This window comes from Pipistrellus kuhlii, unplaced genomic scaffold (genome assembly GCF_014108245.1).
Source record: "Pipistrellus kuhlii isolate mPipKuh1 unplaced genomic scaffold, mPipKuh1.p scaffold_m20_p_15, whole genome shotgun sequence".
Classification (NCBI taxonomy): Eukaryota; Metazoa; Chordata; class Mammalia; order Chiroptera; family Vespertilionidae; genus Pipistrellus; species Pipistrellus kuhlii.
The window spans coordinates 37844516-37988694 of NW_023425460.1; the positions used below are offsets into that span (position 1 = coordinate 37844516).

General features: G+C 43.1%; 2 protein-coding genes and 1 long non-coding RNA gene across 4 annotated transcripts; all 3 read left to right on the top strand.

Moving 5' to 3' along the window:
• The first annotated feature begins 768 nt into the window (after positions 1-768).
• Positions 769-14843, top strand: DUSP5 (dual specificity phosphatase 5). Its single transcript, XM_036438984.2, has 4 exons — positions 769-1322; positions 6308-6456; positions 10237-10456; positions 13411-14843. Exons 1-4 carry the CDS (start codon positions 944-946, stop codon positions 13815-13817), a joined length of 1155 nt encoding a protein of 384 aa, XP_036294877.1. The 5' UTR covers positions 769-943; the 3' UTR covers positions 13818-14843.
• A 7938-nt stretch (positions 14844-22781) lies between these two features.
• On the top strand, positions 22782-42611 carry LOC118719477. The gene is made up of 3 exons (XR_004988159.2): positions 22782-22795; positions 41631-41637; positions 42300-42611. It is a non-coding gene; the product is annotated as an uncharacterized LOC118719477 (long non-coding RNA).
• A 2955-nt stretch (positions 42612-45566) lies between these two features.
• SMC3 (structural maintenance of chromosomes 3) lies at positions 45567-76802 on the top strand. Of its 2 annotated transcripts, XM_036438964.2 has the most exons (29): positions 45567-45729; positions 47276-47351; positions 49542-49580; positions 52250-52317; positions 54019-54090; positions 54470-54549; positions 54804-54882; positions 57327-57444; positions 58348-58523; positions 59012-59092; positions 59694-59858; positions 60156-60277; positions 61329-61542; positions 61793-61896; positions 62079-62178; positions 62532-62692; positions 63088-63229; positions 64623-64773; positions 67201-67353; positions 68708-68859; positions 70262-70420; positions 71020-71127; positions 71569-71677; positions 72277-72524; positions 72609-72821; positions 73833-74024; positions 74171-74348; positions 75516-75622; positions 76381-76802. In XM_036438964.2, exons 1-29 carry the CDS (start codon positions 45715-45717, stop codon positions 76450-76452), a joined length of 3654 nt encoding a protein of 1217 aa, XP_036294857.1. In that variant the 5' UTR covers positions 45567-45714; the 3' UTR covers positions 76453-76802. The 2 variants fall into 2 exon arrangements, with proteins under 2 accessions (XP_036294857.1, XP_036294858.1); XM_036438965.2 differs by lacking the exon at positions 54019-54090.
• Positions 76803-144179: the final 67377 nt, after the last annotated feature.

A 144179-nucleotide genomic window follows, 5' to 3' on the forward strand; every position in this document is an offset into this window, starting at 1 on the left:
GTGTGACAGAGAAAAGAACTGTCAATCCTTTGCGGTCAGACAGAATCCATTTGGAAAGATTGATTGCTGGCTCCTCTTTCTCCATTTTTTACTTGTAAGTACTTTTATTATGGAAAATTACAGACAAAAAAGTGGAGAACTGTAACAAACCCCAGGTTCCCATTACCCAGCTTCACCTACCCATACAAGCCCGATCTCAACTCATCTATAAACCACCCTTCCTTAAAGCACATCCCACAATGATCTCGTTTCTCGCGTTAAAGGCTGGGAGGCTCAGAATTCATTTCTGCTTCATCTGGGGCCCTGCCCAGCGCAGCGCCCCCTCTCCCCCGCCCCCTCCCCGGCACGGCCCCCTGCAGGTGCCTAACCTACGTCTATGAAACTGAGAATTCGTGTCCGCGACGCCGGCCCGGCCTCCTCCGCTTCCTCCTCTTCCCGCACAGCGTGGGTCACCTCGGCCCCGTGCGTTCCTGACACCCCCACCCCACCCCCCTCCCGGCCGCCCGGGTGATGCGCGAGTGAGTCTCCGGGCGCACAGCCGCGGCGAGCGCCGGGGCGGAGCCTCCCACTTCCTCTTTCTCGGGCTGACTAACCGCGGGCGCCCTCCCCGCGCGCCCCGCCCCCCGGGGCGTGGCCACGGCGTGAGGGGGGCGTGGCAATCCCCCCCTCTCCGGCCTTATATGGGCAGCCACGTCACCGGCCTCGCGCTCCACTTAAGACGCGGCGCCGCCGGCGGAATCCCCGGCTTCTGGGGCGGCGAGTGGCCGGGCCGGGCGCCGAGCGTGCGGGGCGGGAAAGAAAAGAGTTGAGCGCGTCCGTTCCGGCTGCGGCTCCGGCTCTCCAGGCTCCAGGCTCGGTAGGCCGGCCGCAGCCCTCCTGTGTCTCGCCGGCGGGCAACCCTGGCCGTGGGCACCTGCGCGGCGCGGGGCCGCCGGGCGGCGCCATGAAGGTCACGGCGCTCGACGGGCGCCAGCTGCGCAAGATGCTGCGCAAGGAGGCGGCGGCGCGCTGCGTGGTGCTGGACTGCCGGCCCTACCTGGCCTTCGCCGCCTCCAGCGTGCGCGGCTCCCTCAACGTCAACCTCAACTCGGTGGTGCTGCGGCGGGCGCGCGGCGGCGCCGTGTCGGCGCGCTACGTGCTGCCCGACGAGGCGGCCCGCGCGCGGCTGCTGCAGGAGGGCGGCGGCGGCGTGGCGGCCGTGGTGGTGCTGGACCAGGGCAGCCGCCACTGGCAGAAGCTGCGCGAGGAGAGCGCCGCGCGCGTCGTGCTCACCTCGCTGCTCGCCTGCCTGCCCGCCGGCCCGCGGGTCTACTTCCTCAAAGGTGAGCGCGCCGGGGCGGCCGGGGCCCCGTCCTCTCTCTGCCCCCCCCCCCGCCCCCCTAATCCCTTTCCCCCTCCGGGGTCCCCTCCTGGCGCCCTCCGTGGCCCGGGGACGCGGGGAGTCTCCACTTGCCCGAGTCTGCACCCTGGACTGACTCCACGTGCGCCCGGGAGGGCAGTGCCCGTGGTGGTTGGCGCCCCCCACCCTCCCCACCCGCGTTCCTCGAAAGCGCCCGAACGCTTGGCCGCCCCGGTGGGCGAGATGGGCACGCAATCGGGGGGCGCTGCTGCTTGGCAGTTTTTTGGGGGGGGACTGGCGGCCCGGGTTCTGCCGGTCTCGCTGGGGCCCGGGCGCCGAGCCTTCCTGATAGACGTATCGGACGGAATCAGCAGGTCGCGACCCCCTCCTCTCCCTCCCCAGGAGCGTGGCGCCACGGGGTCCTCCTGTCTCCATGCCTCCTGCCTGGACGATTCACATCCTGGAGGCTGTGTCTGCAGCGACCCCTCTTTGCCTTTTTGACCCCGGCGGCGAGTCCCTCCCCTTCCTTTCCTTTTTCATTTTATGGCTTTTTATTGTTTTCCTCCGGCCTTCCCCATTTCCCCTCCCATACCTCCTTCCTCTAGTTGCATGTGGAGTTAACAGCCTTCCCACTCTTCTCACCTCCTCCCTCCTGGGTCCCGAGCCCCGCAGGGGTGGCTGGAGAGCCAGGACCGGGGAGAGGTGCCGAGGGGTGACGGCCGAGGGGATTCTGTTGCCTTTTGGTTTTGGGATCCCCAGAGGCGGTGGCACCAGGCTGCCCGTTACACCTGCTGGGGAGATGACTTGGACTTACACGGTGGTGGGTGGGTGATGAGCTAAACGCCAGAGCATCCATTTCTGGCTCATTTCCTCTGACGGCTCTCTCTCATGCCTTGTATTTGAGTCCTTTGTAACCTCAAGTGTGTGGAAGCCCTGCCAACCCTGACGCCCGAGACCTTGAGATGTAACAGTGATGTGTGGTTCGGAACGTCCGTGCAGTGAGCGGAGAGTGAGGGCCTGGCTTTTAAAGCCTTGCAATTTGGGGAATTTCACACACCTCCAGGCCAGAAGATTCCTGAGGCCGGACAGCTCCCACCTTTATTGGCACCTCTGGTAGACCGTCCCCCGTGTTGGTTCTCAGGGAGATGGCAAAGGCAGGTGATGATAATCTTCCTTTTCCAGCTTCAGTCCCACCCCCAATGATGGAGGGAAGCCCTCCAAGATTACAAAGGTTTCACACATGGCTCCTGATTTCTCTTCCTGATGCTTTTGTCTTTTGTTCTTAGCAAAGACTGCAGGAAAAGCTTCCACCTCTCCATTAGCATGAAAGATAGGTTCCAGGAAACCCTTCCTGGTCCCATCTCTGCCCTCTGTGTCCCTCTCCAGGAGGGCCATGCTGACAGTTTAGGGGTTATTGCCACAGGAAGTAGGCAGTTCTGTGACTTACATCCCAAGAAAATGAATGTTTAAAAAAAATTTTTTTAATGAATATAATATACATAAGTAAAACTTTGAACAGCATGAAGGCTGTGCAATGAACAGTGGGTCTTCTGAAACCCTTAGAACCAGCTCCACTCCCAGAGACAACCATCAACTATTACTTGTTCATCCTTAAAGTTAATTTTGTACCAGTTTCTATCCTTTTCTTTTCTTTAAATATATTTTTATTGATTTCAGAGAGGAAACGAGAGGAAGAGAGAGATAGAAACATCCATGATGAGAGGGAGTCATTTATTAGTTGCCTCCTGCACGTTGGACTGAGCCCACAACCCAGGCATATGCCCTTGACCAGAATCGAACCTGGGACCCTTGAGTCCCCAGCCGACTAAGCTCCATCCACTGAGCCAAACTGGTTAGGGCTGCACCAGTTCCTTTTAAAAATATGATGATTTTGTATATTTCCTGTCCCTCTTTCACCCGACTAGATCTCAGGAGATTTGATCGTATCAGAGCATTCATGTCTGGTTCACTTTTTTAACCAGTCGCTTGGTGACAGCCCATAGGTTGCTACTAGCCGCATTATTTGAAACAGTGTACAGTAGTAGAGTATACTTTTATCCAGATGCTTCTGCATGAGCACTATCAGTAAATTTGGAGGTTTGCGAGGTCAAAAGTTATGCGCATTTTGAATTTCAGTAAAAAATTGCTTGGTCCTTACAACACTACTAAAGCTTACGCTGTTGCCAAAGAAAAAGTGTATTTCCTTACCTAGTAACTCATGCCCATCTATGAGTTCAGGTTTAATCTAGTGGCATCTCAGATCTAGGGGGGATAGTGCTTTTGGCCGGACAGCTCCCACCTTTATTGGCACCCTTCATCTCCCCCAACCCCTAAAAAAAACTACATTCAGTCATGAGCTGAGGACCAAATGGCCTTGTCGGTGCATATTTATATCCAGTGTCCATGCACTTGGCTCTGCTCCCCTGGCAGTGTGAGGGTGATCGAACACAGGATCACTCTGAAGAGAGTCGAAGCGGCCAAAAGAACTGCCAAGGCTCTCAAGTGAGGCACCAGAGAAGAATGTTCTGTTTCTCCCCGCCTCTGATGGGAGTGGGTGAAAGACAGAGACCGGCTAATCTGGAGGACTCCTCCTGACCCCAGCTCCAGGGCGCAGGGCCCTGTGTTATCTGTCCCCCAGCACTGAGACTCATTGTCTGCCTGTCTTGTTTTGTCAACAGGCTGACAGGGCCCAGCCTACACCCGCCTCCTTTCGTTCCTCCTGGCAGCCAACTCCTAAGTGCTCTATTTAAAGCCGGGAGGTGGGTGGCCTGAAGGCTTGCTTCTCTTTCCCAAGCCTCCGGTCCTGAAGTTTGGGAGGGCCTGGGCCACTCTGAATCCAGATTCCCATCTCTGATCACTTAGTTTGTTTCCCGGAACCCAAAATGTTGAGGCACAGGCACAGGAAGTGATTTACTAACTTCCTCTTCCAAGGAAGCTTTGTGTTGGTGTAAGCCTGGCCTCTCCCTGCCTCCTGGGAAAGAAGGGGGCCCGGGACTAGAGTTGGGGGAAAGGTTACACCATGCCAGGAATACCTGCCTCTGCCCCCCTCCAGCACGGCCTCCTGTCTTCAGGACCAGAAGCTCATCTGGGGCGGCCCAATGGCGATCTGTTGAGGTGACTGCAGGGGAGATTGGGGACCAGTGCAGTTCCAGCTAGCTGAGAGGAAGCAGTAATGGCAAGATGACTCATTCGAGGAATTGGCTGCGGCTTCTGGGAGGGAGCTGGAGACGGCCTTGTAATCCATTAACCATTCGTCTGCCGCGGGGGTTTTAAAAAGCCACCATGTGCTCCACCGGGGGGGCTCTCATAATAGGGAAAGACAGGAGAAAAAGGGAGGCTTTTGGAAAACACGTGGCTTCAGGATGCATTTCTAAAAAAATATATTTTATTGATTTTGTACAGAGAGAAAGGGAGAGAGATAGAGAGTTAGAAACATTGATGAGAGAGAGTCATCGATCAGCTGCCTCTTGCACACCCCCTTCTGGGGATATGCCCGCAACCAAGGTACATGCCCTTGACCGGAATCGAACCCGGGACCCTTCAGTCCCCAAGCCGATGCTCTATCCATTGAGCCAAACCGGTCTCGGCAGGATGCATATTTTTAATGGATGATTTGACCCCCAAGTGAATTCTCTGGGTCAGAAAATGGCAGAGCTGTTTTTTTGGAGGATCTAGGAATCGCCTTAGGTCCCTCTGGATGGGAAGCAGAGTGCTTCCCCAAGCAAGGCTGGCCTGCTCACCCACCAACTCCTGGCATTCTGAGACTTCCAGCTGCTAGGTCGTACTGGGCTCTTCCCCACTCAGTATACTGGGCCTGAAAAGCCTTATCTGTATGTATACCCTCACAGTTCTGTGACTTGGTTAGAGGTACCTTTTTTTACTGGAAGCAACCCATTTGGAGAGTTTTAAAAGTAATATTAAGAATGTTTACAGAATCGTACCTGTCAGTACAGTAGTTTGAGGGCATTCGGGGAACAAAAAGTTGAGGAGGGAAGGGTAATAAGGAAATATAAAGGGGGGTAGGTGTTAATCCGGGGAACAGTTTTATTTATGGGGGCTGAGATTTAAGTTCAGAAGGCCTCATTCCTGCAGTTTGGTTTGGAAGGTAATAGCCTAGATTGATTACTCCAAATTGGTTCTATGGGGAGAATTCTCAGCAATGTTCTCAGCACCTTAGGAGTGAGAAAAGCCAGGGCTGTTTTATTGCCGTGCGTTTAAACCTCCTATTAGCCCCCATTTCCTCGTGCATGGAGGGTTTTCCTCTCTACTCCAGTTTAGAGCTCATGAGCTGGGGAAGAAACACCAGTTTTGGAGTCTCTTTCTTGAAAATTAATGAAATTCTGCATAATCACACCTGCATTTTAGATAAACAAGAGAGAAAATAGCTTTGGTTTTCTGGAGGGATTTGGTTAATATTTTCCAGATGTCGGATGTATTTCCTTTCACAGTTTAAGCTGCTTCTGATAGACACAAAAAGTTAATCATTGCCTCTCTGACCTATAGCTCTTTAGAAGTGTGTGTGTGTGTGTGTACATCCCATTTATATTCTATAAAGCTATTAGTTGGTTTGGCTCATTTTTTTTTTACTGTGACCAAAATCGATATTAGCCTATTTAAAAAAAATTTTTTTTATTAATCCTTATCCAAGGATATTTTTCCATTGATTTTTAGGGAGAGTGGAAGTAAGAGGGAAAGACAGAGAGAAACATCGATGTGAGAGAGATTGGTTGCCTCCTGCACGCGCCCTGCTCGGGCCAGAGAGGAACCTACAACCGAGGTACGTGCCCTCAGAAAAAACCCGAGACCCTTTGGTCCGAAGGCCAGCGCCTTCTTCACTGAGCCAAGCCAGCGAGGGCAGCCTACTATTTTTCACTCTTCCACACTCGGGGGTATTGATTCATTGTGGGCATTTTCTGACAGTGAGAAATCAATGCTTATGTCCATTTGTCTTGTTTTTTTTTCTCGTAGGGGGATATGAGACCTTCTACTCGGAATATCCTGATTGTTGCGTGGATGTCGAACCCATCTCCCAAGAGAAGATGGAGACTGAGAGAGCGCTCATCAGCCAGTGTGGGAAGCCAGTGCTCAGCATCAGCTACAGGCCAGCCTATGACCAGGTAGGTGGAGTGGGAAGTGCTGTCGCGGCTCCTGGCTGCCGTTCCTTCCTCGGCACCCTGACTCTTCCTCTCCCTGCTCGGCGGCCCTGGCTGCTTGTTGTGCGGATCAGGGTTTTGGCAGAGCCCTCTAGCTTTGAGAGCCTCTGGTGCTTGCCAACTTGAGTTTCCATCCAAGAGTAAACGGGCTTCCTTCCAGCAAACAAGCTGACGAGAGCAAACGAGCCACAGGATGCTTGACAGTTTCTGGAGAAAAGAGGAAGTGAACAGTGTATTGTTATTAGTTGGCCTGGGAGGTGCAGAGAGAGCTTCCAAAGACTGGCTTAGGTTTCCCCGAAGATGCTTCAGAGCTGACTTTCAGGCCGCCTGTGTTGTTCTTCTTTGTAATTGTCCGTGCCCTGCAGTTTCTGCACACCAGCCCAGCTAGTACCTGTCAAGGTGTGTCTTCCTGGTATTTTAACTGAATGAGGTGGGAGTGGAGGGAAGTAGAAGGAGGAGGGTTGTAGTGAAACTGCAGTTTGCATGGCTGAGCAAGCAGGCTCATCTAAGGGTTTCTATTGCTTATATTTCCATCAAATTCTGGAACCAGATGAGATCAAGGCATCCTAGAGGATTGCGTGATTCTATAAATGTGCGGGTTCTCTTTTTCCTTCAAAAATTGGACTTGGTGACAACTCAATAAAGGAAGCATAAAGTAGAAGGGAGAGGAGGGTGAGGAAAAGGGAGGCAAGGACCCAAATCTGGCAGACACCAGAGATCAAAACCCACCTTTCCAATTTTACAGAAGGAGAAACTCGCATGGCTGGTGAGGCGTAATGGATTTGCCAAAATCCTGCAGCTGGGTCCACGGCAGCCTAGACCCAGCACCCCCTTCTCTTAACTCCCTTTTCTAGTTGTTTTCAGGGCCCTGTTCTGTTTTCCACACATCTTCTGGAAAAGGGCCCTCTTGATTTGGTGGAGGGTCTTTTCAAAAACCTCCCCCCTCCCAATTAAGAACGTATCCAAAATCATAAAAAGGAAGACTTCAAATGCCGCCTGCCTAACCTGCCGGCTGCCTGCCACGAGCAGAGCTTTGCCCTGGGGATAAACTCCAAGTAAAGCCAGGTGCCCTTTCCTTGGATGGGATCCTTGTCAGGAAGCCTATTGGCTTGGTGTGGTGCCAGGGTTTTTATTTTGTTTGTTTTCCTTTATCAAAAATACACTCTGTAATGAACCCTCAGCTTACAAGCCAAGGGCATCCGGCTTAGCTAGATTTCTATTTTTGTTTGTTGTTTGGGTTGTGTTTCTTTATCCTTGTTTCTCAGAAAATGAAAGAGAAACGAGAATTGGCAGGATGTTGTAAGAGGGCCACAGGCCTTTGGCCCTGTGAGGACTGGGGAGGCCCTGCTGTGTCTCAGGGTTCCTCTGGGGAACCCCCTAGAATTGCTTCCTTAGAAGCCAGGCGGGGCCCTGTTAACCTTTGGGGTTTCTGTAGGCCCTGGGCTCCTTCCTCTTGATTCTAAACAAGATTCAGAAAAGAAAAGAAAGTTTCAGGGGTGTGTTAGGCTAAGCTCCAGAAGAAATTGGATAGGATCCTGGGCCTGGTTGTCAGCGTTTTGCAGGCACTAAAGTGAAGATGAGACTACAGGTACATCTAATTAAAGTGTTAAGCCCCCCCGGGGTGTGTGTGTGTGTGTGTGTGTGTGTGTACAATAAGTCCTAATAAAAAGAGTCATTGTTACTAATACCTTTTGCAAAATCCTCTGTAATAATGATTTTCAACCTTTTTCATCTCATGGCATTAAATAAAATTAATCAAATTCTGTGGCACACCAAAGAATATATTTTTTTTGCTGATCTGACAAAAACCATAGGAACAATTTTGATTGATATACAACATAATAATAATGTAATTGCCTACTTTTTTTTTTCTTTCTTTTTTTTTTTTTTTTTTTGCACTCCAAAATGACTTTTTAAAAAATCAGGTGCCTATAAGTGTTTCTGGTACCAAGAATTAACCAATCAGATGCGACCTTATTATTCAGTGTGACCAACATGATGCAATATGGCCTATATAGTTATGGTTCAAGACAGGGTGTGCACACCAGACGGCTATTGTGTTGGCTGTTGTCAATTTTTATTTGACAATCTAAGGGAAAACAGGTCAGTTCCCCTGACTAAATAGACAGGTATGGCATGTTTTAAAAATTCTTGTGCCACGCCAGTTGAAAATCACTGCTCTAGAACTTTCTTCCAAGTGGCCAAACTGGTCTTTTTGCCTAAACACTTGACTTCTCAGGAAAGGAAAGGCAAATACCAGATGCAGGGTAGTGTGAGCATGGCCTGCTGCTGGCCCTTGTCCCATGCTCCTTTTCCGGGTATGGGTCTGGCAGAGTTTCCATGCTTCTCTTGTTCCAGAACGGGAAATGGAAACACAGGAAGCGGATGGATGATGTGGAAAAGCCTCCCAAAGACACAGCCATGTTCCTCCAGCCCATTGTTTTTTCTCTAAATCTCCAGGGAATCCCATTGTTCCAGCTACCACTGACCTTTGTTTGTTTATACACTGAGAGTATTTATTTATGCACCCAGGAAGCTGGCCCTTAAACATAATATTCAGCTCAGAGCTTTGTCCCTCCCAGCTGTGGATGGGTGCATGAATGGGCCCTACAGCTCAGGTGGGATGCCCCCGAGCCAGCAGCTGCCAACAGCAACAAAAGGAAGAAAGGAGAAGGGAGACCTGGAAATGTTAAAGACTGCCAGAGTCTAGCCGGATAGGAGTTCTTTTTAGCTTTGCGTCGGGGGCAGGTAGGTGATCTCTGGTTCCAGTGGAGTCTTCCTTAACTAGAAATCTGATATGTGGGTGGTCTCCCAAAAGAAAGAGGACAGAAGCATCTCTCACCAAAGCCTTCTGCTCCACATGAAGATGAGAGAGGTGGGGGAAACCCCTATGCTCGTGGCTTCATACCTTTTCTTTGTCTGAGGATTCTGGGTAGACAGTGACTATTTTCACTTCTAAGAAGCAACTTTTTAGAGGGCCAGGTAACGAATTTTAGCAACTCTGAAATCTGATACATCTTATGATCAACAGTGTCCCAGCGGGTGCTGGTGGTGGTAGTGGTGGTGGAGAAGGGGGCCTAAGATATGGTGACAGAGATGAGCTGACTTTGGGTGGTGAGCACACAGTGCCAATATACAGATCTTGTAACAGAAAAATCTGCACCTGAAACCTGTATGATCCTGTGAACCAATGTCATCCCAATAAATTTAATTGAAAAAACAAAACAAAACATTGTCCTCGGTTTGATGAAATACACTATATAACATGTTAGGACTGTAAGGGGAAGGGGAGAGCTCACCGATTGAACACTTTTCCATTTTAATCTAGAAAGAAACCAGGCTGCTCCCCAAGTTGAAGGGCTTGTTCTCAGGTCTGCTAGACCTTCAACACATGTATCTCCATTCCCCCCTACTCACACCCACTGCTTCTCATCCTCCTCAGCACAGGAAGGCTGCCGGCACCTCCTCCCTCCTCACTGCATGTAAGAAAACGAAAATCTTCGCCACGTAGGCTTTGCTGTCACTGAGTCACCAGCAGTAATGTAGAGTAGAGAGTCTGCCAGGACGGAGGCTTCACCCACACTCTTGGTTGAACCAGCCTTGGCTCTGAACTCTCTTCCCTACCTGGAAACCAGGAAGGGAACCTCCCTCCTCCAAACAAATAGGTCAGGGTGGTTTTGTTTCCTCTCCCAGGTGAGCAGGCTAATCCAATATTTCCTGCTTGTCCTTTGCCCCTGCTTCCAGGGCGGCCCCGTTGAAATCCTCCCGTTCCTCTACCTTGGAAGTGCCTACCACGCATCCAAGTGCGAGTTCCTCGCCAACCTGCACATCACGGCCCTGCTGAACGTCTCCCGGCGGACCTCCGAGGCCTGCACGAGCCGCCTACACTACAAGTGGATCCCTGTGGAAGACAGCCACACGGCTGACATTAGCTCCCACTTTCAAGAAGCAATAGACTTCATTGGTAGGTCCAGCCACTCCCCCTCCGCTGTTCTGGGCGCCTTGTAGGGACATAACGTTCTTGGATTTTGATGTACTGATGAGGGTGGCTACCTTCACAGAGAAGAAACGTCTCTTCTATATGCAGCCATCAAGGGTCGGAGCCGAGAAGAGAGACAGCCACCCCGAAAGGCAGAGGGGAAGATTTGAGTTGCTATTAATAGGAGCTTTAATTTGCACGATAAATGAATATAATTTTATGGCAGTGTTCAACTGCCGCCCGCAGTATGGTTTCTAGCTGGGCGGGAAGCACAGTGTGTCCGTGCGAAATCTCCAGGCAAGGGAAGCAGCGGAGAGAAAGAGTCATCCTCGCTGTGCTTCTACGCAGGTTGGGATATTTTTAAATGCAGACAGAAGGATGGAGAGAGCACTACTTACGCACTAAGCCCCAAGGGCCCTGGCAGCTTTCCACAGTTTCTAACAAGCTTTGGGGGGCAATTTGTTTTGCATTCGCAGCTAATTTTGGATTAAAGATAGCACTTGACTCAAACTCTCCATGCTTTTTGCGCAGAAAAGTTGGCATCTTTTGCGTCCTTTTCTCTGTTCTGTGAGTCAGTTACCATTTTCTCTGCTGTGTAGGCCTGGTAGCCTCTGTTCCCTTGGGCCTTGGGTTTCCAGCTCCTCTATATAGCTTGATTGTTCTCTCATTTGACATCTCTTACGCCCATTCCTTCTCCCTGGAGGCTGGGTTGACTTTTTTTTCTGTCTCAAATTTGCAAGCCCCACTCTCCAACCTTGTGGTCTTGCCTTCTAGCTTCCAGGGTCCTTTTCCTTGAGCTCGCATAGCTATTGCAGCCGAGATGTGATTTTCCTGTATCTTGTTTGGAAGGATCTTGGGGGGGATGGGGGGAGGCAGGTGTCGGGCACAGCAGTAATGACTTAGTGTAGGTAGCAGTTAAAAGCCACCCCCCCGCAGCCACATGATGGTCCCCTCTACTTATCACACATGATTTCCGCTTCATGGGAAACCATCCAGAAATGGACCAGAGGCCAAAGGCTAAGCCTGTCCCCTGAGCAGCTCAGCTGAGCTGGTTCCTTTGCAGTCTCAGAGAGGCAGCCTGAATGGTGGGCTCAGGGTGGGAAAGCCTTGACTTGTTCCGCCTCCCCCTGGGAATGCCTTGCCCTCCTCGGCCTGATAGCCACTCAGTGAGGTCATGAAATCCGCCCCCATCCGTTTCTCAGAAGGCTCCCTCCCCATCCTGGGTGTGTGTGGTGTCTGTTTGTGTACACAAACATACACACCCACAACGTTACGAAAGCACAGGATGCTTGTCCCCAGTCTCCTAGCCCTGCTCGTGGAAGGAGGGACTGAGGCTGAGCCATGCCCTGACCCCTTCCAAGGGGAATGCCGCAGAAGTGCCACGTGGAAGACAAGCCCCGAGGGGTAGAGTGCGATCCTCTGCTGTTTTTGGATGTGGTATTGGGCCAAGTAAAAACTAGACTGCAAGGAGGCCAACAAAGGAGCAAAGGAAATTGAGAGTCACGGCCCTGTGATCCTAGGGACTTGGGGTCCCCTTTGAACTAATGTGCAGTGCTTTTTCCTTTTTGAGTCAGAGACTGAATTGGGGGCACCTCTAATGAGCTACAAGCGGGGTGTTCTTAGATGGGGAAACTCCAGGCTTCCTCTTTGACTCCTCAGAAATTTATCTTTCAGATCTTGCAGATTCATTTGCAACATCTTGAATTTGAGGAGGGAGGTGGATGATTTTTATTATTTGCCCTTCAAAATGTTAAATATTTTTGCACACAGCTTTACACAGTGCCATGTACATCTAACTTCCAGTGATGTAATTGTTTTTTTAGTAGCAAGAGAGGGACTTAGAAAGACTATATTTTTAATGGTTTTTATTTAATGTGTATTTATGTTTAACCTTTTACCCCTTCCCATTTTTAAAAAAATATATATTTTATTGATTTTTTACAGATAGGGAGAGGGATAGAGAATTTGAAACATCGATGAGAGAGAAACTCCGATTAGCTGCCTCCTGCACACTGCCTCCTGGGGATGTGCCTGCAACCAAGATACATGCCCTTGACCGGAATCGAACTTGAAACCCTCCAGTTCACAGGCCGATGCTCCATCCACTGAGCCAAACCGGTTAAGGTGTACCCCTTCCCGTTTTTAACAGTTGTAGATCTTTTGGGGGCAGGAGTGGAACAGAAAAGGAGGACCCCCTACCCTCCCTTTTGTCATATTGAGCTAAAGAAATCTGATGGTGGTAGCTTTATAGCAGTGCCTCCCCTTGTTGTGCAAGATGGAGTTTGCGAAAAGTCATTTATATCCATCTAGTAAGCATCGCTTAGCCAGGGCTATCATTAGTGGCTCTGCACTATCTATTGTATGTTTGGTAGTGGGAACCCTGGGAGCTGAGCCAAGCATCCTGCCCTGGCATAGCCAGACATGATGCCCGGAGGCCAGAAGGCATCTACCAAGATGGGGGACTAGGTCATCACCATTACACTCAGGCCTTGAGAGGCAGGAATTGCTTCTGTAAGTCTTTAAACCTGGGACCCTCTCAGGAAAAAAAAAATGTGCATACCTGATTAAAATTGGTTGCAATTTCAAGGGTTTTCCAATGCCCTCTTGAAACTCATCCATGTTAGAGTGCCACCCCCAGGAAGGGGTTACTCCAGGTCTAGAACGTTCAGTGGTAGAATCTGCAAGTTTGTTAGAGCACTGGGAAGCAGCTCTTAAGGATTGGAAAGGTCCTACATGGGGAAAAGACACTGGTGGGGCCCCAGAAGTTCTGTCCTCACCAGTGGGGATTACAGACGGGCAGGAGTCTGGTGTAGGGCCACGGCTGTTGCACAGTCACAATAGTTTGAGAACTAGGTCACTTCTGTGTTTAATTCTTGTGTTTGGCATTCGCCTTTGGGTTCTAATCCCAACTCAATCCCACTATCTTTTCTTCCTTCCAGACTGTGTCAGGGAAAAGGGAGGCAAGGTCCTGGTGCACTGTGAGGCTGGGATCTCCCGCTCACCCACCATCTGCATGGCTTACCTCATGAAGACCAGGCAGTTTCGCCTAAAGGACGCCTTCGATTACATCAAGCAGAGGAGGAGCGTGGTCTCACCCAACTTTGGCTTCATGGGCCAGCTCCTGCAGTATGAGTCTGAGATCCTTCCTTCCACGCCCACCCCCCAGGCTCCCTCCTGCCAAGGGGAGGCGGCCAGCTCGTCCTTCAGAGCCCATTTGCAGACACTGAGCCCTGATGTGCAGGGTTCCTACTACGCATTCCCTACCTCTGTGCTGGCTCCATTGCCCGCCCACTCGACGGTCTCAGAGCTCAGCAGGAGCTCCATGGCCACAGCCACATCCTGCTAACACTGGATGGGGGAACCCGCGCAGCCCCAAGAACAACTGTGATTTTGTTTTTTAAACTGGTGGACATTTCATACCTGTGCAATACTGAAGACCCCCCCTCTGTCCCTCCGCTCTGGTGGGATAGCGAAGGGTCCCCAGGCTTGCAAACGAACTTCAGACTGACCTCGGGGTTGGTTCTCGGGACCGAAGGAAGGCCAAGCCATTATGAGAAGCACAGCTTGTGCTGACTACTGTACTTCCAGACCCCCCTGCCCTCTCAGGACTGCCCAGTCCTGGCACCTCAACGTTCGCCTTTTCATTTCAAGCATAAGGCAATAAACAACCTGCAGCAACGTGGGAGAAAGCAGCTGCTAGACCTGGAGAAAAGGCAGTCAAGAAGCCAACTCATTCTGAAGGAAGCACAATTTCCACCTTAACTTTTTGAACTGTGGCAGTCTCCGCATCTGTCTCTGTCGCTTCAGGGAATAAGCTGATCATCTAGTCAGGAAAGGAACCCTATAGGGTTTGTAGGGACCCCATATATATGTATATGCTGATTTGAACCCTCATCTCTTCTGGAGATTCCCTCTTGGGTCCCACAGAGGCAGTTTGTTGAAGTAGCAAAATGTTGACACTTCTGAGTTGCCTTTCCACTATGGGTTCTTCCCTGACTTTGGACTTTGGCATGACTCTTAACTCATACTTGAACCTTTCTTGTTACACCTCTACTCAAAGCAACTCTTGTGTCATTTTGAAGAGAGTTCCTTAGACCATAGACCAAAAATCACCCATTTGAGGTGGTGGCATGGGTGCCAGGAGAAAAAGGGTACCTAGTGTCTAGGTCAGTGTCATTGACACGGTCTTTTCCCCAGCTTGCTGTCCTTCTATGTGCTTGTCTCGTCTCTTGTGACACTTGTTTCCCCCCCACACACACACCCCTGGAGATGGTCTTCAAGATGTTGACTTCTAGGATTTGTAGATTTCATAGTGTGGTACTACTTTATATTTTGTCTAGGTTACTTCTCCAGGGGAAAAGGCAATAATTTCTTAAAATCCATACAAATGTGAAGAAAAGCAGTATGTTATTGGTCATCATTGTCGTCGTTTTTTTATAGTGTTAAATAAAAACAGTAAAAAAAAACAAAAAAAACTTCTCTGTGTTGACGAATTGGGGTAAGGGAGGAATAAATACATTTAGGGGGCAACGAGCCTGCCTCTCTGGGTTGATTTCCGAAGAAACTTGAAGGTGATGGCGGTAGATTATAGCTGTAGACCTGAGACTGTGCATCTGCTCACGAGCTAGTGATCATAATAATACAGAATATGGTGCTTTCCATTTGAGAGGCTTCCCTAAACTCACTTGCAAGAGAAGTCGTTGGGTGCATGCCACACGGTGAGGTTATCAGCACGTCCACTCACTCTGGGCTCTTCACTTCCATAAGCCCAGGCAAGGAATTTGACTGTACCTCAGATTCTTCACCTATAAAATGAGCAAACTGAACCACATGATCCCAAAAGTCTCTTAAAGCTTAAGACCCTGGATTCCAGCCAACCAGAGCACCATGCTTGTAGTCAGCCTCCTTCCAGTGCCTGGCACATGGCAGACTCAGAAAAGGTTAGGAAAATGGCCAAGAATAGAGAAGCCAACTAGGTGAAGGTTCACCTTAAGTGCCTGCCTCCCCCTTTTTTATCCTTGGAACCAATTCTTCCAGGTAGTTGACTCAGGAGTGGGTTTAAACCCAAGGCTGTGTTGACTTGCCTTCTGAGTAATGTCCTCTGTATTGACATCTCCCCACTGCTGGCTATACCGACTCTTTGGGGCCTGTTTCCTAATCAGAGGGAACCAAGGACTGGCTGGAATTTATGCCATCCCAGTGAGTTGGTGCCTGATGTGGGGATTCCAACCATATCCCTAGATTCTAGAAGGCCCAATGAGGCCTCCTGCTCTCCCACAGGCACCATGTTGGTGAATACCAAGATGGTGGCCAAGCCCAGGTAGTCCAGCTCTAAGCATCTCATCTCAGAGGCTTGGCTTGAGGCCTTGCTCCCCACATGTCTTTCCAGAAGCCTGCCCCATGTTCGGGACTGTCCAGGTGCTGAGTGGTAGCAGGGGCCTCAGGCTGGGAGGGCCAGGGAGTGGGAAGCTGGGCAGGCTGGGGTGATTCGCCGCATCCCACTTGCTGACATTTGCTTTATTGCATTAGAGTCTTTCTCTGAAGGGTGAGTAAGTCCTCTAAATCAGGCTTGGGAGGATTACTCATAAGCCAGTGAGTCAGTGGAGGGTAAGCCAAGTGAAGGCCCACAGCTGGGGATGGCTCTGTAACGCTCATTCCCTTCACAGTCTCCCCATTAATTACAGCTCCATTTTGGCCAACATCAACTTTACACTGGCTTCCAGGGCTGGATGGTGAATTAAAGTTGGTGTTTTCCCAGTTTCTTCATCCCCAGTAGGGAAGAAACATCTCTATCGGCCTCTAGCATCATTTCAAGTAGAGATATGTCTAGGACAGTGGTTGGCAAACTCAGTCAACAGAGCCAAATATCAACAGTGCAATGATTGAAATTTCTTTTGAAGAGCCAAATGTTTTAAACTTAAGCTTCTTCTAACGTCACTTCTTCAAAATAGACTCACCCAGGCCGTAGTATTTTTGTGGAAGAGCCACACTCAAGGGGCCAAAGAGCCGTATGTGGCTCTCGAGCCACAGTTTGCCGACCACGGGTCTAGGAGTTCCCGCCTATTGCTTCCCTCTCAGGTCCATTCTTTTTTTTTTTTTTTTTTAATATATTTTATTGATTTTTTACAGAGAGGAAGAGAGAGGGATAGAGAGTTAGAAACATCGATGAGAGAGAATCATCGATCAGCTGCCTCTTGCACACCCCCTACTGGGGATGAGCCCACAACCAAGGTACATGCCCTTGACTGGAATCGAACCTGGGACCTTTCAGTCTGCAGGCCGACGCTCTATCCACTGAGCCAAACCGGTCCTGGCTCAGGTCCATTCTTGCCCCTGAACTGGGCCTAACTGGGGTAAGCAATGCATGAGCGGCCTCACATCCAGATGCTGGTCTGAGTCCTGTGTACCATAGTCTCTTTTGTGTGAAGATTGGGGAAAATGCCCCACCTCAATACCCTGAAAGGCTGTATGTATCTAAGTTGTTGGTGGTTTCTCTTCTGCACACCATAAAGCTCATGACTGCCCTTTTCCCTCCTTGCTCAGGCCACTTGGCAGCTCAGAATCAAAATTTTAGCCTACCTCTGGCAATTTTTAAAAATATATTTCTATTGACTTCAGAGAGGAAGGAGAGCGAGAGAGAGAAACATCAGTGATGAGAGAGAATCATTGATCGGCTTATCTCTTGCATCCCTGCACTGGGGATCGAGCCCACAGTCTGGGCATGTGCTCTGATGGGGAATTGAATGTGACCACCTGGTTTATAGGTTGATGCTCAACCACTGAACCACATCAGCCCGACTTATAAGACCTTGGTACCCTAAGGTTACATCTTAAACCTCTCTCTTCAACCAAATAATTCTTGGTTCTTCACATCTCAATTCAAACTTCACTTCTCCAGGGTAGCCTTCCAGAGGCGCAGGTTGGATTAGATGTCCCAGTTCTATCTGTCATAGCTCCCTACCTACGTCTTTTCTTCATATTTCACCAAACCTTAAAAAGTATTCATTTACCTATGATTATTGTATCAATGTTCATCTTCTCCAGACTAGACATATCAGGAGAGCAGAGATTACATGGCATGTCAAGAGCGGCCCATCTGGTTTATAGTAGGTGTTCAAACTAGTGTGTTTACAGATATTGGGCAATGAAGGGGTTGAGACTATGTTGCATGAAGAAGAGTTGGGAAAGGTAGTGAGGGGAGAGCCAGTGGTGTGTCTAACTGAAGTTGCATAGGGTAGTGTCTAGGAACTTCAGCTGGAGTTCTAAAAACCCGAGTTTGCATTCTGGCTCTGCTTCTTGCTAGCTGTGTAGACACCGACAAAGTACTGCATTTCCCTAAACCTTGACATTATTGTTCATAAAGAGGGAATACTAATTGAATCTACCTTGTGGGTACAATTTTTGAAGAGTAAATGTTATGAGAAATAATTGCCTAGTATGAAGTTAAAGACATAACAAGTCCTCAATGAACAGCGGCCATGATTATTAATTACAATAATTGCAGCAGTGAACTACCCACTGTTGTGAAGGTTCGGCAAGCAGAACTGGGTTTCTATCAGGAAGGCTGTGGTGGAGGGGATTCAAGCCTCAAGGCTTTTGCACACACCTTTCCCTCTGCCCCATCTCTCCCTTCTTCACCTGCTCATGAATGGGCCTCCTTAGTACCTCAGACTTCACTTCCTCAGGAAAGCCCTCTGAGATTTCAGGATTCTATATTAAATGCTCTCCTGGCACCTGTCCCTTCAGAGCAATATCAAAGTGGGAATTAATGACGCTTATAACTTTTATTGATTGATTGATTTTAAGAGATAGAAGAAGGAAGGGAAGGAAGGAGAGAGAGAGAAAGAGAGAAGGAGATCAGTTTGTTGTTCCACTTATTTATACATTCATTGGTTGAGTCTTGTATGTGCCCTAATGGGATTGAACTGAAATCTTGGTGTGATGGAACTATGCTCTAATCAACTGAACTACCTGGCCAGAGCTAATGTTCATAATTTTGAAAGATCAGCTTTATTGAGATATAATTTATATAGTATAAAACTCAACTATTTTAATTGTAGTTAAATGATTTTTTAGAAATGTATATATTCAGTGATATAACCACCCCCCCAATCAAGATATGGACTTTTATTCACCCTCCCCCCAAAATTTCTTTGTGCCCTTTTGCATTCACTCTTTTCCCACTGCAGACTCTGGCAATTAATTTGCCTTTTCTAGAATTTTATATAATTTCATATAGTATGTAGGTTTTTAGTCTGGATTATTTCACTTAGCATAATGCATTTGATTTCATGCAGATTGTCATGACTACTAATACTTTATTCCTTTTTATTATTGTAATAATATTGCATGATATGGATATGCCAATGTTTGCTTATCAATTTACCCATTGATGGACATTTGGGTTATTTCCAGCTTTGGGCTCTTATGGATAAAGCTGTTATGGACATCCAAGGATGTATTTCTGGACATATGGTAAGTATGTATCTAATTTTATAAGAAACTATCAAACTATTTTTTAAAATTGGCAATACCATTTTGCATTGCTCCATATCCTAGGTCATACTTGGTATTGTCTATTGGTGTGTGTGTGTCAGGAGGGGGGGGGTTAAGTTTTTGTTTATTTGTTTGTTTTAGTTGAGCCATTTAGTAGTATGTAGTGGTACCTCATTGGATTTTTAAGTTTTTATTTCCATAATTACTAGTGATGTGGAAAATTATTTCATGTAATTATTGGCTCTTCTTTGGTAAAGTATCTGTATAAAGTTTTTAGGTAAACTATTTTATTATTGAGTTTTAAGAGTTATTTATATATGCCACTGATCTATATGTCTATCCTTATGCCAGTACCACACTATCTTGATTACTATAGCTTTGTAGTAAGTTTTGAAATCAAGAAGTGTTTATTCAATTGTTTATTCTTCTTTTTCAAGATTGTTTTGACTCTTCTGAGTCTCTTACATTTTTATATGAATTTTAGTATCAACTTGCCAATTTCTGAAAAGAAGGCAGCTGGGATTTTGATACAGCTTATGTTTAACGTGTCGATCAATTTGAAGAGTATTGCCATTTTAACAATGTTAAGTCTTCCAATCCATGAACATGGGATGCCTTTCATTTATTTAGAGCTCCTTTAATTTGTTTCAACAATGTTTTATAGTTCTCATTGCACAAGTTTTGTACTTCTGTTGTTCCTAAGTTGTTTTTTTTCATGCCATTATAAATGAAGCTGTTTTCTTATTTTCTTTCTTTAAAAAAAAAAATTTTTTTTTTAAATTTATTTCAGAGAGGAAGGGAGAAGGAGAGAGACATGATATTGATCGGCTGCCTCCTGCATGCCCCACACTGGAGATCATCCCACAACCCAGGCATGTGCCCTGACTGGAATTGAACTGAGCCTTCCTGGTTTATAGGTTGACACTCAGTCATTGAGCCACACCAGCCTGACATGACCTGCCCTCTTAACACACACACACACACACATACACACACACACACACACACACCCCTCCACTGATGTTATATACCAGGAGAACCACTGGTCTGGGGGCCTCATCTCTCCGTTTCCTTCTGTGCCTGTGTTAGAAGAGTGTATACAAATGTTGATGCATGTGGTTTAGTGGCAAGAGCACTGGACTGAGAGCCAGGGTACTCATCTCATTCCAGTTCTGCAGCTCACCAGTTGTGTCTCTCGAGGCACATTAGTTCATATCTCTGGGCTTGTAGTTTCTCAATACTTAAAGTAAGGGGTTTGAATTAGACCATCTCAAAGGTTTCTTCAAGTGCCAACATCCTATGAGTCTATGAATTGGTGACCTTGCTGATAGAGCTAATAATTACCTGACCTGGCAGGATAGCTAAGATTTATTTACTTTAATAATATTTATCAAAACCACAGAGCTTGGCTGCTCACTTCATGCTCATTTATCTTCTCTGGCTTCCTGTTTATCCCAAAGGTTATCTTTTCAAACCGCCCTTTGGGCTTATAAAATCTCCTTTGTGTTCACTCCATGTTACTAAGTGAACAAAGAGCAGGTTACAAAACTGTATGGATCCCATTTTATTAAAAAACTCACATGGGTGTGTTTGTATATATAGATATAGACATATCAATGTTTACATTTATGTAGTCTAAAAGGATATGTATATCAAAATGTTAGGATGGCTTTTTCTGGATGGAGAAATAACTGGTGATCATTTTACTTTTTCTTTCTTTCTTTCTTTCTTTCTTTCTTTTTTTTTTTTTTTAAGAAGATACATTTTAAATACATTTTTATTGATTTCAGAGAGGAAGCGGGAGGGAAAGAGAAAAACATCAATGATGAAAGAAACTTATTGATTGACTGCCTCCTCCATGCCCACACTGGGGACTGAACTCACAAACATGGGCATATGCCCTGACTGGGAATCGAACTGTGATCTTCTAGTTCATAGGTCGATGCTCAACCACTGAGCCACGCTGGCCAGGCTTCCTTTTTCTTTATACACTTTGTCCTTTGCAATTTTTGTCTGATGGAATTGCTTATATTTTTTATATTTATTGCTTATAAACACAACAGCTAACAAGCCAATAAATAATGTCTTATTTGGATTCAGAGTCTCCCTGCCCCTTTAACTTTGTCTTTGGCGTCTTCTCCTAGGTTAGCTACCTGTCTTTCTGTTTTAAAAGACAAAACAATGGGGAAAGGGGTACACAACGCATGGGACAAAGTAATCTAACCCCTGGGAATTCAGCCCTCTCCAACCCCAGCTTTTCCGCTATTCCCCACATCCCACCCCCATTCAATCACTCTCCCCTTTTTCTCTTTCCTTTTGTGTCAATATTCTCCCCCAACACACACTCACACACATCCAGTTTCTCCCTCTATAATCTATGTTGAGCACTTCCAGCATTCATTCATTCATTTATTAATTCATTCATCATAAATTATGCTTAAATCAGAACAATGGAATAAGCGTGTTGCTTAGAGTTGAAGACTCTGTTTTGAGTCCTGAATCTGCCCTAGGTATACCAGGATCATGTGAAAAGCACTTGGAAAACTGTAAAGACAGATCAGTGGGAATTGTCATGGCCAAGGCCCTGTGCTGAGCCCATAGGGAAAATGGGGTGGAGGAGTCTCTGCCTTCAAAAAGTTGTGAATTGTTTTCTAGGGTAGATGTGTAAATGCAAAGTGGGTGTTAGAGGGCTTTGAGAGATGCAGAAATAATACCCATAGACAAGGAATGAATGACTAGATTCTGCAGAGGAGGGAGAAGGAAGAGTCAAAAATCACCAAGGGGGTTGGGGCCAGAAAATCATGGGCCCATTAATCTGTTTATCAATCCATCTACTCATTCATTCCACAAAAACACATTGAGCATCTGCCACCAGCCCAATACTGTCATAGACGATGCAGATGAACCAGCAGAGAGAACAGATAACACCCTCTACCTATCCCATTTTGCTTACATTCTATGGGTCCACAGAGGAAAGGAAGTAAACAAGTACATAAACTAGATCATTTCCAAAGGCGATAAAAGCTATGAAGAAAATAACACTGGTAGTGTGTCAGAGAGCAACGGGGGAGGTGACATTTGTGCTTCCGTGCCATTAGCTGAAATAAAAGTCAGCGGCTGTACTGAGGCGGAGGATGGTGAATTTCATGGTAGAGCTGCTGACTCAGATACTAAGATTCACCTCCTGGTGAAAATATTTTAACCTTCTCTCAAACTGTGTATTATATTACTAGAGGCCCAGTGCACGAAATTCATGCACTAGTAGGGTCTCTAGGCCTGGCTGGTGATCAGGGCTGATCAGGTTCTCCCCCTCCCAGCCTCCCTGCATCATCCTTTCCTCACTCTCTCAGCACCCAGCCACAGCTGGTAGTCCGCCATGTTTCCCACCACACCCTGGTAGTCAGTGCATGCCATAGCGATCGATTAAACTCCCTGTCTCCCAGTTGAACTCCTGAGGGGACAATTTGCATATTAGCCTTTTATTATATAGGATTTTCTGGCTCAGAAACATTTGGTGGGTTTCCATTGCCCTCTGGACAAAATCCTAATTATTTTTTATATATTTAAATATATCTTTATTGACTTCAGAGAGGAAGGGAGGGGAAGAGAGAGAGAGAGAGAGAAAGAGAGAGAGAGAGAGAGAAAGAGAGAGAGAGAGAGAAAAACATCAATGATGAGAGAATCATTGATCAGCTGCCTCCTGCACACGCCCTACTGGGAATGGAGCCTGTAACCCAGGCATGCGCCCTGACTGGGAATTGAACGGTGACCTCCTGGTTCATAGGTCAATGTTCAACCACTGAGCCATGCTGGCCAGGCAAAATTCCAGTTTTTTAGCTTGAAATCTAAGGACCTTCACAATCTCACCAGGCCTGTCCATCTGCCTGCTTCTATCTTCACAAGAACCTTCCATTCTGGCCTCAAAGGACTCGTCACCATCCCCACTCAGGTTCTGTCCCTTTGCACCTCCATAATTGGGTCCTAGGAAAGTCTGCTGAGTTCTCTAGTCTACAACTGCCCTGCTCTTTTTGAGGCTCAGGCCTTTTCTCTACTTGCCCATCCTTATGATTGTTTAAATGTCTCATAAGCAAGGACTCAACTCTTCAATAAGAATGTAGTCTCCTTGAGAAAGGAGCTGGCCCCTATGTTGAATTTGCTCTGTACACCTGCCCAGAAACACATTAACCAGCTTTACAGATCAATTATCTTCTTGTATAAAATGAAGAAGGAAAGAGAATGAGAAGAGTTTGGAAAACCAAAGTGTTTCCCATCCAAATTCATGGAGCCGGGAGATGACAGAATTCAGCTGTGGGCAAGTGTTCAGAAGCAATCAACAAGGAATCAAGTCAGTTTGCTAGAAGTTGGAATAAACTCCATCTACCTTGTGCATCTAGGGATGAGTCTGCTTGGCAACGCATGGCCTGAGAGTGGGAATTCCTCCCACCCCTGAATCCACAAGAGGGGCAGAGGCCTGGATTCTGGCCTAGAGTCATCTGTAGCCCCTCTCTCCAAGGCTTCCTTCCTCAGGGTCCAAGGCTGTGTCATCTTTCCTTCTTTTAACCTGTGGGAAAATGGAGCACCTCAGTTTACCCATCTGAAATGCAGGATGATGGGGGATCAGCTGTTCCCTTCCCTTCCCTTCCCTTCCCTTCCCTTCCCTTCCCTTCCCTTCCCTTCCCTTCCCTTCCCTTCCCTTCCCTTCCCTTCCCTTCCCTCTCTCCTTCAGCAACATTTGATACTGGTGCTCAACCTCTGTGCTTTGAGGCCAGGATGCCAGGGAGGGAGGGCAGTGGGAGGTTAGGGGAGGGGCACGTGATCGTCATGACGGGTGTTGGGGAGGAAAGTCAATACCATAAACACGTATTCATCAGGACATTCCTTCTGCGGTGTCTTTCATCTGGGGAATCTGAAAGCCCTGGACAAATGGTAATTAATTTCCACAGCAGCTTCCAGGGAGGATGGGGTGCTGCCTGCCAAAGGCCAGAGGGGCACTTTCCCAACACCCCTCCCCCAACCCTCCCGGCTCACTCCCAGCTACTGCTTGTCCCCAAGGTGGCAATGCCAGGTGATGGCATCCCTGGATGGAGACTGTTTCCTAGGACTTCTCTGCTTAGAAGGCTCCAGAGACTCCTAACTGACCTCCTCCCCCCACCCCTACTCTTTCCCAGAGGATGACTAAGAGTGAACCGGGGCAGGAGTGGGAGCTTTTCCGGCCCCCACAGGCAGGCTGGGGCCAAACAACTAGTTAGTTGACTCAGCGGGAACCACATGGCTCCAAAAATACAAGTGCCTCTGCCCAGTTCCACCTCGCACTCCCTTAGCCCTTTGGACACAATCACCTGCTCCTTCTCCCTCCTCCTCCCCTTACCCCAGGGAAACCACTTGAAGTGATGTTTGCCTTATTTCTAGTTATAGAAGAGTTATAAGCTTAGTATAAAACACATTTAAAATATAGAAAAATATAAAACAGAGAGTTATTTTGTTAATTCCATAATTCCTTCCCTCCCCAAATAACCACTGTTGAAATCTTATTGTATTTAAACATTTATTTGTTCTGCTTTTTGGGTTTTATTTAAAAATTAATACATAATCATGGCAAAAATTATATACTGTATATTATAATACTATATACTAGAGGCCCAGTGCACAGGTTTGTGCACCGGTGGGGGCCATGCCTTGCAATCTGGGACCCCTCGGGGAGATGTTGGATTGCCAGTTTCAGCCTGATTCCCACAGGCCAGGCCACGGGACCCCACCGGTGCATGAATCTGTGGACCAGATCTCTAGTTAAGATCTTTGATTAAAATCTTCCTGCCCTCTCCCCTCCCCCTTCCTCCCTTCCCTCTGAGATTCATCAATTTGTACCATCTTTCCATGCCTGTGTGTTGAGTATCTGCCTCCCCTCCCCATGGTCAGGGCACATCATAGCGCATAGTTGAATGGTTGAATGGTCACTTAGACTTTTCTATATATTATAACATATATTGTTTATTATTTCATATACCTAAAATAGGAGAGGTTGTAAAGTGAAAAGTCAAAGTGCATCCCAACTTTCTATTCCTACCCAAGAGGAAGACACTGTTAGGAGTTTCTTGTGTATCTCCTCAGAATTGCCCATTACACATACAAGCTTGCATATGCACACTCATTTTATATGGCTGAGATCATGCTGAATGAATAATTTAGCTTTTTTTGCTTCACATGAATATATGAGCATTTTCCACTCAGTTAAAAATTACTGGTTAAACAACATTTTTATTGGCTGCCTAATGCTTCGTCCTATTGATATGCCACAGTTTGTTTAATCTTTTCCCTATTGTTCATATTTACTCAAGTGAGTGGCAGGAAGAAGGAAGTGAGTAAGAATGAAGTGTTGGGAGGAAGAAGCAAGCTAAGATGCATTGAGGGCCTACTGTGTGCCAGCCATTTTTACTATTTTCCCAATGGCCCAGTGTCAGAGCTAACACAGTCCCCACACTGCATGTGAGGTTCAGAGAGGTAAAGAAAGAATTTGCTTGTAAGTCAGGGAGACAGGGTTTAAAGGAAGGTTTGTCAACTGCAGAGCCCATAGTTGTTCTATTTTGCCAAGGTGCCTTCGCAAAGTCCCGGGCTTTAAGACATTCCATTGCTTTGCATGGATGAGGAGAGCCCTTCATTCATTTATTCTCTCATTCATCCCAATAGCATTGATGTACCAGGCGTGAGGGATTCAGGGGGAAATGGCCCAGCTCTGTCCTAGAAGTTCAGTTGCATGGGGATGAATATGTAAACAAGCAACCATAACCTCGCGTGGGAGAGGGAGATACAAGGTACCATGGGGGTCAAAGCAAGGGTTCTTCTCCCAGACTCCCAAGGTCAAAGTAGGCTGCCAGGGGTGGAGACTCTGCTGAGTCAGTCTTCTGGCACCAAGCAGGAAGTGCCAGCGAGGCCTGAGCTGCCTCTGCTTCCTGTCCTCCCCAGATCCCATGGCACCGAAGTCACCGGAGGCGCGGGCTGGCTCCTCCCTGACCTGGCTCCTGCCCTTCACAAGACGGCTTGCCCGGCTCCCACGGTGGTAAGGTGGGTGGGGGAACCCTAATTGCTGAGAAAATTTTCAAGACACCGTTTCCTGTTATTTTCTAGAAGTTCAGGAAATGGTTCTCATTCTCTGGGGGAGAGTGGGTCGCACAGGGGATTGGCTCAATGCTTGGGCTCCGATGGCCACATCTGGGTTGCAGTCCTGCTTCCCATTTGCTCTTCACCGATAGCAGTCAGAGCTGTGGGTGACAAGCCAAAGAGATGGGCCCCGGCTGTCTTGAACCAAGAAGGGAGTAAAATGCAATAGAATTGGCAGAGGTTCAGGAGGCAGCAGGCTTAGGAAAGGAGCAGGGATGAAGGCAGCAGTCCTCACGGCCCAGAGCAGCAGGAGGCACCAAACCATCCCTTAGCCCGGAGGATCTAATGAGGATACTGATCCTGTTGCGGCCAACAGCACAGCAAGTGGAATTCTAACCTTCCCGCACACCAACTGTCTGTGCCTTTATCATGTATCTGCATCAGCCAGGGAGCTTGGACAGGGAGGATTTGACCTTGAACCTCAGTGGTGGGAGGTCAGAGGCTTCCTTCCCACACCAGGGCAAGTCCTGCACACTATTCAGGGAGCTTTGGATCCTGGACAGACAAAAACCTCAATGTGCAGGACATGCCCTAACATCTCAGAGCCGTTGTGAAATGGACACGTTAATAACGTCCACCTCACAGGACTGCTATGAGGATTAAAAAAAAAAAAAAAAAAAGCAAGTAAGATTCTTAGCATAGTGCCAGAAACCCAGTAAATGCTCATAGTTTACCATGCTTGTTGTTATCATGATTACTACTGTTATTAGCCACTTTCTTATACAGTAAGATACAAATAGCATTTTAAACATAAAACATATTTTTAAATATAGGCCACGGACGGCATATGAAGTAACATATGCCATAGAAAGATACTGAAAACTTGGAAGAAGAGAGAGAAATCACCTACCACCCACTGAAAACTGCACCGACGTTGTGGTGTTTCCTGCCAATCTGTTTACTATACATTGCTTTTTGGTTCTTTCATTCTTCCTCTTTTTCCTTCCAAACAGCTATCCTGTGTGCACAGTTGTGTACCCTACCTCCCAGCCTTTGCACTTCCTTATGCTATTAAAGACCCTCTGCAATTGTCATCCCTAAGAGCTGCAAAATATCCGGTAGCCGGGAGAGAATCATCGCCCAAGTGTTGTTTCTACTGTCTGGCAGGGGGCAGGGGCGAGGGAGAGGTACGCATTTTATAAAGTGTGAGTGTTTTTCAAAAAACGCTTCTGATTCTGGAATGCTTCTTCAGAACCCCAAATCCGCATCAATTAAGCACTTTGTTCCAAGGAACCTTGTTCAAGGAGCTGATTGGTGAAATCCTCGCAGATCTGATGCAGGTTAGAGGCTTAGCCCTCCAGATGCACCAGGCCACACGGTGTTCTGATGGGGCATTTTCACTGCCACCACAATCCTACCGTCACCTGATGCCGCCAGGCTGCCCACTGTCTTCTCAAGTGCCCAACATGCTCAACTGCAGATCAGACTGGGTGGCGTGTCCCGCCTGGGAAACCTCCTGCCATGGAGAATGGAGAATGCCCCGGCCCTGCCTCTCGTCAGCTTGGGACTTGGATGGTTTTCTTATGCCTCTCAACCTCTTCTAGAAAAGAAAAAGAATCATGTAAAAATTCTCTTAGACAATAAGGTTTTTTTCTTCTGTTTTTAAAAATATATAATTTTGTTGATTTCCGAGAAGAAGGAATAGGGAGAGAGAGATATAAGCATCAATGATAAGAAAGAAAAAATCAATAAAATATTTAAAAAAATAAATAAATAAATAAAGAGCAGAAATTCTGGAGAGAAAAAAAATGATAAGAAAGAATCATTGATGGGCTGCCTCCTGCACACCTCCTACTGGGATCAAGCCGGCAACCTGGGCATGTGCCCTTGACTGGAATAGAACCCCGGACCCTTCAGTCCCACAGGCTGACGCCCTATCCACCGAGTCAAACCGGCTAGGGCTTCTTTCTTTCTTCTTGAAGTGTTTCCTATTCTCCTCTCTGGTGACCAAGCTCTCTGCTGGGAGTGACTAAAATGCCAGAGATGCTGATTATTTGGACTTCCTGGGCAGGCCAGGCACCCTCCGGTGGTGGGGCTTCAGAAGCAACAATAATTAATATTTTGCCGAGTGTGATTCTGATCGCCCAGCCAAGGAGAGGGGCCCACCCTGAGCTGGGAGCCCCACGGGAACTGCCCTGGCTGCATTCCTCCGGCAGGGCGGCGGGGCAGGGCAGCGATTGTGCAATGGGTACCCGCATGCTCCCGGGGAGGAGCCGGCCACAGAGGATGTGCCCCAGCCTGACCAGCTTGGATAGGCCGGAGGGGAGGGCGCTCACCTTTACCCTGCAGTGTCCAGGACGGGGATGCCCACGTGGTCCTGAGTCCATCCCGGGCCTGTCCAGGGTCCCCACTGGGTACCCAGGCTCTGCCCCAGCCACAGTGTGCTAGTGAAGTAACCAGAGTATCTGAGGAGGGCAAAGGGCAATGAAACCATCCTGTGAGATTGTCCAGTACGCTCTGTGCCTTTCACAGATGAGAAAACGGAGGTCTGCAGGGTTAAGGAATATGCCTGGATCACATCATGGCAGAGTCCGGACCTCAGAGCTCTCGATGCCCAGTCTGGTGTCCTTTCCACTTCATTCATTTCTCCATTCATTTATTCAACTATGAGAACTGAGCTCACACTCCTCCAGGAAGTATGCTGGGCTCTGGAAATACACACAAACCGGAAGTAGTGTGAAAAGAGTGGGGCACTTACTGTGAGTACAAAAACCTAAGGAGAGGGTGCCAAAAAACTCAGTGACCAAGAATAAATACTATTTCAATGCAATATTAAAAAATAAAATCAGCGAACAATGGCCCATAGGTCTGCAGCCTGTTTTAGTAAATGAAGTTTTATTAAGATTAAATCCCAGTCCCTCTTTTGAGGAGCCCATAGTTTTATCGGAGGACATAGTCCCCAATGGAGTATTTTTATGAATGTCCTTAGGCAGCAAATAAGGGGTAAGGGGGCGTGTTCAAGACAGGGAAGGAAATGCACAGAAACCCAGCTGAACGACACCACCAGTTTATTGGGGGAAATGACAGCAAAGTTCATTGATGTAGGCAACTCAGGGTCAGGCGCCAGGGGAAGGAGCCAGGTCTCAGAGATCGTGGTAGTGGGGGATGGGGGGTGAGGGATAGGGTGGGGGGTGGGGAGAGGATGCAGAACCCACTAGCCTGAGAATGTCCCCTAAAGATTTTGGACTTTACACCAGGGATCTGGTAACCTACCCTCAGGCTGCCACTGAACTGAGGGAATCAGACACAAACCAGAGGGGACGGGTCTTCCCTCAGAAACATGTTTAAAATCACAATGAATGTGTTTGGATGGTTGTCCTCAGGTGTCTGTCAGATCTTTGCCCCCCTCCAGTCCCTGTCCACCTCTGGGTGCTCTGTGGCCTCATCTGTGACTGAAGCTGTCCACAGCTGCTCCTGCCTTGAGTAAGCTGCTGGGAACCAGGGAAGAATGAAAGCTACTGAGGAGCCCTAGCCGGTTTGGCTCATTGGATAGAACGTCAACTTATGAACTGAAGGGTCCCAGGTTTGAGATATCTATGTGTGTGTGTGTGTGTGTGTGTGTGTGTGTGTGTGCGCGCGCATGCGCGCACACGATTGGTTTCAGAAAGGAAGCGATAGAGGGAGAGAGAATGAAACATCAATGATGAGAGAGAATCATTGACCAGCTGCCTCTTGCATGCCCCCTTCTCGGGATCAAGCCCATAACCTGGGCATATGCCCTTGACTAGAATTGAACCTAGGACCCTTCAGTACACAGTCTGATGCTCTATCCATTGAGCCAAACCAGCTAGGGCAAGGGTACATGCCTGGGTTGCAGGCTTGATCCTCAATAGGAGGCATGCAAGAGTAGCCAATCAATAATTCCCTCTCGTTGTTGATATTACCACCTTTCTTTCTCTCTCCCTTCCTCTTGGAAATCAAAAAATATATATTTTTAAAAATTTGTGGCAAATACACGCACAGAACCCCAATCAAAAGGGATCCAAAGTGGACCACACCAAGATACATCATAATTAAAATTCCAAGAGCAAAAGACAAAGAGAATATTAAAAGCAGCAAGAGAAAAGCAGGTAGTTACCTTTAAAGGAGCACCCATATGATTGTCAGCTGATTTCTCAACAGAAACCATGCAGTCCAGACGGGAATGGCAAGAAATATTCAAGGTGATGAATAACAAGAACCTACAGCCAAAAATACTCTACCCAGCAAAGCTATCACTCAGAATCGAAGGCGAGATAAAGAGCTTCACAAATAAAAAAAAGCTAAAGGAGTTCATCACCGCCAAACCAGAATTATATGAATTGCTGAAGGGGGTTCTTTAGGAAGAGGAAGAAAATAAAGATAAAAACTATGAACAACAAATATGTAACTATCAACAAGTGAATCTAAAAACCAAGGGAATTAAAAAACCTGATGAACAATATTAACTGTTGAATATAACAGAATCAGAGGTACAGAAGGGGAGTGGACTGACAATTCTCGTGGAAAAGAGGAGAGGGGGGTTCGGGAAGAGACTGAACATAAACTGTGCACCTATGGATGAGGACAGTGGCAGGTGGGGAAAGGGCAGAGGGTGGGGTTGGAACCTGGTGGAGGGGAAAAAATGAGGAACTTTTGTAATAATATGAACAATAAAGATTTATTAAAAAAATGTGTGGCAAATAACACAAATGTCAACATTATATATAAAAAAAAAGCTACTGAGGAATTCTAACTTGCTGAGAATATTACAAATGCATATTTAAAAATATTCCAGCTAAATAATCAGAAGAGAACCTGACATAAAATAAATGCTCAAATAAAGAGGGCTGTTACTAATTTTTTTTATTAAAGTACTTTTAGTATTTTTTTTTTTTTTACAAGCTTACAAGTTTGATGATTTGAAGATCCATGTTTGAAGGGCATTGTCCCTTCCCCATATGTTTGTGTTAGATGCTGAGAGTTGCAGAAGCAGTTGCTAGATCAGGATGTTGGCTAATAGCTGAGGGGGAGGGATTAGAGTCCTGGAGGAGGTTTAATCCAGGGAGACTTCCTGGAGTGGGAGAGGCTGAGGGCGGAATTTTAAGGAATCAATGAAAAGATGTATGGAAGCATTCTGAATGACATGGCTTCTGAAAGATGGAACAGTTTTGCCTATGCTCTATGAGAATTAACTGCAAACAAGGCCCCAATGAAAAATGGATGATGAAGAAGGAGGGGACGGGAAAAGAAAGAGGGAAAAGGACTGAAAAGCAGATCTGGGTTCTAGGCACAGCTGTGGCTCTGGTTAGTTATGGGAGACTTTGGGAACATCACTGCCCTTCTTGGCACTTTATAGAGGATTCAGGCTAAGACTTCCACCTCTGAGAATCCCTGATCATAAAAAATATTAATTAATGTTTACTTTTTATTTTTTAAAAAATATATTTTATTAATTTTTTACAAAGAGGAAGGGAGAGGGATAGATAGAAACATCGATGAGAGAGAAACATCAATCAGCTGCCTCCTGCACACCCACTACTGGGGATGTGCCCGCAACCAAGGTACATGCCCTTGACCGGAATTGAACCTGGGTCTTTTCAATTCACAGGCCGACGCTCTATCCTCTGAGCCAAACCGATCTCAGCACTGTTGTTTATTTTTACTTACCTTATACCAGTGGTCGGCAAACTCATTAGTCAACAGAGCCAAATATCAATGGTACAACAATTGAAATTTCTTTTGAGAGCCAAATGTTTTAAACTTAAACTTCTTCTAACGCCACTTCTTCAAAATAGACTCACGTAGGCCGTGGTATTTTGTGGAAGAGCCACACTCAAGGGGCCAAAGAGCCGCATGTGACTCTCGAGCCGCAGTTTGCCGACCACAGCCTTATACCAACTTCTCTCCTAAGTGATAAACATATAACATCTCATTTGATTTTCACAACAACTTGGCTAGTAGACTCTATCATCATTCCCATTATATTGACAAGGAAATAGAGGTTCAGAGAAGTAAGCAGTAAAGTAACTCCAGTAAGCATTTTTCCACCTGGCCGGAAACACTGCAGGAGGCTGCTCTCCTTCCTGGTTTCGCTGCCCAGTTTCTGCGGTGTCACTAGCCTGTAACTTGAACATCCCCCCACCCACCCACGCCCTCACCTCAGCACAGTGACTTTCCCCAAAAGCTGTGTCACTCTTAACAGATGACACTCAGGGAAAAGCTCTGTGGTTGAATCACAGTGACCACTTCCTGTTCCATTCAAGGTCCCCTGTTCTCTGGGGCCCTCACTCTGCCATGCCCTGTTTAGCAATAAGAGCCACGTTATCTATGACTCCCCCCAACCCTCACCCCCCAGGCTGCTGGGAAGGCTTAGTCACCCCCTCCTGTGCCCTCATCTACCAGGCTGAGGGGCTCCAGCCCTATCCCACAGCCCTGCTAGGGAGAGCCTGGGAAGATCTTGGGTGTCCCAGGGCTGGGGAAGGAAACAAAGAGACAATCCCCACCCCTTGAGGCTGGTGACGTAAGGCTGATGGGGACCAGTAGGTGGATGCTCAAACACCAGCCATGAACTCAAGGAGTAGTCACTGACCTCGTGGGCACCCAGGCAGGGGGTATTGTGGTCTCTGTGGACATGGGTCAGTCAGCACACCAAGTAGGAGAGACAAATAAAAGCATTCAGGGCTCCGTGGCTTGGGGGAAAACCCCATTCTCCCCCAGGTGCTCAGAAAGGGCTTCCTGGAAGTTGACAAACTGAAAGGAATGTTGAGTGTGAGACTGGAGGAAGTGCTCAGATGTTTGAAGGGCTCTCTGGAGGAGGAGACTTCCTCTGGGGAAATGCAGACAGCAGAATCTGGGACCATCTGGACCGTTTAAGGTCTTTAGAAGTCTTAAACCTCTAAAGATTATGGCATTTCTTGCCCCCCCCCCCTCCCCCCGGGAATACAAAACAAAGCGATCTAAATCCTAAGAACAAGTATAAGGAGATCCAACAAATTTTGGGCATTTCCCCCCCGCCCCACAATGACCACTTCGGTGCTTTCATTTATTTTTTTATACTAGCAGTTATCAGTGTCCTTTGAAAAACATTGTTATGCTTTCAAGTGCCTCCACTCTGCTGATCCTACCAGCTCTGTTAGGTCAGCCTGTTGGGTAATCCTGCACTGGGAACAGTGCCTGGTGTCATCATAGGGAGGATCTGCCTGACCATTTGTGTTGTGTGGCCACTGAGTAGGCTGCCCCAGGGAGGGAGTTCCTGGTCACTGGCTTGTTCCCACCCAGCCCTCCCCAAGGCTGGAAGTCCCTATGATGGGGATGTGATGTGAGGGAAGGGGGGTCTAAGAAGGGGGTGGGCCACACCCTCTAAAGTCCTTTCCAGCCCAGGGATGATGGTAGGGGGGGAATTTCAAGCAGTTTGGGAGGAAAGCATTCATGAGGCATGCTCCAGGCTAGCGTCACATGCTGTGAGGATGGCCTCTGGGGTCCTGTTAGAGACTTGGAGGAGAGAAATCTCCTTTCCACCAGGAAGGCAAGCTTAGCCCTGCCTTGGAGGCCTTGCACCAGCCTGCAACTAAATCTAGACGACCAGCCATTGACACCAAATGGCACCCATGGTGGATGGGTCAGGACCAAATGGGTGGAAACCGGGGGCATGGGGGCCACCAATCCCAGCATCCTGTGTTCAGTCCTGTTTATTTTATTTTTTTAATATTCTTTTTAAAATTATTATTTTATTATTATTTTTTAATCCTCACTGAGAATATTTTTCCATTGATTTTTAGAGAGAGAGGGAAAGACAGAGAGAAATATCGATGTGAAATTGCATGAGTCCCAACCAGGGTCAGGGCCAGGAGAAGCCTGCATCTGAGGAAGATGCTCTTGAGTGGAATCAAACCTGGGACCCTTCAATCTGCAGTCCAACGCTCTATCCACTGAGCCAAACCTGCTAGGGCTCAGTCCTGTTTACATGTACTTCCTCCCTATGCTCTAGTAGAAGCTCCTTGAAAGCCACAGCTACCTTATTGGTCCTTGTGTCCCTGGTGCTGGCTCCCAGTTGAATTCATTGAATGGAGTCAGGAGAAATGAGATGGCATATTTCTTTTAGGCAGTATATAATAAATGCACATTCTACAGACAATCAATAAATGCCTTCTGATTGCAACTTATTAAAAGGGAACATGGGGAACTGGCTATAGTGTTTGCCTCTGAAAAGGGAGACCGAGGGACTCAGGTCTGGGGATGGAGGGAGGGATTGGTTACTCGATGTCGTTTTTATCATGTGCATTTATTAGTTATATCAACTAAAGTAAAAATGCTGCGTTAAAAAGTTCCCGAAGTGCTTTCAACTGCCACAGAAGATGATTTAACAGGTGTAATTAAGTACTGGGTGTTGTGAGCATGTGACACTCCTTTGAAGAGGCTCTTGACCTTTTATTCAACTTGATTGACTTCCAGTTTACAATTTTCACATAACTGAAGTATTTATTTTCCAGTATAGAGCTGTAGATTTTCCATGAAATGTAACAGGTTAAGCATGGGCTTGTGTATAGAGGGTTTGGCTCAGTGGCTAGACTGAGCCAAACCCTTTAGACTAAAGGGTCCCAGGTTCGATTCTGGTCAAGGGCATGCACCTTGGTTGTGGAATGTGCCCTAGTTGGGGCTTGTGCAGGAGGCAACCAACCAATGTGTCTCTCTCACATTGATATTTCTCTGTCTTTCTCTCTACCACTCTCTCTAAAAATTAATGGAAAAACATCTTCTGGTGAGTACTAAAACAAACGTGGGCTTGTGATAGGGCAGCAAACACACTTTCCCCAAGAGAGGAGTCAGAAAAATAAGTGTTTCATTTTGAATTCTCACTTACAGTCACCACCAAAGTGACCAGGAGTCACTGGCAAAAGATTACCTTGTATTCACATTTTTTTTTTTTTTAAAGAAAGTGAGTCAAAATACTAAAATTGGCTATTCCAGACAAGCCTTACACCTAGAGAATAAACCGCTGGGCCCAGTGAATTCTAAATTCAGCAGGCTTTCTGAAGGTCTACAGCGTAGACGTCACTGACACCAAGAAGCCTGCGATCATTCACAAAAGCAGGGGATTTCCACTTCGAGGACCAATGTTGGGCCACCGAGCCTCTCCCTGACTCCACGGCAAACCCACATTTCCTCTGTCATCGGTGTCAACATCAGGGGCGTCACTGAAGCTCTCTGGACCTCAGTTTCCTCAAGTCAATAGAAATTAAAATTCTACATTTTGTTCTGTATTCTGATTGTGATGCTAGTTATAGGAATCTATACATATTAAAGTGCAAAGAAGAAAAAAGTCAATTTTACTGTATAATAATTTAAAAACAAATTTTAAATCCTATACTTTTTGAACCATATATATATATTGATTTCAGAGAGGAAGGAAGAGGGGGAGAAACATCAATGATGAGAGCATCATTGATTGGCTGCTTCCTGCACGCCCCCTACTGGGGATTAAGCCCACAACTTTGGCATTGTGGGTTTGTGGGGCATGCAGAAGGTAGCTGATTAATGATTCTCTATCATCATTGATGTTTCTATCTCTTTCTCTCTCCCTTTCTCTCTGAAATATATAAAAATAATAATAATTTTTAAAAACCAGTATGGAGTTTCCTCAAAAAATGATGCAACGATTCCTCTTCTGGGAATATATCAAAAGAAACTAATTCAAAAGAATATATGTGCCCCTATGTTCATTACAGCGTTTATTTGTAGTAGCCAAGATTTGGAAGCAGCCCAAATGCCCATCAGTACATGAGTGGATTAAAAAAAGCTGTGGTACATTTACACAATGGAATACTACTGGGTCATAAAAAGAAGTAAATGGTACCTTTTGCATCAGCATGGATGGACCAAGAGAGACTTATGCTAAGAAAAATAAGCCAGTCAGAGAAAGACAAGTATGTACCATATAATTTCACTCATATGTGGAGTGTAATGAACAAAATTAACTAACAAACAAAATAGAAAGAGAGAACAGACTGACAACTGTCAGAGGGAAGGGGGCTGGTGGGGGTGGGGTGGGTATAAAAGGTGAAGGGATTAAGGGGAGAAAAAACTTCATAGACATAGAAAAAAAAAATCCTATGTTTTTAGTAAGAAGCTCTTTTCCTGGCATCCTTTTTACCTGTTTATTCTCTCTAGTATCCAGTACAAGATTTAGCTCACAGCAGACATTCAACAAGCCATATATTTGTCGAATGAATGAGTGAACGAACGAATGAATGAATGACTATCAGAAAGAATAGAATACCGATCCCAGGAAGGCCCTCAGTAGTTCTTTCTGTCACCTTTCCTTTAGTCATTTCAGACAAACAGGACATAGTTAGTGCAGGTCTTCAGAAAACACTAACAGTTTGCTCACTTCTCTGCCACTTGGGCAATGTTTGATCTAAGAGGAGAGAAAAGGCAGCCGCTGGCAGTGAGTGTGACCTGGCTGGTTTCCTGTAACCATGGATACATTCTATAAGGACTGAATGTCTTCTCCAGCCATGCACTGTGCTAACTACGTGGTATGGAAATCAAGTGCATTTAGACGCATTCCTCTCCTCTCAACCTGGACGATGGAAACAGCGTTTATCTCAGTGCCCTGCCTGGGTCAGCATGTGCTGGAGGATCACCCGGCTTCTGGTACTTACAGAAGCCACAGCTTCAGTTAAGTAACCCACTGGGAGCTAGAGAGGAGGAGGCCGGGCAGGAAACCAGACAGGGTAGCCAGAGCATGCCAGCATGGATCCTGGGCCTTGATCCTCCAGCTCCCCCAGCCCTAATCATGTCTGGAGGGACCAATTTATCCTAAGTAATTAACAAGAGTGGGGATAATACCACAGGAAATGAATGTATTCGTTTACAAGGCAAGTCCTTGAGTCCAGTAGCAGCAGCAGTATTGTTCCCTCCTGAGGATAAGACAGGCCAAGGCTCTCACATAAGCAGAAGGCTGCTCAGAATGTACAAGGAGCACAGAGGGACCGGGGAATTCTTTAAAGGGAGGTAAGTGATGTTGAAGTACAAATGAGATAATATATGGGAAGATCCAGGCATAAACTGGATATCATCACCCAGCACTATTTTTTTAAAATATATTTTTATTGATTTCAGAGAGGAAGGAGAGGAAGAGAGAGAGAGAAACATCAATGATGAGAATAACCAATCAGCTGCCCCTTGCACCCCCTGACAGGAATGAGTCCGAAACCCGGGCACATGCCCTGACTGAGAATCGAACTGTGACCTCCAAGTTCATAGGTTGATGCTCAACCATTGTGCCACACCAGCTGGGCTGAACTATTTTTTTTTTTTTAATGGATAACTTCCATTTGCAAAGATAATGCATGTCAATTAGTGACTATGGAAAACATTAATACACCAAAAGGAAAAAATTAAAACCGCCTCTCATTCTATCATCCAAAGGGAAGTGTTGGTAGTACTATAATAATTGTCCTGCCAGGTTTTTTTTATTAAAAATTATTTTTCTTTATTTTCAGAGAGGAAGGAAGAGGGAGAGACAGAAACATTAATGATGAGAGAAAATTATTGATCAGCTGCCTGCTGCATGCCCCACACTGGGGATCAAGCCCGCAACCTGAGCATGTGTCCTTGACCGGAATCGAACCTGGGACCCTTCAATCCACAGGCTGACGTTCTTTCTGTTGAGCCAAACCAGGTAGGGCATGTGTATTATTATTTTTTTAAAGCAAAAATGGAATCCTACTACCATGTGGTCTTACACCTACTCTTTTCACTTCTGAGTATTCACATCATCTGGTGTCTTTAAATTGTCTTCTACAGCATCATTTTATAAAAAATGTGTGGCATAGTGCCCTACCATATGGCCAAACCATCATTTATTCAACAAATCTCATACTGTTGGGCATTTTCACTGTTATAAACCGTGCTGAAGCGAATGTCCTTTATTTCTCCCCTATATTGAGTTTCCTAAAGGAGAATTGTTGGTCCATACTGACAAACAACTTTGCCAAACCTTCTTTCCAGTTTATGTGCCCATCTGCCACGTCCAACAATGCTGGTGATCTTAACGGCAGGTCAACCCTAGGTTTTGTTCCTTTTTTTCTCTCTCCAGCAGCTGTAACCTGATCGCTTTCTCTCCTCCACTCTAGAAATATTTCTGTCCAGATACATAAATTTGACCTCCTAGCCTCTCAAGGCCTTTTCTTCCCTGTCTTGTTCTGGAAACACAAGCTCTATTATCTCCTGCCGATTTTTCACCCCAGCTACCACGTCTTGTCTCCCCGAGGAACCATGATAATTAGTTAGATGGCTGTTTATCTGCTGTTAGTTACAGGTCCCAAATCTCATCAGCCTTGTTCACAAATCTCATCTGGGGCGAGTTCTTTCCTGAGAAGATTGCCACAGAGAATGCCATTCATTTTCTGTTGACACTCCTGGCTTCCACTTCCGAGAGGGAGGCTCTGGCTTTGTCTCTGAAGGCAGGGGTGGGGAAGAGGGTATTTTATCAAAGCTGAAAGTAGCAAATTGGGTTCCAGGGACAAATAGCAGGAAATGAGGGTTCAGATCAAAGGAAGGGCACCCTTGGGGGGAAGGGGAATGGAGAGAGCAGAGGCCCTTGTTCACATGTGCATTCCTTGGCTCTGGCCCACATCACTCCAACCTCTGCTTCTCTGCCTCTCCTGTCTCATTTGCCTTACAATGATCCCTGTGACTACATTAGGCCCACCCAAATAATTCAGGATAATCTCCACACCTCCAAATTCTTCGTTTAACCAAGCTGGCACCTTTTGCCAGGTAATCATAGGTTGTGAGGATTAGGACTTGGACATATTTGGGATCATGATTCTGTCCATCTCACCTGGGCAAGCCACTTTTCCTCTCTGGCCTGATTTTCTCACCTACAAATTGTGAGTCTTTGGCAACAAAAACTCTCCAGGGTCCCTTTGTGGTTTGGCTGGTGGAAACATTTTAAAATGTGAAAGGACTGACGTGTAGGAACTGCATTGAAATTCTCCTTCGTTTCCCTCATTCTTTCTCTGGGAGTCGGCAGTCTGCCCCAAATGCTACTGATGCCCTTTGTACTTATATTTCTATTCTTTGGACAAGTCTACACAAGTCCTCGCTATGGGGAGTGGTAACCTCTATTTTATAGGGGCATAGAGAGGTGAGTAACTTACACAAGATCACAGAGTAGCAGCGTTGAGGTCAAACCTCGGATGTCTGACCGTCAGGCCTGTACTCTTAACCACAGGCGGCCCAGCCTCTCCTCAAAACCCTTTACCCAGTCATACAGCCATTGCTTAAATCTCCTCTAGACTGGGAGCGCAGGAGCCTTGTCTAATTCTGTGAATCTTGGCTTTGATATCAGCCTGACACACAAATAAATGAAAAATAAATGAAAAATGAATGAATGAATGAGAGTCATGGTTGCAGGACATAATAATAAACATTTATGGGACACTTCAAACAAGTGTGAGCGCTGTAAGGCAGGTACTATTACTCTCATTTTACAGACAAGTAAACTGCAGCAGAAAGAGGACTAGTGACTTGCCCAAGGTCAAGAACTGGATTTGAGCTGAGATCTGCTTGACTTTCACATTTGGATCATGAAGGTCAGCATGAACTCCCTGAGTCCTGGGTGTTTACCCTTAGCGGGGTATCTCAGTTGGTTAGAACACTGCCCCCATGCGCCAAGGTTTTGGGTTCAATCCCTGTCAAGGCATGTGCCAGAATCAATGAATGAATGCATGGGTAAGTGGAACAACAATTGATGTTTCTCTATCTCCCTTCCTCTCTAAAATCAATAAATAAAATAAAAAATATTAAATAAATTTGGGACCATGTATGACTCTAGACAACCAAAGAGAAGGAAAGAAACAAAGGAACATTTTACTGAGCAACTACCATATGCCAGGGCCTTGGTGTCAGGTCAGGAAACTAAGGTTAAGAGAGATTACTGGTAGATCCAGGATTCACAACTAGGTCTAACTCCAAAATTCACAATCTTTCCACTATCGATAGCCCTCTGGGCCTCAGTTCTGTCATCGTGGAATGAAGGAGTTAGGTGAGGTGATCTCTGTGCTCCAATTCTGCTTAGTTTTTAAAAGCCAGCATTAGTTGTGTGCTTATTGCATGTCAGGCACTGTGCTAATGTCACATGCATTATGTAATTTCATCCTCACAACACTTTTTGAGGTGCTCCTATTATTATTTCCACTTTAGAAATGGGAAAACTGGGGCTCAGACATACAGATTTTGTCCAAGGTTATATGGCTACCAGGAAGCCCAGCCTGAGTTTTAACTTAGGCTTGTTTGATTCGTAAGCCAAGCTCTTACAGCAGACTTAACCTTTGGAGTGAGAACATCCTGTGTTCCTACAGGATCGGAACAAGGCTGGAGTCGACGTGGGATGAGTTCCTCCGTGCGTGGGCCCCTCTTCCTTGGGATTTCAAAGACTCACTTCAGTCAAGTTCTGTTGGAGTCAAAAGGTGACATCCTTCCGTGGACCATTGGCCAAGGCTCAGAGCCCGGCCCTGGCACCTCCAGGGCTTGGCTGTTGTCTTTGATCTTGTTGTCAAGGCAACCCTGGCTGGCTCTGTGGCTCTGTAGTTACTCTCCCTCTTGCTTTCTTGTCATCCCCACTTTTCAGACAACACACGAGAGATGGTAGATCCAAGTGGCCCTCTTGTCAATGTTTGAAGACAATGCTGACCTGAATTAAAAGGTTTCCAGGATCTCCAGGGCCTCAAACAGAAAAAAATCATATTCTCTAAACATTTTGAGAGCAGAAGCTGTCTGTCTCTTCACAGCTGCGCCCCACCTAGAGCCTTCCACAGTGGCTGGAGGAAAGCACGTGCGCAGTAAACGTTGAATGGATAAAAAGGGGCTCTAAAGGAATCAGCCAGAAAACAGATTTGTAGTAGCCCTCAGAAAAAAGTACACGTGTGTGTATACATGTGTGTGTCATGTGCCCCAAAGTAAAAACTCAACTATCCTTGTGATGTGCTATCTATCTCCACTCTTTTCTACATCTGTGACCTGGAGCTGTCACTGTATACCGTTCCTGCACAGCCCCCCTGGGAGTTTTGGTCTGAAGAATTTTTTCTTTCTCTTCCCATCTCATTCATTCTTCCCTCCTCTTCCTCCTCCTCCTCTTCCTCCTCCTGCTTCTTCCCTTCTTCCTCCTCCTCCTCCTCCTCCTCCTCCTCCTCCTCTTCTTCTTCCTCCTCCTCTTCTTCTTCTTCTTCTTCTTCTTCTTCTTCTTCTCCTTCTTCTTCTTCTTCTTCTTCTCAATCTCTCTCTCTTCCTCCCTACCTCCTCTCTCTCCTCTATCCCTATATCTATCTTACACATAATACAAAATTCACCATTTTAATCATTTTAAGATGTACAGTTCAGTCATGTTATGTACTAGTATATTCACACTGCCATGCAACCAATCTCCAGAACTCTTTTCATCTTGCAAAACTGACTCTGGCTTGTGTTGTCTCATTTTCATGGACTATCTGGGATTTTAGCTACAAATATATAGACAGTGGGTTTCAAACTCTTTAGTGAGTTTCAATGTGGTCAGGACAGTATTGGTGCTCAGTACATGTCCACTGGTTAATTGATTTGGCTCTGTTTAATTTTTTCCTGCATGCTACAATTTCTTGGTTTAAGGGCAAGTTTAGTTTTATGATGCACCTGACAACTATAAGTACTTCTCGACTGCCCTCTCATGGAAAGATGAAGAAGTGAAACTCAGAGCAATGTTCGTCTTTTATGCTGGAATAAAATGGCCCCCTTTTTTTCCTAACTTCTGGACTTCACACCATCCAAAATTGTGATTGATTCAAAGTTGTCAGTTTATCCTCACCTTATAGATGAAATTGACATATAGAACAGTGGTGCATGACCAATTTAAAACATTTAAAAAATATTTTATTAATTTTTACAGAGAGGAAGAGAGAGGGATAGTTAGAAACATCGATGAGAGAGAATCATCAATCAGCTGCCTCTTGCACACCCCCTCCTGGGGATGTGCCCGCAACCAAGGTACATGCCCTTGACTGGAAACGAACCCGGGACCTTTAAGTCTGCAGGCCGACGCTCTATCCACTGAGCCAAATTGGTTTCGGCAATTTAAAACATTTTTTAAATCTGTTGCAAACCAATCCATTTGTAAAATATGATAAAAACAAATCCATAGATACATTACATTTAAAAACAAAGACATACAAAACAGAAATCTAATTTTTATTATCAGATTCAACAGACAACATTACATTCCAACAAAAATAATCAGAACAAACACAACAGGGAAAAAATAACATAATTGCAAAATCTGTATGTGTTGTTCATTGAATGTGCATACTATAGGTGATTAATACAGAGAATTGCTTCTATGCTAATAACGTTTGTTGTTCTGCAATCGTAACTAGACAACAAATTCTAAGTGAAAGATAGTGTTTCCTCACTTTGAATGAACACCATATTTATTAACAGGAAGGTTTTTTAATAGACAAATGTACATGTATGACTTGTTAGCCTAATCCAGGCAGAATGGAACAGAATACTACTCAGAAGGTAGGTACAATGTAATTTCATCTTCAATGCCTATAGAAACTGTTTCTATTGTATGTCTTGCTTTAATAAGAACTGTGGAGGAGAAGCCAGCTCACAGAGGTTTGTTGATGGAATAGAAGAAGAAATTTTATTTTATTTATTGTTTTAATAGAAATTATTTTTTTCTTTTAAAATATATTTTTCTTTTAAAATATATTTTTATTGATTTCAGAGAGGATGGGAGAGGGAGAGCAATACTCTTCAGTGATGAGAGAGAATAATTGATTAGCTGCCTCCTGCACGCCCCCTGCTGGGGATTGAGCCTGCAACTTGAGCATGTACCCTTTATCAAACCCTTCAGTCCACAGGCCACGCTCAATCCACTGAGCCAAAATGGCTAGGGCTGAAGAAGAAATTTTAAAGCATTTTCAGCAAGCTCAGGATTTTCATGCTTTACTTGAATCCAATGTGAAGCAAATGATTCTAATTTTCAAAATTCATCTTCAATTCTCTATCAATATTGTCTTTTCTACCAACTTATCCTATTAGGGTATATAAATCAAATCATCTTTCAATTAAAGTAATGGTTTCTGGATCTGTGAATTTCCCATGCATAGATCCTTTTTTGATAGAAATAAAATGTAAACAGTTCGGTCAAATCTGTAAGGCATTTGGCCATAACGTTTCACAGATGTGCAATATCAAGATGATCAAGTACTTTATAGAAAATTGTTAAATTATGAAACATTATCACAATCTATGAAAATTCTGTTCTTTTAAGCTTCTAACTCCATTTTGCTCTTCAATCTTATCTGCATTGAAAATCATGTTGTATTCTTTCCTTGCTTAGAAGTAGAAAGAACATAAAAAAAATGCCCAAAAAATGCCTGGCCAGTGTGGCTTAGTGGTTGAGCATTGACCCATGAACCAAGAGGTCACTGGTTTGATTCCTGGTTAGGGCACATGCCAGGATCCCCAGTAGGGAGTGTGCTGGAGCCACATCTATCTATCATCTATCTATCTATCTAGCTATCTATCTATCCCTCTCCCTTCCTCTTTCTCTACAAAAATCTATAAAAACATATTTAACAAAACAAAACAAAACAAAACAAAACACACAGCAAACAAAATCCTGGACTTGATGGCTTCACAGGGAGGTTTAAAAAAATTTTTTTTTAAATGCCAAAAATATCACACAAATAAATAAGTCCTTTGTCCAAACCACATGATTAAAAGATTGGGATCTTGAAAAGGTGGGTGTTTTTTTTTTGTTTTTTTTTTACTTCCTAGGAACGCTAAAAATTCCTTTCAAATTTAAACATTCCTAATAGAACTATGTCCTTAAGTAAGCATCTTATCTCAGCGTGCAACAACAGTTACCATCAGCTTTCATGCTATTACATAATGAAGAATCTTCTCAAATTTAATAATTACCTCTTGCACAATTCACCATTTTTTACTATGTAACTAGACACTGTTTAGTTCAGGTAAATTTTTTTCATTGCAGAATTTTCTTAAAAAGGAAGCAGTGTGTTGATTTACATTCTCATACGACACCTTTAGTTGGGAAATAACTTCTGTCAGTGCAGCTGCACCATTAGAGCACCTTGGACACCAAACTTAAACTAAAACCATATCCCTTGGCAGTGTGATCCCTCATAGTTTTAAACAGTTCAGAGCTAGTTGTGTTTTCATCAATGAAACTGAAAAGTTTCCTCTTATCTCCAGCATGTTCAAATTGCGTATTGTACTAAAGTAATTGTCATGTGAGCAGAATGTGTGTGTTCAACAACCCCAGAGGCTGAGATGAAACTGCAGCCTGGCCTACACTTACCTCTCATTAACTACAGCTCTACATTTATTGATGTTCTTTCTTTTGATGTAAAATCCACATATAATGACATGTAAAAATCTTAAGCGAATAGTCACAGATTTTTGATAAATGCATAAACCTTCGAACTCAAATCACTGTAAAGAACATTACCATCAGGTCCCAGAAAATTCCTTTGTATTCCTTCCCAGTTGCCTCCTAACCTCCTCAAAGCAATCACTTTTCTGATTTTTTTTCAATCATAAATTTGTCTCACTTGTCCTAGAACTTCATATACATAGAAATATGTATTCATTTGGAATATATATATATGAGTAAATCTCTTAAGTTTCATCAGTATATATTTGAGCTTCACTCAGTATAATTTTGAGATTCATCTATGTCATTGCATCTATCAGTAGTTCATTTTATTGATTGAGTCATCAGTTGGTAGATATTTGGGTTGCTTCTAGTTTGGGATCATTGTATCAATAAATAAAGCTGTCATGAACATCCTTACAAAAATCATTGAGGACATATTCGGTATGCTCATCTTGGGCTTAGATCATAGGATAGATGTATATTTAATTTTACAATAAAGTGGTTGTATCACATTACATTTCTAACATAAATGTGAAAGAATTTCAGTTGAGAAAGAGAGAGAGAGAGAGAGAGAGAGAGAGAGAGAGAGAGAGAGAGAGAGAGAGAAAGGATTCCACAATCCTTTGAATTCCAGACCCCAAAGGCATTCTGTGGGTCCAGGGACACAGCCCGCTCCGGGTCCGCGCTTTTAAACAGCCCGAGACCACGTGACCGCCGGCCCGCACAGCTATTGGCCCTCCGGCTCCCATACTTGGCTTTGGCGCCGAAGGTTCCCTGTCGTGGACGCAACCATTGGCTCCACGCTCTGAGGGAAGACGAGCCAACCTCGCGTCCATGGCTTTACCGACTGAAGCTTCCGACTAACTCTCAGGAAACCTTCGGCTACAAATATAAATGTAATGATCAAACGCAACCCACCTAAGGACGCCGGAGAAGCCTCCTTTTCGAAGTCATATAGAGCAGACCCGACCCTGACTCCCCCTACGCTTGGTTGGGAAAACGAGGGTGGTTCCGTCCGAGGCGCGGGCTCCGCCTCCCGGGCCGCCGCCATTTTGTTTGGCTGGCGGGACGGCGCGGCGCTTAGGGGGAGGGGGCCCTTAGGTGTCTTCCCTGACCCCGCGGCCGCGCGGTTGTTGTTTCTTCCCGCGCAGCCCTTCTCCCCGGTCGGGGTCACGGCGGAACCATGTACATAAAGCAGGTACGGTCTGCGCGCCCCTCACAGCCGGCACGGCCGCGGGAGGACCGCTCCTGCAGGCGGGGATGTCGCGGCACGACCTGCGGCCGCCCTGCTCGCGGCCCGGGGGGACCTGGGCAGGACGGGGACTGGGGGGACGGAGGGGACGGAGGGGACGGAGAAAGGCCCGGCCCCGGAGCGCGGGGGCCGCGGAGAATTGGGGCGCCCCTCTGCAGCCCGGGCCCCGTGCAGGGCCTGGTGTGGAGGAGAAAGGACCTGGGGGAGGTGTGGAGGCCGCGGGGCGGGCCTTGTGGGGGGATCGGGCCTTCCGGGGGCGGGGGCAGGGGCGGGGGCGGGGGGGTAACGGGGGCGGAGAGGCCGGGAGCGGGGAGGCCAGGAGCGGGGGGTGCTGCGGGGGGGGGGGGGGGATGAGTCTCCCCTGCCCGGCCCGCACCTCCCAGGGGCGGGAGGCACAGGCTGGGTGGGTGTCAGCTTCCCGGGCTGCCCATCTCCTCCCCGTCTGACCGGAGCAGGAAAAGGGACTGGATTCGGGCAGAACGTGCAGCGCCTCCTGCTTGTTTACATCTGTCACATCGGCATCCCGCGCCCAGTCCCGCACTAGGGAGAGCCCATCCGCGGCCCTTTGGGGAAGTTTCCCTGTCGGAAATGTTAGGCTCTCGGCACTCCTTTCTTTTTTCTTTCTTTCTTTTTAAAAAAATATATTTTATTGATTTTTTACAGAGAGGAAGGGAGAGGGATAGAGAGCTAGAAACATGGATCAGCCGCCTCCTGCACACCCCCCTCCGGGGATGTGCCCGCAACCCATGTACATGCCCTTGATCGGAATCGAACCTGGGACCCTTCAGTCCGCAGGCCGATGCTCTATCCACTGAGCCAAACAGGCCTCAGCTCTTTTTTCTTTCTTTTTCTTTTCTTTCTTTTTTTTAAAAATACATTTTTATTGATTTTTTACAGAGAGGAAGGGAGAGGGATAGAGAACTAGAAACATAGATGAGAGAGAAACATGGGTCAGCTGCCTCCTGCACACCCCACTCCGGGGATGTGCCTGCAACCAAGGTACATGCCCTTGACGGGAATCGAACCCGGAACCCTTCAGTCCGCATGCCGGTGCTCTATCCATTGAGTCACACCGGTTTCGGCTAGTACTCCTTTCTTGTAACGTCTCTTTTTTGGGGGTGCTGTCCCGGGTTTCTCTCGGATGAAAAAAGCTGGGGCCAGCCTGCCTAACTTGACACATTTCCTCGAGCCCTTCAGATTGGGGGTCCAGCGACCCCTACCCCAGGGTGCTTGGTTTTGAGACGCCCCGAACCCATGAAAACTTAAACACCCTGGCAATGGTCACTGATACACGGACGGTGTGTCCTCCGACGACGATTTTTATAATCGCCACTTTCCACAATGCAATATTCTTAGGAGAAGTCAACAGTCTTCTATTTTCAAGAAGAAACCAGAAAGGGCAAAGAAGTGCAAAAGAAAACGTTTTTTAGAAGTTATTTCTTGGTGTGTGTTCTGAAAAAAAAAAAAAAAATCGCTTTCATTTATTTGTTAGGTGATCATCCAGGGTTTTCGAAGTTACAGAGATCAGACCATTGTAGATCCCTTCAGTTCAAAGCACAATGTGATTGGTAAGTGTTCGTGGCTCCCGAGATCGGATTTATACCTTTGCAGCCGTTTACATTCTGCCTGTGTCTGGGCTGACGGAGACAAAGTTACCTTTGAGCATACATAACTGTCTTTCTTTGTATGACATAACTTATTTGTCTTCTGTCTGCACTGATGAATTGCTTACTTTACAGTATTTGAATGAGACAGTCACACATTACTTTATTTGGGTTTACTGTGTGTGTGTTTGCACAGCTTTAAGTTGATAGTGAATGACACTAAACGTAGTGCCCTTTTGTAGTTAAAATGCTCACTATTGCCTGTTTCAGAGATGACTATTCTTTATTCACAAATGACATTGTTCTCGGATTTCTTGTCTCCCTGTCATAATGTCTAAGGATAGACCACATAGCTTGGTGGGAAGGTCAGAAACTATGAAACAAAATTGGATGGGATTCAAATCCTGGTTCTGGCATGTGTTCTTTTTCAATCTTGACTCCCTGAGAGTCTTCGGTTTTCTCATTTGTAAAGTAGAGGTAATGATACCCATCTCCAAGGGCTGTTGGGAAGATTAAATGAAAAAGCAGCTATGTGAGGCTCAGGGCTAGTGGTGATTGCCCTGCAATAGTCAGTCTGCAGGTTCTTCTGGCGATGATGCTCCGTTTTGCTCAGAGAGCCAGCACAAGTGTTTTTTGATGTTCTGAATTTTTAGATGTAAGTTATATATATCATGGAACTTTACCTCAGACTTCAATGTGAACTTTCTAAGAAAAGGGATATTCTCTTCAAAATCATAGTATACTTGTCGACTTCAGTGAACTTAATATTAATGCAGTCGTTTGCTGCTCATTTTCCAGTTCTGTTGGTTGACTCGGAAATGCTCTTGATAGCCTCTCCCCCTCCAGTAAAGGATCTCATTTAGGATCAGGCATTGCGTTTAGTTGTCATGTCTCTTTAGGATCCTTTAAGGTGGGTCCTTTCCACAGTGTTTCTTTATCTTTTATAACATTGTTTTATTTAAAATATTGTGTCATCTACCTTTTACTGATGTTAATGATCACTCAGTCAAGGTCGTGCCTAATTTTTCTACTACCGGTATATAGTTATTTTCCCTTGCGACTAATAAATACTATGGGAATGGGGAGTTACTTTTGAAACATGAAAAGATGGTGATCTTTATAAAAATTTTCCTCTACATTTTGTGTCCATTAATAATTCTTTATTCTGATGGTTTGAAATGATTTTTTATTTTTCCCATTTCCAGCATTCCTTTCACATTTACCATGATCAATTAGAGCCCTTCCTTCTTGGTTGCTTATCTTTTTATTGTCAGTATAGACTCATGGATTATCTCCCCCTCACCCCAGCACTAATTTATAATTCTTCTAATTATTATGGTACTCCTGTTGTCCTAGATTTAGCCAGTGGAAGCTTCTTCAAGCTGGCCTCTGTGTCTGTTATATGCCTCTTTTTAAAAACAATTCATTACTTTCTGGCATAACATAAGTGATCTCTTTAGGATTTACATTGCAGTAAAGGTGATAACTTTGAGGCTAAATTGTTCAGCATATTTTGGTTAAGTTTAAGAATCTTAATGAAAATGTTGCAAAACAAAACACTGAAATGAATTCATTAAACTCGAAACATTTGATACCCTTATATGTATAGAATTGCTTATTTCTGAATTCAGATAGAAAAAATTAATGCTTTACAGTTATCTATACTTTTGTGAATATGAAACTATATTATGTACATAGGGCTGATATAAATTATTTAACATGTGAATAGTTTGAGAATTTATAAAATGATTATTGAGTATTTTTAAAAATTTTAGTAATATGTGCATCTTTATATTATTAAGAAATACTTTGTATGCAATTAAGATAGAATACATTGTAATGATTATAAATTATGAAAACCAGTGTAATTTAGTTATTTTTATTAATTTTAAACTATTGGGAAAGAGCAAAAATATCAACAATTAAATTATTTTCTTTAGAGAAAAAGATATCTGAGGTCTATATAAAAATACTCATTTGGTTATTAAAGCTGTTTTGTTTATTGATTTCTTTTGTTTACTGTTCAGTTGTATTTAATAAATATTAAGATGTTATGCTAGAAACTTGGATTTATAAATTTTCTAATACTTTTAGTAAAGTTTTAATTTTATAGTTTCTTACACAAAATAACATACTTTTTTTGAAATTTTATAGTGGGCAGAAATGGATCTGGAAAAAGTAACTTTTTTTATGGTAAGTATTGTTTTTTGAATTTTAAATATATTAAAACCTACGTATCTTAAGATAGTTCATTTTGAGATTATGTTTGCATGAAATCCAAGAAATACTTCTTCATACAGGGTTGTAGTTTAGAGAGTTAAGAGTGTAAGGACCTGACTTCTACTCTATACCTCAATTAATGAGCCCTGTGAGACTGGGCAAAACAGCCTCTCAAATTAATCTTCCATTTTAGGAACAGAGATGTTCACCCTGCCTGCCTTAGATGGGTTGTGTGAATTATAAAATTGCAACCAAGATACCTGCCCTTGACCAGAAATCGAACCTGAGGTTCGACGCTCAACCACCGAGCAAAGCGAGCTGGGGCTCCAAACCAGTTATTTTTATAATGAATGGAGGGTGTAAAAACTCCGTAAACTCAACGGATTATTGTCTGTTTGCAGATAGTAAACAGGACTTTGGAAATTATCTCTAAAGATTAGATGCATTTACGTTTAGTAATGCCTCTGTTAGCAAATCTGGGCAGAAAAAAATCATGTTAAGAGAATTAGACTATATGAAGAGTGAGTTGGAAAATTTTTGAACCTCTTAGTTGAGTAGTATGTGAGGAAAAGGGTGGGTTTAGAAAACCAAAAGTTCTATTCTGTCTGCTTGTAAAGCTAAAAGGTACTACTACCGTGTTTCCCCGAAAATAAGACATCCTCCGAGCCAAAACCGGTTTGGCTCAATGGATAGAGCGTCTGTCTGTGGACTGAAAGGTCCCGGGTTCGATTCCGGTCACGGGCATGTACCTTGGTTGAGGGCATATCCCCAGTAGGGGTTGTGCAAGAGGCAGCTGATCAATGATTCTCTCTCATCGATGTTTCTAACTCTCTATCCCGCTCTCTTCCTCTCTGTAAAAAAATCAATAAAATATGTTTAAAAAAAAAAAAAAAGAAGAAGAAGAAAAAAAAAGACGTCCTCCAAAAATAAGACCTAGCGCATGGAAAGATAAGACATCCCCTGAAAATAAGACCTAGCGCAACTTTGGGAGAAAAAATTAATATAAAACACTGTCTTATTTTCAGGGAAACGGTATGTATCCTATCAGTGTAGTAATTTTGGGATGGTAAGAGAGTGGCTTGGAGTAGAAATTAGTGTTTCATAATCTTCTCAGGAATGAGAGCAATTTAAATTCATTTTCCTTCCACCCCCCACTCCAAGGTGATTATAAAAGATAGCCAGTCCTCACTTCATCCCCATTTATGCACACATACACACTGTTAAAGGTCTTTCCCCCCCTAATTATATATATATATATATATATATATATATATATATATATATATATATGCATTTTTTTTTATATATATATTTCATTGATTTTTTACAGAGAGGAAGGGAGAGAGATAGAGAGGTAGAAATGTTGATGAGAGAGAAATATCGACCAGCTGCCTCCTGCACACCCTCTACCGGGGATGTGCTCGCAACCAATGTACATGCCCTTGACCGGAATCGAACCTGGGACTTTTCAGTCCGCAGACCGACGCTCTACCACTGAGCCAAACTGGCTTCGGCTCAAAGGTCTTTTGGGTGGACTAGGAACAAAACAACTGAGTAAAGAGTGCCATATCTAGATCAGTCCATTTAAGTGCTCTATGTGGAAGTAGGAGTGACTCCTTATGAAAGCAGTTGAGTAGAAGGTGGGACTCTGAAATATTTCCATATATATATATATGTATACACGCACACACACACATATATATTTAAAATTTGATTTTACTCTTTATTTTTTTATTGCTTTCAGAGAGAATAGAAGAGGAGAAAGAAATAGAAATGTCAGTGATGAGAGAGCATTATTGATGGGCTGCCTCCTGCATGCCCCCTTCTGGGGATTGAACCCACGACCCAGACATGTTCCCTGACTGGGAATTGAACTGTGACCTCCTGGTTCATAGGTTGACATTCAACCGATGAACACACCAACTAGGCAACCTTTTGGTGCATGGGGCCACACCCAGCTAAGTGAGCCACACCATTCAGGCATTTCCCGATATTTTTACTTAGTTCTATTTCTTTTAACAAAGTATCCAATTAAGAATATTGTAGGAATGCATTCTAGTTTGTTAATAAATAACATATAACGTATTTAGTGGGTAAAAGCAAATATAGTGTTAACCTAACAAGTCAGAGAGTACTTTGAATAAGAAGTAGACCTTAGTTCTGGTTGTCTCTTCTTGTACCTTTGTATTTTCTTTTTATTTTATTATCTTAAATGTTTCAGTGAACACTTTAAAAAATATTTTATTGATTTCAGAGAAGGGAGAGGGAGAGAGATAGGAACATCAATGATAAGAGAGAATCATTGGTCGGCTGCCTCCTGCACGCCCCACATGGGGGTTTGAGCTCACAACCTATGCATGTGTCCTGACCGGGAATCAAACTGACCCCTCGTTCATAGGTTAATGCCAGCCGGGCTCAATGAAAGCTTCTTAATAGTTTTCTTATATCATCATTTTCTAGCTGATTAGTCTGAAATACAGGCAAATTACCTGCTTTTTTGTTGTTTATATGAAGCAGGTAATCCACTTTATCTGCATTGTTCACTACCTGATACATTATATTCTATGAAGATATGGGAAATTATTAGTAAGGCATAAATTCATTTTTAGACTGTACTAACTGTTATGTTTTTGTATTTCTAGCAATTCAGTTTGTTCTCAGTGATGAGTTTAGTCATCTTCGTCCGGAACAGCGATTGGCTTTATTGCATGTGAGTGAGGCTGCTTTAAGACATTATTGATACTATAGTTAATCCTTGAACAACTCAAGGGATAGTTGCATCCACTGCCTTCAGTAGGAAATCTACATGTAACTACAGCCAGCTCTCCAAATAGCAGATTTCCAATCACCAATGGATCCTTGAACAACATGTGCAGATCCTTTTTAAAAACCTGCATATAAGTGGACCCTCACAGTTCAAGGGTCAGCTGTATTTATTTTTATTTATTTATTTACTTTAATTCTCCCCTGAGGATATGCTTCTACCGATTTTAGAGAGAAAAACTAGATTGGCTGCCTCCCAAATGAATATGCCCTGTCCAGGGATCGAACCTGCAACCTTTTGGTGCATGGGATGATGCTCCAGCCAACAGCCACACCAGCCAACGCATCAATATATATTTTAAAATACATTGTCAATCCTGATAAATTATTTGTTTAAGTTTCAGATCCTTTTGAATATGATGTAGCCTCTTACTCTGCTATAAAATTTAACCTGTTATGTTAATACAGGATAAAGCTCTAATTTTAATCGAATGATAAGAAAATTGTAGGATTTGTGTATAGATGGATATGTCTTCCATATAAATATAAATTCTTTATTAAGGGTATTGTCTGGTAAAGCTTGAGAAGAAGGTTTGCTGAGGAGAAAGAAGAGTTTGATATTGGGGATTAGGAACTTTGAGACTCAGAACCAGAAGTTAAATGGGACCATATAGAAGCAACCATTGCAAACTAAGCAGCATAAAGTTGTTACTATTTTTAGCCATATTTTTATTTAAATGTTAACATTTTCCAATATGAAAGAAGTATGTGTAAAGAAAATCATTATCATTTTTCATTAGATTTTTTTATGAATAATTAACTAAAATAGTTTTAGGATAAAAATTACAAAAGACATAAAATAGTATAATTTATATTTCTGGTTTGAATAAGGCTTATAATTAATTTAAGGATCAGAAAGTAAGATTCCTCCATTTTTCTCAATAATGTCTCTCACACCTAGGAAGTGTTTTTTTTTGTGTTTGTTTTTTGTTTTAAATAGCTCTCCACCCTACTCCCCAAATTTGAATGTTTGGCTCAGTAATCAGGACTAATTCTTTATAGAAAAATCTGTTTAAGTTTCTCAGATTGGCATTAAAAGAATAATCTTTTTAGATATTCTACCTTGTGTTGAATCACTACATGATACCATGTCCAGAATCTGGAAATTACCTGGACTTGGTTATGTAAATTGGTTTAAGTGTGACACATGTTAAATGTGTTTTCTTAGCAGATTTAAAACATAGACTATCTCAAATGTTGAAAAAACAGAGTTTCAATAGTTACATGATTTGTTAGGGTTCATTTTCAGCCTTAATATAAGTCTGTAAAAGAAAAGCCTCAAAGTGTTTTAGATATTATCATATAGTAGAACTTAGTGTCTATAGGCTCTTGTGCTTTAATGAGGACCTAACTTTAACATCTTTTGTATTCTCATTCAGAATCAAAAGCCTTTATGTTAAATATTACTATCCTAATATCTAATATCTAATATCCTAGTATCTGCTATTTTGGCAAGGGAGATATATACTAGTGTGGTAGAAATTTTTCTTTATTGAACTAGGCTTGTTACCATGCACTAAATTTGAAATGTGTTTAAAGTATTTGAAAATAGCACTTACATTTAAAATTTATTTATCTCATGTTTTAGGAGGGTACAGGTCCTCGTGTTATTTCTGCTTTTGTGGAGATTATTTTTGACAATTCAGACAACCGGTTGCCAGTGAGTAACTGCTTTTTATTTTTATTTATGTTGAGAATTTTATTGTTGCAGCTGTTTTTTTTTATGCTTTAAAACATTTATTTATAGCTTTATGTAAGCTATTATAATTTCATTTATGCCAGAGTTACTATACAGTTTACATACTAACTTTATTTTAAAATTATAATGAGCATTCTTATAAATAATAAATAAGTGGGAATGTTCAAGCTGTTGTTAAAAAAAAATGTCTTTATCCTAAGAATTGAGTATTCATAGCATACCTGTAGAGAGATTGAAATGTTAAAATAATTGTTATGTTTAGGGACTCTAAAGTGACCTTTAAAGTTTTTTACTTATACTATTAAATTAACTCTGGGCTTTTATTTTTTTTTCTTCTTAGATTGATAAAGAGGAAGTTTCACTTCGAAGAGTTATTGGTGCCAAAAAGGATCAATATTTCTTAGACAAAAAAATGGTCACGTAAGCATTTTTCTTCACATTTGTAATTTCTTTGCAACAGAGTAAAAGTATTTTTTACTTGCCTAATATAAGCATATTTACTTATGTTCAACAAATCAATATTTAAAGCATAAACATTAGAATCAGAAGATTCTCTTAAGCTAATATAACAGATGGTTTAATGATTGTTCTGAAGTCCCTCATGCTCCTTAACCCAAAAGTTAGTGTACTCATTTTTTGGTTATTTATCTGAAATTTTTTATCTTTATCAACAGGAAAAATGATGTGATGAATCTCCTTGAAAGTGCTGGTTTTTCTCGAAGTAATCCTTATTATATTGTTAAACAAGGAAAGGTAAAAAAATTGTATGTCCTTTTTTAATAGAATTTGGTTTCTGAGTATATTCAGTGAATGATTTGGTTTATTGTGGTGGTTATTGAAGTTCATTGAAGCGAAAATGTACCTTATGTCTTATTTTCACTAGTTTACTTTGTATTGTAGTTAGTATTACCTTTTATGTGGCTATAAAATACAAAGATCCATTGCATAATGGGATGGGAAGTATTTTTGTAGAGTTTAAGTGGATCATCATTCCTTAGTGACCTGTATCACTTTCTAAGGTACATTACACTGGAAGACATTTAGGTTTTTGGAAATCTTTTAAAATCATAAATTATGAATATTGAGGAAATTCTGTAAAAATCACATTTGAAAATATTACTTTCTAAAAGTATATCACAAAATTAAAATGCTAAAAGCTTATATTACTAGTATTCACCATAATGCTACATATTATTTTCCTTATAGAGATTATATTCATTGTAGTTTTTAGTTTCTATATACTTTAGCTGATCTATGATTTTCTAATATATTTTAAACTATTGTATATCTAAGATAATTAATTTTTCTTAAGACGTACCTATAATGTCCTAAAGTTTTCTATAATGCTCGTTTGGACTAGGGGGGAGTTCTTAAACAAATGTTCACTTCAAATATCATGTTGAAGGCTTTTTTAGATTTGTGCTGGAAAGCTAGCATTCAGAAGTGATTAGGAAGGGTATGGTGTTTCACATTGGGAAATGTGATACCAGAAGAACAGGTTTTTTAAAAGATGGTTTATAAGACATTTTTTAAAAAGAAGGCTGGATTGAAATAGCAGTTATCTGAGTCTTCCCTTCACACATACAACAAGGGCCATTTTACATTATTTTAATTTCTGCTCATGGTGATTTCATATGACCATCTACAGAAGTATTGCCTTCACCCCTACACTATATGCTTTATTTCCGTTCTGTTTTGTTTTTCTTCATAGCAGTTGTGTTATTCTGTGATGGTCTGCTTATTTCCTCTTTTTCCACTGGAATAAGTTCCACGAGGGCAAGACCTGTTTTGTTCACTGTTTTCTTTCCCAGTGCCCAGAAGAATGGCATATATGTTGTAATGATGCATTAAATATTTTTTAATTGAGTAAATTAAAAATGAACAAACTTAATTGGGGTAACCAAGGAGAAGCACTGGAAGGGTGATTTTTTGGTTGCATATATTTTTGTTGTGTATACTTTTGACAGACCATTTTTTTCTTAGCTCAGAGCTGATTCTCTTTTATGTAAGTGTTAAAGTAACTGTCAACTTGAATTTTTAATGCAGTGATAGCATTTTTTACCTTTAGTGCTTAGTTTTATTTTAAAGAACATGTTTGTTATATAAAGTTTCATGGTAATTAGGTTTTATCACTCTTTGTCATGTGTTTTCTTTGCCATATATTTGTGAGATATTAAAGATGTTTTTGCTTATTTTTTTTTGCTTATTTTATGTTTTTGCTTATTATACCCTACCCTGTGAGACAGTTATTTTAATCTATACTTTAAGAATACCATTTTTTTAATATACATATTTTATTGATTTTTAACAGAGAGAAAGGGAGAGAGATAGACAGATAGAAACGTCGATGAGAGAGAAACATCGACCAGCTGCCTCTTGCACACCCCCTTCCGGGGATGTGCCCACAACCAAGGTACATGCCCTTGACCGGAATCGAACCTGGGACCTTTCAGTCCGCAGACCGACGCTCTATCCACTGAGCCAAACCGGCTTTGGCAAGAATACCATTTTTGTTATACTTTTAATAGTATCATTATTGCTTTTAAAAAATGCATAGTGAGCCGGGACTGGTTTGGCTCAATGGATAGAGCGTCAGCTTGGGGACTGAAAGGTCCTGGGTTTGATTCCAGTCAAGGGCATGTACCTTGGTTGCGGGCACATCCCCAGTGGGGGTGCAAGAGGCAGCTGATCGATGACTCTCTCTCGTCGATGTTTCTAACTCTCTATCTCTCTCCCTTCCTCTCTGTACAAAATCAATAAAATATATTTAAAAAAAAATGCATAGTGAGTTAAGGTTTCCCCTTTAAAAATACTTTGTTCATTTAGAATAAATCTCATCTTTTATACTTTGTCAAATTGACTAAGAAAAAGAGATCATGGGATATTCCTCTGTCATTTGTTTTTGTGCATTTTTTTAATTTTTTTAATTTTTTTTATTACAGAGAACTCTGACATTTGTAATTTGGGTTTTGGTTGTTTTTTTTTTTATCATAAATCAGACTTATGAATATATATCTTAGATTTTTATTTGGTAAATTTCACTTAAGTAAAAGGGAATACAGGGATATAGGTATACTTAAGTACTGTACAGATTATATTAGTGAACTCGTACTCATCTTATGTGGATACTCATTCAAGGTAGAGTTCTTAAAGAGCAGTCTGTAGTGCTGTAATAATTATTTTTCCAAAAATTTTAGATCAACCAAATGGCAACAGCACCAGATTCTCAGCGACTAAAACTATTACGAGAAGTAGCTGGTACTAGAGTATATGATGAACGAAAAGAAGAAAGTATTTCTTTAATGAAAGAAACAGGTAAAAGAGAATTGTGATTGTACCTTTTTTCTATTTGTTGTGAGTTACTTTTCATTGTATTGTAGTGCAAAGGAGTTATGTCTATCTCAGGAGTATATTGTATGATACTTTGCCTATATGTTGAATGGAGATAAAATTAGTTTTAAGCAATTTAAGGTTTGAGATTTCCAATAATTTATTTCTTTGAATAAAGAATTACTTTTAGGTTAACTATTTTGTGCCTCTAATGTCCTCATCATTTTGTGTGAGGTAACAAATTTGGATGTATTCCTCAAAATTTACATTTAGATTTACTTGTTCAGGAGCAAGTAAATGTAAAACTTGGAACTTAGACTTATCATTAGTGCATTTATTGTGAAAACCCACTCTGCTCTTCAAGTGCTTTGTCCTGTAATAGCTTAGAGTCAGACAGTCCTGGATTCAAAATCTAATAATTAACTGACATTATAACTTTAGACTTGATCTCTGGTTCAAAGCTTCCCCATCTGTAAAATCTTTTTTCATGTTTTATGGTGGTGAGTAGAGGAGCAAAGTAGCACCATAATTGCATTCAATATGTAGCAGCTATAGATAATGCTTTACTGTAAAATTGGGACTCTGTGATACCATTGATATTAGTAGGGTTTTGTGTTTTTTAATGTTAAGCTTTTAAAGGGAGCTTATACTGAGACCCTTATCACATATATGTGAGAATCAGTGTCACTATGTGTAAGTTTGTTCTCTGTTGTTTTTCATAATAAAGCATCATAATTGCCATTTTATCTTAGATTTGGTTATCCCATAATATCAAAGAAATAATGCTGCAGTTCTTGAGATTAAGTTTAACTAATGGTATATTTGAGAAGAGATATTATATAAAAATGTATTGAACTCCTTCATCCCCCCCCCCTTTTTTTTTTAAAGAGGGCAAACGGGAAAAAATCAATGAGTTGTTAAAATACATTGAAGAGAGATTACATACCTTAGAGGAAGAAAAGGAAGAACTAGCTCAGTATCAGAAGTGGGATAAAATGAGACGAGCCCTGGAATATACCATTTATAATCAGGAACTTAACGAGACTCGTGCTAAACTTGATGAGGTAAAATATTTATCTTTGCCAATTAAATTCAGGTTAATTTTATTACTATGAATGAGTTAAACTTGTGCTATATTTATATTTTTTAGTGATTTTTAAATAGAAAAGTAAATTTGAAAACTTAATGAATTTATTAGTTAGCAAATTTGTCCTCTCAGTCTGTTCTAAGAAAAATGTGTAGACCCATGTTGGCCTCGCTGTATGTCTAAAATATATAATCAGGTGGGATCTCAGACCAAGCCACCTTTAAAGTTTTATGAATTTTTTTCTTAGCTCATAAAATGTATTTTGTAATTACTATTGCTGACATTTTGTACAAAAATTTGTTTTAGGGAATTTTCTATTTAAAGAAAACCACTAAGTTTTCTGGTAAAAACTTTTAAAGTCAATGGTTATTTTAGCAGATATCTAAAAATTTAACTAGGTATTTTGAAAAATTAAACAATACAAGATGAGTTAGAAATAATAGCTTGGTTTTGTTGTGTTTTTAGCTTTCTGCTAAGCGAGAAACTAGTGGAGAAAAATCCAGACAATTAAGAGATGCCCAGCAGGATGCAAGAGATAAAATGGAGGTAAGATTACAAATTACACCTGGCTATTTTTTTCACCACAGTGGGACCTTTGTACGAGAATTGGGAATGATTACTTTAAGTGGGGTGTCACTGGGATTGAGTAGAGGAAACAGTACTGAATGTGTAAATGAAAGGGGAAAAAAACCGGACAAAATGAATCTTATATAATAAAAGGCTAATATGCAAATTAACCGAAAGGTAGAACGACTGGTCTCTATGACATACACTGACCACCAGGGTGCTGATGCTCAATGCAGGAGCTGCCCCCTGGTGGTCAGTGCGCTCCCACGGGGAGCATTGCTCAACCAGAAGCCCTGAGTAGGGCTCACAGCTGGCGATTGGCAGGAGCCTGTCCCACCTCTTGGCAGTGCTAAGTATGTGCGACTGACAGCTTAGGCCTGCTCCCCTGGGGCCAAAGCCATCAGTTGGACATCCCTCGAGGGCTCCCAGACTGCGAGAGGGTGCAGGCAGGGCTGAGGGACCTCTCCCCACCCTGCCCCCACCCCACATAAATGTCATGTATGGAGCCTCTAGTGGTATTATAATTCTGCTGTTGTACTTTTAATTGCCCGACTCATTTCTAGTTGAAACTTTCGAATAGGACATTGAACGCCAAGTTAGAGAACTGAAAACAAAAATTTCAGCCATGAAAGAAGAAAAGGAGCAGCTCAGTGCTGAAAGACAAGAACAAATTAAGCAGAGAACTAAGTTGGAGCTTAAAGCAAAGGATTTACAAGATGAATTGGCAGGCAATAGTGAACAAAGGGTAAGTTAAAATGCTAAAAATGAAATACATAAATATTCAAATGAGGAGGACTAAGAATCCTTTCTATGATGGGTGCATGCTTGAATTTTTAAAAAGATTTGGCACATTAAAATAATTTGTATTCACATAGCAACGCAGTATTATCTCATTGTTTCTTATATTTAAAAATTAGTTTTGTGTTGCAGGATCAGTTTTCTCATGAGTTTCTTTCATGAGAAAACATTTTATGTTAGACTTATAAATTAAACAAAAGTTTTTAAGCAGATTGCAATTTTACTTATCTTGCTTTATTTACAGAAACGCTTATTAAAAGAGAGGCAGAAGCTGCTTGAAAAAATAGAAGAAAAACAGAAGGAATTGGCGGAAACAGAACCTAAATTCAACAGTGTAAAAGAAAAAGAAGAGCGAGGAATTGCTAGGTTTGGGATTTTTTTCACCACCACTTTTAACTTTCTGTATAGGTTTTCTATAGAACTTAAATAGTCATGGGTTAAGAAGGCACAGTATTAAGGGCAAAAGTTAATTGCCATTACAGAGGAATAGCTAATGTTAAACAAATACTGTGGGCCAAGCGTTATTTTGCATATATTGTCTACATTCTTTTTACTCAAAGGCTCTAAGAGAATCACACTATCCCCACTTTATATGAGACAAACTTATATAGATTAAATAACATGTCTAAAATATTATAGCTAGATGTTGGATCTTTTTAAGTCATTCATGTTTATTTTTCACCAAATGACATGTTACTTTATGTTCTGCCACTTTTTTTTTTATTCAATGCTGTCTTTTGTTTTTTAATTTCTTTATTGTTTATGGTGTTACATATGTATCCTTATTCCCCCATTACCACCTCCCTCATCCCCCTTCAATGCTGTTTGAATAGCTAGACATTTTAGTATGTATTTGTAGATTGGACTTGCCAGTGTTTGCTGATTTTATTATTTAGTGCATTATCATGTTTATGTGCCACTTACCTTTCATTTTAGTGAATTACCCTTAATTTTTTTTCCTCTTGTACCAAATTGCTTTATGTAATATAGAGATCATATTTATTTTATATGTTTTAAATGTTTTCTCTTGCCTTTTAACCTTTATAGTGTCTTTAGTTGTAAGGAGTTTAGTAAGTATTTATATAATTAAATATAGTTGGAGCATTTTTAAAAATTCTGGAGAACGGGTTATCAGAATTGCCTAGATTTACCGACTATCACAAACCTGGAGTGAAGACATTTTCTTTCTGAAATTCTTAGGGTACGGATTATTTTACTTGATTTAAATTGTGATTTTAAAGTAAATTTATTCTTTTATAGTAATAGTCCAAGGAGCTCTCCCTATAAGGTAGCAGTTGCTTAATACCCTTTTTAATGGAATTTTTTAGATGGCTATTTTCTCTTGATGTATTGATTGCAATTAAACTTTTTTATTTCCTGTGCTGTTTTTCAATCTATTCTCTTTTGTCTTGTGTAGATTGGCCCAAGCTACCCAGGAAAGAACGGACCTTTATGCAAAGCAGGGTCGAGGAAGCCAGTTTACATCAAAAGAAGAAAGAGATAAGTGGATTAAAAAGGAACTCAAGTCTTTAGACCAAGCTATTAATGATAAGAAAAGACAGATTGCTGCTATACATAAGGATTTGGAAGACACTGAGGCAAATAAAGAGAAAAATTTGGAACAATATAATGTAAGAACTTTTACAGTTATTTTGTAAAAATCTTTCTTAAGAGATAAATGTGTAGTTTTACCTATTTAAGTTTTATGTTTAACAGTTTTCCATGCTACTCTTAAAATACATATGACAGTACTAATTTTAAAAAGACCATCATCACAATTTAATATACATATGGTAGTTTTTTGTTTTTATTGATTTTTTTTAGAGAGGAAGGGAGAAAGAGAAATTGGATTTTAAATTTGAATTATTTTTATTTCCATAGAAACTGGATCAGGACCTTAATGAAGTCAAAGCTCGAGTAGAAGAACTGGACAGAAAATACTATGAAGTAAAAAATAAGAAAGATGAATTACAAAGTGAAAGAAAGTTAGTATAGACTAAAATATGTCAATTTTTTTGAGGAATGCTAACTAGCCCCGTGTTAAATGGTCTTTAAATTAAAAGTTATACAAATACGTTTGATTTCATTATTTTACTCTAAATTTTGTATGTTAGTGCATCTTCCTAAGGCTTTTGAAATTAAAGACAGTCTAATTTTTATTGATTAGTTACTTGTGGAGAGAGGAGAACGCAGAACAGCAAGCACTTGCTGCTAAAAGAGAAGATCTTGAAAAGAAACAACAACTTCTTAGAGCGGCAACAGGAAAGGTGAGCAGATTCTTTTCCTTACCGCAGTTTACACTGAGTCAGTTGCTGTCACACAAACTTTATTAGCTTTCAAGCTGTAGGTCATTGGTTCCAGGAAATAAGAGGAGAGTGCAAATCATTTGTCTTATAACTATGAAATTATGGGTATTGTTTTAGTATGCTATTAATGATAATACTTTTAATAATATAAGATACTGCATTGTTGTTGGCATATTTCCAAGGGGCATGTGTTTTGGAGAGGTGTTTTTACTATAACCTTTGGCGTATTTTTTAATATAGAAATATGTTTATTTGTTTTTTACCAGCAAGAGTGCTATTGGTAAATTATTTTAATATTTTTCACTTCTAAACAGGCCATTTTAAATGGAATAGACAGCATAAACAAAGTGCTAGACCACTTTCGTCGGAAAGGAATAAATCAGCATGTTCAAAATGGCTATCATGGCATAGTGATGAATAACTTTGAGTGTGAGCCTGCTTTCTACACATGTGTGGAAGTCACTGCTGGAAATAGGTGAGATTATTTGCTTGATATCTTGAGTTTTTAAAGGAAAGAGGAAATAAAGAGTAAAACAATTTTTTGTAGTTTTAGTATAATATATCTCCTATTATCTTCTTTTTCCCTCCATTATCTTCTTATATCCTCAATTATTTACTTAATTTTCTAATTAAATGTGTAGGTACCAAATGTTTGTTTCTAATTGTAGAAGCTAGAACTTTCCCCTTTTGGGGCTTTTTCTTAGAGTGGTAACAATTTGCTTTCTCTAAGTAGTTTTTCTCTCCACCCACATATAAATTGGATTTCATAGAAAGGAAATGAATAGTTGAAATGTCTATTTAAATAACACTTTAAAGTCTATCGATAAAAAACATCTAACAATAAAAATCTGTTATTCTGTTCACATGTAGGTTATTTTATCATATTGTTGATTCAGACGAAGTCAGCACGAAGATTTTGATGGAGTTTAATAAAATGAATCTTCCTGGGGAGGTCACTTTTCTGCCTCTTAATAAGTTAGATGTAAGGGATACTGCCTATCCTGAAACCAATGTGAGTTGGCATGTCACGGTCTTTCTTTCAATAAGTTACTTTTTCTCATGTTCAACGCATGCTTAGTGCACAGGCACTATACATTAGAATTGACGTGGTCTGTGAAATAAATACACATTTTTCCCCATAGAGCACAGTCACAACATGAAACAAGTAATTGGAAATGGTGTGAAGTGTTAAAATACAGAAATGGAGGATGCTTAGAGAATGTATTCTAAGTGACAAAATTAAAGTTAGGTAGTTGGAGAATTCCCTGAGGAACTGTCATTTAAAATGAGTATCAAGTTTTCCGAATATATTGTTTAAAATGGTTTATAAATTAAATTTAAAACATCTAGCATAGGGGTGTCGAACTCAATCAGAGAAGGGGCCAAAATCTAAAATCCAGCCTAAATCGCGTGCCGAATGGTTTACTGAACAGTCATAAACTGTCATTGTGATGGAAACGCAGCGGAGTGCAGTGATGACAGCGAGGTGCTGGCCACATTGCAAGGCCTGGCGGGACGGATTTGGCCCACGGGCCTTGTGTTTGACACGTGATCTAGCAAAATGATAGGCTTGAAATGTAATGTTGCTTTTGTTACTAGCTGGTATATTTTTGAAAAGAAGAAAGTGTTTTGAGGTATTCGCTTTTAGAATGTTCACAATAGTACCAACTATTTTATTTTCCTCAGGTTAGAGCTGAAACCTTATGAGAAAGATCAACAATTTCAGAGGAACAATGAGAATCTTATAAGCTACTCAAAGGGCCCAGCTTTTTCTTTTAAATCTATAAATTGTATTTAAATTTTGGGGGAGGAGAAATTGAGTCACAAATGTGACCTGTGAATGAAGCAAGACACAAAAGAATGCAGATAGTGTGCTTCCCTTTATATTACCTAAACAAAACAGCTGCTGCTGTTCTGTAAAGAAAGGCCTCTCCTTTTATTCTTAATTTTATCTGAAAATAATATTTTTCTAAGATAGATAGGAAGTAAAATTAAACATTTGGAGGAAACACTATTTACATTTGTTATGTGTTTTTATGTGACAGATGCTATCCTGTTTCACATATATTTATTTGTCTAGTTTTAGTAACTTTATGAGAAAGATACTGTTGTTATTGCAATTGTATAAATGAAAAAACTTTATATAGAGAAGTTAGGCAGCTTTTTAGTAAGCTCTTTATCACTGTGCTATACTGTTGAAAACCTAAATGATTAAATGGGCACTATTTTCAGGATATTTTAGCAGAATGTTTTTTCTAACTTCAGGATAAAAACCTATAGTTTTGAAATATAAAGGCATTTGTGTTTATTTCTATTTCATAAAGATGAAATTTATAATTCTGCTAACATGTTTTAATTAACTGTGTTGTGATCTCTTTGTTTCCTAATAAAATATTCATTTTTAGGATGCTATCCCTATGATAAGTAAGCTGAGGTACAATCCCAGATTTGACAAAGCCTTCAAACATGTGTTTGGAAAAACACTGATTTGTCGTAGCATGGAAGTTTCAACCCAGTTAGCCCGTGCTTTCACTATGGACTGCATTACCCTGGAAGGTTTGTAATGGGATTTATTTCCCATTTAAGTTTTAAGAGTATTTGAAAATTTATGTCCAATTCTTTTTTAAATAGTTGGTCTATTTAAATCAGAATCCAAACAGGGTCCACACTTTATATTTAGTTGATGTCTGTTAAATATAATCACTTGGTCTATAATAGAGGTTCTTAATCTTTTTTGCACCGTAGATTCCTTTGGCTCTTTGATTAATGAAGCCTATGGATCTTTTTCAATGTTTTTAAACATTGATCATAAAAAACAAATTATATTGGCACATTGGCATGGTAATCACAACATTAAAAAATATGACATAGTAATTCTTAAGGTATTCAAAAATAAGATTTAGCAGTGGGACTAATCTATCTATCTTAGCCTAAGCAACTGTTACAATGGAATGACCAGTCAACCAATTGCTGTGATGTGCACTGACCACCAGGGGGGCAGATGCTCAGCCCATTGATGTCTGGTGTCCCTTCTTTCTGCCTGGCCTGATGACTGTTGCCTTCTCTCCCAACCCTGCTGGGGCCTTGAAGCCCCAGGCTGGGATGAGGAATTGTGGGGGGGGTGGTGGCAGTGGATGCAGCCCCATTCCCAGAGGGGGTGAGTGCTGAAGGCAGGTGGACAACCTGTGCCTGTTCCTCCCCCCAGCTGGCAGGCCCCGCTGAGTGCCTGCCAGGCCTAGGGACCCTGCCCGTGCACAAATTTGTGCACTGGGCCTCTAGTAAATCATAATTTTGAAGCACTGCTGCATGTAAACAATATTTTGAGATTTGTGACAAGTGTTATCTGAAAGAAAATATCTGTTATTTCTCTTGATAACGAAGTCTTGATATACTGTGGTTTTTGTCTCATTCATTATAGAAGGAATTACTAAATTTCATTTGAGATTAGCATAAAAGTAAAGATATAAATTTTTTTCCACTCAAGACAAGGACCTCCTAAATTTTATCTGGAATCCAGGTTAAGAATCTCTTATATATAGGTTCACTTGCCTTCATTTTTTCCCCCTTTATAATTTTATAATATGTTGATGAAAGAAGGTAAACCACTCTCCAGCTTTGTCTTTATATATATAAAATTTTGTTGTTTTGAGCCATCTGAGAATAAGTTTTACAATGACACTTGATCTCTAAAATTTAAAGCATGTATCTCCTTTATAACTATAATGTCATTGTTAAATCTAAGAAATTTATTATTTTTAAATGCACTGCAGAATCCACAGATCCTGCTTTTTTTTTTTTTTTTAATATATTTTATTGATTTTTAACAGAGAGGAAGGAAGAGAGATAGAGAGCTAGAAACGTCGATGAGAGAGAAACATCGGCCAGCTGCCTCTTGCACACCCTCTACCGGGGATGTGCCCGCAATCAATGTACATGCCCTTGACCGGAATTGAACCTGGGACCTTTCAGTCTGCAGACCGACGCTTTACCACTGAGCCAAACCGGCTTCGGCAAATCTAAGAAATTTAATACTAACTTTATAAAACCTAAAAAGGGTCTATATTCAAATTTTCTCAATTGTCCCCCCCAAAAATAAATAAATTACAGTATAGTTGACATTATATTAGTGTACAGCATAGTGATTTGACATTTATATACCTTATGAAGTGATTATCACATTCAAATCATTTTTCTGTCCAGGATGCAGGCAATATCTTCTCTTTAGATTATTTTAATGTAGGACAGTTTCTCCTGTTTCTTTCTACCCGCAGAAATTGACCTTCTCAAAAAAAAATGTCCATTCTCTGTATTTGTCTTCTTCCTTATCATTAGATTCAGGTTAAAAATTCTTGGCATATTGATATGTACATATAGTATCACATAATGTATCCCACTGTTTGACCACTAGCAAAATACCTTTTCCCTTTTTAAATTAATAAATGATATGTGGGATTGTCTTTTAAGAATATTAAATATCATGTTCCCCCACAACTTTTTTAGCATCTTTTGCTGATCATTGCCTGACTCAATTAATACACTGAGGGTTTCAGAATGGTGATTCTTATATTGCTTCTGTATTTATTAGCTGTCACTATTCTGTAAAGAAAGCCCTCTCCTTTTCTTATTTTTAAAGTATCACTGTGATTAATGGATTATTATTTTTTTATTCCACGTGTTACTACATTGTCACTTATTTTTTATCAAATTTTCTCAAATATGGCCAGTGGGAATTCCAAGCTAGTTCTATGGTTCTATGTCCTGTTCACATGTCTCCATTTTCTAGCAGAGGTTTGGGCTCACCTAAAAGGCACATTTTTTTAAATGCATATTTTAATATTGAAAAGCAAATTTTTTTAAGAGTAGCTTAAATTCTTTTTAATTCTCATTAAATAGATAAAAACTTTAGTTATTTGATTATAAGTCAGGATATCATTGAGTAAAGTTGTTATAAAGAATATTACCTTTCTTATGTTTTATTTATAGGTGACCAAGTTAGTCATCGGGGTGCTCTAACTGGAGGTTATTATGACACAAGGAAATCTAGACTTGAATTACAAAAAGATGTTAGAAAAGCAGAAGAAGAACTAGGTGAGCTTGAAGCAAAGCTCAATGAAAACCTGCGCAGAAATATTGAAAATATCTTTTTGTGCTGCTGTGGAGAACTGCATTTTGGTTAGAATATATAATCTTTTGCATGTTAGGTGTATCTTCTCATATACAGTGGGAAAAAATTCCATGTATTTTACTTTGTCTTTTATTTAAGTATAGAAGCTTATATTTGTCTAACTTCTGAAGGCTGAAAAAACTATTTTAGCATTGATCCTTTACTTTGTTGATCAATAGCTAGTAGTGAGTCTGCTTCTGAGCGAAAAGAACTCAAGAAACACTAAAATTTAAGTTTATAAGGTAACTGAGGAGGATTAATTAGAAAATTGTAGAAGGAAAACCAGGATAGTGTTTCGTGAAAGAAAGGGGAGAGGAGTAATCAGAAATGCTACATTCTTCATAGAAATTAAATATATAAGGGTTGAAAATATCCATTAGATTTTATTATCTCGAGGTCATTTGGCTGAGACTTAGTAGGGTGGAGGAAATGGCTGTCAAAATCCATAAAAATGGTGTGCTATTACGAGTGGCTAGTTCAGCCCTTGATTCACTGTCCTCAGCTTTAATAAAGGTACTCTAAAATCACACATAAAAAAGCTTGTAACTAAAATTGTGCCTGTTCATTTTCTTAAAACAGCCATGGTTTAAGGCAAAAGTGCTTTATGTTACTTTACATTTTATGTCACACGATACTAAAAATACAGATACTCGAGCAGCAAAAATAATCATTTTTACTGCATCATTAAAATATTCTTAATTGAAACTGGCATTTTAAAAAGTAGGAGTTTATAGCTTCTGTGCCATCAGTGAAAACAATAGCATTGAGAAAAAGGTAAATATATCCTAGTTTTGACTTTGCAGAGGTCTACATAGCATACTTTGAGAACTGTCTAAATTTGGCAACTTTTTACCACTAAGAAAGCATGGTGAAATACTAGGAAAAAGAAAATTACACCAACTACCTTTTCATATTTGATAATCCAGTGAGGTACAATTATTCCACATTGGACAAGGCCTTGTTATAGATATATAACTTCCATATATAATTGATACTGTAAGCATAATAGGCTACACAATAAGTATTTGTTTAATGAAAAGATGTTAAAAAAATACTGTTATATTTCATTTAGCTTCTAGGGTTTTTCAAGAATATTGATTGGTTGATTGGTATAGCTATTAGTAAAATAACATGTTATTTTGAAAGAGAAATGGTGTGGTGAACACCATTTAATTCAACATTCTTACGGTCCATAAATTTGAGGGAAACAACTTTTATTTAAGGGTTAAAGAAGAGGGAAGGGATACAAAATGTGTTGAACTGAAAAGAGTTTAGAACATAAAATGTATTTACAAGTTGGAGAGAATTTTCCTTAGCCTTGCATATGGATTAATAATGAAATTGACCAGTTGATGAACCAAATGCAGCAGATAGAGACCCAGCAACGGAAATTTAAAGCATCTCGAGATAGCATATTATCAGAAATGAAGATGCTAAAAGAGAAGAGGCAGCAATCAGAAAAAACTTTTATGCCAAAGGTTCGTAAGTATGCCTTTTATTTATAGACTAGTGGCCCGGTGCATGAAATTTGTGCACATTAAAATGAGATTAATTAGAGGAGATATTTTAATACTGCTATTTGCCCTTTCTCTATAATAGAAGTGTCAGAGATGAAAGAAAATTAGTAAAACGTATATGAAAATCTTCCACTTGCCAGAGTCTGGGTGCGCTGCGGGACCCAGATCAAGTCCCCGCACACCCATGGTGCTTCAAAATCGCGAGACCCAGGCTCAGTTGCCACACCCCTGTTGGGGGAGATCCAGACTATCCGTATTTTCTGGCATATAAGACGACTTTTGAAACGAAAAAAAGCCTGCTCAGATTGGCCAGAGTCAGAGAGGCGGTCTATTAAAAAAAGAACTGGTGTTGCCTCGGGAGCGGGGGGTAGTCTTACACAGCGAATATAGGCCTAAACCTATGTTTTAACTGTAAAATTAGGGGGGTCGTCTTATACGCCTGGTCGTCTTATACACTGGAAAATACTGCAGGCTGTCCCCACCCTTGTCAAGCCCCTCCGGGTAGGGGGCACAGCCTCAGGTCCCATGTCAAGCCCCACCAAATCGCAGCCTGACATCCCCTGTAAAACCCCTCCGGTGGGGGTTGCAGCCTCAGGTCCCTGCTGAAGGCTCGTTAAGGCTCTTACGACAACTTAGCCTTTGCTGTGGGCGCCCGCATCTTTGTTACTGTGTGATGGTCAATTTGCATATTTCATTTTTATTAGATAGGATGTTTTAATTAATAGAATTGGGTGAACCATGTTAAATAGGTTATCCACACTTATACCAAGGATTCCTAGCCCACATTCAGATTTTCCAAATTCATTCAACAAAAGGCATTTTGAACTATGGCATAATAGTACTGTCTGATAGTAATGAATTTGTAGTTAATTATTTTTGTCTGTAAAATACTATTATTTGAATATTTTATTGCATTTTGTTCAGAGTATTAAATGAGTAGAAAGCAAATTGTAACTGCTGTTACATTGAAAATATATATTGAACTTACAAATGTGAAGTTGTTTGAGAAAACTAATTTGGTACATCAGTACTAATACAAAAAATTTTTTTTCTAAAAATTACCCACAATTATTCTACCCCAATACATTCTAGCAACTATTGTTGGTTCTTATGAGTATATGTGAAGATTTTTATATAGTTTGGTCATGGGGTAGTATTCCACACAGCCCCATAGTATTGCATCATGAATATTATTGCTACATAGTTCTAATTATCAAATGTAATGGATACTTAATAGTTAATTTGAGTTGATATGATTCTTAGCTCACTTTAATATCAAATGTAAATTGTTACCAATTTTTTACTATTATAAGTGATACAGTAACTAGTACCTTTATTAATACATAAGTTAATCTGTTTATAGCAACGCAGTTTACAAAGTTTGGAGGCAAGTTTGCATGCTATGGAGTCCACCAGAGAATCATTAAAAGCAGAGCTGGGAACTGATTTGCTTTCTCAACTTAGTCTGGAAGATCAGAAGAGAGTAGATGCACTGAATGATGAAATTCGTCAACTTCAGCAGGCAAGTACAATTGATAGGAAAAATAATTATTAATAATTATTTTTACTGTGGAAAGTATCTTTCTTGCTAATAAAGAAAAGTGAAAGATTATTGAGAAAATGTAAAAATGACTCTTGGACTTATCCATAAGAGTAAATAAAAAAAGATTTTAATAAGTTTTCCTAAACCTTTCTGTATATGTTAGGATTATACAAGAAATCTTCATTTTATTCTATCTTATTTAGTGCATATTTATTACTAGTAAGGTTTGACTTGTTAGCTTTACCATATTTATTATGACGATCTTTACATATTCAATATTATTTGAATTGAACATTTTAATAATATTTTATTATTGAACAGATTTAAACAATATTAAGTCCAAAAAATTAAAAGCAGGAAAAGAAAAACATTTTTGGTTGTATGCTTATTAAAAGAAACAGGCACAAAAACTTAGCATTTTGAAGATAGAAAATGAAGAAAATATACAGACTTTGGAATGGTATGAAACTTCATAATGCTCATTTGAACACAAGTAATGGGGATGACAGCAAATTAACAGCATTCTTGTATATAAAATATATATGCCTATGTATACAAATAATTTTCTTTTCTTTTAGGAAAACAGACAATTGCTGAATGAAAGAATTAAATTAGAAGGTATTATTACTCGAGTAGAGACTTATCTCAATGAGAATTTGAGAAAACGCTTGGACCAAGTAGAACAGGTATGTTCTTTTTTGGGAGTTCCTTGACCATCATAACCATTTGAAGGTACATATAAGAGGCTCTGTTTGAGAGAATGGACTTTGGGGACCAAAAGACTAGCAGTGTGACCACCTGGCTAGCATTGCCACTTGGTTTATGATCTTAGATAAGTCATTTAATATTTCTAAGCTTTAGGTTCAGGACTGTTTAATACTGTTTTGTATTTGTATCCTGGCACAATCTAGGTAAAAGTTATTAATATTTTATCAGTAGAAGGTAGATGTGGAGAAATTTTTCAGTTATTATTTTTTCCCCCTGTAATGGTACTTTAAGTATTTGCAAATGTATGAAGTATGTTTATTCAAACATAACAGCTATAGAAACTATTGCTAGTCAGAACATTTTGAAACTAACATTCATATCCTGTGAATGAATGCTCATAAGTTCCTTTTGTTTTTCAGGAACTGAATGAACTGAGAGAGACAGAAGGGGGTACTGTTCTCACTGCTACAACCTCAGAACTTGAAGCCATCAATAAAAGAGTAAAAGACACTATGGCACGATCAGAAGGTAAATTATTGTTTAATAAATTTTTTAAAATGTATTTAGTTAAATTTAGCTTATTTGTTTTATATATGTGCTGCCGAAGCGAGCACTGGCTTATTTGTTTTATAACATTGTTTACTACAAAATGAAATATTCAAAAAGGCAAAATTATCTAATAATGATTTTTTGTTTTCCATAATCGTGAACAGTATAGTGAACAGAGTTCAGGGTGTTGATTATAGATAGTAATCCTTTTTTTATTGAAATATTTGTGACAATTTTGAGATTGTAAATTATTAATTTTATTGAGAAAAGTATGAAATAACTGAATCGATTTTCTTACTGCCTACTTACTGAGTAGAAAATTCTTTTTTAGTTTTTTCTAAAGATAAACATTAAATAATAATAAAAACTATACTCACGATTCTCATTAAACTTCTAATTTATCCTGAATTAAATGTTTTATGAATTTTTCACAGTAAAATTTAAACAAACATGAAAAAGTCTATTTATTTTGATAGATTTGACTATTAAAATAAAACGTTTGATCAAGTAACATTCTGTCTGTAAAATAGGTATTATTATCTAATTTGTTCTCCACCCTCTCTTCCCCCCCATTTCAGATTTGGACAATTCCATTGATAAAACAGAAGCTGGAATTAAGGAACTTCAGAAGAGTATGGAGCGCTGGAAAAATATGGAAAAAGAACACATGGATGCTATAAATCATGACACTAAAGAACTAGAAAAGATGACAAATCGACAAGGCATGCTACTGAAAAAGAAAGAAGAATGTATGAAGAAAATTCGAGAACTTGGATCACTTCCTCAGGAAGCATTTGAAAAATACCAAACACTGAGTCTCAAACAGGTAAATCTTGTGGTTTTAAATTTGAAATCTCATTGCAAATTTTCCTGTATATAAATTTACGTATTCATTTTTCCCTCCTTGTAGTTGTTTCGAAAACTTGAACAGTGCAACACAGAATTGAAGAAATACAGTCATGTTAACAAAAAAGCTTTAGACCAGTTTGTAAATTTCTCTGAGCAAAAAGAAAAATTAATAAAGCGACAAGAAGAATTGGATAGGGGATACAAATCAATCATGGAACTGATGAATGTACTCGAACTTCGAAAATATGAAGCTATTCAGTTAACTTTCAAACAGGTATGTTTTTTTCCTTTTTCCCCAGAGAGAGAAACATGTATGTGAGAGAGACACATTGATTGCCTCCCCATGCACCCTGACTGGGGCTGGGAATGGAGCCTGCAACTGAGGTATTGTGCCCTTGACTAGAATCAAACCCGGGACCCTTCAGTCCAAGGGCTGACTGCTCTATCCACTGAGACAAGTGGTTAGGGTCATATGTTTCTTTTATTAGTATATAAACACACATGACAAAAGCTTCAGCTATCATTCAGTTTATTTTTCAGTTTGTAAAGGATTTTTTTCCACTGATAGTTGGATCTAATATATGTGAATAAATTCAGCACATAAGTTGCTAACATAGTAACTAGAATATTTTACACGTAGTTTTTTTTTTATTTTTAAGATTACTTTTAAAAATATTTTCATTGAAATTTTTAGAGAGAGAGAGGAGGGGAGAGAGAGAAACATTAATATGAGAATGAAACATCTCTCAGTTGCCTCCTGCCTACCTCTCACCTGGGAATGATCCCACAATTGGGGCACATACCCCAACCGAGAATTAAATTGGCAGCCTTTTGGTGCACAGGATGACAACCAGCCAAATGAGCCTCACCACTGGCCAGGGCTACATAGTTCTTAAAAGGATCACATCTGTTATTGCTTTAAAAAAATACTTCTGGGCCTTGCTGGGTAGCATAGAGCATTGTTCCTACTCACCAAGGTTTTGGGTTCATCCCCAGTTAGGGCTTGTACAAGAAACAAACAATGAATGCATAAATAAGTGGAACAACAAATAGATCTCTCTTTCTCCCTCCCCCTCCCGCTCTCTCTCTCCCCTCCCCCTCTCCCTTCACCCTTCTCTCTCCCTCTAAAAAAAGTTAATTAAAAAATGCATATTAAAAAAATACTTCTGATTGCTTTTACATACTTGTCTTTGTTTTAATCAGTAAGATGTATAGTTCCACATAAGCAAATTTTATATTTGAATGGACACCCAACCTTATTATATATCTGTTTGTTTATTTTAAGGTATCCAAGAACTTCAGTGAAGTATTTCAGAAGCTGGTCCCTGGGGGCAAAGCTACTTTGGTGATGAAGAAAGGAGATGTTGAGGGCAGCCAGTCTCAGGATGAAGGAGAAGGGAGTGGTGAAAGTGAGAAGGGTTCTGGATCACAAAGTAGTGTCCCATCAGTTGACCAGTTCACTGGAGTTGGAATCAGGGTAAACGCTTTTACATCCAGTTTTCCTCAGTAATTATCAGTGTAATTTGTAAATATTTTGCAAATCTAAATAGATGTATGCATTTTAATTTGAAGAGATGATTGTGGTTCAACTCCTTTCTGATATTGACTCAAATGTTTTCTTAGGTGTCGTTTACAGGAAAACAAGGTGAAATGAGAGAAATGCAACAGCTTTCAGGTGGACAGAAATCCTTGGTAGCACTTGCTCTCATTTTTGCCATTCAGAAATGTGACCCCGCTCCTTTTTACTTGTTTGATGAGATTGACCAGGCTCTGGATGCTCAGCACAGAAAGGCTGTGTCAGGTACAGTGTTGGTTTTACACTTAGCAATGAGAACATGCTCTAAAATGATAGCTTCGTTCTTTTATAGTGATTTCTTGTTGCCTGAGAGATTTGGGGTTACTAGTTAGGATATGTATCCTGTATAATAAAGAGCTAATATGCTAATTAGACCGAACAGCAGAAAGACCTTCCAGGCAACAACCTTCCAGATTTTTGTGCATCAGGCCTCTAGTTAGTAAATAAAATTTATCTTTTAATAGGTTTTAAAATTTAACATTAGACTTCTTTGCAAAGTTTTGTGAGAAAGATGTAATTTTTTGAATCAGTTGAGTAACCTACTGCCCCGGCCTGTGTGGATCAGTTTGTTGGAGCATTGTCCCGTACACCGAAAGGTTTTGGGTTTGGTTCCCAGTGAGGCCACATACCTAGGTTGTGGTTCAATGCCCAGTCTGAGGGCGCATGCAGGAGGCAACCGGTCAATTTCTTTCTCTCTCCCTTCTCTCGAAAAATTAATTAAAAAAATAAAATTGTACTTGAGTTAAACTTTTTAATGTAGAAGTTGCTTATTTTAAAACGTGTATTTCAATGTTTGAGTAGTTTGTCATAAACATTGTTGATTATGTGGTTAAAGAATCTGTATTTGATGTTTAGTAAGTTCAGAAGATCTTTGGGGAAGCCCTGGCAGGCTAGCTCAGTTGGTTAGAAGCTCATGTGCCAGGGTTATGGGCTTGATTCCTGGTCAGAGCACATACAAGAGATAACTAGTGAGTGCATGAATGAGGGGAACAACACAGTGATGTTTCTCTCTCTGCTTGCTCACTAAAAAAAAAAAAAAAAAAAATCAATAAATTAAAATAAAACACCAGTAAGGTCAATTTAAAAATATATATATATATCTTTGGGGGTGGTAGCAGGGGGAAGGCATTTTGCTCTCACATTATTTCTAATGCTGTATTAGAAGTTACTGCTTCTTTATATTCTGGAACTAAGATACTGGGGTTAAAGATTTATTTGTAGTTTTTTAAGAAATTAAAGTGGTAATTTTTGTAGATATATGCATAAAAATAGAGTCACAGGCTGTTTTGAATATTAAGAGTAAAGATAGTTGCATTTTAAATTTTAAGATCTGAGAAAAGGGTCTTGTTAAATTACTTTTTTTTTTTTTTTTTTTTTTTTTTTTTTTTACAGATATGATTATGGAACTTGCTGTACATGCTCAATTTATTACAACTACTTTTAGGCCTGAACTGCTTGAATCAGCTGACAAATTCTATGGTGTAAAATTCAGAAATAAGGTAATTTTTTTACATGAAGTTTAAGTTTATGTAGTATTTAATCCATTATATTGAATTCTTATTTTGTGTTACTTCAGTCATGAAAGAAAACTTAGAAAGTTGTTGCTCATCTGATGATGTATTTGTAAAGAAAAAACTTAAAGTGCCCAGGAGATTTAGCAGTTTTTTGTGGCATTCACTGCACTGATATTTTTTCCCTTGTCATTAAGAGACAATATCTTCCTATCTAGTCATTCATTGCTTCTTTATGAAGTCTTTAACAGTTACGTACATTGATTTATATTTGGCCTGACCGTTTTTCTTGGTGTTTTAATAAGCATTAGTGTACTCTGAAACAGCAAAATAATACATAGGCCTAAGTTCTTGTCCATATCTTCAGAGCATTAAAAGGCAGAATATTTTTAAATTCACATATTGAACAAACACCATCTATATAATAACCTATATAATAAAAGCCTAATACTGTCCCCTTGACCTGGAGGTCAGCTAGGGGGCAAGGCGGGCTGGCCAACTGCAGGAAAGGAGGCCCTGGCTGGTAGCTGGCATTTGCTAGGGATCCTACCTATGCATGGAATTTGTGCACTGGGCCTCTAGTTATAAATAAAAATTCTATCAGTCTGTGTTTTAGAATCATTTGACTTACTATGTGAAATTTACAGGTAATAGGCTATATATTTTAACTATTATCCTGTACAGCGGGAACACTGATATATTTCTTTACGATTTAACAGATTTTATTTTTGGCATTTATTCTTCAGGTTAGTCATATTGATGTGATCACAGCAGAGATGGCCAAAGACTTTGTAGAAGATGATACCACTCATGGCTAATTGGAAACTGTTGCCTACGGGCTTGGAAGATATGTATAATATTATGATTCTCATTCCCAGGAACTGTAAATTAAACTTAAATATGTGGTCACTATTAATACAATAGTTTTCAGATTTAGAGTACACACAGTCCTTTTATATTTCAGTCATTGTATTTTATAAGATACTCTGTAATGTTACATTTCTATGTATAGTTTAAGAATTTTATTTCCCACACAACTTCTTGTAAAGTGTCCTGTTAACTGTTTTAAAATCTTTGAAACATGCTAAATATCTTTTTCTAATTATTTTACCAGTTATATTGCCTCTTTTTTTATAGCTTCAATTAAATAATTGGTTTTATGACTTAATTTTGTTTTTAAATTTTGTGTTTTATGTGGCTTTTTATTTATAGTTGTACAATTAGAGATAAATATTCCTTAAATATCTATGTTTTATTTTGCCTAAGAAAAGGCTGCCTTCACTTCAAAGAAGATTTAAAATAGTTCCATATTCTGTTAAATGCTATCAGTGGTTCCTAATCTAGGCTGCCTGCTTAAACACATGGAGGAAGCTCTTAAAAATGGAACACTGTGGGAGTCTGTCCCTATACCAGTTGGATCAAAATCCAGAAGGGATGGTGTCCTGGTCACTTAGTTCTGAATTCCCCCAGGTGATTCTGACTCTCAGGGAGGGTTAGAACCCCTGCTTTATTTTTTCTTTTTATTATTGTTATTTTTTTTTTTTTTGTTAATCCTCACCCGAGGATATTTTTCCATTGATTTTTAGAGAGAGTGGAAGAGAGAGGGAAAGACAGAAAGAAACATCGATGTGAGAGAAACACATCGATGGTTGCCTCATGCACAAGCCCCAACCAGAGCCCAGGCTGGGGAGGAACCTGCAATCAAGGTATAGGCCCTTGACCGGAACCAGACCATTGCTCTTTGGTCTGCAGGCCAACACTATCCACTTAGCCAAACGGGCTAGGACAGAACCCCTACTTTAAACTCAACAGTCCTTTAAAAATTATTTTTAATTTAAGATTACAATCTATTTAATAGGACTTGGGAGCGTGGTTTTAAAAATAACATTTATAAAGCTTTTTGCAACTTTAAAAAAAAAATGTGGCCCAGTTGGTGTGGCTCAGTGGTTGAGTGTAGACCTATGAACAAGGAGGTCATAGTTCAGTTCCCTGTCAGGGCACATGCCCAGGTTGTGGGCTCAATCCCCAGTGTGGAGTGTGCAGTAGGCAGTCAGTCAATGATTTTCTCAATCATTGATGTTTCTATCTCCCTCTCCCTTCCTCTCTGAAATCAATACAAATATATTCAAAAAATAAAATATGGGGTGATTAGCAAAAAATGGGTTAAGCATTTTGTCAAAATAAGTAAAAAAGTACTAATTTTAAAGAAAATAATGCAATTTAGAGAAACATAATAGAAGTATAAAAAAAGTATAAGATGAATTTTGGAGGATTTTTTAAAAGTATTTAAGCAATAGCAACCCTGACTTCAAAAACGTTTAGTTTATTCTTTATTTTTTTAAAAAAATATATTTTATTGATTTTTTACAGAGAGGAAGGGAGAGGGATAGAGAGCTGGAAACATTGATGAGAGAGAAACATTGACCAGCTGCCTGCTGGACACCCCCTACCAGGAATGTGCCCGCAACCAATGTACATGCCCTTGACTGGAATGGAACCTGGGACCTTTCAGTCCGCAGACCAATGCTCTATCCACTGAGCCAAACTGGTTTCAGCTAGTTCATTCTTAAATGGAGTTTCTTTCATAACAACTCTCAGGGTAGAGGGCTAGCACTTTTTGCTCAGTTCCCACAAAGAGAGAGAATATATTGCTGAGGAAAAGCAAACATTAAGATTTGTCACCCAGCAAATGGTCACCTTACCCCGGGAGCACATCATGCTTCTGGGACACTTGCCAGAGAGGAGCAGAAAGTGTTCTCTGTCAAGGAATTTTTATAGTAGCAATGGCATTCTTTATCTTTCTTCACCTTTACTCAGGCATATCCCCTTATCCTGGAACATGAATAAGTAATCTTTGTTTGCATATTCAACAGAGGAGAGCAAATGGAAAGCAGATGCACACTGATGCAGTTAAAACTGACAGCAACATGTTCACTTACTACCAAGAAACTAGGACTGTCTTTCCTTCTTTATTTGAAGATTTCTTTTGAAATTGTATGTCATCAGGTGGAAATTACCCTCTGCTTTTCTGTGAAGATGAAGCAATAGTGATACCCTTGTTCCGTAGGTTTCATACTTTTGGGAGAAGCAGGTAGTTCTTTTCCTCTGTGAAAAATGACAGAATCATTTTCAATGGTCTGTTGCTTAGAGGTGCCCTTTCTTTTGGCCTCATTAAGTAATTCTTGATAAAGTGGGTTGATTCAGATACCTCCTTAGAAGGAATCTTAGTTTGGCAGGAACACGGAATTTGTAAGGCATTTCCTCTTCTTAAATAAAACTTTTTTGGTCAACATGCTCTAAGCTAAAAGTATCAGGCCCTTACACAGAGGATCCAGAGATACAAGTTTTTTTTTTTGTTTTTTTTGTTTTTTTGTTTTTTTTTAGTTTAAGACTTTTATAGTTAAGGAAATTTGCCCAGGTAATGAGGAAGTGAGCACGCACAGCTTAGTAACTGGCAGAGCCAGAATGAAGCCCAGGCTTTCCTGCCTTGAATAAAGGGGACTCTTGACGTGTTAGGTCTTTATTCTCCCTGCTGAACTATGAAAATGGGGGAGATGTTGTGTTTGTACCATGTTGGTCCTAAAGCAATAGTTGTGGGGTGAGTCACCATTGTTCGTTTTCTTTACCTCTTCGCGCGCTCTCCCCTCCCCTTTTTCTTCAGACCTTACGTATTTTGGTGCAGGTCACTTGTCTCAATGTCCCGGGGACTGGCTGCCAGTCTTCTGCCTGGAAGATGCCAGAGTTGCTCCATAAATCTGCCACCGTGTGGCACTCAGTCTCCCCTTCCTAGAGACAGAGAGTCTCCTGGGTGTAACAGCCCTTGTGGCAGCCAGTAGCTGCAGGGAGATGAGGCAGCACAGAGATTAGGTTTGCAGGGAGAGCATGGATATATTTACTCTCTCAAGTCATTGCATCAGTGGCTAGGAGTCCACTGCAAAGAGAACATTAGCATTTGAATGTCATCTTTTATGGATTCTGTGTGGGTCAGACCAATGCCTGGCGAGTTGATTGTATAAAACATTCAAGTGAACATTGATACCAAGTCCTGCTCTAGCGTCATCAATTAAGTCTACAATTATTCAGACATTAAAAAATAATGGTTATTGTCCTGGCCGGTGTGGCTCAGTTAATGAGAGCGTCATCCCTTATTCTGAAAGGTTGTGGGTTCGGTTTCCAGTCAGGGCATACAACTAAGTTTCCATTGGGCTGTGAACAGAAGGCAACCAATTGTTCTCACATCAGTGTTTCTCTCCTTGTTTCCCTCTCTAAGCATTTTCTTAGGTGAGGATTAAAAAAAAACCCGTGCCCTAACCGATTTGGCTCAGTGGATAGAGTGTTGGCCTGCGGACTGAAGGGTCCCAGGTTCGATTCCGGTCAAGGGCATGTACCTTGGTTGTGGGCACATCCCCAGTAGAGGGTGTGCAGGAGGCAGATGATTGATGTTTCTCTCTCATTGATGATTCTAACTCTCCCTCTCCCTTCCTCTCTGTAAAAAAAAAAAAAAATCAAAATATATTGAAAAAATAAAAATGGTTACAAAGACTGGAAACATAGAAGTATATATAGTGAGAGGGGAAAACCACAACAGAAAATTGAACATGAGCCATAACCAGTTTAGCTCAGTGGATAGAGCATCGGTCTTTGGACTGAAAGGTCCCAGGTTCAATTCTGGTGGTTGCGGGTACATCCCCAGTAGGGGGCATGCAGGAGGCAGCTGATTGATGTTTCCCTCTCATCGATGTTTCTAATTCTATCCCTCTCCCTTCCTCTCTGTAAAAAATTAATAAAAGGTTTTTTAAAAAAAGAAAATTGAACATGAAGTACATGGTGTAAAGTCAAATAATTTGGAACTCAGGAATGAGAGGCAGTTAACATGTCACATAGTAAAGAATTGTGTCATCTCTAAGGCACCCGCTTTTGCTAGAAGTTTTCAAACGGAAACCTATCGTACACCTCAGAATTAGAAATGATGACTGCAAAGGTTAGTAAGGTTGATGCTTTCTTCAGCTTTGTCTATGCCGCTATTTCCCCCCCAATATCCTAAATCAATTATTTCCAGCATCGCTAGAGGGAGCCCTTGACACATGCCAGCCCTTCCTCCATTTTTTTCAGTCTACTTTTCAAACTTGTTTCCTCTCTAATTCCTCCTTTATTAGAGTTCCAGGAGCATAGACGCGTGATATTCCTGAAGTTTCTCTGTTGCAGGAGCTTATGAGCTACGTGTTAACTGCTTGCAGCTCAGTCATAAACTGGCTGCTTTCAGTATTTGCAACAGGTTGAACTGTGATGTAGAAAGTGCAGCAGCTGTTGAATGGAATCTTGTTAATGAAATGGCAGTCCTTTCCTGCAAAGGCACTGTTGGTTTCTCTGCAGAGCAGCAGCTTTCTCTGCTGCTGAACTATGAAAATGGGGTTATTACTTATCTAATAATAAGTACCAAACAGACCCTTGTGTCATTTCATTTCAGGGCAACAAGTTGGCGGTGGGGGTGTTAACCACGGGCTGCAGATGGAGCTTCCACGAGGGTGAAGTAACTTGCCTAAAGCTTTCTATTAAAGAGCAGTGGAGCCCTAGCCAGTTTGCTCAATAGTTATAGCCTCAGCCCATGGACTGAAGGATCTCAGGTTCAATTCCAGTCAAGGATACATACCTTGTTTCTCATATCCATGTGTATCTTCCCCCTCCCTTCCATTCTCCTCTAAAAAAAAAAAAAAAAGTCAATGGAAAAATACCCATTGCCAGGGGGCCATCCCCTGGGCCGCCCCAGGCTGCCTCTCGCTTTAGTGACTCCTGCCACAGACTCTTGGTACCTTGGCCTGGTTCTCTTTGACTTGGTTCTCCCCACAGAGAAGGGGGACTGAGTGCTAGAGAGAACCTGCATTCTGTGGGACCCTCTTGCCCCCCAAACCCCCACCCCCTAGGGATGAATCTGGAATAATTCAGCCAGAACTTTATCTAGAAATGGATGCAGGACCCCATACTATCTCGTAAGGAAATTGGAGGTGTTGTAATCTACACCTACGCTACTCAAGCCTCATCATCCAATTCACCTGGAGTGGTTGTTGAAGATGCAATTTCTCCGGCCTTTCTCCCTGAAGATTGGAAAGCAGGGCAGAGCAGGGCAGGGCCCAGGTGGGCCACATGTAATGCCTATCAACCAGGAAAATCTGGCCTCACGAGCAATCAGGCCTGCTGAACGTTTTGACCTTCGGAGGAGATTAACCTGCGGCATCTGTACAAAGGAAAGCACCAGACTTTAGGATTTTGCTTTTATCCGAAGAGAAAGCAAAACTTGCATCTGAACAAGGTAAACAGTGGGCAGCAGCTGGGCGTGGGGCTCAGGCCTGGGGGTGTGACTGGCAGAAGTTTAGACAGACAGGGCTCAGAGCTGAAGTGCTGGGTTCCCAGAAATGGCCTGCCAGAGTGCCTCCAGTCAGGCCAGCCACTACCCCCATTTTTGTTGTTTTCTTTGGTGGGGGCTTCCAGCAAATTCATATCTTGAGGGGAGAGTCGTTTTAAACCTCCCAGCTTGACTCAAGTAAAGTCAAGCCCTGTTGGGTAGGGGTGGGATAGAGGGAAGGAAGGGAGGTATGGAGGACAGTGGGGGTCAAGGACTTGCACCATAGAGAATGAATGGATAGATTGAGCTGTGGGCGATTCTGGGTTTATTCAACAAGCATTTGGTGAGGACCTGGGACATAAAAGCCCGATAAGTCAGGTGTTGTGATAAAGCCATTTGCCAGATGAGGAAACTGAAGGTTAGATTAGGAGCAGGCCCAGTGCCACCAAATGAATAAAAGGTGAAGCCCGGAGTTAATCCAGGCCTGGGTATCTTGAGCCAATAGTGTGTTGGGAAACCACTGGGTGGGAGGTAGAGGTGACTTCCACTGGTGTGTGTGTGTGTGTGTGTGTGTGTATGTATGTGTGTACATATATGTATGCATATGTACTTGTACGCATGAACGTGTTCTGGGTGGAGGAGGAGGTGACTTTCTCTGGGGTGTGTGTATGTACGTGTGTGTGTGCATGTGAACGTGCTCTGGTGGAGGAAGAGATGACTTCCTCCAGCAGCAGGTGCAGAGCCCAGGCCTGGGGTATTCCATGTCTAAACAAAACCAACTGCAGGATTCCACACATCCCCACCGCAGGGCCCTCATTCCTGTCCCTCTTCAGCACCAGCCGCCCGAGACCCCAGGGAATGAGCTCAGAGGGTGGGGGCCACAGGGATGGTGGCAGCTGGCAGTGCCTTTGATAGGTTTGCCCTCCAGCTTCAGCATTGTTCCCAGGCAGGATGGGTCTGCTTCCTGTGCCCTGGGAGGAGGAGGAGGAGGAGGCCGCCGGGGGCTCCGGGGTCTGTAATTGGATCAGAGGCTGTGATGGTGACAGCTGTGGCAGGGGCCTGAGGAGGGGGCTCAGGCAGGTGGGAAAAGGCTGGGCCTGGGGTTTGTGCTCATTCATCATCCTGGAGGCAGCTCTCCTGGGCACTGGACCCTCACCCCAGCATCTACCCCAGAGGCCCTAGTGCTCCCAACATAGCCTGTCCCGTGTGGTGTCTCATATGTGGGAAGGGGCCCAGGGAAGCCCCACGCATTGAGAGAGGTGGTACATGGAGACAAAAACAGGGGTTTGGAATTCCAGCTCTGACTTTTGCTAGCTGTGTGGTCTTGGGCAAGTTTGTTAACCTCTGTTTCCACTTCTTCTGTAAAATGGAGACACCCATGAAACTATCTTTTTAAAAATATATTTTTATTGATTTCAGAGAGGAAGGGAGGAGATTGAAATATGATGAGAGAATCATTGATTGGCTGCCTCCTACATGCCCCCCACTGCGGATCGAGCCACAACACAGGCATGTGCCCTTGACTGGAATCGAACCTGGGACCCTTCAGTCCACAGGCTGATGCTCTATCCACTGAGCCAAACCAGCTAGGGCAAAAGTATCTTAAAAGGTGGTTCTAGAATTAAATGAGAACAGTGGTTTGCATACAGTGGTTGCTCAATAAGAATTAGGTTTAATATTAATATTTTGTGCCAGTTGGTATCCAAGTCACATTAGTAATATTTGGAGTTTAAGAGAAGCTTGAACCAGACTGGTGTGGCTCAGTGGTTGAGCATCAGTTGATCTATGAACAAGGAGGTTATGGTTTGATTCCAGTAGGGGCACATGCCCGGGTTGCAGGCTCATCCCCCAGTAGGGGGCATGCAGGAGGCACCTGATCAATGATTCTCTCTCATCTTTGATATTTCTTTCTCTCCCTTCTTCTCTGAAATGAATAAAAATACATTTAAATACAAACAAACAAAAATATTTAAAACAAAAGAGAAGCTTGAAAGAAAGCCATGCATACAAAGTGTATAAAATTCAGGGGTGTGTATACTGTGTTAGAAAGGACTCAACAGCCAGCTACTCTGTTATCTGGTATGTTCTAGATGAGTTCGTGCAGTTATCTATGACCGAGTAACAGTAGATTAAGACAGCTACCAAGGTATTATAGCTCATGATTTTGTGGTGCAAGAATTTGTGCAGGGCTCAGCGAGGTGATTCTTTGCTCCGTGTGGCATCTATGGTGGTCCCTTAAGTGGGGTTCCAGCAGAGAGGCTGACCTGGAGCATCCAAGGCTTCCTTCCGTAGCTGGTGTGATGTTAGGGGAACTAGCTGTGAGAGTCCCAGACATCAGTTCCACATCACTCAACTTGTCAAGCAAGTCACAAAGCCCAGCTCAGTACCAAAGTGAGGGGAATGAGGCCCCTCCTCTCGGTGGGAGGAAGAGCCCAGATTTTGCAACTATATTTCATCTAGGACAGTCACCCTCAAGTAGGATCTTACAAAGTACTAAGTACTTCTTAAAAAAAAAAAATCGATTGATTTTACAGATAGAGGAATGGGGGGGAGGAGGGAAGGAGAGAAAGAGAGATCGTATGTGCCCTGACGGGATCAAACCCATAATCTCGGCACTTTGGGACAGTCAGTGCTCAAACCATCTGAGCTACCCAGCCAGGGCCAAAGAATTTCTGTTTAGAACTTTTTCAGTGGTGTCTTGGGGGAGTAGAGAGAGACGTGATTTTGAGTCCAGCTCAGCATCACTTTGAGCCTCTGTTGAGGCATCACGCGAGGCCTGAGTTCTGATGCTGGGGACACAGAGATAGGCAAGAAAGTGTTCCTGGGCTCCTGACTTTAGCCTGGGCCTGCTTCAATGTGGGTCCTGTTCCTTTTCAGCACTCCCCTTTCTTGGTCAGGGGGATGAGCAGGAGGATGGACTTGCTGCCCAGGGAATCTTGCCCCAGGATCAGCGCCCGCCCCCTTCTCCCCCCCACCAACCCCGCGGAGCTAACTGGAACCTCTGGGGAAACTGAGAGGCCTGCCTGGCTTCATGATGACTTTCCAGAGGTGTCTGTGTGCTTCTCACCTTTAGCCAAGTCACAGGAAACAGCTTTCCAGAGCCCAGCAGGGAGGAGGTGGTTGGTTGGTTTAGAAATAGATTCACAGCAGGAGTCCTTCAAATTGCCAGGCCTCCCAAAGCTCAACAGGAAAGGGTGTGCAGAAATGGGAATTCCAGCCGCTTCCCAGAAAAGCTGAGGCCTAAGGTGCACCCACCTGCTTTACCCACCTGCTCTGTGAGCTCCAGGGTGTGTGTGTGTATGTGTGTGTGTGTGTGTGTGTGTGTGTGTGTGTGTCTGTGTGGGAGGGGAGGTGCGCTGGGGCCAGGTTGCATCTCTCTCTTCTCTGGTTCTGGACTGATAAGTCTTGATAAGACTTACCTAGAGAGTTCCTTGGAGCAGGCACAGTCCAGAGGGGGGTCTCCAAAAAGCCCAGCAGACCTCTGGGGTCTGGCCTGTGCTCAGAACCCTTCAGGACCACCCTGGAACCTCTGATGCTCTGTGGCCTCCCAGGACCTGGGCATCCATGGGCCAGGCCATCCAGGGAGAGAGTGAGGCAGCAGGGCTCTGGCCTTCAGTGAGGAAGGTGGGGGAGGGTGGGCAAGGAGTGGTGTGGCCTGGGGCTAGGGCTGAGGGATTTATAATCATCCTGGGGGGCTGTACCTGCTTGGAGCAACTTGGAGCCAAGTATGTTCTGTATCACAGCCAGCCCTGCCTCCTCCTACACACACACACACACACACACACACACACACACACACACACACCTGTTTCATGCACACCTGTGCATACATCATGTAGAAAGGTAGGAGGAGTACCTTGTGTGGAGGATATGTACTCTGAGCTAGGCATATACCAATGAGTGCTTTTTCTTCACTTAATTCTTTTTCCCCCCTGAATATTTTTATTGGTTTCAGAGAAACATCAATGATGAGAGAGATGGACTCAAAATCATGGATCAGCTGCCTCATGCACATCCCTCACTAGGGATCGAGCCTGCAACCAGGGCATGTACCCTGACCAGGAATCAAACCATGACCTCCTGGTTCATAGGTCGATGCTCAACCACTGAGCCAAACCAGTTGGGCCAGTGGATTATTTAGAAGTATGTTATTTAATTTCCAAATAAATATTATGTATATTTTTAATATTTTCAGATCACATGAATATGTTACCTGTTTTAATATTACATTATAAATGAATTCAAAATAACAGTAATCACTCTCGGTTTGGGAGTGAGAACCTACCCACAGACTGAACTTCCTATCATCTCCTGGCTCTCTCTTCTGTGTGCCATTGCTCCCCTCCACCCACCAGAATATTTAACACCAGCATTAGCTCTTCCTCTCCTCTCGTTCCTCATCTCCAAACAACCATCCTAGCTTGTAGCTCTTATTTCCAGAGTTTTGTGAAATAGGTCCCCTCCTTTGCCATTATCTCAGTTGAATACACTGTTGACTGTAGTTTGCACAAATGTGATAGCATTCTCATGGCCTCCCCACAAAATTATTCTTAGGCACAAAGGGGAAAGAGTACCTAGTGGAGAAGCCTGGCAGGTACTCTCTGAGTGAAGTGATCAGAATGAACTACGTTAGGACAAATTGAAACTGGCCATTTGGTAAGATGTATTGAGAACAAGGCAATCTAAACATACCCCTTCACATTTTTTTTTGCCAGACAATTCTATTATTTTAACTTAATGTGTATTAAATTTCTCTTCTAATTGTTTGATGTGATTAGCTTTCTTTTTTAGGGTTAGATTTCTTCGTGTGCTTGAAATTTTAGTTTTCCAGCTCATTCTGATAGTCCATGGAGATGTTCATTGTGGTTTGTGCCAAGATTAATTAAAAAAATAATAATAATTAAAAAAAAAAATATATATATATATATATATATATATATATATATAATTGATCTTAGAGAGGAAGGAAGAGGGTAAGAGAAATAGAAACATCAACAATGAGAGAGAATCACTGAATGGCCGTCCCACACTGGGAATAGAGCCCAAAACCCAGGCATGTGCCCTAATGGGGAATCAAAAAGTGAACTCCTGGTTCATAAGGTCAACATTCAACGTCAGCCGGGCCAAGATTAATTTTTAAAGTATTTGATCTGTTGTTCTTATGTGCTTGGAGCAGCGGTAGTGCCTTAAGCATGAACTGAGACTCTTTCAAGCCCAGCACTCTGTCTGTGCTAGAAAGATCAGCCTCTCCTCAGGCCAGAGGCCTCGCTTGGAATCCTCACTCTACTGTGACCTTGTTCAGGTTTCTGAACTTCTTCGAGACCCAGTTCTCTCGTCCAGAAAAATGGGCATGATGACACCTATCTTGCAGAGTTTTCATGAGGATTAAGTGAAAGTGCCTGGCGGGGCTTCCCAAATGTTGTTGACTTTGTAATTGAAACTATAATTGAGTCCCCCACGCAGCATGAATGAAACAGAGAAAATTGATATTCTGCCAACAGGTGCCAATGAGGCTGCTGGGCTTTTAAAAGAAAAGGACTCCAAATACATGTGCCTGTTTACATTAATGTGAGTGGTCCCTTAATCCAACTTCTGCCCATGTGCTCTCAGAGGGAGCAAGCAAAACACACAGAGGCTGGAATGGGGGGTATTTCTGGAGTCGGAAAGTGACAAATCCAGTAGCAGGACTAACCTTCCTGGTGCCATCAGCTGCTGGGGCTTTCTGATGTGCAACAACTGACTATTGACTAGGCAAGACCTTTGTCTTTCTCAGCTTGGAGCAGGGGGCTGGGGGGAGCTGGGAGGGTAGGAGACAAAGTCAAAGGGTCCTGTCACTCAGATCCAAAGAGCCAGTAGTAATAACAGAGGGGTGTGTGTGTGTGTGGGAGGGGAGGGGTACATTGGAGGCTTAGATACTGGAGGTGGGAAGCAGGAACCTCAGATTTGTCTCCACTTCCCAGTCTTTCCATGGGTCCCTCTCCTTGAATTTGCTCACCAGCTCTCCCATCCCCCTCTAGTCTTGCTGCCCCACCTCTTGAAATCACACCAAACCCACTGGTGGCCCCATAGCCACTTGATAGTCCATAGTCAGCAAGATCAGAGATTTCGTCTCTACCAGGAGCCGGCAGTTTTTCATATGGTGTACAGTTCTCTGCTGTCCACACCCTGGCTTGTTCCAGAACTCAGGTTTGCAGTAAGTCCTACATAGCATCTTCTTCCATCAACTGCTCTAGCACCGCAGGCTCTTCTGTGTCCCATGGCCCAAGCAGCAGGTTACTGGACCTACTGCAGAATCCCTCCCAGTCAGTGCCTTGTTCAGAGCTGGCAGCCTTCAGGATCACTTGACAGAATGATATATAAATGTGCAATTAATTATATTTATACTGACACAAACAATAGCCAGTTAAAGGAGATAATGAAAGAGAAACCTCTGCTTATTATAGAAACAAACAAACAAACAAAAGCAATGGACATTTAGAGATAAACTGTATAGAAATTCTAACAGTATCTGGTAGGGAGTTACCTAATATTGTGGCACTTGGCATCTAGAAAAGGAGTCACATAGTCATAAGAAAGCATAGTATGCAAGAGGCAAGCTTGGCTCTGAATGTAGTCCCCCAGCACGTCATTTGGAGTCTCTAGGGTACCAGGTGGTGGCATCGAGCCCCAGGAGAGGTGCTATGGCTGCCTCATCTGGCTTCAGGTCTCCTGTCCCTCTGGGCTGTGGGACTGGCAGCTGATTTTAGTGTGATGACTCACTAGGCTCTGTCCTCTCCTCTAGGATCACATTTTCTGTAATAAAATTGTTGCTTTGATCTGCTGGAATGCCTAATGTTATATTTGCTACCACTAATATCATCAAAAGCTCTCTGAGAGACACTCTAAGATGCCCCACAGGCATGAAAGGAGAATTGGACAAAGCAAAAGATACCCTATGTTCTTTGATGGACAACTCAAGATCATAAAGATCTAATTCTCCTCAAGTCAATATATAATTTTAATATGATACCAATGAAAATACCACATTTATTTTTTCTAGAGGAGTTGAGTCTGGCACTCATAGAAAAAGAAGCATGCAAGAATAGTTATTTTAAAAAATTCCCAAAGAAAGAACTGTGAGAAGAGGGTAGGCTTGTCAAATAATAAATAATATTACAAAGGATCTAGAATTAAAACTGGCAAATAAATAGAGACTATGAGAATAAAATAGAAAGCCCAGAAATAGGCCTGAGTGGGTATGGAAGCTTAGCATATGATAAAGATAATATCTGAAATCATAAGAAAAGTTGATTCTTTTAATAAGTGGCGTTAGGGCAACTGGATGGTCATTTGGAGAAAGATGAAATGGGAACCATGCCTCACACTACACCAGAATAAACTCCAAATGGATCAGAGGCCTATGAGTAAAAATAAAATCATACGGATACTAGAAAAAAACACACAAAAAAACCCCTGATAATTTAAAAATAATCTTGGTGTGGAGGAACTTAAAGTCTATAGCAACAAAAGGAAAAATTAATGAATTGCTCTGTATAAAAATAAAGCAACATTAGCATAACAAAAAGAAAATATAGCAAGCAACATTAAAAGAAAAATAATGTATTAGATGGAAATATTTGCCACCTATATCAGAGAAAAAGCGCTAACTTGTCCTCGTGTATAAAGTAGGCTAGTACATGAAGAATATAACGTTACCCTCTGTGCCTCAGAACATGTGAGATTTCTTTCTTTTACTATTAAAGTATAAAATATAAGCAGGAAGAGACACACACCTTATATGTAGAGTTTGTTACATTTCTACAAAGTGAATCAATCCATGCAACCAGCACCCAGCTCAAGAAACAGAACAATCCATCAGCTCAGAAGCCTCTCTCGGGCTGAGATTTAAGACTCAGCTTGAGGATCTATTTCTGACAGAACTTGTATGCATATAAGCATAACCAATGGACACAGACAGTAGGAGGGGTGAGGGCCTGGGCAGGGGAGCAGAGGCAGGCTGGGAGAGGTCAATGGGGAACAAGGGAATATATGTAGTACTTTCAACAATAAAGAATTAAAAAAAAAAAAATCCACACAACACAGCTTGAGGATCACCTCATAGATGCTTGCTTTCCCTGTTTACTTGGCATATTTATTTAATTATTTTCAGCAAACATTTCTGATTACCTCCTTTGTGTCAGAAACTCCAAGGCATATTGCATTCCACATTATTGTGTTTTTCATGCACCTGCCATACCAGAGGCTGTTTGCGTGCTGTTCGGTTAAGAATAAACATTGTCAGGGGTTTGCTGTCTAGCATCCAATCACTCTTGGCACCTTTAGATTTTCCACGAAGGGAATCACATACTGCCCAGTTTTCAACATGCATGCTTCAGGTGGAGTTAACGCCACATCTGGCACCAGGGGTGAGGATCTGACTCTGGCTCAGCCAATTAGATCATCACATTTTACGGCCGTAGTTTGGTTCATGAATAGGCACATGGCCCAGCCAGAGCCAGAGGAATGGAATAGGGCTTTTGTTAGGACCATGGGGAGAGGCATGCTCACTTTCCTATTAAACTTGAACCTGCGAGGGTGTAATTGTGGAAATGCTAAGCGCCACTTTAACCACTCCTGAAGGGTCACCCCAGCTTCAGAATTTCCGTGGGGTTGGCTGAGGTCTCCATGGAGTCTTTATCATAACCCAGCTTCTCTTTCTGCCCAGTTCTGCTTCCTTCCCTTCTCCTCCCCACGTGTTGATCCTGGGAGCAGTTTCTCATAAACCCCATCTCTGTTTCAGGGTCTGTTTCACAGGGAACCTAACTGGCAGGCATGGTGCTAAGCACTGACATTAATTATTCATTCCACAGATGGATTCTGCAGACTTACTATGTGCCAAACTTACAGCATTGCAACTCCCAACCTTTGACCATCATTCAACAGGTGAGGAGACAAAGGCCAACAGCCTTTGGGTTACTATCCAATGTCACACAGCTGTTCGGCAAAAGAGTCAGGATTCGAACTCAGGTTTGTCTGATTCTTAGGATACTGCTATAAACCAACCAATGGCAGAACTAAAAACCACGCCAGGTTTCCGAATCTTCATAGCGGACATTCATGTGCTGGGTCAAATAAATAAATAAACGCTCTACTAGAGCCAGATCCCAGAGTTTGATGATGAAAAACAGGGCTACTAAGAAAGGCACATCTAGCCTCTGCAGCCCAGGTGTTCCTGATACAGTCAGGAGGACAACCCATGACACATGGGAAATTAAATCACAAGACACTAAAAAGAGATCTCATTATTTAAAAAATACCTTGTGAGCCCTGGCGAGGTGGCTCAGTTGGTCAGAGCATTGTTCCGATTCGCTATGATCATGGCTTTAATCCCTGGTCACGACAGCACATACAGGAGTCAACCAATGAATGCATACATGAGCGGAACAACAAATCAAAGTTTCTCTCTCTCTCTCTGAAATAATTTTAAAAAATATATATTTTATTGATTTTTTTTTTACAGAGAGGAAGAGAGATGGATAAAGAGCTAGAAACATCGATGAGAGAGAAACATCGATCAGCTGCCCCCCGTACACCCCCTACTGGGAATGTGCCCGCAACCCAGGTACATGCCCTTGACCGGGATTGAACCTGGGACCTTTTGGTCCGCAGGCCAACACTGTATCCACTGAGCCAAACTGGTTTCAGCAGCTGAATTAATTTTTTTAAAAAATTGATTTACCGCTGAGTACATGATTAGCTTTCGGGTGGGTTGTGCTGACCAGCAGTGAGCTCCTGGGGTCAGGCAGGCAGGGCATGGAGAAAGAGGGACACTCAGCAGGGGCGATAGGAGGAGACACAGAGGGTGAATGCAGCAGCTATTTTTCCAGGGAAAGAACTGGCCATCCTGGCCTGGGTTTTAGTGTGAAAGGAGGTGCTCCTGGAGGAGGGGGAGGCTGAGCAGGTTTATGGATGTCAGAGTCCTTCTCCCTTGGACCCTTCTTTCCCTCTGGGGCTTCCGTAGGCAGGAGGTGACTGACATCCTGCCACAGTGCACCCCTCCCTCGTTTAAGAGGAGACGGCGTTTTGATCACTGATTCTCCAGTGGGAAGTCCAGAGGTTGTACTATTAAACATAATATTAAAAATAGCGAATGACAGCTTGCTGAGCCCCAACCATAAACCAGGTGACACTTGCCTGAGTGGCTGACAAAAACAAAAAAAGAACCCCCCCCTCCCCAGCTTTATTGAGGTATAATTGACATAAGAGTGTAACATATTGAAAGTGTACACAGTAGCGATGTGATGTCACATACATTGTGAAAAGACCCTTCCCAGTTCATGGACACAGCCATTGCCACACATTTAAAAAAAAAAAAAAAAAAAAAAAAAAAAAAAAAATATATATATATATATATATATATATATATATATATATATATATATATATATTATTGATTTTTTACAGAGAAGAAGAGAGAGGGATAGAGAGTTAGAAACATCGATGATGAAAGAGAAACATCGATCAGCTGCCTCTTGCACACCCCCTCCTGGGGATGTGCCCGCAACCAAGGCCAAGATGCCCTTGACCAGAATCAAACCGGGGACTTTTCAGTCCGCAGGCTGACGCTCTATCCTACTGAGCTAAACCGGTTTCGGCGCCACACATGTTTTGTCTGTGTGTGAGATGAAGGGACCAAAAGTCTGCCTTTTGGAATATTGACTTTTTAAACTGTTTATTAAGAAACAAAATACTCCTACAGAACCTTTGGTCCTCCCTCCTTTCCTGCCCAAGAGATTCAGATGGAAAACCCTGTTTCAGGAAGGCAATCTGAGGATGTTGTGTTAGCCTAAACTATGAATGAAGTGTGGCAAGGAGAGGGCGTCAGGTGGGGGCCTGTGAGCCAGACGCCCCCTGTGTAGAAGGTGGGAAGAAATGGATTCACGTTTTTTTTATTTTTTATCCCCACCATGAAAACATTTAAGTCCTACTCTCTTAGCAAATCTCACTTCAACAATGCAGGATTCTGAACTATAATCACCATGTTTTACATGAGATCCCCAGGTCTATGTAGCTTACAGCTGAAATCCTCTTACTAACCCCCTAAGTGCTTTACACCTAATCTTCACAATAACCTTGTGATGTGGCCACTATGATTCCCATTTTTCAGGTGGGAACACTGAGGCTCAGAGAGGTAAAGTAATGTGCCTGCAGCCACGCCGCTGACAGGCCATGGGGATGGGTTTCTCACGCAGCTATTCTGACTCCGGTGGTTATGCTGAAAGGGGACGAGGCAGGCTCTCCTGCACGGGGTGGCCCTGGATGGCCAAAGATGCTGCATCAGGGAGTGGAAGCCCCAGGTCCAAGCCAGCTGCCTGGGTGCCCCTCAATGAGGTCAGCAAATCACAGGCTCTGACTGTGACCGGCGTCACGCTGGCATGCACACGCCTCCGGTGTGGCCTTCCATAATGGTCACCTGATCCCCAAGCTGGTGGGCAAAGCGCCTGGCCTGACAGACAGACAGCCCGGGCGATAAAAGAAGACGGAGGAGGTGGCTGGGGGGAGGGCTCGAGAAAGGAATCCTCCGCCTCGGAGAAGTGCTGTTTCCCTTGGCCGGGGCTGGGAGTCACACTATCGGCCTCCGAAGGACGGTGACATTCCCCAGGGATTAGGCGTGCGGTGTGGACGCCGGGTCTCCGCGGGGGTGCCGAGCCCCTTGGAACTTAAATCATGCCATTAGCCACTTGCTAATGTTTCTCCCACATTCACTTCATATCTCCACGACTTCCCATGCTCCCCTCCAAAAGCATGCAGCTGCACCCTGTTATAGAAACTCCCCCTATCTTACCCTGCTGCTTTGCTGTCTCTTATAGAAGGAGATAAAGCCATCCCCTGGCTCAAATTCCTTCTTTTCCATGAAGCTGCAGCAGGGAACCCTGCCCTCCCCGGCTCTGAGCCCCTGGGATTCTGGACTCAGCCCAGAATGGGCTGCTGGTTCGTCACCAGGCACGGAACTTGTGGTGGAAGCACGGCACGCCGGCCACCTGGGCGAGGGGCAGTGATGCCCGCGGGGCAGGCAGGCAGAGATGCTGATGTAACTCCCGGTTTGGGATAACCGCTCTTCTCTCCGGGGCCATTGGAAATACCTCCTGATCCAGGACCCAGATTCTCTGGCTCCCAGTCCACTGCTGCTTTGATTCTCATGCGATCCCTGTGCAGCTCCCGAGCGGACAGAGGGCCTGGCTGATAAATCCAGGACCCGGGAGACGCGGGCTCAGCCCGTCCCTGCAGCCAATGAGGGACGAGTTGTCAGGCAGAAAAGAACCTCCTGGGTCATGTCCTCAGTTTTCCTCAGCTAAAGTTCCCTGACTGTCTCCTTCAGATTCAGATGTGCATCCAGTTCCATGAGTAACCACATTATTTTTAAACAGCATCCTGCAGCCGCGCGCTCTCCTGGGTTTTCACAGAGGCGCTCCTTGGTGGAGCTGACACAGGCCTTTCTTTTATCAATATGATGGTTTTAAAACAGCTGTAGCTCTGCGGGAGGGGAGGGGAGAGAGGAGCCAGGTCTGGTGGAGGCGTGGGGAACCCGAGGCTGAGCTCCTGGGAGCAGCAGAGAGGGCCAAAGGAAGCGGGAGTCAGCAGAGACCCTTCTGGTCTCCAGGGCCCCGTGGCATCAAGGAGCACCATGGCCAGTAGTTTGAAACCCCCACCCCCTATAACTGTAACCAGGACCAGGGTAACATCTGCAGCTTCTCCACTTATGTGCTGGCCAGGTGGCTGAACTGCTTGGAGCCCTAGCTTTCTTATCTGTAAAGTGGGCATAAAATAGTCGCCTAAAAGAGGTGGCTTATGTGAGGATTACATAAGAAATGTTATGTACTCAAATAATATAAAAAGTCGTAAAAGCGCCAGGCTGGCATGGGTCAGTGGTTGAGTGTTCATCTATGAACCAGAAGGTCAGGGTTCACTTCCTGGGTCAGGGCACGTATCCGGGTCAGGGCACATACCCGGGTTGTGGGCCAATCCTCAGTGTGGGGCATGTAGGAGGCAGCCCATCAGTGATTCTCTCTCATCATTGATGTTTCTATCTCTCTCTCCCTCTCCCTTCCTCTCTGAAAACAAAAACAAAAACACAAAAACAAAAAACATTTTTAAAAAGGTCATAAAAATAAAAGATGCCTGCTCCATCCTAATTTCCAGAGGTAATTCATGTTAATAATGAAATACTTGTATAATTTTCCAGAAATGTCTATGCTGTTTGATTTAATCATATCGCAATACGGTTGACAAACTTGCATTTCTCCTTAAGAATGCGTCCTGGAAGTCTATCCCTAGCAATGTGTGTAGACCTATCCCCTTCTTTGTAAGAGCTACATTGCATTTCCTTGGATGTTGGGACCATTTTTTATGTCATCAGTTGTTTCTAGTTTTTGCCACCAACTAGCCCATAGGGTACATGCCAGAGGGTGACTGCTGAGTCAGTTTTATTTGTTGCCATTTTATTGACGGTGCTGACTCACTCATAGTGCATGAGGGTGTCTGTGCCCCATGGTTTCGCCAGCTCTGGGTATTATCCAACTTTATAATTAACAATTCAAAAAAACACACCACACAACAGTAATAACATACATATGTGAAACATCCATGCATAATAAGTATGTTTCATCGCAGAGGTAAATGCTCACAACTACCCTACAAGGTGGGCTAGCTGCCCTTTGAACAGGGCAGGGGATGGCAAGGAGTGAGACTTTATTATCCCAGGACGTTGGCAGGTTCCAAGCTTCTCTTGTCTGCAAAATGGTGATACTAAATGAAATAAGGTATGAGGAAACGCCTGAAACCAGTGCCCAGAATCCAGTTAACATCTATTAATATTATCAATCTCACCAGGGTGGCAAGCCCCTGAGAGTTAGAGGTTTGAGAGGGACCCTGGTAGTGACAGAATCCTGGGTTCCAGTTCCCCACTCCTTCCCAGCACCTCTGGCCAGGCTGCTGAATTTCTTTGGAATTTTCTTGGTCGTAAGATATCAATTTTTTAAAAAGTCATATTTTATTGATTTTTGTACAGAGAGGAAGGGAGAGAGATAGAGAGTAGAAACATCGATGAGAGAGAGTCATTGATCAGCTGCCTCTTGCACACCCCCTACTGGGGATATGCCCGCAACCAAGGTACATGGCCTTGACCGGAATCGAACCCGGGTCCCTTCAGTCCCCAAGCCGACGCTCTATCCATTGAGCCAAACCAGTTTCGGCAAGATATCAATTTTGATCCTTCCTATAAATGTACTGATCTGGATAGAAATGAGCCGCAGACTTGAGTGACAGTGAAGATGGCATTTTGCGGCCACTGGGAGATGCAGGCGGCAAGCACCCCAAAGAAAGCAGATGGGATCAGCTCCATGGCTGTCGCCAAGGCGGTGGCTGGACCTGGTGGAGGTCCTGCTTCTGTCCCTTAGAAGCCAGGTGACCAGGGCCAAGTTCTTACAGCTCTCCGAACCTCGGTTTCCCCAATTCTAGCATATGGATAACAGCAGCCAGCTCACGGGGATATTGTGAGCATGAAGTAGGGTAATAATGTACGCAGGCACTCAGAAGCTGGCTTCTATGAAACGTTCAGTTACATTCTCAGGCAGCAAAGCCTCACCGCCTAACTGTCGCTCACTGGTAGGTCAGAAGGGAAGGATACTTCTGCAGAGTGGGACAAAGAGAGATGTCACCAGCCCTCACCTCCTCGTCACCCTCTTTATTTGTCAAGTCGGGTGACTCACAGGGCATTTCTCTCACTTCCGTAACTGTGAAGGCGCCTGGGGTGAGGGGGGTGGCCAGGGCCTGGTCAGACAAAAGCAAGACAGTTTCTTAAATGGCTGCAGCTCCAGTGCAGGGATGCTTTTCATACTTCCTGGGAAGAAGTGAGGAAACACAGGTTAAGAACATCTTTTATTGGAACGGTTTGATACACTTAGTGTTTGACTTGCAAAAAGGAAATGCTTGTTCAATGCTTCTGTTTTGGGGGGGATGTGAGGTAGGGAGTGAACTGGCTGAGGTTTTTGCTACACTGTTCCCCTCTCCCCTTGCACCTGTTTCAATTCACATGTGAGTTATGACATCACATATTATAAATTGCAAGATTAAGCTGTAATCATGGTAATGGGATTTCTGAAAAACACCCAGTGAATTATTAATGTTTCCACTTTTTCACTTTGAACATTTTAAATGTATAGCAAGGATACAAGAAAAGCCCAGAGAACACCTAGATTTACCCACTGTTATTATTTTGTCACATATACTAATATGTTACTTTTGAGATGTAGAGAGCCGCATTCATATGATATGGGCTCTTTGTTTGTTTGTTTGTTTGTTTATCTTTAAAATGTCATGGGAATGGATTTAATTGTGTCAACATTGTGACCTCCAGGCACTCAGCTTCCTGAAGTCGGAGATCTGTTGTTCTATTTGGCTACAAGGTTGGAACATAAGGAATCGTGTTTGCACTAATTGTCAGATTGAATACCTCCTGCCCAAATATGCATGATACATTATCTCTAATCCCAACAGTAACTGGGTAAACCAGGGTTTCATCACTCTCAACTTACCTACGTAGCCAGTAACTGGTACTCACAGAGGCTGAGTCACTCCACAGCTAACAGCTGTCTTCCTGCATACAAAGCCCCTTCACCAAGATTCTGGGAGATTCTCAGAGGGAGAATTTAATGCCAGCTTACAGAAGGTTTTAGTTTTAGAATCTGAGAGAGTTGCGATGGTAATTTCCATCAACAAGAAGATTCTGGTGGCGGAAGGTGGGCTTTTATGGAGACTACAGCCAGGAATTCAGTGGCAGCCTCTTGCCAGCAGCGTGTGATGGGGCAAATCACCCTGATGCCTCCTCTTTTGTAATAAATGGAGACAGCCATCCATCTCTCTTCACCTGGGTGTTTTGGTGAGGTGCAATTTGCGAATTGTGACAATCTTTATGAATACAAAGAATTGATGCATCACTTTATCTGTAGGAGAGAGAGAGAGAGAGAGAGAGAGAGAGAGAGAGAGAGAGAGAGAGAGAGAGAGGGAGAGAGAGAGAGAGGAGAGAGAGAGAGAGAGAGAGAGAGAGAGAGAGAGAGAGAGAGAGAGAGAGGAGAGAGAGATATCTAGCTAGGATAACACAAATCAAGGGAGGCTTAGTTTCCTGAGGCTGGCAGGGAAGTGGACAGGAACTCAGTGTAGAAGAAAGCATCTTTCAGGGAATTCAATCAGTTACCCGGTCCTAGAGAACCCATCTCCAGAACTTTCCTCGACGTGGCTGTGGGAGGAGAGCGGGTGGGTTTGAGACCCTCCGCAAACTTCTTCCCAGGCCGAGGGGCATGCTGGCGTGGGCTCTAACTTCCTAGGCGCTCAAGGGACACTTTTCCGTGCTTCCGGGGGCTGCGGGTGTCAGAATTCAGAAAGCCCTTTAGCCATAAGGATCCTGAAGGGTTTCCTGGGTGACTTCGTGATCCTAGATGCTTCTTCAGCATCAGGTGCCTCCTCAGCCCCCTCTCCGAGCGCCAGGAAGGTTAGCTGCCCCTGGCCTGGGTGTGTCCTCAGGGCAGGATGCCCTGGTCCGCAGCGGTGGTCCTGTGTGTGCAGCTGATCCTGTGTGTGCAGGTGATCCTGTGTGTACAGGTGAACCGGGCGCGCACAGGCTCCCAGCAACCAATCGAGCTTCAGAGGCGGGGACGGTGAAGTCTGAGGACCCTCTCTTTTCCATTCTTCCTATTTCCACTGAGACTTCGCCAGCAAGTAACAGGAACGGAAAGCATGCTTGCTTTTGTCTGTGCGCTCCGGGGTTGCGGCGGGTCTTGCAGAGAAGAGAGGGGACAAGATGAAGACAGACCACAGCGGCCCCACCGGCGCTTCTGGGGACCCCTGACACCAGCAGCTGCAACTGACAGCCTGGAGAGCCCCCGGGCCTGGTCCTCCAAGATCCCGGGTCCCAAGTCCCATGGGCCCGGGGGAGCGTCCGGGCTTCCCAACCCCAGAGTCGGGGCCCCTCCATCCGGGTGGCGCTGGCCAGGCGCCAGGCTCCGGGAGGTGCCAAGCCGGGAGCGCTTCGCGCGGGGATGTGCGCGCTCCGAACGGGGCGCTGGGCAGGAGCGCGGGGCGCGCTGTCCCCGTCCCCGTCCCCGTCTCCGTCTCCGTCTCCGTCCGTCTCCGTCCCCGGGCAGCCCGGGCAGCCGCTCCCGGGAGCGCCCAGACCGGGCGGCGGCGCCTCCCGCGGGGGCCTGGCTGCGGAGCGCCGGGCCCGGGACCCCGCGGGCGCGGTGGCGGGGGGCGCACGCCGGGGGCGGCGGCCAGGGCTCCCGCGACTGCCCGGGCTCCAAGCAGCCCCGGCCCCGCGCGGGTCCCGCTAGCTCGGCCCGGAGCCGCCCCCTGACCCCGGCCCCGCGTGGCCTGGCCGGAGGAGCGGGAGCGTCGGGAGGAGGCGGAGGCGGCGCCGCCGGGACAGCCTCCTCCCCGCCCCCCGCGTCTCCTCCCCGCGCCGCCGGGAAGGACAAGGGGACCGGGCACGGGGACCCCGGCCAGTGAGCGCCCGCGCCCCGGGGCCGCCCCTCTCGCCGCGGGCCGGGACAGCCCTTGCCTCGCCGGGTGCCGGCCGCAGCCATGAGCCAGGACGCGGACGCCAGCGGCTCCGAGCAGCCGGACAGAGATGCCCGCAGCGTGCCCGGTGCCCCGGCGCCGCCAGCCCCGGGCCCGCGAGGGATGCAGCCGCCGCCGCCGCCCCCGGCCGGCCTCCCCCAGATCATCCAAAAGTAAGAGGCGGGAGCGGGGTGCGCCGGGGAACACACCCCGGACGGACACCCCCTTCCCTGGCTTCCCTTCCCCGGTCCCGGCTGAACTGCCCATGTCCCTGCAGATCGCCTGTGTGTGACGTTGGGCACAAGGAAGCCTAGTTATTGGGGAAAAGTAATTTTGGTTTTCTTTACCCCCTCCCCCTCATTTGCGCCTCGTCAGGGATGTCACTGGATATTTTGGACTAAAATAACTCAAATTAGGGGGACATGGACCAGAGGCTGTGCTTCATCTTCCCGGTCCCCAGAGGCCGCTGGAATGCATGGGGAGCCGCGCGTGAGCGTGTGCGAGCGGAACGCCGCCACCCAGAAGCCGCTCCTAACGGTGCCCCTGAAGGCGGCCGTGACCCTGCGCGCAAAGGGTGGCCCGGCGCGTAAACAACACGTTTTGCTTTGCCCTGGAAGACGTGTTTACACTTTTGATGAAGGCCCTTTGCGAGGAGCTCCCCATGGCGCAACCGGTTTGCGTTAAAGTTAGCATCTCGCGGTCCGGGCCTGTGCGCCTCGCCTCGGGTGGTGACCCTTCCAGCCGGCCCTCCCGGCGGGTGCGGGCAGGTTAGGGTTTAGGGTTTAGGGTGGTCCACAGGCCACAGACACTCTCCTGTCAGCCCGAGGGGACCTAAAAGGACAGCGGATTGTGGTGTGACTCCTTTTGAGACTTTATTCCGCAGCGTGAGGCCTAGAACGTCGGTTCGGCGGAAGGGTATTTGCTGTCCTAGGGGTTTCAAACCCGCAGCTGGTAGCGAAGTCCTCAAAACGAGTTTAAGAAGCAGAGCGAAACCTGCAGGGGGAGGGCTTGGGGGACATTGTCCCAACTGGAGGTGCACGCACACGCACAGCAGCATCCACCTTCTGGAGCCGCGCAGGCGTCTTTCCCAGCGCTGCTGCGTGGATGCTTTGATACACAAACTTATTTAAATGCAGTAAGAGACAGAAGCAGCGATGGGGTGTAAGTGGAAGCACATGGTACTTCGCTGTTGTGATTTAGGCTGATTTAGGTGATGGAAGGGATAGTGAAAATGCAAGTTTGACATCCAAGAACGCTGGTATATTTCAGAACAAAATGGTTCCCGTGTTTTGACCAGCAGCATACAAAGCTCCATGTATGACACTTTTTTTTTTTTACTTTAACTTACTGTTATGGAACTTTCAACTGCTAGCAACTTTCCAACTACATAAAAATGAAAATATTTCATATTGCCATTTTCTTCCTATTGTTTTGCAGATTATTTCAGTAAGACTAAATATGATTGACAGCTTATGCACATCATTACTTAAATTTTCTCTTTCGTCTTTACTATAATTATAAACCAGTAGAGGAAAAAAATGTTTAAAGCTTAAAGTTCGTTTGCTAAAAAAAAAAATAAAAGATACTTAATTGACCAATTATTAATTGGAGAACATCTAACGTGCTTCTTGCCAGGCCAATATTTTGTGGCTTAAGATTAGGCTGCACATTAAATTTATTGAATTTGCTTTGGTATTGTAATCACCCTGCATTTTTTCTACCATTTACGTTTAATTAAAACTGGTAGTTTTATGTTCACAGAAAAATCTTTGTAGGTGGGTGTCTGATTATGAAATGCTGCCGGTTGAAAATAAATGCCACTTTGTAGAAAATGGATCATTTAACGTGTATTTTAGTTACCTTCTGTGATAAATAATTTACCCTGTGTAAATGCATCTCCATTTTGGAAATTCCGTATGTGGAATAACTCACTTTGAAAAGATGAGCGTGAGCTTTTCAAAGATGGCCCCTCCTGCCAGAGTCGAGGATGGAGACCTCAAGAAGCGCCTGACAGCGCTTGGTTTGACAGCTCAGTGCAGGGCCAGGTCCAAGGCAGGGAGTGTGCCCGTGGGACCTGATATTTGTGCGCTTCTCTTTCAAGGTCTTTCCGTATAAGGATGACTCGGTACCCACAGAAATCCCGCTGGAACCAGGCGGAACGTGGCAAATGCTTCGCAGGTCCACCTTTGGTGCGCTGAAACTTGAGCATGCTATTTTGAAACTACGTTTGCATAATTTAATCCGGGCGACCATTTTTCTGTAGTTATGAGGTGCTGTGTGCATCAGCCATCTTTGAGAAAATGCAGTGGGAAAGTTGCCCTCGGCCGAGAAAGGAGCTGTTGGCCTCTTGATTCGGAATTTTGTGAAATGGGCTTCGGATGCAGTTCTCCTCTCGTGGGTCAAATATGAAATAAATTTTGTGTGGGACCCGTGTTTTTTCCTAGTTACTTTAGTGAGGTTATTATGTAATTTATAAGAGGAAAAGTTAAGACCTCTTTCACAGCGATGAAAATATCAGTCTTCACATGGCATAGCGTTTAGGATTACAGGAAAATTTTTTCACTTCTTAATGTTTCGGCGTGTCTTAATGTCCAGGTTTACTGATGTTCATGAATAACGGCTTTCAATTTGGGGTAAAGTCAATGACTTGGTAAAATAATCGTCATGATCATAATAAAAATTGGTTCCTATTCACATACCCTGTATTTGGCCGTAAGAGAACCGTGGTATATTATCTTTATGTCGATAAACACATGGGGTATCACGATGAATACTGTTATTTGTGCATTTATCTCTCAAGGTCTTTCTCTACAAGGATGACTTGGGGCTTATGACAAATAATAATGAGACTGGTTTTGGCGTTTGTTTTATGAAAGCCGGTCTCAGTATTTAATGGAGATTGCACCGAAAGTTACTTTCTGTGGAGTGCTTTTGTTCTACTTGGGGACATTTCGTTTTCTTATTATTGCTTTCTTGGCTTTCATCAAGAATTGTCCATGACCTTTCTGCTCTTAACCCTGAAATCCCAGCCAATATTGGCATTCCCGATAAAGACAATCAGCGATGTTCAGATTCACATAGCTCATATCTTGTGAGAGCTTCTATATAAATGTGCATTCTCTAAGTTGGCCGCTGTGGAGATATTATTGCGTAAAATGTAAAGCATATGTCAGCCACTTGGGCAACAAAAAGTACAAATAATACTTGGAGAGGAGATTTGGGGTGAGTTTAGAAAATCAGAATAATTTGAGGCTTAAACTATTTTCTCCATGTTAGCAGAAAGTAAGATAACACTGAGTCGAGAGTTTCCGTGAATGCTTTTTAAGGATTTATCTTTGGAGTGTTCACATCTTCAAAAGCATTTTACATTTTAATTTTGTGCTTTGAAATCAAGCCTAGTTCTTGTTTATAAGAAGTTATTTGTTAACCTTGATGAACATCAGAACTTGAAATCTTAGGTAATAAGTTTTAAAACTCTCTCCTTAATGAAAGCAGGGCTATTCAATTCTGCTTGAAATGTTTGAAGACAGTTGTCAAGTGCAGCTATTAAATGTACCACTAAATCATGACGAAAATTAACCACACAAGCACACATGGGTGATTTTTCTGAAATTGCTTGATTTGCAGCAAAATATTCCTGGCTAATGCATGACATCAGGTTGTATATTTAGTTTGAATATAGATGACTTGTATTTTCCCCCTTTCCAGATCATTTTGATAAGCGGTAAATAGAAACGCATTATAAAAATTGAAAAAGTTTTGGGTTAGCGTTTCCTAGCTCTTGTCACCGGTGTGTTTGTGACTTATAGAGATATAAATCCAGCTTTAATTTCTCAAGTTTATGGTCTTCTGCATGGCGTTAGTTACACTGGCCGACTGTGCTTTCGTTGACTGAGTTTTCAGAGCAAAGTGCTTTCCTCGATTCAGAATAGAAAATACGACAAGCAGTCACTCTGATCGTAGAGAATTTTTGCAGACATCCCACATTTGGAAAGATCTCCACGTAGCTCTTAGGGAGTGATATGCAGACGAGTTGTGTGTGATGTCCACCCGCTTAGATGGACATGCTGTCCATTGCATCCAAAATTAGGGAGGAAATAAGAATTTGCCAAAAGGGATATTACCTCACTCAGAGCCTGTTTCTGGAAAAAGGATGGAATTTCTAACATCTGTGCCAGTTTCTAACATCAGTTTGAGTCCGTTTTTTAGGGGAAACAGGGATACAATTGTGGAAGGAATTTTGACAATTTTAAATACCATCTTAAACTGCACGTAAGACAAGCATCCAGCAGGAGAAAACATCTGAAAGGATTAAGCGGTTACCCAAAACAGTGAAGGAGGGAGGGTGGGCTCTTAGCATTCTGCAAACTTTCTTTGTTTTTCTGGAAAGTCTCTTAAGTGTATTATTATTATTATTATTATTATCATTATTATTATTATTTTAAAGGAAATTGTGCTTGAGGGTTTGTTGTGATAAGCATTTTTAGATAGTAAGTGTAGCCATCCAGTGACGAGTTTCTCTGACATGTCCAAAGAGATCAGTATTATGAAATGTCGTACATTATTCCCATTCGTCATGGTAAGTGACTATACGTATGGTGTACACAGGGTTGGTCCAATGCCAGGGCTATAGGGAAAGAAAAGAAGAAACATTTTATCACCCATTTTATTCTTCTATCACTTACTCTTCTGCTACCTCCTGAGCAATTTATCAAATTCATAATTTTAAAAGCCCTGTTGGAATGTGAACTCTGATCTGTTAGGATCTCTTTGTTTTTCCTGATAGTTACCAGGGGGGAAAAGAAACCCCACCAGGATGGACTCACAGTGAAATCCCACATTATCCAGTTTCTTTCTTTCCTCTCTCTCCCTCTGATTTATTTTTCTTGCGGCTGTAGGTTTTTGATTCTAATATTTCCCCCTTGCCCACAACAGCTAGTCCTCACATGGACAAACTAATGTAGTGCCATCCACAGCTTGGATAAACAAGAATCCATACATGTTGTGAACCGGGGGTACAATCAAGGGGTAGATTTCAAATGGACTGAACTGAACATGGGAAGTCAGAATGGAAGGAGCAGCTTCAGATAGTGGAGCTGAAACTCCAGAGAGAAATCCAGAGTCAGGTCTCCCTTCTCCCCTCATCGCCGGTCCCCCGCCAGACAAAAGCCTGAAAGGGTTTCCTGTGCCAAAAAAAATCCCACTTAATCCGATTTTCATTTCCTGCCACAGTAATTATCTTGCTCCGGACGGTCTCCCTGATAGGATCTTGTGTGTTTTAACAGGGAGAGTAGCTGTGCAGCCACAGCTGGTGTGAGGGACTGGTAGCTGTGCTCAGAAGAGCCTGTTGAAAAGTTTTGCAGAATGTAAAGTGATCCGTAGTCCAGAGTCAGAGCAAAGACGGCAATTAGTGGTTTGTAGAAAGCAGTTTATGGCATTTCACTTTCTGGGTAATGAACCTGGCCAGATCCTGGTGAGATGTGTGTGTGTTATCCTGGAAACCTGATACTGCTTGTTCCCAGCAGGAGGAAGACTGGGAAATCCTGACTTTAATTAAATAGCACATTTTTTGAATCAGGAATGTGAATTTGGTTTCCAAGGCTGCCAAGGGGGTGTTGGTGGTGGGCTGATATTTTGCCTGGCTCGGTGGGTGGTCACCGTTTAAATTTCACCCAACTAAGGTTTCAGTCTTTGACATTGACAGACAGCAAGTTTGGGGACAAGTCATCACTGCCAGCTGTTTGAGAAAAAGATGGAAGGGAAAGACCCTTGCACCCCCCCCCCCAATATTTTATATGTGCATATTGGATATAATGATGCATATTCTAATATGATAAAGTCTTTTTTTATTTGCTGATTTGAGAGAGGAAGAGAGAGAGAGAGAGAGGGAGAAAGAGAGAGAAAAGAAGAAAGCAATAGAGAGAAAGAAATAGACATCAATTTGTGGTTCCACTTGTTATGCATTTATTGGTTGATTCTTCTATGTGCCCTCACTGGGAATCAAGCCTGCAACTTTGGTGTATCAGGGCAATGATCTAAACAACTGAGCTAACCAGCCAGGGCCTGTGATAAAGTCTTTTTTAAAATATTTTTTTTTATTGATTTCAGAGAAGAAGGGAAAGGGAGAGAGATACAGACATCAATGATGAGAGAGAATCATTGCACGCCCCACACTGGAGATTGAGCCCGCAACCCGGGCATGTGCCCTGACTGGGAATCGAACCGTGACCTCCTGGTTCATAGGTTGAACCTCAACCACTGAGCCACGCCGGCCAGGCTGTGATAAAGTCTACGGCAGCAGGAGTTACAGCCAAGTCCATCGATCCTCCTCTTTCCCATGCTCCTAAGATAAATATGAGTAAAGTCCCCTTGACGGTTTACAAGGCAATTTTCCCCACTCCCTGACAGCACACCCGTCAGGGAGATAGTACATACCGCTTTGAATGTGTTTTATGAGCAAAAGGGGAACCGTTAAGCAACTTGCATGAGGAGGTGTTAAGAACTTGTAGCTCCGTTCGCTGAGTAAATCTTCCCATGTGCTCAGAAACAAAAGGCTGAGGGTCACGCCTGGGTTGGGGGGTGGTTGTCACCCCATAAAGACAGTTTTCACGCCACTTTGCCCTTCTTTTAATGTGGGTCTTTGCTTGAAGGGTGCACGAGGCCATTGCTGCTGCCCTCACTTTGCACCTGCTTTTTCTCGATCACAGTAAAGACCCATCCGTTATCAGTTGCCACTTCCCACTTCTGCCCAAACCCAGAAGCCTCCGCTCCCTGCCGCCCGCCCGGAGATCTTAAATACTTTTCAGTTTTGCAACTTGTCTGTAGATTTGTTTTTGGCCCTTCATAGACCCGCCCTTCAACCTGATCCCCCAGAGTCATGACATTGAAGGAGTAGACAAGGTTGTATATACGCTAAAGGTACTTCTTTTGGTTTATTTAAAATTCATTATTGAATAGGATGACTTAGGACCTGCCTGATATAGGCAAGTGTCAAAGGGACGTGTTTACTCTAAATTAATTATTTGGTTTCTGACAAAAAGGGGCAGAGAGGACAAGAAAGCCTTGGATTGGGAGTGGGTGACCTGGACAAGCCAATTAACCTTTCTAATAGCCAGCCTCCCCAGGGATCGATGGCAGTTCCTTCCAAGAATAAAATTATGGGAACCTCCAGGATTATGGCTGCGTGATCGTCAGAGTAGCATGCCTCCCCACTCCTGCTGTACATCTGATAAACTCCAAAGCAGTTCTATTTTTTAATTTTATTATTTTTTAAAATATATATTTTTATTGATTTCAGAGAGGAAAGGAGGGGAGAGAGAAATAGAAATATCAATGGTGATCGAGAATCATTGATCAGCTGCCTCCTGCATATCCCACACGGGGGATCAAGCCTGCAACCTGAGCATGTGCCCCGTCTAGGAATCCAACCATGACCTTCTGGTTCATAGATCGAAGCTCAACCACTGTGTAACTTGGTCAGCAATATTTTAGCCATGGGTCCAGGTACATGTTTATGAGACTGATGGCTCATACAAACAGCAATGACCATTACAATGCTTTCTCCAGCATTTGCCAAGTGTATTTGAATCAGTGACATAATTTAAGTCAGAAAAATAGGCACTGTCAGTGAGAAGGAGGATGTTTGATATTGTCTACTAATCACTAGAAATTTTTAAAAGCGAAAACAATTATTTTGGCATGTTAACTATTTTCGAATGTTAAAATGAATACTTGAGTTTACACAAAGAATTTTGTTTTCAATTCAGGAGGCAGGTCCAATAATTGTCACGTATCTAAGTTGGATTGTGTTAAACACAGGCAGGTGGGAGTGTGTTTGGTGACGATGTTGTTTTCAAAAACAAACAACAGCCCTAACTGGTTTGGCTCAGTGGATAGAGAGCATTGGCCTGCGGACTGAAAGGTCCCAGGTTCGAGTCTGGTCAAGGTCAAGAGCATGTGCTTTGGTTGGGGCACATCCCCAGTAGAGGGTGTGCAGGAAGCAGCTTATCGATGTTTCTAACTCTATCCCTCTCTCTTCCTCTCTATAAAAAAATCAATTAAAAATATGTGTGTGTGTGTGTGTGTGTGTGTGTGTGTGTGTGTGTGTAAATAAAGACAAACAACACAAATCTGGGACCTACGGGCGGTTTCTAGGGGCCTGACCGCCGGGCGGACGGGACTCGATAAGCCGTGACGCAGGGTCAGTCTGCCGCGCGGGCTGCAGAGACGCCGCCCAGAGCTCTCGGCCTGAAAATCACTTTGCGGGGAAAGATCGTGGTTGTCCGAAGCTGGGCCTCAGGTTTCTCCGGGGCCTCCTTGAATGGAAGAGACCAGATGTCGTTTCCAGAGCCTCCGAAGCACAGGCCTCCTTGGGCCCTGCGTCCTCCTGGGCGAACAGGGTCACTGACTGCCGGGCGACCTGGAGAGGCTTGATTTGCTTTTTAAGAGATTTTTTTTAGAGCCTTTTGCATAAAATGGGGAGATGGATTGTGTGATTAAATCTTATATATTGACTTTAAGTTATGTACATAAGAATATTTGTTGCAGCAAAAATTAAAGTGTTAAAATGAATACTCGAGTTTACACAAAGAATTGTTTTTAATTCAGGAGACAGGTCTAAATGTTCCTCAGTTGAGAAAATAAAAAAAATCATTTGCATATATAATAACTGTGTACTATTCAATCATTAGGACAATTCTGTTACCTTATATTTATTAATATGGGACATAAACCATATAATACTGCTAACTGAAAATAATCACATACAGCATGCCCACAGGGATCTCATGTTTTGTTTTGTTTTTTAATGTGTATGGTTGTCTATATAAGTGCCTGTGAAGCCTGCACATCTAAAGAACAAATATAAAGATGTTAATAGTGGTTCTAACTCCAGGCAGTGCAGCTATAGTGGTTTGTCTTTTTAAAAATTTTATACTTTCTGTTTCTTTCTATTAGTGTAGAAAGAAACAGAAAGTATATATATATATTCCATTCACTGTATAACCAGAGAAAAGAAAACTGCATTTTTTTTTAGAACAAAAACAGAATAGACATTTCATATTGGTATTGTACTGTCTTTAAGACGCAACTGCCCATCATGTTAGCATTTTAGATTTTGGGCGTGGAAGGCATGTGAGAGCTGCTTTAGCCCAGATCTCCTATATTTTTCTATAAGGAAATGAGCATCATAGAAGCCAAGTGAATCGTTCAAGGTCACACAGCAAGGCAGCAGTCAGGCTGGGATGGGAAGCCTCATCTTTCTGTCTATTATGTTTCTGCTAGACTTTTGTCGGCCTGGAAACAGGGGACAGTGAAATGGAGAACATTCTTCAGCTATTTAACCACGGGCTCTAGTCTATTCAGATCCCTCAAGGTGATTACAAAAAGCATCCTTGGCTATGTTATTTTCTCCTCCTCTCTAACCACCCCCGATAGTTTTTTGTTTTTGTTTTTAACAATAGTTTGTTTATTTTTAGTGAGAGAGGAAGTGAGGGAGGGAGAAAAGCATAGATCAGCTGTCTCCTGCATGCCCCGTACCAGGAATTGAGCCTGAAACGTGGGCATGTGCCCTGACCAGCAAATCAATCAAACCACAGCCTTTCAGTTCACAGGAGGACACCCAACCAACTGAGCCACACCAGCCAAGGCCCCCGGGAGGTTTTTGTGCAGGTGGCAGTAGACAGGGTCTTCCCAGGACATCTCCTGCTCTGTGCCATCCTGCCAAGCGATCCGAGCATCACCCTCCACTCCTCTAGCTTTGTGAGAGTGAGTGGTGTAACCCTGATTCCGTTATCATCACTAGGGGAATCAATCTTACTTAAATAATTTTTTCTAAGAACACCAGATTTCTCACTTTTTCAAACTGTTCTAAAAATGTTTCCTATAGCTATTTAAAAACAACAACCTGGTCAAAAACCGGTTTGGCTCAGTGGATAGAGCATCGGCCTGCGGACTGAAAGGTCCCAGGTTCGATTCCGGTCAAGGGCAAGTACCTTGGTTGCGGGCACATCCCCAGTCGGGGGTGTGCAAGAGGCAGCTGATAGATGTTTCTCTCTCATCGATGTTTCTAACTCTCTATCCCTCTCTCTTTCTCTCAGTAAAAAAATCAATAAAATATATTTAAAAATAATAAATAAAAACAACGACCTGGTTTTTGCATTTATTTATGGTGTCTCTTCTAATTTAGCAAGTACACCCGCCTTTTTCTGTTCTTCATGATGGAAGATTCCAGGCTAGTTGTCTTGTAGAATGAGCCAGGATCTGAATGTGTCTGTCGTTTTCCCATGACCAGTTCAGATGAACCATTTTGGTAACGGCATGCAACAAGTGATGTGTGTTCCGCCGACTTGTTCCTTTGGTCGGTGTGGCCACCACTCGGTCCCCCCGTCACATCTTTTCTTTGTGATGAGTAAGTCGTCTTTGGGAGAGACAGACCCTCTGAATATTCTGTTTCCCAACAAACTTTCATCTAGTGGTTTTGCATTTTAATTTGACCACATTCTGAAAAAGCCCCTTAGGTGAGATATATGGAACTTAAATGATAACTAAATATCATGTTAGAATGAACAGTTGAAATCTGATAGCCTTGAAAACATGTTGTTTTGTTCCAGCCCGTGCATATATCTGGAGCTTCTGGATTTTTCTAGTCCCGACTTGATAGGAACTTATCCGATGGGCCAATCACTTCCTCCTTAACCTCTACGGCAGGCATTCTGTCACGAGCTGCAGTCTTTTTTAATGTCCATATCAAGTTAATATAAATCCATTTTAATGCTGGTGGCAGTGAGTCGATGCTAATGTAATTTTTGCTGGCTCACACAATTTTTTTTTTTTTTTTTTTTTTTTTGGCATCCTCTTGAAACTATGTGCACTCTTTGCAAAACCTTTTATTTTCCTTTTCAAACTCACAATGTGAGGCTAACTTTAAAAATGACTGATGACTTGCCCGGGAACCTAAACTCGGGGAGTCCTGGAGCTGGTGTGTGACTACCGGTTTATTCATGCTTTCTAGACTTAAGTTACACAGCTATTTTTGCCTCTTCCAGCCTGGTGCTTTTATTTTCATGCAGAAAATATGTGTGGGTGGGGAAGCTGGTGTGGGGTAGTGAAAAGAGTCAGGAGCAGCCAAGCTCTGTGTTCCAGATCCAGCTTTGCCTCCACTAATCCTGAGCCTCAGTGTTCTCATCTGTAAAAGGGAACAATAATGTAAAGTGAATAACAATGAACATTCAGCGAGTGCTTCCTGTGCGCCCTCTACTCTCCTAAGCACTTGATGTAGAATTCATTCAACCCAACATAATCCTGAGGTAAGGGCTGTTATTTCCCCCATTTTACAGATTGAGTATATTAAGTCACAAACTTTGAAATACCCAACAAAGCTAAGAAATAGTGTTTATGAAAGAACTGATGGAGTGGGGCTGGGATGGGAAAATGTTAGGTAAATATTATTTATAGGTAAATATCGGTGTCCTCAAAATAATTTCTAAAAAACCTATCATTTCCCCCCCAAAAAAGCATAGAAAAAATTGCTGAAATAATTTGAAAGTTGGTAAAATTTAATATGAGACGAAGCAATCCAATTAAAACCATTTTTTTGGGGTCCCACCCCCTTTTTCCTCCTGTAATTTAAGCACGCCTTTTGGTTTAAAGTGAAATCCATATCCCAATTTAAATTCCACGAGCAAATCTGACTCTGGCATCGATTCACTGTCTGACTCTGCTTGTTAGGCATGTTAAGCAAGATCTGAATTTGATGCTCACTGAGAGTATATAAACACTTATAATCCTCTCAGCATGTGCTAAAATAATAACAGATATGATAGTTTGATTTGCAAAGCGAGTGCCTGCCAAGTTCCAGCAGACCATTTCTGAACCAATTCAGAAAACCAGGAATCAGCAGTGATTTAAAGTGTCCTAGGTTCCTATTAATAGCAGGAAGAATGCCTGACTTGAAATCTGGCCACATCAAGCTCGCTCCGTTTCCACCGGGCAGACTTGCTGAACGGTCTCAGCAGACATTGTTACAGGTGTTCTTTTGCTTCAAGAAACCACGGTATGTAAAAAACAAAACAAAAAACGTGACTGAATAGAGTCCATAAATCAGGAAAGGATTGTTTGCTTTTGACCTGTGAAAGAATTTACAGTTCAGTTCCTCGGTGTATTTTTTTAAAAAAATTTTAAAATTAAATTATTATCTGTGTACATATTTTAACATTGCCCCCCCTCCTCCCATACATACCCTCCCTCCCTCCCCAGAGTTTTGTGTCCATTGGTTGTACTTATATGCATGTATACAAGTCCTTCGGTTGATCTCTTATCTCCCCCAGATCTCCCTCGGTGTATTTTGATTAGACATTTAAGAAGTCTGAGAATGTAGAGGTCCAATGATAATTTAAATGATGTTCTTGTCTACTTACAGAGGCATAGTTGAAATATGCTAAGCTGCGCATGTTTAAAGCACCCATCAAACGACCAAGCTTATAAATATTTTTCTTACAGCCCCGAAAGTTTCTTCATGCCTTTTATAATTTATTCTTCTCTCTTTCCCTTAACCCCTTCCCCCTCAGGCAACTCCTGATCTGCTTGCTATCACTATAAATGAGTTAGTATTTTCTGGAATTTTATACAAATGAAATCACAGTATGTACTTATTCCTTTTTTTGTCCTGGCTTCTTTCAGCATACTGATTTATTTTTTTTTGGAAATAATATTTCTAAAAATTGTGATACATATAGCATAACACTTACCATTTTAAATATTTTAAAGTCTAATTCAGTTGTTTTTTAAGTACATTCACAGTGCTTTTTTGTTTTTTTGTTTTTAGAGATATATATTGGATGTTACTTTTTAAAAATATATATTTTATTGATTTTTCACAGAGAGGGAGAGAGAGGGACAGATCGATGAGAGAGAGAGAGAGAGAGAGAAACATCGATCAGCTGCCTCCTGCACACCCCCACTGGGGATGTGCCCATAACCAAGGTACATGCCCTTGACTGGAATCGAACCCAGGACTTTCCAGTCCACAGGCTGATGCTCTATCCACTGAGCCAAACCGGTTTCCGCTACATTCACAATGTTGTACAACCATTATCACCCTCTAGTCCCAGAACATTTGCATCGCCCCAAAAGGAAACCCTGTCCCTCTTAAGCAATGTTCCCCATTCCCACCTTTCCCCAGGCCCCTGGCACCCACTAATCTGATTTTTGTCTCTCTGGACACTTCATACACATGGAATCATAAAATATGTGGCCTTTTGTATCAGGCTTTCCCTTAGCATAATGTTTTCAAGGTTTATTCATGTTCTAGTATATATTAGTACTCACTCCTCTTTATTGCTGAGTAATATTCCATTGCATAGATAGACCACATTTTGTTTAACCATTTGTCCATTGATAGGTTTGGGTTTCTACCTTTTGACTACTGTGAATAGTGCTGCTCTGAACATTGATGTACAATTTTTTGCGTGGACATCTGTTTTTCATTCTTCTGAGTGAAACTGCTGAGTCACATGGTGACTCTGTTTGATTTATTGAGGAAATATAAACTGTTTTTCAAAGTGGCTGTGCCATTTTACCTTCCCACCAGCAATGCATGAGAAGGGTTCCAGTTGGTCCACAACCTTGCCAACTCTTGCTGTTTTCTTTGTTTTTAGTGATGGCCATCCTAGCTGGTATAAAGTGTTATCTTGTTGTGGCTTTGATTGGCATTTCCCTAATGACCAATGCTGTTGGGCATCTTTTCATGTGTTTGTTGGCCTTTTGCAATCTTCTTTGGAAAACATCTATTCAGATCTTTTGTCCATTTTTTAATTGTTTGTCTTTTTGTTGTGAAACTGTAAGAGTTCTTTACAAATTCTACAATAGATAATAGACCCTTACCAGATATATGATTTCTAAATATTTTCTCCCATTCTTTGGGGTTTCTTTCACCATAATGGTTTTAAGGTTCATCTGTTTTTTTTTGTTTGTTTGTTTTGTGTGTGCATTTATATATTATATATCAAAAGTTTGATCCTTTTATTCCATTTTATGGGTATATTATTACTTGTTTATCCATTTGCCTATTGTTTCAGGTTGTTTCCATTTTTTTGGCTGTTGCAAATAAAGCTGGCATTAACATTCCTTTGCAAGTGTTTATGTGGACATATCTTTTTTTTTCTTGGACAAATGTCTAGGCCAGTGTTAATTTAACCTATTATGAGTCCAGATGTTATACATTTTTGGGGGTGAAAATACCTTTGAATTTTTATAAAAAAATGTGTCTTTGAGCAGAGAATGTTAATATGACTCTTCAGGGCAGTTAAGGAACACAGGCATTTTTTCAGGGTTAGCCACTTATTAGCTTAGTTTGTATTTTCTGAGATGGAGAAATCTTCCTTTAGTAATTTTTTATGAGACAAGTAATTACTGTTATGGAGATTGGGACATAAGATGAATAAGACAACACAACTGCAGAACTTAAAATATATATATATATTTTGTTGATTTTTTTCATAGAGAAGGGAGAGGGATAGAGAGCCAGAAACAGTGATGAGAAAGAAACATTGATCAGCTGCCCCATGCACATTCCCTACTGGGGATGTGCCCGCAACCAAGGTACATGCCCTTGATCAGAATCGAACCTGCGACCCTTCAGTCTGCAGGCCAACGTTCTATCCACTGAGCCAAACCGGTCAGGGCATAACTGCAGAACTTTTAAGCTGGAGGGACCCTAGAGATAATCGAATCCAATTCTCTTGTTTTATAGAAAAGAAAGCCAGGTCCAGATTTATGGAAGGCCACTCAGCTGCTGGAGAAGTGAAGTGAGCAGAGAAACCTCATGTGCCCCGGGGTGTCACTTTAAGTCACCTAGCAATGAGGCGTCTTTGGTGGGACAGGGCCCGGGTGAGTGAGTGGCACTGTATTCCTGCTTCTCATGCCGAGCTGTAGGGTTCGCAGGGTACTCTTCTGCCTCTCGGTTAGTCCATTTAATCCGCCAACAACCCTGTGAAGTAGGTAGGGATTAAGGAACTACTAGTAGTTCAGGGTCCCCTATCCAATGATTGAAAAGCCCAGGCTCAGAACCAGGCTTCCGGCCCGTTCCAGTGTGTGCTCCTCCCATCAATGCCATTGCCACTGCCTTCGTCCAGACCTCCTGATCTCCCCCCCACCCCCCCGCCTCCAGCTGGGCCTGTCCTCAGATCTTTCTTTTCTCCACATGAGCACCACCTTATTAATCTTGTCATCTGCTTTAGACCTTGCTGGAGCTTCCTGTTGCCTGTAGGCTGAGATTGAGACTTTAGAAGCCCTTCAGGATCTGCCCCCCACTTAGCTGTCAGGCCTGGGCTTGCTGTCTTGACAGTCCCCCTGCTCTCTCAACTGCACCCCTATTAGAACATGTCTTCAATTTTTATGGCTTTTTTTAGACCTCATCTCTTCTAGGGAGCTTTCTCTGACCCCATGCAAAAAGGGGGGCTGGGTGCCCTTTTCCTGTGATGCCCTGTGGCCACCACTATAGCATATACTCCACACTTACCTCTTGTCGGTCTCCCCTAAAGGCCCTGTGAAGGCCTTGTGGGCAGAGCCAGTGTCTTTCATCTTGGTGTCCTCAGCATCTGGTGTCCTCCCTGGCACACAGCTTGTTGAATATATGGGAGAACGAGCAGTTTAACCGCAACATGACTTGATCTAACTGGTGAGAAGACCACTCAGGATGGTCTCATGGAGGAGAACTGGGGTGAGACCAAAGCTTGGCTTTCTCCAACTTATGTTGTATTCGGCCTGCCTGTCAGAAAGGGCTAAAGTGATGCAAATACCCTGCCTTTATGTTTGGGGTGGTAGTATGAGTGGAGGGGGGGGGGGGGGGGGGGGGGGAGGCGTGGCACAGACCCAGGAAGTAAGGAACCTGAACTCTGGTCTGGGCTTCACCTTCAGGTCCCACATTTGTTAAAGGGGGTCAGGGTATGGGCTTAGTGTAGAATGTAGAGTTTGTTATAACAACCAATGAGAACATATGTGAACATGGATTGATAGGAATAAAGTGTGTCATAATATAACCTGACTTCTGTCTTAGTCAAGTCTAGCCAGGGACCTGATCATGCCTTTAAAGGTATAGGCAATCCTGGCCAGTGTGGCTCAGTGGTTGAGCATTGACTTATGAACCAGGAGATCACTGTTCAATTCCTGGTCATGGTACATGCCTGGGTTTCGGGCTTGAACCTCAGTAGGAGGCATGCAGGAGGCAGTCAATCAATAATTCTCTCTCATCAATTGATATTTCTTATGTATATGTGTATATATATATTTAAATGTATTTTTATTGATTTCAGAAAGGAAGGGAGAGGGAGAGAGAGATAGAAACATCAACAATGAGAGAGAATCATTGATCAGTTGCCTCCTGCATTCCCCCTACTGAGGATCAAGCCCGCAACCCAGATATGTGCCCTTGACTGGACTCGAACCTGAGACCCTTCAGTCCGCAGACCAACGCTCTATCCACTGAGCCAAACCAGCTAGGGCATCATTGATGTTTCTATCTCTCCCTCTCCCTTTCTCTCTGAAACCAATAACTATATATTTAAAAAATAAAAGTAAAGGTACAGGCAAATTCCAGGCTGCATTTCTTCTGTGAGATTTGATCTGAGTAGGAGAAATGGTGGGAATGACCACTTGGAGCATCCCTTATCCCTGTTGCAGCAAACCATTCAACAGCAGAAATTTCTGGATCACAAAAATGATTTTAAAGTCCTAAACAATTTATTTCAAGCAATTTCTAAAACACAACTCAAGGCAACTGGGATACTTCATTATTACCTTGACATTTGTAATTGATGACAGTTTATTTATTTAATTATTTAAAAAATATATTTATTGATTTTTTACCAAGAGGAAGAGAGAGGGGTAGAGAGTTAGAAACATCAATGAGAGAGAATCATCGATCAGATACCTCTTGCACACCCCCCACTGGGGATGTGCCCACAACCAAGGTACATGCCCTTGACTGGAATCGAACCCAGGACTCTTCAGCCCACAGGCCGACGCTCTATCCACTGAGCCAAACCGGTTTCGGCTGATGACAGTTTAATTGTGGCGATGATGACAATGACATTTGATCTGTGGCACCTGCAAAAAGGAGTTGGCCAGAACATAAGATATTGCCCGTGATTTCTTAAGGAGCCCTACTCTGACCACATCCTGCACCTTTCTGTCCAGCCTCCCTTCTTTGCTCTGTTTCCCCCATAGCACTTGTCATCTTCTGGCAGATTGTGTATTACCTGCTTATTTTACTTATAATATTTTTATTGTCTGATATGTCCCCCCTCTCCCTGCCTGTGCCATCGAAGCTCTCTAGGAGCAGGGGAGTTTTATTCAGCTATTATTCCCTGGCACCTAGAAGTAGCTCACTAAATATTTCTGGAAGGACTAGTTGAACTGTTAATAAAAATGCCAAGCTTGGGCATTGCTACATGGTGGCATTTGTTTCTTCTCTGAGCCCATCCAGGGCATGAACTATTATATGTGACTCTGGGATCTGAGCATTGATGTTCAGGAAACGGACATGAATGTGCAAGATGTTAGATGATCATAGCCTTTGGTCCTGTGTGATTCTTACAAGTAAAAGAAGGTGCAGAACCTGGGCTGCTCCCACTGGCCCTCAATACCTCAGTGCTTTTATCGTGGCCTGGTTCTGGCAGTGGTCAGTCTGGTTGGACTCTCTTTGGCAGACATCTGTGCTATGGTTTTGATGGGATCTTGATGTTGGATGAAGAGCAGGAAGGGCTAGGTCTCAGTTCCTTTAAATCGAGGCCCAAAAGACTGGGCAACCACATGTTTCTCTACAGGGGATTAGTGAATAAATGCCGCTACATCCCCCCATACTATGAGGACCATCTCTTGTGTGCTGTGAGGGAGAAATCCCAAGGATGTGAGGGGAAAGCAGGGTTCAAAGACAGTGTATGCAGTTGCTATCTTTTGTGTAAGAAAAGGAGAAGATAGAACTATATATAGAAGGAAGGTTCAGCTGTCTCATGAGGTCATTCTGAGTTGATTTGAAATCCATGGCTTGTTTGGTGAATGGGGGAGGAAGGGGTCTAGATGGAGGTGGGAGAAGAGCATTCTGGGTAGAAATGCATTTTCAGAGGTGAGAAAGACCATGGTGAACTGGCACACTCTTGAGTTATTCTACTTGACGGGGGTGGGGGGTGGGGGATGAGGGAGTGGTGAGGGGCTGGAGGGTCAGAGTGTATTCTTGATTAAAAGGCACTGATATGGGAAAGGGTAGCTGGGGGATGATGAGAGCTGGGATGTAAAATAAGGCAGGATGCTGGTGATGTAGAACCAATGTCTCTCGAAGTTAGGAGTTTGGATGTTATCTTTTGAGTAGCCATTTGTAAGCAGGGGTTTGATGTAATGAGATTGGTGTTCTGGAAGATTATGTGGGTATTGGAGAAGAGAGGATAATTGGCAGAGGTAGGTGTGTGTGTGTGTGTGTGTGTGTGTGTGTGTGTGTGAAGTGTGCACCTAGAGGTGTGATGTCAGTTAGGAGGCCCCCATACTCAGATGATGAGCCTCTGAAATTAAGGAGCACCATAGCATCACAGGTTAAGGTAGGTTTTGTCATTGGAATACCTGGGTTTGCACCCCAGCCCCCTACTTGCTTGCGAGCTGTGTAGTATTGGACAAGTTATGGAACTTCAATGCACATCCATTTCTTCGGGTGTCAAATGGAACTCATAGGGCATCCATCTCCTAGTGTTATTATGAGGAGTAAATGAGAGTATGTATATACAAGTCCCTTAAATGTTAGTGCTTGTATTAAGGCGGTGCAGTTGTGATGGAGGGGAGGGGCCAGGCTTGAGAGATGTTATAATAGAAGCAGGGATGACTGGGGAGAACCAACAGTCTACATGCTGCCTAAACGCACATGCTGGGACGGCACCATGGGAAAAGGGAGGTAAGGTGATGCTCTTCAGTGGTGTGGATGGGAGCCAGCACTCAATCCTCATCAGATCTGTGATCTGTTAAAAGGATGAAGGAGGATTAGGAGAGGAGAAAGCACTGAGAAGCCACCTCTCCAACTCTGATTTTCCAAACCAGAGGATCACTTGTAGTTCGCAAAGACCCAGATTAACCTATGATAGTTTCATCTGGATATGTAATACTGGGCCTACATTTTGAAAATAGGCAGAGGAGAGAAAATTACGTGCAAAGTGTGTACTGTAATCAGGATAGGCTGGGGATAAAGGCATTTTCTTGAGCACATCACTACTTTTTTTTCAAAAGAAAATTCCGTTGTCCAAAATGTAGGGGATTGAATTAGTTTTAATTAAAATCCTTTTCATGGATTTTTTAATATAAGATTTGAAAGATTTTTGTTTTTAAATTGAAGTCAGCATGTAAAATATACCTTATGGTGGGAATGTAAAAAATGGTACCAGCTATATGGAGGAGAATCTGGAAATATCTAGCAAACTTATATGTGCATTATTTTGTTGACCAAACAATTCTTTTCATGAGATCTACCCCAAAGACTCACAGGCAGAAATAAGAAAAGACATATATACAAGGCTTCCCATGGTGACATTATTTGAGATAGCAGAAGACTAGAAACAACCCCTTATCCTTCAGTAATTGAGGGAACCATGGGACATGCATACAATGGGACTCCAGGCAGCATAAGAAAGAAGGGGACGATCTCCACCGTATACTGCTTAGTGAAAAAGGCAGGGTGCAAAAAATAGATAGCAAGTTTTTTTTTTTATCTGAGAAACACATATATATTTGCTTATAATGAAATAAATGGAAGAGCAAATCAATAAAAATATTACCTCTACAGGGAAATGGATGGATGGGTTGGAACAGAAGCTGGATTTTTTTCTGAATGTATTTTATTCCTTGGGAACCCTATGGATGCTCTTCTTAACTATAAACAAACTTTAATTAACAGAAAAAAAATCACCTCAAGTCAAAAGAGCAAAATGAAGCAAATTTATGTTTCAAGTTGCTATTTAACCACACAGAAAATTATTTCAGATAACATTAAAACATAATTATTGGATTACAGACCTATAACAGAATTTATCTTAAGGTCAAAACAAATTCCAAATAAGTCTTAAGCTGTTTTCAATAATTTTGCTAGTAATATTATTGATATTACTATTCTGAGTTGATTATATATACTTACATGTATGTGTATGTATAAGTTATGTGAAAATCATCAGGAACCAATATTTTTAGCACATAAAAAAGACACAATAATTTTATAATCAAAGATGTTAAGAAAAAATCCTGTAATTCTAAATTTGAATTAGAAATTTCAGCATGAGCTCCTGATAGATTTTCTCTTTAACAAATGAAAAAGCATTTCCTAACTTTGTCCACTGAAAAGCCTAGAAATGATCACTAGCAGTAGCCACTAGCACCTGTAATGTCCAGATTGTGGCCTCTAATACAATCACCCACTAAAAGGAACTAAGATTCCTCAGGCAAATGGCCGATTTCAGATCTGGAACAGGAAATGTACAACATGAGTTGGAATAGTTTGTGTCAGAAAGTAAAGAATCTATCAAAGACCACTCGTGTCCTGTCAAAGGACTCAGGAGCCAAGTTGAAGGGCCCCTGTGTCCAAATATGGGACAATTTGAGCATTAAAAAGAATAACTATAGTGGGTTGACATATATCAGATATGTTACAATGTGTAAAATTCAGTGGTCCCCACTGAAAGATGCCGGGAACCAACTCATCCTGAAAACTGGTCAAGAGAGGCTAAGAATCAGGCCTTTCATTCTGACTTTTCTATTGGTTACCTTAAGGGTAATTGTTGATGAGGAAAAGTTCTTTTTTCATAGAAGAATTCCATCTAATCTTTAAATACAGAGGGAATTATAGAAAGGAACATCACCACTTTGTATCCCCTTGTGAAATTTGAGTTTAGACAACATGGTGATTATATAAATGGTGCTAAAATATTAGCTGGAACCGATAAGAGACTTTTAATTTTATTTTTTAAATTTAAATTCTTTATTGTTTAAAGTATTACATGAGTCTCCTTTCCCCCCCATTCACCTCTCCCTGGCTGTCCCCACTCCCCAGCACATGCCCTCACCCCCCTACTGTCTGTTTCCATTGGTTATGCTCATATGCATGCATGCAAGTCCTTTGGTTGATCTCTTACCCCCTCACCTCCTGCCTTCCCTCATAGGTTGGGCAGTCAGTTTAATGCTGTTATGTCTCTGGTTTGATGGGAGACTTTTTAATAGACAGATCAGGCTGATGATTTTCAAAGCCACTAATCAATCTTTTCTTTTAAAAATGTTTTTATTGATTTTAGAGGGAGAGGAAAGGTGAGGAAGAGATAGAAATATCGATTGGCTGCCTCCCGGGTGCATCCTGACCTGGGATTGAACCTGAAATTTGGGTATGTGCCCTGACAGAGTATCAGTGCATGAGATGATGTTTAACCAACTGAGCCATATTGGCCAGGGCAGCCACTAACCAATCTTTTTTTTCTTTTTGCTGTGCAATAATTGAAACCTTATTTGCTTTTTTGCTCTTGCACAGTTTTTTTTTTTAAATTCTTTATTAATTAAGGTATTACATATGTGTCTGTTGCCCCACCATCTGACTCATGCCCTCACCCCACTATCATCCGTGTCCGTTGGTTAGGCTTATATGCATGCATACAAGTCCTTTGGTTGATCTTTCCCCCTTACCCCCACCCTCCCCTACCTTCCCTCTGAGGTTTGATGGTCTGATTGATGCTTCTCTGTCTCTGGATCTGTTTTTTATCATCAATTTATGTTGTTCATTATATTCCATAAATGAGTGATATCATCTGATATTACCTTTTTCTGACAGGCTTATTTCACTTAGCATAATGCTTTCCAACTCCATCCATGCTGTTGTAAACGGTAAGAATTCCTTCTTTTTTACCGCAGTGTAGTATTCCATTGTGTAGATGTCCACAGTCTTTTAATCCACTCATCTGCTCATGGGCATTTAGGCTGTTTCCAAATCTTAGCTATGGTGAATTGTGCCGCTGTGAACATAAGGGAGCATACATCCTTTCTGATTGGTGTTTCTGGTTTCTTGGGATATATTCCTAGAAGTGGGATCATTGGGTCAAATGGGAGTTTCAGTTTTAGTTTTTTGAGGAAACTCCGTACTGTTCACCACAGAGGCTGCACCAGTCTGCATTCCCACCAGCAGTTCACCGGGGTTCCTTTTTCTCCATATCCTCACCAGCACTGTTGTTTGTTGATTTGTTGATGATAGCCATTCTGACAGGTGTGAGATGGTACCTCATTGTCGTTTTTTAAAAATATATTTTCTTGATTTTTTACAGAGAGAAAGAGAGAGGGACAGAGAGCCAGAAACATCGATGAGAGAGACACATCGACCAGCTGCCTCTTGCACAACCCCCACTGGGGATGTGCCCGCAACCAAGGCACATGCCCTTGACTGGAATCGAACCTGGGACCCTTCAGTCTTCAGGCTGACACTGAGCCAAACCGGTTTTGGCCTTATTGTCGTTTTGATTTGCATCTCTCAGATAATTTCCACTAATCGATCTTAATGTCACAGAAAAGAAAGAATCCGGGGTCATGTGCCCATTGAGGTGATGTAGTGGGAAGTACATAGCACTGTCAGAAAGAGAACCTGGATCTTTGCCAGGCTCAAGTAACAACTACCAGTTTGTAGAAAATACAGGGGAAAGAGGAACATGTTAAAACACCACGTAAGTAAAAATCAACCAGCTGGACTGGGGGACATTCTTCAGGTCAGAAGAATAAGAACAGCAAGAGGCGTTATCTGTAGATTAAGAGACTAAAAATACTTAACAACAAAATGTAGTCTGCAATCCTTGTTTGGATCCTTCCTCAAAAAATGAAGTAATACAAAAATTGAGATCAATTAAGATATTTGAACACACTGGATATTGAGGCTAAATAACTATAAAATTATTTATTCATGTATTTATTTATTTATTTATTCATTTATTTATTTATTTTAAAAACTGTTTTTTACTGTGAGAGAGAGAGAGAGAGAGAAACATTGATTTGTCGTTCCATTTATTTATGCATTCAGTGGTTGGTTCTTATATTGCCCTGATTGGGGATCAAATTTGCAACTTTGGCATATCAGGACAATGTGCTAACCAGCTTAGCTAGCTGTTCAGGGCTATTTATTTATTGATTGATTGTTGTGGTACTGATATTGTGATTATGTTAAAATTTAAAAAGTTACTCTATTTCAGAACTATATATTAAAGTATTTATAGATCAAATGATGTATCTGGAATTGCTTCAAAATAATAGTGTGGAGAATGAGCAGCAGATACACAAGATTGATCGATAGTTAATAATTATTGAACCAAGGTGATGGGTGCATGAGACTTAATTATACTGCTCTCTCTGCTTTTGTATAGTTAGAAAATGTCCATAATAAAAGTAAAAAAGTAAAACCCGCCAGCTTCCTTAGTGGCCAGTCCTGATTTTATTTGTCTCTGAATTTAATTTGGGGCTACGGAGTGTACTCTTGAAATCACCTGGGTAGCGGTTAGAATAGCTAGGATGCTAACTCACAAAGTCCAAAGCTCATGGTCCTTCCACCTTATTCTGTAGAATTTATGTCCTTCTATGGCTCAGACTATTGTGGGATTGTTTGGGTTGAGGGTTTATAGGGTTTCACAAACAGCTGTGATGTAAACATGGGAAAACGGAGCAAAAGCAAAACAAGAACCAAAACACCAGAATGTTCCTCTGAGGGAGGGAAAGTTGCCCAAGTGAAAGGCAAGAAGGTGGAAAGACTACATCCCTCCCACCTTGGCCTGGCTGGGCCTTGCCTGCTGCACCACCTTCGGTTTGGGATTGGGAGAGGCCTGGGTTGAAGCAGCACGCTCTGCCACTCACTAGCTGGGTGCCCTTATGCTTTGGGCCTTGGTTTCTTCAACCAACCTCTTCTGGTTGTCGGGAGGATTTCACAAGCTTGTAAGGCCTCAGGTGTGTGTTCAGAAGAGACAGCAGAAACACACTTTGCTAAATTCCTAAGAATCCCAGAGCTGGGCTGGAGATTATGTGGTTGGAAGTGCTGTATGGACACCCTCTTCTCCTCTCACCCTAGCTCATTTCCCAGCACTTTCTGCAGGACCTGGGGGACCGACGGGGGGGAAGCCTTGCCTAAATTTGGGATTTACCATTTTGCCTGGGCGACAAGGCTCAGCGCTCTAAGGGCCATCATTCTTGCACCTGGCCACATTTTTGTTTTGTTCTGTGGCCCGATGACCAAGGGCAGCCACAAGAAGATCCTTCTTAGATGGGTCCATGAAGAAGTCCAGCTGGATAGCTGGAGGAGGCCAAGTATCACCGTCTTTGAGATTAGGAGGAAAAGGTCAGATTGTCTTTTCTGAAGGAAGCACCACGTTCTCTCCCCTCTCCTCTGTCCACCTCTTAGAGCCATTCCCCTCTCCCCCTTTTCCTCATTAAACATCATCACATACAGAGTTCCATTCTGCAGTGTAGACGTTTCTTTTCACGAGCCCTTTAAGAGTCCCTGGCCAGTGCCCTTGGTTGAGTCACTTGGTCACCTGGGAAGTGTCCAGGAGCCATACCTTGTGTCTTTTGATCTTGGGCGTCTGGCTCCCTTTCCCCCCTGCATGTGGCCCGCCCACTTGCCAGGCTTGGGTGTGAGGAAGCCGCTGGCCTGGGGCGGCGCAGTCAGAGAGAGCCCTGATTTACGGACTGTCCATATTTACCGAGGCCGCAGCACTTTTATTAATAGAACATGCTGCATTTCCCTTTTATAAAAATACGAAGATCACTGCACTCAGGAAAATGCCTGGTGACTTTCTGTCTTTAGTGCCTGTTCATCACCAGGCTAAAATTAAAAGTGAAGTCAGGCCCTTCTTGAGTCTATTTTTAACCGAGTTTAGCATATGAATGTGAACGTGAAGTCTTTCTTTAGATCTCCCTTAACTCAATTACTTACTTATGCCAAGCATCCCGCCTGGAATCCTGAGCTGTGGCCGGGTCTACCTAGAGTGGAGGCCCACAGGAAAGTTAGGGATAACTGGCCATATTCCCTGCTGTCTGGGTTTGTATGTCTCTACCCATCCCAGCTTCACTTTCTCTGGAAGGTTAAGGTGGAGTTAGTCATTAGACTGAAACAACAACAACAACACACAAACACACATAAAAAACGACAACAAACAACACATACGAGGGCAACCAACCACCCAATCAACCAACCAACCCATGGCTGTTCTGTGAAGCTTAGATATCACATAGTCCCTAGTTGGTACATACAATAGTTTTCTAGGGGCTCCAATTTAGAAGCAGCCACTTGGGTAGAAGGTGAGAGGCTGGGTTTCAGGGACACTTAGTCATTCAAACAGAAAGTGCGACTGGCCCTGGATTCCACTGAGACTTGGGACAACAGGTGGAGGGAGGGAGAGGGGAGAACGTAAGGAGTGTCATTCCTGTCCAGAGAGTTCGCGGTGAGTGATGAGAGTGTGTGAGGGAAAACTTTCAGAAACCCTCTTAAATTCCCTCTCTGAAATCTGTTTAAACTCTGTTCTTTGAGGCCTGTGAAGGGAGGGGAGGGCAGAGGGCAGAGTTGATCCTAAATCTTAAGATTCTTGGGCCTAAAGTTTCACTCGAAGGCAGGGATTGACAGAGGCTCTTTTTTGAACTTCTTCCCAGGGCAGTGACCTGTGGACATTTTTCAAGTAAAAAAAAAAAAAAAAAAAAAAAAAAAAAAAAATATATATATATATATATATATATATATATATATATATATATATTTTTTTAATAAAAAAGAAAAGCCTGTTAATCATAGGAAGTCCTGGCCCTTGTTTTGTGTTTTTGAAAAGTGATTTTGAAAATGGTGTTTTATGTGAAAAATACTGACAGCTTATTCCAGTTGTGTCATTTTTCTTTGTACTTTTACGTAAATGTAGTATATTCTGCTTCTGTTGTCCTTTAAGGCATTGTCATTTTTAAGAATTTTTGTTTTGTTTTGTTTTGTTATGGGAGTAAAGCTGTCATTGAAGATAAGCAGAAGATTAATTTAAAATGTCAATTATTCTGGCTAATCTGCTGATAGTGAGGTGGTTTATGGCTGGAAAACTTTTAAAAAATTGATTTCAAAGAATAAGGAAGAGGGAGAGATAGAAACATCAATGATGACAGAGAATCATTGATCAGCTGCCTCTTGCATGCCCCCTACTGGGGATCGAACCTGCAACCTGAGCATGGGAGTCTAACGGTGACCTCCTGGTTCATAGGTTGATGCTCAACCACTGAGAAACACTGGCCAGGCACGGCTGGAGAACTTTGAAACTGTTTCTAGGCAGAGAGGAGCATGAGGAGGGGTGTGTATGTGAAGGGTGTGTGTGTCTGTGCAGGTAAGGTAGATATTTGACTTTTGGGGACTAGGAATGATATTTAAACCACAAGCTCCTTCCATATACATGTTATTTGCATTTTCTATTAAAAGCAATTGAAATGAAGTATGATGTGGTTATAGGCCACTACCCTCTGTCTGAAAAATCTCTTGTGGGTTTTTGTCTGCAGCTCAACAAACCATTTACATGCTTTAGTGATCTTTTCAATAAAACTTTGGGTTTGATTACATTTTTGGCTCAGTCGTTGTTTTCAATTCTGAAAACATTGCACCCTTACTTGGTTGCAGTAAAAATTAAAAAAAATATATATTGTTGAAAATATTACATATGTCCACCTCCCCCCCCCCCCACCATTGACCCCTTCTAGCCCACCCCTCACCCTAGGCTTTCACCATCCTATTGTCTGTGTCCATGGGTTATGCATGTATATGTATATATATGCCTACAAGTGCTTTGGTTGATCATTTCCCACCCACCTGCTCTCCCTCTTCTGCCTTCCCTCTGAGATCCTGCAGTCTGTTCTAGGATTGCAGTAAATTTTAAGGAACTGTCTCTCCCAGCCAGACTGATATTTGGGGTTGTATCCAGTTGGTAAAACAAGGTAGAGCTAGGGGTGGGCACTGAAAGATGCCAAGGGCATTGTGAATGAACAAACTCCTGATAATCAGAGTTTTGGATTCAAAATAATATGTTATTTCTTTGAAGCAGTTCAGTTTCACCCTATTTCATTTTTCAGACATTTTGTCTTGGCTTTTCGACTCAGCTTTACTCCTTTAATGAGTCTAAGGACTTATCTCTTTTAGGTTCACCTGTTTGGGTGGTTCCTGCTAAGGAGAACATTTAAAAAATATATATATTTTATTGATATTTTACAGAGAGGAAGGGAGAGAGATAGAGAGCTAGAAACGTCGATGAGAGAGAAACATCGACCAGCTGCCTCTTGCATACCCCCTACCGGGGATGTGCCCGCAACCAAGGTACATGCCCTTGACTGGAATGGAACCCGGGATCTTTCAGTCTGCAGACCAACGCTCTACCACTGAGCCAAACAGGTTTTGGCTAAGGAGAACATTTTTGCTTGTTTTTTTTTTTTCTTGACTTGACCCCTTGGGGAGTCCAAGGATTCCACATCTTGGATTTCAGGGTGAATCTAAGAATTGGATGTCTCTTTCTCAGGGACTGTTGAGTGACACCTGGCACAGATAGATAGACAAGGAAGTGGAGAATGTGGCACATCCTTAAATTGTCTTCTGAGATGAGATCCGAGCCTAAATTTCTCATGACTGGACTGTGACAAGCCTCTCCCATTGCATTTGCTTCTTTCATGTTATTAGGGTTTGTAGGATGGAGGTTAGGCCTGAACCCCAATGTTCCTCTCAGCTGGAGTTCCGGGCTGCTGGTGCCCTTTCCACCTGCCAGCCTGATCCTCCTCCTTCCCGGCACATGGGAACCTGGCTCAGAGGAAAGAAAAAAATAACGACCAATAATCTCTTCATCAGACTCAATTATTTGCCTATTTTGTCTTCATTCCTTTTATGTTTGACCATGTGCACATATTTTGAAATAGTACCTGCAACTTTATATTGTTTTTTCTACTTAATATATTGTAAAAATTTTTTTTCAGCTACAACATTTTCATAATTTAATTTACATGACTGCTTGGTATTCCACTGAGTTGATCTACCAAAATTTCTCTAATTATTCATCAACTGATGAACAATATGATTTCAGTTTTTCCTCTTATGAATGCTACAGTAATGGATATCTTCATACATGTAGCTTTGGAATTTCTCCCAGAAATGGGATTGCTTGGTCAAAGGGTATGGATATTTTTGTGGCTCTTGATATATTTTCCCTATTGCCTTACAATAAAGTTGTACCAGTTTTCAGAGTCAGCAGTAATTTGTGAGGATAGGAATTTAACTATGATCATTTTGAGAGTTTCATGGAAGGATATGAACACCGCTTTCCCTGGGTTTGAATCCCAGCTTTGCCACCCGCCACTTACCGGCTGTGTGACCTTGGGAAAATTATTTAACCACGCTGAGCCTCAGTTATTGCCTCTGTAAAATGGAGCTAGCCATAGTACTACCTTAGGAATGAACTAAGTGCCCAGGACAGTCAGTGGCTATGCAAGTATTTCACGCTCTTTGTTATTGTTGTCAAATGCATTTTTCTAGTTCACACACACACAAAAAATAGTGGCTTTTAAAATTCTTTAAACAAAATATATTTTATTGATTTTTTACAGAGAGAAAGAGAGAGGGATAGAGAGCTAGAAACATCGATGATGAGAGAAACATCAACCAGCTGCCTCCTGCACATCCCCTACTGGGGATGTGCTCAAAACCAAGGTACATGCCCTTGACCGGAATCGAACCTGGGACCTTTCAGTCTGCAAGCCGAAACTGTATCCGCTGGGCCAAACCGGTTTTGGCTAAAATCTTTGTACATGTTTATTAACAGTATTCCTAAGACACTCCTTTTAAATCCCCCCCCCCCCAAAGATGAATTCTAAATGTTAATTTACAGAACGTCGTGCTGGTGGAGTTACTCATGTTATTTGGGACTCCTTCCGTAAACCGTTAGAACAGAGCCCTATCCCGGTCAGCTGGCCCGAGGCGCAGAGCTGCCAGCCGCTCCGCTCTGCGGGGTCCCAGGGCTTCCGCGGCCGCCCCCTTAGGCTGGGGGGCAGCACGCACGGGGGTGAGCTGGGCCCGTGTCAGGGCTGCCCTCCTCTCTGGGCAGGTGCCTGTGATGCAGAATCTCGGTTCCCTGGGTGCAGAGGCCCCTCCTGGCAGCTCCGCGGCGGGGCGGCTGGGGCGGTGCTGAGGCTTCAGCGGCGGCCCGAGGGGGGCAGCATGGCATCCCTGCTCCCTTAAGGCTCGATCAGCTTTCCTCCCGGTAATCCGGCGGTTTCTGCTGAGCCCTCTGAATAATGTGATCCTGATGTGCGGTTCAACACTGGAAACCTGAGCGATCCCCGCGAGCCTGGCCGGGAGCCTCCTGGGCGCCCTGTGCCACCCTCGCCAGGACCCCGCGTGCCCGCCCCGCGGAGCCCCCTCCACCGGCGCTGCTGCCCTCTGGGGTCCCCTCCCCTGGCCGCTCTGCCCTCTGGGACCCCCTCTCTGGGGCCCCCTCCCCTGGCCGCTGCTGCCCTCTGGGGCCCCCTCCCCTGGCCGCTCTGCCCTCTGGGACCCTCTCTCTGGGGCCCCCTCCCCTGGCCGCTGCTGCCCTCTGGGCCCCCTCCCCTGGCCGCTCTGCCCTCTGGGGCCCCCTCTCCTGGCCGCTGCTGTCCTCTGGGGCCCCCTCCCCTGGCCGCTGCTGTCCTCTGGGGCCCCCTCTCCTGGCCGCTGCTGTCCTCTGGGGCCCCCTCCCCTGGCGCTGCTGTCCTCTGGGGCCCCCTCCCCTGGCCGCTCTGTCCTCTGGGGCCCCCTCCCCTGGCCGCTCTGCCCTCTGGGGCCCCCTCCCCTGGCCGCTCTGCCCTCTGGGGCCCCCTCTCCTGGCCGCTGCTGTCCTCTGGGACCCCCTCCCCTGGCCGCTCTGCCCTCTGGGACCCCCTCTCCTGGCCGCTCTGCCCTCTGGGACCCCCTCCCCTGGCGCTGCTGCCCTCTGGGGCCCCCTCCCCTGGCGCTGCTGTCCTCTGGGGCCCCCTCTCCTGGCCGCTGCTGTCCTCTGGGGCCCCCTCCCCTGGCGCTGCTGTCCTCTGGGGCCCCCTCTCCTGGCCGCTGCTGTCCTCTGGGGCCCCCTCCCCTGGCGCTGCTACCCTCTGGGGCCCCCTCCCCTGGCCGCTGCTGCCCTCTCGGACCCTCCGAGCTCTTGAGCTTGCGGGGTTGGGGTCGGGGACTGGGTAATGGGGAAAGCCCCCTGCCAGTGCTGCCTCCGGAGGGACGCACCTGCCCGCAGGTTCCCCGCCCTCGGATCTGATCCTGGGCAGCCTCTGCCCCCGCATGGGGAGAGGATCGGCGAGAGCGGCTCCTTTCTCTGGGAGCCGAACCTTCAGGGTTTTTCCAATACATGCTTAGGACGCGTTTCATACAGGAAAAACCCCCATGGGCCCACTGTCCAGAGGTAGCTGCTGTTTTTTCCTTTTTTCCTAGACATCAATTAGCGCCCTTCCCCCTCAGTTTTAATTGTATGATAATGCTCAATTTTGAAGTCTGCTTATGTCACAACATTATTTTCCAAACATACATACTGGCTGCATAATACTTTACTTTTAATTTGTAAAAACTTGATTTTAGAGAGGAAGAGTGTGTGTGTGTGTGGAAGAGAGAGAGAGAGAGAGAGAGAGAGAGAGAGAGAGAGAGAGAGAGAGAGAGAGAGAGAGAGAGAGAGAGAAGACACCGATTTGTTGTTCCACTTACTTATGCATATATTAGTTGCTTCTTGTTTGTATCCTGACCTGAGATTGAACCTGCCACCTTGTCTTACCAGGATGATGCTCTAACAGTTGCAGGCGTCTTCAAACTACGGCCCGCGGGCCACATGCGGCCCGCAGAGGAGTCTGATCCGGCCCGCCAGTTTTTTTGGGCAGTGAGCGCAGCTGAGGTGTTACAGTAGGAATTAGTAGTTCATATAGTCCGGCCCTCCAGCTCTCTGAGGGACCGTGATCTGGCCCCCACTTTAAAAAGTTTGAGGACCCCTGATTAGAGTCTAGCCAACAGACCTACCCGGCCAGGGCTGTGCCTAATTTGTATTAAATATATGCCATTATTGTATTAAGTATATTGTATTAAGTATGTATAGCCATTCCCCTGTTGTATATTAGGTAGTTGGTTTTTCTTCTTTTTTAAAAAAATAATTCTGTGGTAAACATCTTTTTGCATAAGCTTTTTCCATATGAGGTTATAGTCTCATGATTATAATTCTTTGGGGGGAAGTGTGGAGATATTTTAAATTTCTATCTCTCTGTCTCTTTTTCTCTCAGTCCAAGGCTGCAGTCGACGAGAGTAATCCACTTATTTTCAACTCCCTGACTTAAAGATATATATAATATATATGGAAGGGAGAGAGTGAGAAAGATAAAAGCATCAATGATAGAATCATTGATCGACTGCCTCCTGCACGCTGTACACTGGGGATCAAGTTTGCAACCCGGGCGTGTGCCCAGACCAGGAATCAAACAGTTACCTCTTGGTTCATAGGTTGATGCTCAACTCCTGAGCCAAGATAGCTGGGCTACCTTTTTTTTTTTTTTTTTTTTTTAAAGAGAGAATGGAAGGGAGGGAAGGAGAAGGGAGAGAGAGAGAGAGAGAGAGAGAGAGAGAGAGAGAGAGAGAGAGAGAGAGAGAGACAGACATTGATGCGAGAGACACATTGATTGGCTGCCTCCCACATGCACCCCTACAGGAATTGGGAATCAAACCTACAACCCAGGTAGGTGTTCTTGACCAGGAATTGAAACTGCGACCTTTGGTGCATGGGCCCAGGATCTATTCACTGAGCCACCCTGCCAGGGAGGATTGAGGAAATTGGAGAGGTTATCCTGGGTCAGTGTGTTTAAGGTAGAGCACTATCTGACATTGTCATGGCTTCATAACTCATGTGGCACACCTTTTGGGGGTTGGCTTCCTTTTTGAGGAGAATGGGTGTATGTGGAGTGGCTTTTCCTGGGCAGTTTGAGGAAGTGTCTTTCTGGGCAGGGACTGGACCTACTTCGTGTTTCGGACAACTCCTCCCTCCCCCCCTTACCCTTTATATTACAACTAAGTATTAGGGTTGTTGCCTGGAGAGAGAGGCAACATTTCAGTCCCTTGGTGTATAAGGTAGAAGGGAAGGCATACAAAAGTCACTTATTAGTTATTATTAATTACCAGAGGCCCGGTGCACAGATGGGGGCTGATTGGGCCCCATGGCCAACGGGAGGGGCCGTGGGGCGTTGGCTGGCCCTGCCCCCTGATTGAACTCCCGGTGGAGGGGACAATTTGCCTATTAGCCTTTTAGTGTATAGGATTAGTCTGTAGATGTATTGGAAAGGCCAGGCTTTAGTAACAAGTAACTTGTGTAGGATAGTATTCATGTGTGAATTGTTCACAGGCCTTTCTTAAGTTCTGCAAAATCCATGAGAGAACCTGAAACTGTCATCAGGCCCTTATTCTGTGCCTCATGTTCCTGGGGCTTTGCTTGCAGCAGCAGTGAGCTCTTCAACCCAGAGCTGCTGTCTCTACCCTCCTACTTGTGAGCGAGAGCAGGATGTCGCTGTCCTGCAGTATACACAAGTTCTGAATACGCCCTTAGAATTATTCTCCATCCCCAGCCCATTTCCAGATGACCCGCAGACCTGGATTATGTAATCTGTAGCTGGGCATTTGGGTCAAGCTCTATAATGTCTTCCAAGTCTTTGTGGATCACTTAGAGGCTCACTGGATTAATAGTGTTGAAGCTTTTTAATCCAAATAATTTTAATTGCATTAGGAAGCCTGCATTTTAACAAGTTGGGAGTAGGTGCAGGCATTAAGATGGATACTGCTTAAGTCTCTGAGAGCAAATACATGGTCTGTTATTTTGAGGATGTTGATGGACTGTATCCTTTAGACTTTCTTGATTTCATTCTGTACTCTCAGAGATGATTTAACCATCTCAAATAATTACTTTAAATATCTTAATATAAGCCAATAACCTGAGGGTTCTCCCACCAGAGGATATGCCTATTTTATATGGCTGTGTGTGTATGTGTGCATGTGTACGTGTGTGTGTGTGTGTGTGTGTGTGTGTCTGTGTGTCTGTGTGTTTGTGTGTATGTGTGCGTGTGCCACCTCTTTCCTGTAGAGGTTATAGAAATATCTCACACACTGACTTCAAGGGACTTGCAACCTAATTATGGGATAAGTCAAATAAAGTTGGATGTTTCAAGTCTGGATATACTCCTCCAGTCACAGTGCATTGCTGAACAGTGACCATGGTCTAAGGGCCAACCTTAGACGAATGGTCTGGAAGGAGAAGACCCGTGGGGCCTCCGTGTTTAGGGAAGACTTCATGGAGCGGGTGGGATTTGGAAGGGCTTGAAGGAATGAATAGGCTTGGGGTAAATGGAAGTGAGGTTGTGGAAGCTATACCCTGAGAAGACAGGTGGAAAAAAGAAGAGAGCGTGGCCTGGCCTGGTGGCTCAGTAGATTAGAACATTATCTCGTGCACCAAAAGCTTGGGGGTTCGATTCCTGGTCAGGGCACAGGTGTAGGCTTCGGGTTTGATCTCCGGTCAGGATGTGTATGGGAGGAGGCAGCCGCTCAATGTTTCTCTCTCCCTCTCTCTTCCTCTCTAAAAACCAATAAAAACACATCCTCAGGTGAGAATTACATTTTTTAAAAAAGGAAGAAGAGTGCCTGGTTAGGAGAATAAGGTGTTTGTTGAATTGTGATGGGTAAAAGGTTAGGTAGGGTCTTGGTTTGGGAGGAGCCCAAAGTCAAGAAGAGAGGCTGATCTTTGAAACCACTTCCACAACCGTCATCATCAGCAGCCTATTCTTAGCAGCTAACCTTTATTGTGCGCTTGCAACATGGTTCTAAGGGCTTTTTCTTTTTTTTTTTTTTACCTCCTCCAACAACCTTATGAGACAAATAACAATCATTATATCCTCTTTAGGGCAGAGGCACTGAGACAGGAAGAAGTGAAGTAACGGCCAGCTGGTATGTGGCAAAGTTGGGGTTCAGGCAGCCTAGCGTCAGAGTCTGGGTTCTTACGAGCTTTAGTGTGAGTGGAGAGCTCCTGATGTGATTTGCTGGTCACCCCTGGGTCAGACAGAACTGGGCTGATATTCTGGCTCTCCCACTATCTATGACCTTGGAAGTTATTTCTCTGAACCTCAGTTTCACCCTTTGTGAAAAAAAAAAAATAATGATAATAATAATAATAATAATAATAATAATATTTCAGGGTTGCTGGGGGATTAAATGGAATAATATATACAAATCACCTAGCAGATTGCGAAGTAGGGAGGGAGGAAGCAGGCAGGAAAACGATAGCTGCCGTAGGCTTCTGTTTCTCACATATACCCAGGGCCATGAAGGGGTCCCTGGGAAAGAGAAGGAATGAGAGTAAGACATAATCTAGGTAGATTTTATTTGGTGTCACTTAGCCAACACGGATACCGGATGCTGGATTCCTCCTTCTGGAGCATCCCAAGAAGGGACTGTGAGTCCCGGATGTGATTCCGCATTGCTCCAAGAACTGACTGCATTTCTCTTTGTTCTCTAAAACGTGGAGGGTAAAACCAGGACGTTGCCCTTGGCACAGGCTCCGGTGCTCAGCGTGCATTCCAGGGACTGAAATCGGGATGGCTGCAGTGACCAGGCTCCTTGCCTGCTGCTTCCTGCTTCCTGCCCACTGAGAATTGTCCTGCATCTAAGAGAGGAAAATTAGATGTTGGAAAGTAGCTTATTTAATTGTCTATAAAGTTCAACAGTGCATGGACTATTTGTAACCAAGACAAAGACATTTAAAGAAAACACGAAGTAGAAAAAAAAAATCAATGGAAGAAAAACTGCGCTCTACCATGAAATGCTAATTAGAAACAGGACTGTCAGAATTTATGGAGCAACAGCACTCAGTGTGCTTCTCACACTTGGGCTTGTGCACATTTCAAACTGTTCACTTGGTAGTTTTTGTCTGGGTGACATTCTGTGGTTGTAGGCGTTGCTTCCATCAAGAATGTCAAAAGCCACAGTGCAACGTGTCCACAAAGAACAATTTCTAGTCTCTTTCTGGTCATCAGTCTACTTGTTCTGATCAACCTGTTTGTACTTGTCTCTGTGTTCTTGGTATAATTCAGTCTGTCTTCCTTGGAACCATCAAATATTCTCTGTGGCTCTTAATCCAATATTGGTATTGAAACTTGAGGATATAAGAAGCTATAAGGAGAAATAAAATTAAAAAAATAAGTACTGTATCTGAAAATGTGAAAATTGTGTTGAAATCCCAGAGTCACTGTAGACGTTTTAAGTTTCACATAAGGCGAGAGTCAGATCGCTGCTCACAGGTCTGTTTGGTGCTAAGTGGTATTTTGGAAAAACGAGGGGTGCCCATTGTTTCGTTTCCCAAAATAACTTTCCAAATTGCTTTGCTTAATGTAAAAAGGGGTTTGCATCCTCCAGAGCCTGCTGCTTCCCAAACACCTGGGACACTTCATTCCTAGTTCATTCAAGTAAAAGAAGTGTTTATTGAGCACCTACTATGTGCTATGTGCTGACTTAATTGCTGAATGATGAATAGAACAGATATGATCCTTATGGGTGGAGCCTACAGTCTAGTGGAGAAAATAAACATAAACCAAAATACATATAGATAACTAAAAACATGCATTGTGATAAGTAATATGAAGAAAAAGAAAGGATTTCTTTCAATCCAAGGCAGGGGAATAGAGCTATGGGAATGCTGAAAAGCTTATTCATACAAAACAGAATCCTATTAAAGCAAACAAACAAACAAACAATCCCTCTCCCCACACAAACACCAAAGAGCAAAGATTAAAAGTGATTATGCAAAAAAGAGTTGTAGATTATGCAAAAAACATGCTCAGGTTGTGGGCTCCATCCCATCAGGACTTGCAGGAGACAGCCAGTCAATGATTCTCTCTCATCATGGATGTTTATATATCTCTCTCCCTCTCCTTTCCTCAGTGAAATAAAACAATAAATATTTAAAAATGTTAAAAAAAAAAAAAGACAACATATTCATGGTACCAAAGAAGGCACACTCGGCCTAGAATCTGAAAGTTCCAGGCTTAGCAATACCATTGACTCCTGGAATGACCCGATTTATGCTACTCAAGGCCCAGTGCACAGAGAAGTTCCTGTGGGGCTGCCGCTGTGGGTAAGGTTTCAGAGTGGGTAAGTGGGTAGGTTCGGGGTTCAACTCCAGAACACTCCAATAGGTAGCAGTGTGCACTCCGGCAGGACATTTGCCCTTCTCGAGCCTCAGTTTTCTTTCTTTTCTTATTTTTATTTTATTTTATTATTTTTTAAAATTTCTTTATTGATTATGGTATCACATAATTGTCCTCATCCCTCCATTCCTGTCCCAAAACCCTCTCCACGTATGCCTCACGCCCTGTGGTCCGTGACCGCTGGTTAGGCTTATATGCATGCACACAAGTCCTTTGGTTGATCTCTGCCCCTTTTCCCCCACCCTCCTCTACCTTCCCCCTGAGGTTTGACAGTCTGATGGATGCTTCCCTGTCTCCAGCTCTGTTTTTGTTCGTCAGTTTATGTTGTTCATTATTTCCCCTAGATGGGTGAGATCACGTGATACTCAGTTTCCTCATCTATAAAATGGAGCCTCTGTGTCTCATCTGTAAACACTCCTCTCTTCCTCCCAGGGCTGGGGCAGGGGTGGAGGCTAAGGTGGTTATCACAGCACCTGGCACAGAGCACACTGTCATTTTTCTTGTTAAGTTGCTATGGCTTCTGTTATTGTAGTTCTCTCAGGTGGGCACGTCATGGGTAACCCTCTACATCTTGGTGTCCTACTCCTGGTTTTGAAAGTCAGATATGCTTTGCGGACCCTCAGACGGTGTCCGAGGGCGAGGTGGGAGGACTGAGCAGGTGGATGTAGAGGGCTGGAGGTCTGTCCGTCTGCAGCGTGGCTGTTTCTGAGGGAGGGCTTGGCCACAGTGGGGACGCAGGTCTGTCTGCCTCCGGCCCTGACAGACCGAGGCACATGCACACACACACTTCCAGCCAGGCAGACAGGCCGGTCCACAGATGGCCGCGGAGTCGGGCATTTGGTGACTGTCATTCACAGCTCCTGCCCTGTCATGCCAGAGGCAGCCGAGGGCACCTCGGACTTTAGTTCATCTCTGCACGGACCCTGCCCCCTTTCAGCCTCCAACAGGAGGACACCCTGCTTGAAATGTCTTGAAAACCAATGATGCAGACTTTAAAAACAACAGAACCCAGAAACGGCGTGGGGTGGCGTTAGAGGCGGGCACCTGTTGTCACGCAGGCTGCCCGGAGGGAAAGCCGTTCGTTTGCTTGGCAAAACCACTGGAATGTTCTTGGTGGGGGCAGCAGCCCGGGAGTGGGTGGTGGGTTTGCTCCCTGGGTGTGTTGCCTCCTTCCCAGCAGATGGGGCTGAAGGAATTTCCTGAGGGAGGAGGGACGGCCCAGCCAGGGAAGGCCCGGGGCTGTTTCCTGTCCAGATGGCCCATTCATAAAACCCTCCTCCGCCTTCTCCAGATGGCACTGGCCGCTGCCCGCTTTTCCCCAGCACAGGGGTTCGTTTCTCTCCGAGGGGGGGGTGGTAGTGGTGGTGGTGGTGGGGTGGTGGTGGTGGTGGTGGTGGGAGAGCACTGTCGGCTAAAGAGGTGGAAGGAGTCTCCCTCTCGCAGCTCCATCGTGTTTCCACTCACCTGGCTTCCTTGATGGATGGCCTCGGCCTTGCTGGGTTGCACATTCAGCTGTGAGCCGGGATCTGCCAAGGGTATTTGGCCAGCGCCGGGACTCACCCACAGGGTGAGCCAGCCTGGGCTCCAGGTCACGGTGACAGCTCACCTGGGGGCTGGGAGCGGTGGGTGCCTGGGGGAGGCTGACCCACCTTCCATGCTCAGCTTGGTGGGGCCTTGCTCTTCCCTCAAGCTTGGCACCCTTAGACTGGGGTGCTCAGTAAGGCTGGGGGGAGACAGGTGTTTCCTGGGAGTCAATTTGCCCAGCTGCCCTCTCATTCTCACTTCCTGCTCCCACTGTGTGCTCCGGCCTGGCCTCATTCCCGTTCCCTTTGCTCCTCTTTCCTTTCCACTTCTTTCTCGAAATCTCAGTCTCTGTTCTCTCTACTCTGGCAAAATTGTAGATGTGATTTGCGTTTTAAAACTCATGAAAAATCTTGACTCCATGAGGCATGCTTCTGTTGGGGCAGTTGCGTGATGGGAGAGCGTCCCTCACGTTCCTAGCTGACCACACCGGGAGCCACAAGTGGATGATGAAGGGAAACATCTACAGAAGGCATTTCACTCCTTGGTCAGGGCTGCATGAGGAGCTGTGGACAGAACCGTCTCCTCTGCTGTGTGTGGGCTCGAACCCCCCCCCCAGCAGACAATTCCAAGAAAATCCTGGGTCCACCTATCTCTTAGGGCTCGTGTAGGCTTTGAGAGACTGCAGGGGAGACTTAGACGTCCAAGTTTACCCTTCTATTTGTATCTGAAGTACAGGGATCCCCATGCTATATTATATATTTAAAGGAAGTGCTGGTTAAAACAAGGAATCCCCTCTGCTAATCCTGTCTGCCGTCAGGTCCTGGCATGGAGTGTTAGAGATGCTGGACTTATTTTCACAGTTGCCTTTAAGCCCCCCTAAAGACAAACTTTGAGAGGTGGTGCTGGCCTCAACATGGCTGCTGCCTCTCCCTCAGCCCCAGACCCAGCTGAGGGGTTTCATTGAAGTTCTTTCTAGTTTTTTATTTTGAAACTAGAGGCCTAGTGCATGAAATTCATGCAAGGGCGGGGGTGGTGGTGGTGGAGGGGATTCCCTCAGTCGGCCTGTGCCCTCTCACAGTTCGGGAACCCTCAGGGGATGTTTGACTGTTGGCTTAGGCCTTCTCCCTAAGCCATCAGTTGGACATCCTTAGCATTGCTGCGGAGGTAGAAGAGGCTCCCGCCACCACTAGTGCATTCTTCAGCCATGAGCCCGCCTTCTGGCTGAGCAGTGCTCCCCCTGTGGGAGTGCACTGACCACCAGGGGTCAGCTCCTGCATTGAACTGCCCCCTGGTGGTCAGTGTGTATCATAGCAACTGTCATTCCGCGTCAGGCTGAAACTGGCTCTCTGACATCCTTGAGCGATCCCAGATTGTGAGAGGACATGGACCAGGCCGAGGGAATCCCACCAGTGCGGGGCTGGGAGGAATGTGGGAGGTTGGCCAACTAAGGAGGGACTGCGGGAGGGCTTCAGGGTGTGTCCAGCAGGTCTTGCTCAGTCCCAATCAGCTGGACCCCAACAATAAGCTAACCTACTGGTTAGAGCATCTGTCCCCTGCTGGTCAATTCATGTCATAGTGACCTGTCGACCAGTCGACTGTCTGTCCCCTGGTAGTCAGTGGCCTTAGCATATTATATTCTGATTGGTTGAATCGCCAACTGGACCACCAGGCACTTAGAATGTTAGGCTTTTATTATATAGGAGCCCAGCGCACGAAATCACGCAGCCCTGCCCACCCATGCAGGTCTTTGACCATTACTGCATTAGGGCCAATGGATTTTTATTGTATAATATGGATAATTTAGCACAGAGAGTTCCTATGTGCTTGTCACTCAGCTTCCCATAGTGTTAACATCCTGCATAACCTCAATACATGTATCAAAACCAAGAAAGGAATATTGGTGCAATGCTAGTCACCAAATACAGATATTTTTATTTTTACTTTTTGGATTTTAGCAGTTATTCCATAAATGTTTTATTTTTTTTATTTTTTATTTTTATATTCTAGGACACAATCTAGGATCCCCCATGACATTTAGTTGTCACATTTTCATAGCCTTGTCCAGTGTGTATGACAATTCAGTCTTTCCTTGTCTTTCATGAACTTGTCTTTTTTTAAATTCTCACCAGAGGATATTTTTTTCCCCCATTGATTTTTAGAGAGAGTGGAAAAGAAGAGAAGAGAAGAAAATAGAAAAGAGACACTGATGTGAGAGAGACACATTGATCAGTTGCCTACTTCACACTTCCTGACTTGGGGCTGGGGAAAAAACCTGCCACCCAGGTACCTGCTCTTGACAAGGATTCAAACTTTTGACCTTTGGTGTGCTGGTCAATGCTGTACTACTGAACCACACTGGCCAGGGTGACCTTGACACTTTTGAAGAGTACTGGCCAGTTATTTTTAAAAAAATATGTTTTATCTATTTTTTACCGAGAGGAAGGGAGAGGGATAGAGAGCTAGAAACATCAATGAGAGAGAAACATCCATTGGTAGCCTCTTGCACACCTCCTACTGGGGATGTGCCCAAAACCAAAGTACATTCCCTTGACCGGAATTGAACCTGGGACTTTTGAGTCCTCAGGCCGATGCTCTATCCATTGAGCCAAACTAGTTAGGGCTGGCCAGTTATTTTTTAAAATGAAGACCAATCAACTTTTTCTGTCAAGGGCCAGATAATAAATATTTTCGCCTTTGCAGGCCATATGGTCTCTGTTGCAGCAACTCAGCTGTGAAAACAACCTCAGACAATATGTAAACAAATGGGTGTGACTCTGCTCCAGTATAACTTCACTTATGAAAATAGGCAGAGGTCCAGATTGGCCCTTGAGCAACCCCTGCTGTAAAAAGACCATAGATTTCCTGTGATGTGTTCTTGTGACCAGATTGAACTTGTGCATTTTAAAATAGGAGTCTCACAGTGGGGACATGTCATGTCAGTTCATCACTTAATCGCTTGGGTGAGGTGGTATTAACTGTAAAGGAAAAGGTTGATTTTCTCCCCTTGTGGGAATAAGAATATTTCCAGGGAGATCCTGTAAGGTTATGCAAATAACTTGTTTCTCCTGAAACTCCTGCCTGCTAATCTGAGCTCCTCTTGGTGGAGTTTGCCTGTAGCAGTTACTGCTGTGGTTCTGATGCTGAATTTTTGTTTAATTCTTAAAAAAAAACCAAAAAACATTTTATTGATTTTTTACACAGAGGAAGGGAGAGGGATAGAGAGCCAGAAACATCGATGAGAGAGAAACATCGACCAGCTGCCTCCTGCACCCCCCCCCCCCCCCCCCCCCCCCCGGGGATGTGCTCTCAACCAAGGTACATGCCCTTGACTAGAATCGAACTTGGGACCCTTCAGTCTACAGACTGACGCTCTATCCCCTGAGCCAAACTGGTTTCGGCATGTTTCACTCTTGTTTTCTACATTTATTAGCAGCCTTTCTAAGGAAAAGCTGCTCTCTCTTCCCCATTAATTTATTTATATCAGTAAAAACTCATAGATTTTTTTTCAGTTTTTGGATGAGGATATTCACCATTTTTGAGGTGGCTGCCAAATACTGCCTCTTTTGGACTTTGGTCTCATTTAATACATACTTGACTACCTTCTTGATTTCATAGCTGGCTTTCGTTTACTTGTGGGCATCCGGTGGCCTCAGACCTAATAGGTTGCTCTTCATTAACGTGTTAATGGAAGAAGGCAGTTATTAGTATCTTTCAGCCCGAGCACTGGGCAACCTACAGGTGGCGGAGCTGCAGTGGGAGGTCAGCCTGAGGGCGGTTGGAGCCTGTTGGGTGCTGGGTAATTGGTTTCCATGAATCTTGTTGGGTGGAGGAGGAGTTTGTAGTATTTTCGGATACACGCCAGGTCAGGTTTGAATTGTGAGTATCATCTGACACTCACAATTGCTCTTAAGAGCTTTCTGTTTGTTGGGAGATGTTAAGGGTAAAAACCTGGCTTAGGTGCAGGGTTTAAAATGAATAGAATTTCATTGCTTTTGTAGGCACATTTCTAGATAAAAGTAAAATGTCAACTTAAATCGCTTAATTGGAAAGCCAAACAGGCTTCCAAAATACGAGCAATCTGATCTCTTTTTAAACACAAAATTAGCGTGTTGAGTCAGCTTTCTAAAATACGAGAAACTTCTATGACTCCTCATAATTAAAATGATTCCTTTAGTAACCGCATGGAATATTCGGTGAACAGCCAATGAGTGTGACTCTTACACTTTTGTTAGCCCTTGAAATGACTTCAAGAAATGTGCTTTACATAGGGCTTTGATGGTGAAGGAAGAGAGAAAAATCAGAGCATGTACTGTGACTAAGAACAGGGTGGTATCCCTCTCTTTGAAAGATTTTTTTTTTAACTCATTCATTTTGGGGGGAATTTACTCACTCTTTAAAGAAATTCATAAAAAGAATTCTCCCATACTATTAGTTAAGGAAACACACACACACACACACACACACACACACACACACACAAAAGAATAGAATTATCATTTGCCCAAGACATTGTTAAAGTCAGAAAAAAAGGGGGAGCTTCTGATCTTGCTGTTACAGAATTCACTGACAGCCAAAACTGGTTTGGCTCAGTGGATAGAGCCTCAGTCTGCAGACTGAAAGGTCCCAGGTTTGATTCTGGTCAAGGGCATGTACCTTGGTTGCAGGCACATCCCTAGTAGGAGGTGTGCAGGAGGCAGCTCATTGATGTTTCTGGCTCTCTATCCCTCTCCCTTCCTGTCTGTAAAAAAAAAAAAAATCAATAAAATATTTATATATCTAAAAAAAAAAAAAAAAAAAAAAAAAAGATAATTCACTCACAGACAGAGCCTCCTAAATGGCAGCTTAATTTGTACCTTCTGTAGGGTAGACATGTGTGTGCTACAGAGTCCTGTGGAAGTTCAGGCAGGTTCCCACTAGTCACTGAGAAACTGCATTCAAAACCTGGCATGCTTTTTCTATGAGCATTTTCACCTCTCCTGAGATGTCGCATTGGATGAGAAACTGAGCTATTCGTACTTAAAAATAAATGATAAAAGGGACCCACAGACTTTCACTATGTTGATTTCACTCTCTGTGCAGCAGCCTAAGAGAGCCCAGGCTCAAGGCCCCTGGCTGGGTAGTTCACTTGGTTAGGGCCGTGGTTGGCAAACTGAGGCTCTCAAGCCACATGTGGCTCTTTGGTCCCTTGAGTGTGGCTCTTCCACAAATTATCATGGCCTGGGCCAGTCTATTTTGAAGAAGTGGCGTTAGAAGAAGTTTAAGTTTTAAAAATTTGGCCCTCAAAAGAAATTTCAATCGCTGTACTGTTGATATTTGGCTCTGTTGACTAATGAGTTTGCAGACCACTGGGTTAGGGCATCATCCCAATATATCAAGGTTGTGGTTCCATCTCTGGTCACAGCAAATACAGGAAGCAACCAATGAATGTATAAGTAAGTGAAACAACAAACCGATGTCTCTCTCTCTCTCTCTCTCTCTCTCTCTCTCTCTCTCTCTCTCTCTCTCCTCCCCTCCCTCTCTCTAAGCTAAATAATAACAAAAAAATAATAAAGTCCCATGCTTGAGTGAGCTGTAGGTCTCTTGAAGCTTAGGGTCACTAAAATAATTACTGCACCGATGTCACATGAAGGAGAAAGGTAGAGAACGATTGTGTCATATCTGGATGATTGTGGTGTATCCTGACATCTTGGGAAGTAAATTTATCCCCAAAGGTCTAGTTTTAGCAAAGTTCCTGGGTCTGCCTCTGAGAGAGCCACACGTTGGGAATGACGTGAAGACTGGGTTTGCTTATTTGTAAAAGGAGGCCGTTGGACCAGCTGTTGGTTTTGGGGGGAAAAAAATGTTGTGTGGGGCCTTCCAGTCCTGCCCGGGTTTGTGATCATGCTGGAAGCTCGGCACTTTCCCACATTACCTTACAGAGTCATTGTCACCATGTCCTTGGCGGGCATTTCATTCCATCAAGTGCACAGCGCATTTCATGTAACCGCTGGAGGCCTGGGAGAGATAAGAGTGGAAAAGAGCCCTGTGCCCTTCTGAGCGGTGGGTGATCTATTTTCGACTTGGAGACCGGTGACAAATTTGTCTTCTGTCAGGTCAAACTCGCAGGACCTTCTTGTTTTCTGCTCTTCTGTTGACAGCTGTGTCCGTGTTCAGAATGGTCATAGGGTAGCTGGAAGATAGCTCTGGCATTTAAACACCTAGATAGGAAAGGGTGGTGGAATGTTTTTTTTTTTTTTGCCTTGTCTATTTTGGGTAGCAAGTCCCTAGTAGTCCATAGTGAGAAGTGAAGACGTGAGGAGAGCCCTTTGGGAGGGTGGGCAGGAAAAGAGGCCCAACTTCTGGTGCGGAAGGCGCAGAGCGGAGGTATTTCTACCACTGGCGGGTGTCAGTACCTACAAAGGAATGGCTGGAAGGAGGATGGAAAATTAAGTTTGGATATGAGCTAGCCTTGGGTGGAGAGAGGGTATGGGGTAGAAAAAGGCAGCATTTTTTATTAGATGAATAAAATAAATTAAAACTCATGCACTGAAGATTGCATTTCTATCCTACTTTTATACAATGTAAGATCTTTTTGTTGTTGTTATTCATCCCATCAGAGGATTTTCCCCCATTGATCTTTCAGAGAGAGTGGAAGAGAGAGGGAAAGACAGAGTGAACATCCATGTGAGAGAAACACATCGTCTGGTTGCCTCCTGCACACGCCTGGAGCAGGGCCCGGGCCTGGGAGGAGCCTGCAATCAAGCGGCGTGCCCTTGACCACAATTGAACCTGAGACCATTTGGTCCTCAGGCCGATGCTCTCTCCACCAAGCCAAACCAGCTA

Bases quoted from the DNA above. Each gene is read 5' to 3' on its own strand.
- DUSP5 (XM_036438984.2), top strand. From the start codon at position 944: ATGAAGGTCACGGCGCTCGACGGGCGCCAGCTGCGCAAGATGCTGCGC. The intron at 6,457-10,236 runs GTAGGTGGAGTG...CCCTGCTTCCAG, and splicing joins ACAGGCCAGCCTATGACCAG to GGCGGCCCCGTTGAAATCCT. The intron at 10,457-13,410 runs GTAGGTCCAGCC...TCTTCCTTCCAG, and splicing joins AGAAGCAATAGACTTCATTG to ACTGTGTCAGGGAAAAGGGA.
- SMC3 (XM_036438964.2), top strand. The intron at 62,179-62,531 runs GTGAGCAGATTC...ACTTCTAAACAG, and splicing joins TTAGAGCGGCAACAGGAAAG to GCCATTTTAAATGGAATAGA. The intron at 68,860-70,261 runs GTTCGTAAGTAT...ATCTGTTTATAG, and splicing joins AAAAAACTTTTATGCCAAAG to CAACGCAGTTTACAAAGTTT.